Source organism: Cygnus atratus, chromosome 3 (genome assembly GCF_013377495.2).
Source record: "Cygnus atratus isolate AKBS03 ecotype Queensland, Australia chromosome 3, CAtr_DNAZoo_HiC_assembly, whole genome shotgun sequence".
NCBI classification, from domain to species: Eukaryota; Metazoa; Chordata; class Aves; order Anseriformes; family Anatidae; genus Cygnus; species Cygnus atratus.
Genome location: NC_066364.1, coordinates 33,415,535 through 33,559,713, shown reverse-complemented (window position 1 = coordinate 33,559,713; position 144,179 = coordinate 33,415,535). Strand labels below are relative to the sequence as shown.

General features: G+C 38.4%; 3 protein-coding genes across 8 annotated transcripts in view; all 3 read left to right on the top strand.

Annotated features, from left to right (window-relative positions):
- The window catches only part of TMEM30A (transmembrane protein 30A), a 14,040-nt gene extending 217 nt beyond the window's left edge, over positions 1-13,823 (top strand). Inside the window, exons 1-7 of the mRNA XM_035543167.2 lie at positions 1-122; positions 5,344-5,460; positions 6,100-6,207; positions 7,255-7,342; positions 7,804-7,947; positions 9,556-9,762; positions 12,332-13,823. The exon at positions 1-122 is cut by the window's left edge and continues 217 nt beyond it. Of these exons, the coding sequence (XP_035399060.1) occupies positions 1-122; positions 5,344-5,460; positions 6,100-6,207; positions 7,255-7,342; positions 7,804-7,947; positions 9,556-9,762; positions 12,332-12,525 (980 nt within the window). The 3' untranslated portion in view covers positions 12,526-13,823. The remainder of the gene's footprint in view (positions 123-5,343; positions 5,461-6,099; positions 6,208-7,254; positions 7,343-7,803; positions 7,948-9,555; positions 9,763-12,331) is intronic.
- A 5,470-nt stretch (positions 13,824-19,293) lies between these two features.
- On the top strand, positions 19,294-23,036 carry LOC118246251 (cytochrome c oxidase subunit 7A2, mitochondrial). Its single transcript, XM_035543168.2, has 4 exons — positions 19,294-19,450; positions 20,502-20,591; positions 21,926-22,010; positions 22,817-23,036. Exons 1-4 carry the CDS (start codon positions 19,433-19,435, stop codon positions 22,873-22,875), a joined length of 252 nt encoding a protein of 83 aa, XP_035399061.1. The 5' UTR covers positions 19,294-19,432; the 3' UTR covers positions 22,876-23,036.
- Positions 23,037-34,978: 11,942 nt separating this feature from the next.
- On the top strand, positions 34,979-132,004 carry COL12A1 (collagen type XII alpha 1 chain). 6 transcript variants are annotated; one of them, XM_035543162.2, is made up of 66 exons: positions 34,981-35,185; positions 37,681-37,788; positions 46,001-46,117; positions 46,844-46,987; positions 48,455-48,511; positions 49,235-49,498; positions 49,601-49,765; positions 50,180-50,353; positions 51,184-51,474; positions 51,699-52,301; positions 53,736-54,008; positions 56,237-56,509; positions 57,436-57,708; positions 68,183-68,452; positions 71,088-71,354; positions 72,584-72,776; positions 73,489-73,610; positions 76,300-76,449; positions 76,533-76,652; positions 77,244-77,408; positions 77,570-77,716; positions 78,292-78,431; positions 79,397-79,526; positions 80,579-80,724; positions 80,994-81,123; positions 81,932-82,071; positions 82,885-83,014; positions 84,358-84,497; positions 84,594-84,726; positions 84,827-84,853; positions 85,160-85,302; positions 88,177-88,306; positions 89,206-89,345; positions 90,632-90,761; positions 91,260-91,402; positions 92,446-92,575; positions 93,214-93,356; positions 94,984-95,113; positions 95,310-95,429; positions 96,056-96,202; positions 97,023-97,139; positions 97,586-97,732; positions 98,194-98,268; positions 98,820-98,959; positions 99,575-99,698; positions 99,899-100,042; positions 102,309-102,473; positions 103,342-103,380; positions 103,476-103,614; positions 105,693-105,835; positions 106,218-106,327; positions 111,547-111,696; positions 112,824-112,901; positions 113,537-113,623; positions 114,717-114,770; positions 115,292-115,387; positions 116,404-116,457; positions 117,917-117,970; positions 119,238-119,291; positions 119,857-119,928; positions 124,610-124,645; positions 124,756-124,822; positions 126,004-126,192; positions 127,249-127,317; positions 128,389-128,559; positions 130,905-132,004. In XM_035543162.2, exons 2-66 carry the CDS (start codon positions 37,716-37,718, stop codon positions 131,084-131,086), a joined length of 9,369 nt encoding a protein of 3,122 aa, XP_035399055.1. In that variant the 5' UTR covers positions 34,981-35,185; positions 37,681-37,715; the 3' UTR covers positions 131,087-132,004. The 6 variants fall into 6 exon arrangements, 5 of the variants coding, with proteins under 5 accessions (XP_035399055.1, XP_035399059.1, XP_035399058.1 ...); XM_035543166.2 differs by having other exon boundaries at positions 130,859-132,004; XM_035543165.2 differs by having other exon boundaries at positions 129,677-132,004.
- The last annotated feature ends 12,175 nt before the right edge of the window (positions 132,005-144,179 follow it).

Here is a 144,179-nt window from a genome sequence, read left to right as displayed (position 1 = left end):
CCGCTTGGCAGCCCATCCTGACGGCGGGCACCGTGCTGCCGGCCTTCTTCGTCATCGGGCTCATCTTCATCCCCATCGGCATCGGCATCTTCGTCACCTCCAACAACATCCGCGAGTACGAGGTGCGTGCGTGTGTGTGTGGGGGGGCTGGGCCAGGCCGGCTGCGGGCGGCTTCCAGCCCTAACGAGCCCCTGGGCTTCGGGGTCCTTTCCAGCCCTAACGGTCCTGCTCCTTAGCAATCTGCCCCCTAAAAGCTTCAAGTGTCCTCCAAACAGGCCATGGTGATCTAGCCGGTGCCCCCCAGTAGGCTTTCAGGGAGGTCAGTGCCTGGATTTAACCCCCACGCAGCCCCGTGAGGCAGGACAGGGAGCGTGCGCACCCCACCTGGGGTGTCCAAGAGTAATGGGTAGTGTGTCTTCAAACAGTTTTGTCTTTAAACAGTTTAACTTTAGAAGTATGGGTATTATGTCTTTAAACAGTCCTGGGTAATATAGTTTCAAGGTAGAACTCTGCGGTGAGCTTACTGCTCCAATTCTTACGTGTACAAATGACTAAATGTTTTAGGTGCTGCGTGGGAGGCAAGTGTGTCAGGAGTGGATTGGAAAACAAAGTCTGGAGAGTGTAGCCTTTTCTAATTATACCTACAAAAACTAAGAACCTTTTATAATTAACCACACCACTGCTGTGAAAAGCTGCTGAGGGTTAACCCAAAACTAATCTATATATCACTCTTAAGTCTGTTCGGTAATAGAATCGCTTTGTGTTGTAAGGAAACAACCTGAAGGGCTCAGAGACAACCTTGAAAAGGAAATTGACAGGTGCTATTAGTTCCAGTAAGTTAATGGAACCAAGATTGATTGTAGAAAAACACAGAATAAAACCTGTAGCTGTTTATTATATTGACATATTGGAGAAAATGAATTTAGTGGATACAGTCATTTTAGCTGTCAGAGTAAGCTGTCTCTTCCCAGTAAGTGATGTTCAAAGCAGCGGCTTGACTAGTGATATCAATGTGACACCGAAAGTAAATTAACTAAAAAAATCTTGAGGCAGACAGCAAATGGTATTATCTTTCTGTATATCTGCTAAAATATGCAGTGTTACAATAAAACTAATTTAAAGTTCATTTTCTCTTTACACTGAAAACTAAAATTTCACTCAATGAAAAGGTAAAGCGGAAAATAAAAATCTGGAATGTATTTTTCAGTGTTTAACTGTTGTATGTAAGGATATTCATGAAAATCAGTTCCTTCTTGCCTGGAAGTGTGAGTAAATTTTCAGATGCATGAAATCAGAAAATTGGCACAGGTGCTGCAGGGAGCATTGTCCTGTTGTCATGGACATGTTGGCCTTTAATGCCATGTTATAGTTGTATTTAAGGGTAGTGCAAGTGCTTGTTTTCAACAGGACGCTGAACTGAGGAAAAAGAAAGCTTGCTAATGCTTTTTTGACAATGGCATTTAAGATAGCCATTTCTTTACTAAGGGAACACACAGTTTTATGCTGATTGTAAGATAAAACAAGTGGGTAAATCTCCCTTATGATTGGTTCTTGGTTGTTCTGTAAGGACAGGAAATTCAACAGTTTCATTTGAGTCCTTGTGACTGTATTCCTGCTGTGTATGAACTCAGTCGTATGCTGTTGTTGCTTAGCAGCTCAGTCTTGTACTCCTGTGGAGTTCAAATAGGAGCCACAAACAAAATGTTCTCACCGCACACATACAGTACTGACAGCCCTAGGTGAAATGGGATGACTGATGCTCCCCTATGCAGTCAGACTGTGTATGAAAGCTGTGTTGGCCATTTATATTTGGAAACTAGATGGCAGCCTTCTGCTGATTTCAAGGTAGTCAAGGTTGGAAAGGGGTTTGTTTTATGAAGTGTGTTCATCAGTTACCTTCCACCTCACCTGCAGCTCTCCAGAGTCAGGTTGTAATGTTCTGAGAGCAGGAGGAACGGAGTTCTTGTCTTCTGAGCTTGATGTTGTGATCAAACAGGATGTGCAAGTAGAAAGGAGGAAGCCTGTGTTCTGTTTTGGGATGCTCATTCATGCATTTTTTACCAAGTGTTTTTATACGAAAATTGTGGGGGGCAGGAGTATGTTTGTGTATGTATATATATATTACATACATGTAGGTATACACAGCAAAGGAGATTCTCTTTTTAAAGGCAGATAGCTCCAGATGAATCTGGTGGTGGTGGGCTGTTTAAATCAGAAAAGGCCTTACTGTCTCAGTAACAAAACTGGTCAGTAAAATACTTCATCTAAGTGGCTCTGGCCACCGGGGTGGGATGCAGTTCGAGACACAGCTCTCACCTGTATGTCTAGCTTAGGTCCTTGCTTGGTGTGCTGGCTTCTGGTAGTAACCTCCAAGTGTTCTTCACAAGTAGCTGTCAGTTCAATGCTGGGAGACTATTTGTAAAAGCTGGGCGCAGTGACTAAGCTCTTTGAAAAATGTAACTGGGGGAGGAAGCAGAGGTAGTTATTTACACCTACCTCAGACAACAGCCAACTTGTTCAGTGCCTGTGTGTGTGTAGACTTGGAGTGTTGGAATTGAACACGATGTGTAACTTAAGTCCACAAAATACCTATTTGTGTACAGTTCAAATCCTCCCCAGCCCTCCCCTGGAACTAGATATTGCAGCCATCAGCATCTCTGAGAACTGTGCTGTTCTTGTGCAGGTGCAAGGACTGAGCAGCGAAATGCAGCTTTTCCATTGATTTCCTTTAAGCTCTCCTGAATTTGAAATGTGGAAGATATCCAACAGATTAAATGCACTAGGATTATAGGTTTTTTGTGTTGGTTGTTCCCAAGCTTTTTCTCACTGTTTCAAAGGGGATAAACAACCATTTACGTAGGGCCTATCAGGAACATTGCTCCTTTAGGTGAAAAATAAGAAAAAAAGCTGCATAAGTGTCTATCTTTTGTACATTCTTTGCATAGGAAGAGATCCTTATGACTGCTGATGTAAATTGCTAGGAAGTAATTAAAATGCCGAATAGACCTAAAGGCATTGCTAGGAATGAAGAAGGAAAAAGCTAGGAAAGAAAGTACATGGCTGTTGCATACATCTTCAGCGCTGTGTGAGTTCTGGTAACCCCATTTCAGAAGTGACTCAGAACTAAATGAAATCTACAGAGAGGGGTAGTGGAGAGGAGCAGGGTTGTGGGATGCCTTTTACACAACAAGTGGCCAAGCGGAGTAGGATAAATTTGTGACAGTGTGTGAAGTCTACAAAATCACAGATGGCTTGGCAAATATTTATACACAACGGCTGTGTTACTTCACTACAAAAATGTAAATTGACTGGTGAAGGACATCAACAGCCTGAGAGGCTGTGGGTAACTGATAACAACCAGTAGGTATATGCGGGTCAGTGTGCTCAAAGTAAGGGTTTAATTATTTGTCAGGAGATGCAAATCTGCGTGTATCCCTTGAGTTTAGCTGCCTGTTGAATGTAACCTACTGTGAATGCAGGAAAAGAATTGTCTGCAGTTACTGCACGGGAAGGCTTCTGGGTTACCTTTGAAGTTGATAGCATTGGTCAGAAGCACTGTTCCATTTTGATATACACCGATTTCATACTCCACAGATGTAGTGAAGTCTTTAGATCTTTTGCAACCTTCAAGTATTGGAGTTTTGTTCATGATCTAAAACTTCTGCAGTAACTGAAGAACTAGCTCAGGATGCGGAGGCTTAAGGTCTTTCTGAAGGAAATGCTTTTTCCCACTAAAGCAGGAAAATGGCAAGCAAGTTATCAATAAACAAAGCAGCTGCATCATTTGTTTAGAGCTGTGTTGGTTTGGTCTGTAGCTGAACAGAGCTGTTGTGGACTGCTGAGGCAGTGCTGTTTATAGGTCAGCACAAACTCTGTTCTGAGCTTGGTGAAGGAGGCAAAGATAAGGTGAGTCTTTCTCCCTCACCTAATAGCTTCTGAAGCTGATTTGTTTCAGCTGGGCTTGTTTAGGGTATTGGTCTCATCTGTCAGAAGTCTGGCAGCAGAACACAGGCTATTAAAATGTCTTTGCTGAAGGAAGGGCTGCAGCTTGTTTTTTAACAGATATCAGAGAATCTACAGGAGGAGAGACCTTGAAGAAGATCCAGAGGAAAATAGGCTTCAGTTGTTCCTTGAACCTTGAAACTACTTGTTTTCTTTAACCTTAATACAGACATTAGCACAGATCATAAATCGTTCTAATTCTCAGTAATGTTTGACTGCAGGCATAAATCAGGACAAACCACTTGCAGCGGTCTTTCAAAAAAAAAAAATGCAGGAGTTGTAGTTCAAATGATACAGGTGTAAAACAGTTCGTTGCCTTAACTTGGCATGTGTTGGACTGAGTTTTAATTCTTGATAGGAAGCTCCTGGGTCTTAAGTACATAGTTCATAGGCAGATGGAAGCTTTCTCCTCCTACGCGTGGAGCTAACCTGCTGAACCTAAACACAAGGTAATTCTTCCCTGGCATTCATGCACTGGAGCTGTACATGAGAAAGCAAGCTAATGCAGTCAAGAGACTTCAGTTGGCAAGGGCCATGGAGTAAGTAATAAGTGCACGGCTGCTCTGGATATGTTATTTATACTGTATAGGTATTTGAAATCCATACATTCAGGCTACTTTTTCTTGTAGCTATGCTATTAAATACAGGTATTCTAATAAGCTAAATTAAGTGATTGTCTTGCTCATCTGCTGGGATTTTACTGTTCTTGGCTGACCAATATTAGTGTCTTCATTCTCCCTATTTTAAGAGAGTTCTTGGTCTTTAAGAACTTGGTCTTTTGGAAAATCCTTCTGACTGATTCAATGTCTGAATATGGGCAGCAAAGCAAGTTCTCTCATGCAAAACTTTATTAAATATCTAGGTAGACTTCTAGAAAACTTAACTTCTCTGGAAGGCATGTAATAGCCCCAAATCTGCTTGTTTTATATAGCGTGTGTGTTTGGAAACATGATGTTGTCTTGAGTATTTGGTGTTTGTGTTTTGGGTTGGTTTTCTTTTTCTTTTCCCAGTCGTAACAGCCCACCCCAGGGCCAGATCTGTTTGAGGCTCAAACGGAATACGTAGAATCGTAGAATTATAGAATCATTTAGGTTGGAAAAGACCTCTAAGATCATGAAGTCCAGCTGTTAACCTGCCACTGCTAAACCATGTCCCTAAAGCACATAGACAGAATCACAAAATTGTTAGGTTGGAAGGGTTTTCTTGATCATCATGCAGGTCTGAAGGGGCTTTTGGAACTGAGGTTGTAATAAAGTTGCAAAATAAATATCACATCAACTCTCTAGCTTATTGTTTTTCTTTATTCTCCCTACTCTAAGGCAATGATTTTTTTTGTTACAGATTGATTATACAGGAACAGACCCTTCCAGTCCCTGCAACAAATGTTTAAATGTTTCCTGGGATAGCACACTGCCTTGTACTTGCACCATCAATTTTACCCTGGAACATTCATTTGAGGTATGCAAAGTGAAGTTGGAACAGTATGTGTGGTTTATTTCCTAACTGATGGGAAAGCTGCATCCCCATAGCCTTAACTTTTTTTTATACCTTAAAGGATTATTTTCAGTAGTACTTTGAATTTGGATCTGATTGTTGTTTATCTTTTCAGTAGCAGGGATAAGATGTTTTTAATGCCTCTCTTTATCCAGAATTGTACACCATTAAATGGGATGCTTGTGTTTTACACATCTGGATTTCCTTGCCGTGTCCTAGGTGTGTGTCATGTGCTTGGCAAGTAGATCAGCTATTCCTGCACAACTTAAACTGGGTTCAGCAGGAGCTGGCAATACCAGATGCGTGCTTTCTGGCAAAGTTGAAGCAAATAATGAGGCTTATGTGCTTAACGTTGGACAAGATAACTGCTGCGATTAGTAGTGATGAATATTGTTCTGATGGTTTATGGTGTTGATATTGTTTGACTTCAGAATGCCAGGTTAAGTTGGAATAGTAATCTGTGTACTCAGTGTGAAGAGAATTGAGCCTCTTCCTACTTTGAATGTTGCTATAAGATAAAACACAGTTTAAGCTTTCAGGTTACTAGTGTTTGTTTTATTGATCCGTTGTGTGAATTAAAACCCCTCTTGTCCTGTATTGTAGAGTAATGTGTTCATGTATTATGGACTCTCCAACTTCTACCAAAATCATCGTCGCTATGTGAAATCTCGAGATGACAGCCAACTAAATGGAGATAACAGTTCACTACTTGTAGGTATTCATACTTCAATATTAATATGCAGTTAGCATCTGACTATTGCATAAATCATCACAGTTTAATAACAATGAGGTTCTAGAATTTTTGCATACTAGAAGACAGCAATAAGGAATACATATTTGGTTTACAGAAAATTTAAAATGTTGTAGTCTCACAGCAGTTGTTTCATTCAGTGGACAGCAGAGCAGTACTTTGAACACTTCTGAAAATTGAATAGTTCTAAACTGTCTTGTTATCTTCAGTCAGTATTACCTGTCTGTATCTGTTCTGTCTGAAGCTTTCATTTTCAGTATAAAATAGTTACCTAGTACTTAGCTTGGATAGTGTAGCTAAACGCGTCTATTTTTATAGACTCAGGTTTGATATTGAACATTAGTATTTTCCAATAATGCTAATACTGTGTATTCTGTTGAAAGCACTGTAATGTTTAGGTAATGCAATTATTTGCAAGGAATGGAAATATATTTGGGTCCTTGCTCCATCAAAGATTATTCTCCATTTTTATATGTAAGTTTTTTTTTAAAAGGGGGGGCATGGGGAATAGTTTCCAGAAATTACAGCTGGTGACTGACACTAGATTCTGGGGGGCTTTTTTTACTTGTGTTATTGGCATGCTATTGGAGTCCTTGAAACATTTTGCATTTTCTGCTACGCTTGGCTTCCTATTAGAGTCTATTTTCTGTAACACTGGTGCACACTGGAAAAAAAAAATCCTTTAAAAGAATACTTGAGTACTTGATGTTAGAAAGCTGTTTATTTTAAAAGATAAGTCCTAACAGCCTCCAAGCAAAGCCTTCATTTTTTTTAGGATTGCCCATCATGGGATTCTGACTTTATTCATGTTTTAGTTTACAAGTTCCTGCTTATAAAGGAAAAATGATTCATGTTGACTAGCACTGAACACTGAAGTATCTGTAAATCTAACCTGTGAAAAGATCGTGGTACATTTAAGATGTACACATTGAGGTATTGCAGTAAACAACAGGTTGGTTGGATAAACTAGCACAGACTGATCTGCCTCTCTTCTTTTCAATGGTCAGAATCCAAGTAAGGAATGTGAGCCTTACCGCACGAATGAGGACAAACCCATTGCTCCCTGTGGGGCTATTGCCAACAGTATGTTCAATGGTATGGTAATACTTCCAAGTTACTACTTAAATGCTTTCATGATCTTGTGTATGTCTTGTGCTGTTGAAGATTGTTCTGAGTAAAGATGACATTGGCTTTTTTGTTTTCTGAATTAACGCTCTTTCATAGCTTAAAATAAATACCTTGTTTTGTACTGCTGTTGCTTTTTTTCCAAAAATTTAATAACTAATTTAATTTGATAGTATGCAAGGGATTGAAATCTGTGAGAGGCTGTTACAGCTGTGGAATAGACTTAAAGATACTATATATGTTTAACACACTGCTGTCTAATATACATGGCTTCTAAAAGAACAGTTTTTGGTTGTGGCAGGCAGGTAATAAATGCCTTGTCCGGTTCTTTGTTTTGTTTTCTCCTGGAGATAATTGTTTCACTGCCTATCAGGATCATTCATCTAATGAAAGCTTCTCTATGTGGCATTCCAATTTGATTTTCTCCTTAGATACCTTGGAATTATACCGCATTGATAATGACACAAGGACTCCTATTACCTTAATTAAAAAAGGCATTGCATGGTGGACAGATAAAAATGTAAAGTTCAGGAATCCTACAGGAGATGGGAATAACTTAACTGCACTTTTCCAAGGTAAGAAGGATGGGAAATTTTAAGAATGAAAAATTTCAAACACGTACTGATTCCTGTGGATTTTTACCTCACTGTGTTTTAGTAAATATGCTAATTTTAAAATATTTTGATTCTCTGAGGAAATCCAAACTAAGAACTACTCTATCTAGAAAAGTTGTCTGTTAGCAATGAATGCTGCAAATTTAATGTGAAAGTATGTTTTTTTCCTAATTTTACTGTAATAGCTAAAGCTATGAAATTAAGACATCTTTTTATTTAATCTTTCTGAAGCTTCAGAAAAGCTCTTTCAGTCGGTTGGCATCGGATTGATTGTTAGGCATCAACTTAGGCCGGTTACTCCTGTTTTGTGTATTGTTCAGTTCTAATATCTTTATGGGCTATTTAGATCTCAGCTATGCTTTATCCTGATTACATAAGGGAGGTGGGAAGCCTGTTCCATTGCAGCTTTCAAGTTATTAGTACAGAAATATGTTAGCTGATGGGGGGTTTTCTAGTAGTACACATCTGACAGGTAATGATTATTCAATGTGTTCAGATGAGGTGATTGCACTGACATTATTCCAACAGGTATTCAAATAGAAAGCTGTTTTTAAACTTAGCAATTGTGTAGACTTTTCTTTTGTTTCTTAATGCTGCTCATGGCAATTTAGTTCTTTAGTTTTTACTTTTGTCTCTTTTGGCATTTCACTTTGGTAGCTTGTCCAATTTCCTTTATGATGGTTAGAAGGTTCCTGGCTTAAATAATATTTCTACTACTAGTTGCTGTTTGGGACATGGAAATATCAATTAATACTTTGACTTTTTATTTCTGATAACTTTTTATACCTTGAATACTGAGAAAAGCTTAGTATGTGCACTGCTGTGGTTTTTTGTGTTTTTTTATGGTTTTAACTTAAGAAGAAATCCTGCAATTGTTCGAACAAACTATTCATATGGACTTTTCATCTACATCTTTCTACTGGTAGGCTGTGCAGAATTTTCAAAAATCTGATTCTTTGTGGTTAGAAGCAACAGATTTCATCATTTGTTAGGTTAAATACAGTCTGGTAAATCAAAGTTTCTTTAGTTGGTAGTATCTAAAACCAATCTTCTCAAGACTCTAGGGTTTGTGTGTATATGCAAAGCAATAGCTTATATACCTTAAGTTTAACCTGATGCGGATTTCTTTCTTAGTCACAGACAAATTATATATTACCAAGTGATACTACTCTTAACAAGGCAGATACCTTACCCTAATACGTGAGAGTAAATGGTATGCACTAATATTTAAGTGACTGAGTACTGGCACAGGTTTCCTGGAGAGGTTGTAGAGACTTGGATACCTTAAAAAGCCACCTCGATGTGGTACTGGGCAGCCTGCTCCAGGGGACCCTGCCTGAGCAGGAGGTTGGACCAGATGGCCTCCAGAGGGCCCTGCCAACCTCAGCCAACCTGATTCTGTGCAAATAAAAAGTTCTTGAACAGTCCAGTAATATTGCAATAGTTATGACCCAACCCGGCTGTTCATACAACTTAGAACTTAATATGCGTAAGGCTAGAATACATTTTGGTGATCCACTGTGTCACTTAGCCCTGCATTTGAAATACTTTATCTGTGTTTAATTTTAGGCACCACGAAGCCTGTAAACTGGCCCAAGCCAGTGTATATGCTGGACTCAGAGCTTGACAACAATGGCTTTATCAATGAAGACTTTATTGTGTGGATGCGTACTGCTGCTCTGCCAACTTTTCGCAAGCTGTATCGTCTCATTGAAAGGAAGAATAACTTACAGCCTACCTTGCAGGCTGGAAAATACTCTTTGGAAATCACATACAGTATCCTTTGAAAAAACTCTTAAAGCTGCTAAGGGTGTTGGCTGGATTACATGGGTATTCACCTGTGAAAGTCCAACTCAAATGAGCTTCTTTTCTTACCATTGCTTAAAAAGATGGTAGTGAGTGGTGTTTGAAAACTGGTCATGAGAATTGGGTAGCAAAATTACTGTCTTTTACTTCTAGGCAAGTTTATAGAATTAACTTGTTCTGTTAGAACATAAAATTCTCCCAGTTCTTAAGCTTTGTATGGGAAATGATCGAGTCAGTTTGACTTCAGGATAGCCGTGTGAAGTCTGGAGTTGTCTGAACCAGTCAGATTATCTTCTGGAAAGTATCATGCTATAGAGATGCCCCAGAGATGTTTTTTTGTTTCATTTTTAACTGAAAGTATATCAATATCACATTCCTCAGGAGAAGGAGGGGAAGGATTCTGCTGCAGGATCTTCAGATAAGATCAAATATAGGAATGACTGAAGTTAGTCTTACTGCAATTGCTTCACTCAAAGTTAGGCTTATATTTAATGTAAGTGCTACTTCAATTATAATGTTCTTAAACTATTGTGTAGTTCACATAGAACTGCATTATGGCTTTAGCAAGGGTGAAAGCATTCTTTTTTTCCCCGTTCTTTCTTTTTCAGAGACCGCAACCACAAAGGGAAAACAGTATTCTTTAGAGGAGGCCTTTGTGAGGAGACAATGGAGACGTTAATCCTAGAGAAGAAATCTGTAAAACTTTGTAGAATCATAGAATGGCTTGAGTTGGAAGGGAGCTTAAAGATGACCTAGTTCTAACCCTACTGCTGTGGGCAGGGATGTCACCTACTGGATCAGGTTGCCCAGGACCCCATTCAGCCTGGCCTTGAACACCCCCAGGGATGGGGCATCCACAGCTTCTCTGGGCAACCTGTGCCAGTGCCTCACCACCCTCTGAGTGAAGAATTTCCTCCAAACATCTAATCTGAATCTTCTGTCTTCTAGTTTAAAACTGTCATCCCTTGTCCAATCATTTATATTGCCCATGTGAAAATTCACTCTTCATCTTTTTTGTAAACCTGCTATAGGGTACTGGAAGGCTGCTATAAGGTCTCCACAGAGCCTTCTCTTCTCCAGGCTGAACATGCCCAGCTCTTCTGGCTTTTCATAGCAGAGGTGCTCCAGCCCCTTGGTCATCTTTGTGGCCCTGTTCTGGACCAGCTCTAACAGCCCCACATCCTTCTTGTGTTGGGGGCCCCAGACCTGGATGCAGCACTCCAGGTGGGGCCTCACAAGGGCAGAGCAGAGGGGGACAACCACCTCCCTCACTCTGCTGGCCACTGCTCTGTTGATGCAGCCCAGGATGCAGTTGGCCTTCTGGGCTGCAAGCACACGCTGCCAACTCACGTCAAGCTTTTTGTCCACCAGAACCCCCAAGCCCTTCTCTGCAGGGCTGATCTCAGTGAGTTTTTCTCCCAGCCTGTCCTCATGCCTGGGATTGCCCTGACCCAGGTGCAGCACCTTGCACTTGGACTTGTTGAACCTCATTAGGTTCACATGGACCTACTTCTCAAGCTTGTCAGGTCCCTTTGCATGTTATCCCTTCCTTCTGTTATATCAGCAAATTTTGGAGGACATTAGTGTTGTCTTTGCACAGTTGAGTGCTCAGAGGGGTATGGTCAGGCTCATTCACCTTTTTTATTGCACATCTTGTTTGTTTGTGGAACCTTGCAGTCTCTACTACCTGTCTTTCATTCAGGATCTTGGGGCCTGCTTTGCATCTTTCTATGGCTGTGTACTGTTGTCAGGTTACTATCTATTTGTAGATTTGCTCTGCTGTGTAATTGCTCAAGTCCATGCATGAAATTAAATTACTAGCTTTATAATGAGGGGGAAATCACATGGCTTGGATACTGTAAAGGAATTGAGAGAAACACAGGAAAGAACAGAGGTATTTGGTTGCCTAGAAACTTGAGAATACGTTCTCAATCTGTTGTTGTCATGATATAATGACAATATGTAACCCAGGGAAGACTGACTTTAGAGTTGAGAAAAAGGCCAGAGCTGTGGATCAGGTATAGGTAAGCCATTCCTTTTAGGACAAACAAAAGACTTGGTTGAAGTGCAGGAGACTAGAGGAGGTGGGTTGTCATAGCTACTGAATTCTTAAAATTAGACAACTCTTAATTTAAATAGCTATGCAGTATTTTTCCTTGCTGCAAAACAGCAGGGAGTGCATATAAAACTGAATCAAAATAGAGTAAGTGAGAAAAATTTGGTACTGAAATATATTCAAGAACTAGTTTGGATTTCCCTCGTTTTATTGAAGTTGCTCTCAAAAACCCACAAATCATGCGTTACTCTTCACTTAAAAGGGCTTGACATCTGTACTGTGACATTGTTCTTGGAGCAGATGACAGTAACTAGGTCAGTCTTTGCCTAAAAATCAGCTAAATTTTTAATATTTTCTCTTCCAGTATTCCAAGAAGGATGTTAGTATTTGGAGCGTGATTGAGATGATGCAACACTTTAATGTGCCTGACAAAATAAAGCTAAGTTTGCAAATGTGCTTCTTATTTTCCTATACCTGTCTCAGATTATCCTGTATACAGTTTTGATGGACGGAAAAGGATGATCCTAAGCACCATCTCATGGATGGGAGGCAAAAACCCCTTTCTGGGAATTGCGTACATCACTGTTGGGTCCATATGTTTCTTCTTAGGAGTTGTATTGCTGATCATCCATCACAAATACGGAAATAGAAACACTAGTGCAGACATTCCCAATTAATCTTGCATTCTGAAAGCAAATGTACTGCATGTGCATCAAGGCCAGTCCAGAATGGGCCCAGTTTTTGAAAGGCAAATCTCTGTTAATCTCACTTTAGAGACTGGGTACATAATTTTTATCTAAAGCCCCCTTTCCCCTTGCTGTGGATTAACTCTTGAAAATGACGGGTATACAATTAGCTCTATTGATTATATCTATGCCTTTGTCAGAAACAATTTTCTGATATTTGCCTCTAACTGGGCAGGCCACTTGATGCACATTGCTCTGGTTCCTTTGATGCATCTGCTGCTTGTTCATGTGCTGTGTAATGTCAGGATGATTCAGTACATACGGACTGTGTGGAGAGAGACTGTAAGATACCTTTTAAATTGCGAACTTAGCAGATTTCAGGTGTCAGTGCTGTTGAAAAGAAAAGTCAAGTCTTAAATGTTTTTTCAACTTACTGTCTTGTGTGCATGGACTCTTATATTTCTGGCTGAAATTTTAATATATTTATATAAGTTAAATATTTTTCCTGGGTCCTACCCACCTCTGTTATGTTAAATCCTTGAAGTGCAGTGTGAATTACACTTGGAATTCCTTTTATATTTGCAACAAATGTGCCTGGCCAGTAAACTAGCATCCTATGAAGGTATCAGAAAGCCTATTTGTTAATTATCTGTGTGAGTCCCTCTTAAATTTTGTTCTAAACAGGGAAATGTTTGTTGCAGGTAGAACCTGCTTTTTTTTTGGCAGTTTGCTTTGCTTTGTTGTACCAAATACTATTTTACCTATTGTGCTTGCTGGTTTTGCTTTGTAAGAGCAGCTCCAAGCATTAATCAAGATGAACCTAAAATGTGTTTTCTGTTCACAAATTTGGGTTAATTCCTTTCACTGAAGGAGTTCCCTAATTTTCTTGAAGTACGTGTATTCTGAGCTGAGCAGGCTTTGTTGTAAAGGAAATGTTTTGTTGTTTGGAGTAAATGCCACAAATTCTTGCAGTGTTGAGATACTAAACTAGGAATTCAAAAGTTGAGATGACAGTAACCTCTGTTATTCAAATGCAGGTTGAGCTTGCTGTGAAATGTCATTTAAATATTGCAGTTAGAAGCGATATGCAGGTTAGTATCTTAAATCGAACTCCAGAAAGGTTCACTTTTAGGTAAATTCAAAGCTAATGGTAATATGTAAAATATTACTTTTTTTTAGGATGATGCACAGAAATTGTAATGTATATGGTGGAGATCACATTATATGCAACTAGCTTGATAAAGTATTGAGTATATTATAAAGACCTAATAAATTCTGCAAACCATTTATTAAGAGATTTTTTGTTCTTGAACATGCACATATTTTCATCTGGATGAAAAGACATTCTTATTAAGAATTACAGTTTAAGCGAGTTGTATTTCCCGGACTGTATTTGTTACAAAAAGTTTAGTAGCTTAATTTATAGTTGGCTTTAAACAACACTATTAATTTATCAGAAATGCATGACTGTTCTTACAGAATTATTTGTGTAATCTTTTTCAGCTAGCAGTTGAAGTGTATCGCGCTCTATAAACTATGGAATGGGGCCATGTTCCAGGGTGCTAGCTTTCTGTAATGGCATATAACTTGTTTGCACAGTACAATGTCGCAGCATAGGCCTTTTAAATACTCAAGACTTTAGTGTTGTAGTTATGTTGCTGGAACTATAGGATAAGGCATTTGTATATTGCAAGGGAGAAGACTTGCACAATCTTAAGCTGGCTTTCATCTGTAGAGTAGTTGTTAGTCCAAAATGTAGCAAGAGTAAGGGGATGTCTTGCAATTACTGGTTATTAAAGTATTTTGACTTAAAACTGTCACTTGAAATGTAAATGTTTTGCTTTGTTCATAATCTTTTTCTTTTTCCAAGTTGGCAATGTTGCTTTTTGGGCTGTGTTCAAAATTGAAAACAAAATATTTTTCTACCTTAAAATGTTTTTAATGCGTTTCCTTTTTCCTGTTGACCACTGATGTGGCTGTCAGTGCTGTTTGGATCTTCTTAATGAAGTGCACTGGGGTAAGAATTGCTGTCTGTTTGGTTCATGCTACAAATAAAGGTCTTCTCAGAGCTTATAGCTCTAAATACTTGTCAGGCAATATTCCTGATGAACAGTATGCGTGAGGAGCTTAAAATAATTACAGAAGCTTAAGATACTAGGTTAAATCTGTAAACTCATACTTTACTGTGACTAATTTGCCTTGGTGACATGTAGATAACTTGAGATCTGTGGATTTCATATTTCTTGTAAGTTGCCCTTAAGTCATGTTCAAAGACTAAGTCACAGTGTCCCTATCTGACACTTGTCAGGGCAGTGTTGCTGTCCTTGTTTTCAGTGTCATGTGTTGTATTTTATTTGACCACCTGTGACCTGGTACTTCAATGGCATCTTTCAGAGGTATTTGCTACTAGGGCTCAGAAACAGAGAGCAGTGCCCCTCTCCCTTCTGAGTGCCAGTTATGTGCTTTCCAAGCCTCACCCAGTTGAGGCAGTGCCCAAAGCGTGGGAGATCATAAGCTTCCTGGAAGCGGCTGGTGCGAGGAGAGCCTGCTTATGAATGAATCTTTCCTGAAGAGAGTAATTTGGGAAGCTAGGATATGTCTCTGTCTTTTGAAGGAGCTCTCCAAACAAATTCTCTTGTGCGTGACCAATTTCCTTTTGATCTTGTGTCTACAATGTGGTCTACATAACTAACAAAACAGGCTGTCCCCTCGGGTAGATATTTTTTAATTGCATTGGGCTATGTGGGGAGCTGTTGGTTGCACTCTCAGTCAGAAAGAGTTAACAGTTTATAACTTGAATGTGAAGGATCCTTTACAGCCTTTGTCTCCCAAGGTCACATCAGCACTGAAGTGAGATTCCCAGCAGCCTGGTTTTGCTTTAAGTATGAATGTTAAACCTTGAAGAATGCAAGCCTCATCTTTTTATAGAAATCTCTGTGGGATGAAAGGCCACGACAATCTCGTGTTAAGTAATATCCTCAGGCATATGTATCTTCTTGAATCTGTCAAATAGCACAATGAAGGTACTGGTGTTTGCACTGGATTCACAGCAGGTGTTACTGACTGCACCTTTCTCAGATGCTGTAGCTGTGGTGGGAGGGAACATCAGTATTATGATGTCTGTAGACACATGTCCAGAATTCAGCTGAAATGTCCCATGGAAAAATATGGCTAAGCCTAATGTAGAATATACATTCAATTACTTAAAAAGCTACTGATTGGAATGCAGCTGGAGATGAACAGGTTGTAACCATGGAGTAATCTGGAAGTGCTGAAAATGATTGTCTTCAGAAACTGTCATAAGAACTGATCTTGTCTGAAAATTTGTGATTTAACCTTGGTCCTGCATAACCTTTATCTTTTGTCTTACAGAAATTCTGCATTTATTACCTCACATTGTTCCCTGCAACTGAACTAGTTGTAATGACTTAAAAAGGAAGAGTGCAACAATGCAAAGGCCTTCAGGAATGTCCAAAATAAACTACAAAAATAAATCAAGCCTGTCCATTGAGGGTTTGTGTTGACCTAGTCAATGAGTTTAAAACAGTTTTTCATGACTACACGTGTTGAAAAGCCTACCAAAGAAACTTCTTCCAAACTTGAAGGAGAAGATGTGGATCTTCATGCTACTCTTATTCCTATAGCAGTGCAGTCAATTTATGGGCTCTGACATAGAGAGCCCAGTTGCATCTCTTCCTCAGATCAGAAGTACTTTCATGTAAAAATATCATGCGCTGTAGCTTACAGAATCTGTTCTAATTAGTGTATTTCCTTCTATGCCTTAAATGTCAACACTTGACAGTTTTGATTTAGACAGATGACCAGTATGGTAAATCTGAGAATTAGCATCCTTATATAACCTGAGTTTCAAATAAGAAACTGTCTTCCCCTGGGTCTCCAGTTCCAAGCATGCTCAACCAGCATTTGAAATAAAATAATGCTATCTGTAATTTGAGTTAATGCCAAATGCTGCTCTGTCTGAAGATGCTGTTGGAAATGTTCCCATCTTCTGTTGGAAATAAAGTGAGCAGGAATAACATAATGAATCAATAAATAATGAAGCTCAAAAAGTTTAAAAATTATTTGAAAGAAAGTAGGTAGTTTTTTCCCCAAACCCTGATTTCAGTTAAAGATGACCTGAAAGAACTGAGCTAAAGAGTTATGTGCAATTATAATTGATTGTGCTTGGATTTTACGAAGTGAAATGGTGAGATGTTTTAAGCAGTGTTAGAGGGACAGGAATTAATGACATCAAGTCTGTTGTGAAAATATGTAGGACTGGACCATGCTAGCAGTGGAAAAAAAATTGTTTCCAACCATATATCCAGAATTAGTTTCCAAGAATATATGCAGAATTAAGTGGTTGAAGTTAGTGTAAGCTTCATGGTAGATGCTTGTAAACTTTGGAACAAATCCTTGTTCTCTCTTATGTATGATTATTCCCCCAAGAACCTTAGAAGCTTCTTATCTTTCCGTTAATCATGATACGAAGCTTCTGTCTTGGGGAAAGCAAGTACTAACTACACTGGAACTTCTGAGTGCAATCATAGACTGGTGTTAGGTCCAAGTTAGGCTATTCAGAGCCATATCTGGTCCTGCTTGCTGTCTTTTCAAGCTGCTGTCTCTGACACTGAAAACAGATTCCATGCAGCAACATCCCAGAAAGCTTCTTGCCTATGCAGTGTTTAAAGCAGTGTTTCCTAGGAAGCTGTGGACTTGATCTAAGAATGGGGGATGATATACTGCCAGTCAGTCCAACAAAAGAAAACACCCACACAAACCTCAACGCAGAGCTTACACTGTAACATCATCAAGTTCTTTTAATGCAGTTTTAGTGTATTCTACGACTAAATATAATTTAGCAAATTTGTTTTCTCTCATACACAACATGGATTTTGACTGGGATAATCAATTATTTTGTTTGCAAGAAAAAAATTTGAACCAGTGGGCAGGCAAGATTCCAGAAGTTTTTAAAAAAAAGATTGTCATGTTCACCTATCATTCTACCAGGGGTTTCTGCTTCTACAGGCAGATTGAATGCTAACTTGGTTGTGTTTTTTTTTTTTTAATATACCTTCCATTACCAGTTTAGAGATAAAATTATGCTAGTAACTACTAATCAAATAGATTAGTGGCCATGCTCCTTCAAATCTAAACAGAACTTTTAACAATAAGTGACAATTAACAATTCATTGTTCTTCAATAAAACACATGCAAAGGTTACTCTAGCCTGTTTAGGAAAAGCAGTCTGATCTTTTAGTGAAATATCCCTACCCGCAGGTTGCCATTTCTCTTCCTTTCACTCAGGTTCTTTTTCTCAAAACAGCAAACGCAGAACAATAGTTCTTGCTCTAAGCAACACATTTGTAGCTTTGATTGGTACATAACTCACATACCAAGTTTAAGTGTGGCCTTTCTGTTGTGAAGTGTACTTTGCTAGGCAGTAGCACTAAAGCTAATATTCAAACATATCAGGAGATAGTCCACACAGCAGAAATTAAGCAAGAATAATTGCTCTGCCAATTATGATCATTTAACTAGTCTTTAAATATAAACCAAGTATATAATAATCAGAATATGAATTACGCACTCATGAAAGATTTCAAGAGTAATGAATGGAAATCTATCTTACAGTAGTAGTAATGTATTCTAAGTGTTATTCTATAATACACTGCTTGAGTGTTTGGAAACTAACAAATAATGCATCCAAGTTATTTTTTACAACGCATCATTTTTCTCTGACTATGCTATCTAAATGGTATTTTTAATATTGTACTCAGCTAAGGCTGTATCTATAAATACCCCTCCATTTTTGCATTTTTAAATAGCTTCTCTCTGGGGCATCTCATCAGACTGAGAAGTGCTGTGCTTTGAGATATGATCCTTGTTATTTCTATGCTAGGTTGAACACTGATTTGCTGTCTTTGACACACATTATTCATCATGAGGTTTGGCAGCAGTGCAAAAAGCAGTGTAATGCCAAAATTGGAGTGCACTGCAACTGCAGCAAAATCACCAAGTAGTGTTCCTGACAGCACTATTTCAGGCTCAAGATGAAGCGTGAGAAGATGAAGTTAAAGGGATGAATCTGCAATGCAGAAAACAGGCTTGTCAGAGGGCTTACTTAAAGGGCAAACAGCTGCTTACTTTAGGTTCAAATAGGTTTGTGTTTCATACAAATCTGGCTTTACCTCACTGTCTCCGATTGTAAATCATGAAAGTGAACTTGGGTTTTATTTTTTTTTGCATGTAGAATACTCAGTATCCTTGCTACTAATAAAGTTTGAGGAAGTGGGCGGTGTGTGTTTTAGTTTTGTTCTTCCTATGTGTTGCAGCTCAACGAGGGATGTTGCGTTTATCCGAAGGAGCCTACAAGCCACTTGACTGGATCTGACCACAGCTGTGGCTAGCTCAGCACCTTGCCCCCAGGAGGATCATAGAATCATGGAATGGTTTGGGTTGGAAAGGATCTTAAAGATCATTTAATTCTACCCCCTGCCATGGGCAGGAACACCTTCCACTAGACCAGATTGCACAAAGCCCCATCCAGCCTGGCTTTGAACGCCTCCAGGGATGGGGCACCCCCGAGGATGTTTAGGGTGTCTCTATGATACTCTCCCAGGCTACCCTTCCGGCGCTCTGCAGGTCCAGAATTTTTTAACAAAAACTTCCTCGGTGCCGGCCTGCAGCGATAATTTCACCGAGGACCAGCTTCGACCTAGAGAGGACCGGGAAAAGCCCCGGGGCACTCATTCCCCGTTCACCCTGCAGGCGCTAGCATCCTCCATTTTGTGCACGGCGGGGCGGCGCTGTGGACCCGGCCGCTTCCCGCCGGGGCCACCTCCCCTTCCGCTGCCCTTGCCGCTGCCGCCGGGAGGTGACGGGACCAACAGCCGCGATGTGGCGGAGCCTGCTGGTGAGGGGCCCGGCACGGCACGGGGGGCGCGGGGGACGGGGCAGGGGGCTCCCCTGGGCGCTGGGGGTGAGCTGCTGGCAGTGGTCCCGGTGCCATTTCGGGTCCCGTCCCGCTCGCTCCACCTAGTGACCGGCCCTGAGCGCTTGAGGGGACCGCAGCTTCATCGCTGGGTCTAGGCCGCTGCCGTAACCTGCCTGTTTTTAAAACGGAGAGCTTTTAGTGTGTGTTTGTTTGGGGTGGGAGACGAGGAGAGGGCCTGTACTTGAAACCGGCATCGTCCATGTGCCTGCCCCCTGGCAGCGGTGGGTATTGTAGGGGTGGTGGTATTGTAGGGATGGTGGTGTTATTTCGTGGGGGCAGAGGGAGATAGATCCTCCTCCTTTTGGAGGATACCGTTGAAAGCATAGAGATTCTTGAAATATTCAGCTGAGTCTTGATTTTGAGACGTGGCACGTTAAGGCAGGCAGATCTTGACTCACCAGAAGAATTTCATTTTGGTGGCCTGTCCTGAGCACCTCTGCAATTCCACAGCAGGAACACGTCCTGGCTGAGTGTCTGTGAGCTGTGCAGGCAACATTGCCTTCGGCAGCCCTCTGAAGGTCAGCTCTTGTGCTAGCTGCTGAGCTGCAGCTGCGAGAGAAGATGCTTGTCTGCACCAACACAGCTGTCTTAAATATTTATCATCCCCAGCCCTCAGTGCTATAGTCAGGGGGCTGTCACAGCAAGCGGTGCCTAAAACTGAGGTCTGAGGGGTTGAGGCAGAGATTTTTCCTCCCAAAGGATGCTAACGTGGAAGACCTTTAGACCTGTATATCTGTTGTTTCTTACTGAAAGTAGTTGTTTCGAGTTGTTCCTTTTTAGGTAGCCAGTCAATCCATCTATTAAGTAGTCTCTTGGAGGATTTACTGAATTTCAAATCAGTGTCTTTTGGTGAAGCTTTTTTCTTCTTTTTTTTAATTTATTCTGAAGCTGCCCCCTCCACTTCCATCCCATTGTGGTTATAGCTGTAAATTTTTACTGTTTCTAAAACGCTGTTTATCTTTTATTTTAGAGTCTTCGCCAGATTTCCCAGAGGACCATAAGCACTGCTTCACGCAGGCAGCTTGAAAACAGAGTTCCTGAGAAGCAGAAGCTTTTCCAGGTATTGAGTGAACACTGTATCACCTTGTAAAAATAACAAGATTTTGGTAGATTGTAATTTCATATACATTGCTTATAAAGAATAAAATTTCTTGTGAGTAGTGGGTACTGTACAACGATATGACAGAATACTCTGAAATGGGCGGGAGGAGTAGGTACTAAGAACAAATAAAGATCAACAGTGAGAGGACAGAACTATACTGAAAAATCAAACTGTTGATCTTGCAAATACATTGTCTTTGAGCCCCATAATGAGGGTGTGACATTATTATGTTTTCCAGTTATGAAAACACAGAAAGTTTTCGGGAACTGGATTTTCTCCTAGAAAAATAGTGAATCTTTAAAAATATTTTCTGAATGCATTTCTTCCTGATTGGTAGGCCACCTAGTGAGAACTAGTGGTTCTGCAAATCGCAAAGCAGTGGGTACTTAAGAGCATACTCACAACTGTGTGCCTCAACCTGGAGCAGTAGTTTCATATTAAGGGTAGATGAGACTGAACTTAGGAACGTGAAAGGGGAAATGTGTTAATAGTTTAACATTTTAATAGTTTTTGTGTCTTGTTGCTTTTCTTTCACCTGAAAGAGAAGGCCATTTTTGATGGGACACTACCTGAAGAGCACAGTGTTCACTGACAGCTAGGGAGAAGCAGGATGTTGATGATGGGGAAGGTCAGAGGTTCCGTTTCTGCTAGTGGGTGATTTCTACGTTATGTCTGTCACCTGTCTGGCCAAGAACTGTTTCTTCCTGCAGTTCCTTTCTTGTGCAGCAGCAAGTTCAGCTGGACAGAGCTATGTATCACCAGCACTAGGGGCAGGCTGGAATTCCAGAGCAGCATAAGCTTGCCAGCAAGGGTTAAGATCACGTGGATCTAGTGTCCAGGGAGTTTCACTTCAGGTTGAGCAAAACAGTTTCCTGTATGATAGCAGGAACAGTAGAGAGAGGCTCCTCCCCTTGCTTCTCCTATTCCCTGTAGTGAGGCCTGACTGTTCTGGAGGCTGATGGGAAGTTTCTAGGGGTGGAAACTGTAACCTGTGGGCCCAAAGGCGCTGGCAACCGGTGTCTCAAGTGTTCAAGCATATGCTGGTCACTGTTTTAGAAATGAACACGCACACCATTACTACACCTGCATAGCAAGTGTTCACGTGATAGCAGAGTGAAAACTTGAAAGACAAGGCTGAATCTAAATGAGGTTTTTAAGATTTTCAGAGTCTTCTGTGGGTAGTGAAGATAATTTTGGGAAATAATCCTTGTTCCAGGTAATTCTAGTTACGTTAACGCAATATTGCAAGAACTGTATTTAAATAGTTTCATTTTGTCCCTTGTTTCCTTTAGGAGGATAATGGCCTCCCAGTGTATCTTAAAGGTGGTGCAATGGATGGGCTGCTGTATAGAGTCACCATGGGTCTCTCAGTTTTTGGTAAGGCTAATACTAAAACGTTTACGCTTTAGTACAATTTCCGACCTGCAAATACTAAAATACTTTTTTGGTATTATCTCCAACATGGCCGACACTTCCTCTCTAAATTAGTTATTTGGTTCCTTAAGTTTGTTCTTCAGAATATGCAAAAGCGTGTAGAGAAGAAAAAAAAAACTCTAGGCCTACTGTGTATTTGTTTTATCAGATTTGGCTTCTCATCTGAAACCTTCCCCCCACCCTGACTAATAGTACCATGTGCTGAGTACTCCTTCAGAACTCATGTAAAAATGTTAGACAAAGCACAAATAACTAAGAAAACTTACTCTGGAAAGGAGTAAAATGTAGTTATACATATACCGGTTTTCTCACTAGTTAGACTCTTTTTAGTGCTAGGTGATACTTGAATTACTGAGGTTTCACATGCTGTGAAAACTGGCAGAATATAGCCAAACTTCATGGTACTGCCTATATTTAAGTTCTTTGTTGCTTATTACACGGTGTTGTAATAGCCTGTAATTAACTATACTGATATCCAAAGGATTTTCTGTTCAGTTACCTTAAGAATGAGTAACCATTACTCTTTTATCATCTATGTAGGTTCTGCAAACATCCCTCTCCCTACTTCTTTATTTCTATGCCTTTGTTTTTTATACGGTCTGTGGAGAGACTTTTTTTTTTTCCCCTGAAATACAAATCGCTTATTGTAAATATTTTTTCAGGAACAAACTGGGAAAGGAAAGCTGACTTGAAAGAAATTCTGTTTGGCATTATGAAAATCTTTTTTTTTTTTTTGTTTCTTTCTTCAGGAACAGGGTATGTTCTTTATGAGCTGATGGTAGCTTCAATGCCCAAGAAGCAGAAATGACTCCAGTTCAAGATGTCCCAGTGACTAGCATCTCTTCGTCCAATTCCATGTGACTATGATGGCAGCTTATACTTACTATAAGCATCTGAATTAATGCTTGAAATCATAATTTAATTGTAACATGTTAACTGCAATCAATAAAGCAGTTCTTATGTTGCTTTGCGGTGGTGTGGTCTGTACCATGTATTCTCTGTTAGAGTGATTTTACTTCCAGGAAATGTACGTTGAGTTGATCAGTATGCAGAGCTCTGAATTGTGTGAGCATCTTTTCGTTTATGTGGTTTATGTTAGTACTTCGAAGGTGAGTTAAATGCCCTGAATCCGCATGAGAAAGTGATACCTTGTCTTTATTACTGGAATTTTATCTTCTTGCTTTAGTGGAGCAAATTAATCTGGAAATAAATTATTAGAATTAGACTAAATCTACATGGAAGTTAATGTTGAGGATTTGATAATTCTGCATCTTTGCTAACAACTCCCTCTGCTGGGAGATTTCCCATGGATAACCAGTAGTAACTATTGGCTGTTATCGTGTATTTAGGAACAACTGTTATATGTGAAGTAGCTAATGCTGTTAGTGGGAATGCCTGGTATAAAAAAAAAACTGCTTCTAGGAAGCATCTTTAAGTTGGTGAGTTACATGAGAATCACTTAAAAGCTACCCTCATGCTTCTTACTGCAATTACTGAGGAAGAGCATTTCTGAGAACCAGTGTTAGCTGTGCATCCCAGCTAGGTTTTATGTTCCTAAACACAATGTACCTTTGTAATCTTGCTGTCAAGTTGCTACCTACCTGTGCTTCATTATGTGTGCTTGAACTTGTCTTGATTGTCTGAAGGAAAACACTCCAGATAATTGGCAGGGGCAGCGTTCAAAAGTGTTTTCAGCTTATCCCACACTCTGAGGTCAAAATGAAATGTTGGGCCATATCCCAGAAGGGTATATTGTGGAAACACTATTCTCATAGCATATATTGGATTTTTCCCCAAGATCACCATGCGATTCCACGTGTGGAACATTTTAATAATCCAGGGAGGTGAGAGGCACATGTCAGGGGTGGAATCTCAGAATTCCAGTCAGTGTCTCCCTCTGTTACTGCCATCTACAATAACAAACAATCCTCTCTTTCCCCTCTACATCCCTGTTAGTCTGACGTTGACTGTGCAACAAATAAAGCTCAAATAAAAATAAACCATTGTCTCCAAGAAACAGTGGCTCTTCCAAAATGTGACAATCAGCACAAAAATCTAGCTTCCTATTACAGTGCTATTTTAAGCCTCTTCTGGATTAAATTGTTTGAAAACTTTTCATTGCTCTCCTGGAGAACCAGAATATGCTTGTAAACTTGAGGCAACTGGGAAGGGAAGCGGCAGTACGCTCACAGCTTGAGCAGAATTAAAAATCTTAAGTAAAAGAAAAGGTGTGTGAGGGATTACCCTTCAATAGTACTCTCTGCAGGGTTTGGGGTGTGGGAATATGTTTTAAAATAGCATAAACTATAAGGATCCTGTGACAAGGTGGGCAGCCAAACGTGCGTTTCTGTGTGCAACCTAGCAGACCATGCAGCCATCCTTGCTCTTGCAGCTCAGCAGCTGTGAGTGGTGCTGTTGCAGCAGCTTTGCTGGGGAGCAGCGCAAAGCAAGCCAGCAGAAACGTCTTTGTGCAGCAACGTCACCTGGATTTATAGACGGAGCCTGCTGGTGTTACTGCAACTGAGCCAGAAGCCGCCTGCTGACAAAAGGCTGTTTCGGAAGTCAAAGCAAAGCCAGGCACGAGGGAAATGTTTAGCACTGAAGGCCAACAACGAGGGCAAGGGAATCGCTGTTTAGAGAATGAAGGGCCCAGATTGGACACTCTTGTACTGGAGGGGATCGTGGTCCTGGTGCTGGGCGAGTGCCCCCGTAGGAGCACGACAGTGGTGGGAGCAGTCCACGGGGCCAACAGACCACTGATGGTGAGCAGGGAAATGCCTGTCCCCTGTTCAGCCTGTGGTTACTGCCCTTCCGTCGGTATTTTCTGGAGATAGGCATTAAGCCGATGTGCAATATTGCTACCTTACTGCAGCCCTGTTTTGATTTGTGTGCGGAGTATTTTCGGTTTCCCAAAATGGGAACTGCTGGTTCACGTAACCTTTATTTTTAATTTTTCCTGTCATTGGGAATGGTAGCTACGATTTTGATGTTACACTTGAGAAGACGGGAAAGCCTCTTGGAGCTGAGGACAGGGAACACTGTCCTGGCCTCCACTGAGCTGTATTATTCCAAATGTCACCCCGAAAATACAGAGAATGCCTTCTGCTGGATAGGCGATGAGTACGCCATCTCTGCCACCCTATTTTTCATTATTTAACTTGTTAAGCTTGCATAGTTTTAAGGTTAACAAAGAAAGCTTACTAGTATGCCAGCTTTGGCAGAACGGAGAAAAAAAAATGTTCATGCTACTGTAAGATAAGTGGATATTTGAATTGTAATCAGACAGATGAAACATGAAAATTAAATCCAAAAAATTGTTTTTCTAGGTTAAACATCCCTTTCTGGGACTCCAGATGTACAGACCATCTTTTACTTTCTCCATCAGGAAGGTGGCTCAGGACTATCTACTCCTAGAACTGTGCCCTAGGCTGCATTTTCTTGGCTGCTGAAGGTATGTATAAACCCAAGAGGCCTGGCACACACAAACATTTCCCCAGCTGAAGTCTGATGACTAATAATACACAATATCACAGCGCCAGCTTCCTAAAAGACAGCATGAAAAAAATGTTCACAAACTCAGAGGAAAACACCAGAGATCTCTAAGCGTATGATCTTATCTGTGCTTTTTTTTTTTTTTCTTTTTTCTTTTCTTTTCCCAAATCCTAGAGTAAAAATACCACTTTTCTAATGTTGCTTACGTTGGGTATTGCTGCTCTGAACAAGAAGCAGGCATGCTGAATTTATTTTGGCATCTTTCACATTAAGCTATACTTCGTTATTCTCCCATTCTTTCCCAATTTTGTTACAAATGAAAGAGCTGGAGATTGAGCTTCATAGCTGCCAGCATGAATCAAAGACATGTGAAATCAATCTGATCGACCTGACTTGACCCTAAGTGAGGTGTGTAGGTGATGAGTAAGTCAGAACCAACATATCTTTCATGTGCATACTTGTGATTTTTTTTTAAGTTCCTTTTAATAATAACGCCTTTTTAATCTTACTTGCCTGAGCCCTTTCACTTATTTTTAGAGTACTCAGCCAGATCTGCTGTAAAAATAATGGCTAGTCCAGAAACACAGCCTGAGAGGGATCCTTTGGCTGTGCTGTGCTGGTTTTCTCAATGTGAGTATTCAGGACTTTAAGCTCAGTGGGCAGTGCTGACAAGCTGTCAGATACATTTTGGTCTTGTCTCAATATTTCTCGATATTTATTCTTATTGGTCACAGGTTTTCTATTAGGCGAACTGATCACAGGCTTTTTCTGTTTTCTCAATAAGATACGTTCCTCCCTGCAAAAGCTACGTGGCCAGGATCCCCGTGTTGTTGTGGCAAGCTCAATTCACTTGTAGGGCTGATGAGGGACTTGAGAGAAGTCTGTCTCCCTCGCAGTCCCCAGCCTGACAGTCCTGGTCTCAGCTCCACCGGGAGTGCCACTGCCTGTGACCAAAATATTCTTTCCCATTGCAGACAGCCTTCGGAGTCCTAGAGAAAACTACTGAAGATGGATGAGCCTGTCCTTTCCTCAAGTGCTTCTGTCTACGAGTTTCCAGCCCACCAATCTGAATGCTCAGAAAGGTAAGGATCTTTCCTTTCCTGCTTGTAATTATCTTTCCTCTTCCTCCCCAATATTTTACCGTTAAAACCAATACTTTTTTATTATTATTTTTGTTATTTTTATTTTTTTCTGGATAAACTGTCTGTACCCTGTCTTGTCAAATCTTTGCTGGTTGCAGGAAAGATGAGATGATGTCTGGTGGTCATGGAAAAGAACGATCAAGTAAGATCAAATGATTTATAGGCTTTACATATAGCAGAATTTAGAAGAAATTATAATAGAAAATACAACAAGAGGCTTGGAGATTTAGAGATACCTGATTTAAGACTTCCTAAATATAATTGTTACAAACTCCAAATGAGATGATTGAATTTAGAGTATTGCTTCATAAGTATATTGCAGAATAGGTGCTCTTTTTCCTCTGTGGTCAATACTCGTTTGATAGCTAACGGAGATGTAAAATAGAGTGGAGTAGGGTGTCTTGTGATATATCAGTCTAACAAAAAAATATACTTATTATTAGAGCTGTATTAAGAAATAACTCTCTTCTCAAGGCTGTCTGTGAGGTTCACCTGCAGATGCAGCTCCCTGTGCACCAGCAACAGCAGAGGAAAGTTTTCCTTGCAAAGAACAATAAGGTATTCAGGGGAGATGCTTTATATGTGCTTATCCAAAAGTGCGTCAGCTGCCACAAAGACCCAGAAACAGCTTGAGCTGTCTTTTAATTTATATGGATTAAATATTTGGTAGAGAACTTTCTCAGGGTTGAAAGAGACATGTGGTTTGTTGTCCGGTTTTAACAAAATCTGAAACAGCACCAAAAAATTAAATACTTGTAGATGGCTGTCTTTCATTTTCCACAGAAGTTTTCCATTTTTACTAAGAAAACTGGGTTGTGCAGGAACTGAAGTATGTGATCTGCCCTTGATGTTCGTACTACCAAATGAAGATCCCTCTAAGCGCGTTTATGCAAATCTCCTGGTTTCATTCTCATCAACGTGACAGTAATGTTATGCATAGATATTCAGGGATGCTTTTTGGAAAAAGAGAGGGAGGGAGATTCAGTGTTGCTGGAGCATGCCTCACCTGCTGAAATAGGTGGCTCCCAATCCCCCTGAGCAGCTCCTGTTCCTTCAGAAGTGCAAGGAGGAGGCTGGGATTTCTGCGAGACCTTTAAGCTACAAATGTGCTCTTTAACTAGTTGAATTATCTCTGTTTATTTAGTATCAAAATGATTCCACGTTGTTTCATCTCCACATGAGCACTTACTCTGGATGACTAATGCCTTGGGACCTGAAATTTATAATGGAAAGGCTGACACACGCTTGCAATCTTATCTACCGCAACACTATGCAAAAGGGAATTATATAATTAAAACATCTTAACGATCTCTATTGCCCAGTGGGAAGCTACAAGCCCCAAAGGAGCCAGGCCAACTTTGTTATCAAGGTTTATTCAGTGACCTCTTAGGAGCAGCCAGGCACATTTTGCTAAATATAGTGGGGTGTGCTAATACGTGCTGTGCTGGCCCTGGGGCCACCATGTCACAGCGCTGGGAGGCTGGTGCACCTTCTCCCTTTGGCGGTGATTTTCTGAACTGAGTGCCTGAAGTTAGCTTCCTAAGCTCATATTCAGGCACTTACATAAATAGCCTGATTTTTTAGAAGAGCAATACCAAGAAATTCTCTTCTATTAAAGCCATATAAATAATAGAAACAATCTTACGACAACAATTCTGAAGGATTTTATTATTTCTGGAACTAGTGCTCAAACATGTGTCCGGATTTCTGGGAAAAGAAGAGGGGAACGGCAACTTTTGGTTACCTCAGCTTAATTAATTGAGGGGTGTAAATGCATTTTCTGAAAGGAAGTCACAACACTGGGGAATGGAGCAGGAGACACATCATCTGTGTGATGAGGCAGTGGAAGTTGCATATGATGTATTTTACAGAGGCTATCATAACCTCTGTCACAATGCTTGCCTCTCTGTTCGGGTCTGAGAGCCGAAAGCAGATGGGTAGGGACTGCAAACCACTACTAACCATCCAACAAACTGCTGATCAACATCAGGCCCACTTGCTGGTCTCATTCAGGTTCCCAGTGAGTAGGTATTTATTTAGATGAGCAGACCGCAGAGCATGCCATGGACAAAGGACTTGGCTGACAAAAATACTAGGGGCAGAAAGTAAAAGTGCTCAATCCAGTTGCCTAAACTTGGCCCTGGAGCCATCCAGAGCACCCTGGGCATCAGCAGCTGAGCCAGGCCCTGTGGACGGTGGGTGGCCAGACTGCTCGGGCACTGCTGGTTTTGTTAACTGGGTCTTCATCAGCCACGGTGGGAGTTTAGGTGCTGGGTTCACATGCAGGCACCTAAATGTGAGTGTCTTAACCCAGAGCTGAATGTTACCTGAGGTGATGGTGCAGGACGGAGTAATGGGTGCAGTCAATGTCCTTGAGCAGCAAAACTGTGATGGTGAGGCACATGTCAGGGGGCACAACAACCTCTGCCCTCACAGCCTCTCCAGAGGTTAGAGAAGAGGATTCTGCAGCTCTTATTAGAAAATAAGGTCCCAACAGCTACTTCTAGCATAAAGGAAAGGACTTCATCCCGTAACTGCTGCTGTTCTTAACTGGAGAAGAGGATCACGACGGAGTAAAGCTGAGTGGTGTTTCAGAGTGTAGCTGTGTAACTTGTACATGAAAAGCTATTTGTTTAATAATGCTATGCAGATTGCAGATTATTATTATTATTATTTGTAAAACCAAGAAAAAAAGTGCTAGCAGCAAGCCTATTTCTGCAGACCAAGAATACATCACAACAGAAATCAGGACAACGCCAGAAACGAGACATATTCAATAAACTGGAGTGACTAAAAACTGACACAGTAGTGAGGCCAGAGGGAAAACATCCAAGAGAGTGGAGGAAAGGGCACACAAGAGGAGACATTTTAACAGTGTCCTGCGAAGGCTCTCTGCAAACTCTGGAGGTGTTGATGCATGAGAGAGACACAGGTGAAAAAGGCTGCCAGCACAGCGTGGGTAGAAGCTTTCAAGTAACCTTTAATAGCAGAAACAAAACCCAATTGTTTTCTGTTTACACAACAGAGTGCTTCTGATACTGAAGCACAGGGCAACATCTATTTATAATCCAAATAAATCTTACGTTCTGGTATTTGGAACTGTCAGCATTCAACATATTGGGAAGCAGCAGCCACAAGGCTGCATTAAAAAGTAGCAGTTTAAATCCGCATTGCTTTGCTCCTTTTATTTTCCCCCTTATTTTCTAGACAATTATGAGTTGTGCAGGAGAAACAAATTTCTTTTTTTTAAAGTTAGCTTGTATGGAGTTCATAAATGTCCAGACAAGTGATTCCTAGGCAGATACCTTTAATACCTGTGCTTGACTCTTGATTTGCTTGCTTGAATTTTTTTTCCCCACAAAAGGTCAAAAATTCCATGCTCATCAACAAGAGTTTCCTGTGATAGGTGACAAAACAAGTTATTAGCTATTGCCAGCCATTAAGAAATGGCCTCCCAAAGTGTAGTAGTATGGAGGATTTCTCTTTGCAGCCTTAGTGTACTTTAAATAATGGGGGATGAACTAAATGGCCTTTCAGTATCATTTCCAGCCTCATTTCTTATGGTTCCAAGCATTCATATCAGATTCACTGGTAAGAGTGTTTAAGCCTTTGACTGTTTGTCCTGCTGAACTTGCAGGAAGTTTGGGGCTGACATTTAAATCCTCTAAACCTTCTTGGCAAGATGCATATCAGGAAGAGAGGGCAGCACAAACTGGGCATTGGCAGCTCCAACCTGCTCCTCAGCCAGGGGAATCGCCGCATCCCTTCCCACTCAAAGCCTTTTGTGCCTCTTGGGGAGAGAAGGACAGCATCTGTGGCCAGCCTCATGACAAGGCATTCAGCCTTAAAATTCCTCGAGTATCATTAATTATTCTCGTCTGCAACAATGTAATCAGGTCACTCGTTAGGTTATGCAGCTTGAACTTTGAATGTCTTGTCCTTGCAGGCACAAGCTTTTCTCTTCCATAAGCCTACATACCACCTACACAGACCCTGCTGTCACAGTATATAATTATATTTTATTGATGTAGATGTACTGAGAAGAATTAGCAAAATGTTCAGCTTCAGAGCCTGGCACTGCACCATTTCACACCTTGATGTGGATTAATATCATCTGCTTCTTTGTAGGGAGTGACTACATTGGAAGAGTTGAAGGGTTACCAAATGTAAGGTAACTCATGGCAATTAAATTTTCATCGTAACTTGAATCAAACTCAGAGACTTCTGTGTTGTTCTGCAAGTAGCAGCCAGTGGCTGGTGATTTTTAAACATTTTCTTTCTTTATTTTTTTTTTACGTTTTTCTAATGATTGGTTTCCCCAGTGTATCGTCATTCCTTTAGTGGGGAACCCTTCACATTGGGTGTAGTATGATGCCTGACAAACATATAGGGTCACTGTCCTCACTTTATTCCTTTTCTTGACCTCTTTAATCAATGAAAATTTGTACTGGCTTCAATGGGGAGTGTTTCCTAAAAAGAAAGATCAGGATCCAGCTGTGAAATGATGAAAGAATTTCTTTGAAACAAGGCAACTTAATTTAGGGACTTTAAAATATAAAATGCATTTCCATATATGGAAGGGACCATACTGAAGCTAAGGGACCATATGTTGAAGCTAACTAATTTATTTTTTTTTAATTTTATAATTCAGGGTTTGGTATGTTAAAAAATGACTGCCTACAAATTAACGGGCTTTCATAAGACTCCCCAATTGCACTAGAAGGCCAGTTCTCTTCTATTTATACCTCTGCATTTGAATGATTTATTTACTTTCCCAGCTCTGATTACTTGGTGCCACGATCATTCCTTACTTTCAGAGTATTTCATGATGGGAAAAATCGGTTATAGAAATTAAAGGAATAAATAGTTGCTAAGGAAAATGCACCTGGCGAGGCAGATAATTGTTTCATAGCTGTAACACTCTCCAGGGGCACTGCTTCAGTAAATGAGTGGATTTCAGACAGAACCAGTCCTCTGTGAACGCAGTTAGTACAAGAAGCCATTCCTCATTACGAGAGGTCAGACCAGTACTGCTCTCTGAATACCAGCTCTGAAGTGAAATTATCCAAATAAATAAACACCAGACTGAGTTCCTCTCATGCCATTGACTGGAAATCTCTCAGAGAAGGCAGGGCCTGCGGGAAGCGGTTTGATGTATTTTTTCCTTCAGCATTTGATGGATGCAGATATAATACCGTGCAATACTAGCTTTATGACTGATTTAAAAAGGAATAAACAACACGCTGAAAAGGTCAGCCTTTGTGTTGTAAGGGAAGAACGGGCCTCCTAAATGACGGCATTAAGGCAATGCCTAATTCCCATACAATGTGGTGACAGATGCGGTGACAGGCCAGCAAAGTACCTCCGGGGTAGGTGCAGGGAGGGCACTGGTAGCAGCACAGCTTTGCCTGGGTAACAGCATTTAATGCTGCATCCTTTCAGTGTTTAATGTTCAAGGATCTGACACCTTTTTGGATTCTTCTGCTGCGTAAAGCTTACACACATGTTGGTGTACATATGAGTAAAGGCATTTATCACGTTCATACATAAAAGCAGCTGCAACTGGCTGTTGGGAAGCCACAGAAGCAAAATCTAGTGTGATATCCACATGGAAAATGATATTCAAGGTTTACAGTGCTGAAATGCAGAACGTCCTGTTTTATTCTGCCCTGGCAATACAGCCCGAGGAAACAAGGAAAAATGCCAGAAGCACAAAGTATCCTAATTTACTCTAGACCCTAAACCAGTCCAAATTTTCTAAGGAATCCCTGGATACTTGCAAAATCACTGCCACATACCCACACAACAAATGGGAAACATTTTAAAAAGTATAAATACAAATTCACATTTTGATTTTTTTTACTTTTAAATTTGTCATAAGGTCTCATTTTATTCAGTTTAAAGAGCAAAGAAAATGGCAGAGCTGGAGTGCGTGGTCTTAATGTGTTTAACACTTGTCTAGGAAACAAGCAGACAGGAGAGTGTTAGTAAATGTTTATGCATTTCAGAAATGCCTTCTGCATCACATATTATGTACTCAGACTATGAATGTACATAGCAACAGAGCTGATTAAAAACAATCCATTTTGCCTTTTAATTGCTGTGATATATGGCAGCACGAGCTCTCAGTGCAGTTGGTTGGTGTGTTTTGCATGTAAATGAGTGGGAGCATGGTTAGTATGGTCAGTTAAAGGTAAGAATGAAGTCCTGCTGCCCTTGGAGTAAACGAGTTATTTGCTCTTGCCATCCTGAGCCTTATTTCACTCCAGGAAATTGAGCAAAGCTCAGCTGTGAGGGAAGGGGGAGAGTGCCCTCATCATATATACATCATACATATGTCATCATACATCATCCCACTGGTGGCTGTGAGGTCCTTGCCTCTCCATCACACCCGCTGATTCCAGCACCTTTGCTCACGTAAATTCAGTTGTAACATTAGTATTTAAATCTATTAAAACAATTGTTCTGAGTGACTTGTCTTTTAAATGGAATAACACGTATTTTCTTCCTTTCTCATTGTTGTCATTAATTGATTTTAACAAATGCAAAATCTTGGTCATCCTATGATGGAGAAATCCAGAGCACGCTATAAACAATAGTCTTGGTGCACAAGTGATAAAAAATACCTCGTTTGCATTAATTCACTTCCTGTGGAAGGATATCTCCTTGCAAGCCCCCACGTCCATTCTTCTGAAGCTATTGTTCCCCTGACATACCACATTTATATTGGTGTTCTTGGCATGCTTGCTCAGGAAATGAAATTAAAATTAAAAACTCAAAATGAATTTCTTAGAAATACTGCCTTTCCGTATATCAGATCTGGATAGGAAGAAACTAAATTCCTCGTGCCAAAATGCTGAAGGAGAAAATCCAACTCAACAGCTGGGCAAGAGGGTCAATAGGTCAAGAGCATCTGACAGTTTATCGGCGGAGGAGATGCTGCTTTTGGGAAGCACATTTTATCAATACCAGACAGCTGAAGCCGTGGCATGTCCCTAAGAGCAGCTGACTCACTTCCAAAATGTCTGGAAATGTCAGCACACGTCTTCTGGTTATCACTTTCTTTTCAGCGTGTGGGTCCGCATGCAGATGGTGGGACTGCCGCAGCAATGAAGACGGCTGGATTCAGCTCAGGAGGGACATGTCCTTCCGTCGACACATCCTTGATCTCCCAGTCCTGCGGAAAAGGGCCCGGGAGCCTTCCTCCAGCACACTATCAATCTCCACTATCGGGCACTTCCACCCTGGCTGGACCCCGTCCTGACTGCTCAGAGCTTCACGTGGGTGCAAAAAGCTGACAGGGGGCCAACACGCCGCTGAAATCTTACAGACCTCTTCCAAACAGACCGCCCAGAGGTGTCGGTCTGCTCCTCAGTTTTGGAAGATTTTCCCCCTTGCCTTCATCTGTCCCTTTCCACAGCTTCTATCATTTTGTTTTCCAGGTGAATTGCGTGTATATATATATATATAATTATTTTATTTAAAATAATAATTATTATTTTATTCAATGATTTTATTTACAATCCTAATAATTACTATCCTATTAATTGATTTTACTTCCGATCGTCCCGCCGCTCCGCTCCCGCACCTGCAGCGCCGTGCCCGCGCCGTGCCGCCAGGGGGCGCGGCCGTACCGCGAATGGCGCAGCCCCGCGGCGTATGGGGCATATAGGGCGGGGGGCGTATGGGGTGGGGGGGCAGTACCCCGCGCCCCCCGACCGCTTTCTCGCCCCCTTTTCCCTTCTTCCCCAAGGGGTGGGAGCGGAGCCCCCCGTGGTTTATTGGTTCTCCTTCTTCCAAGGGGTGCGGGAGCGAGTCCCCAGCAGGGGTCGACGTGTCCCGTGTGCCCCCCTCTTGTGTCCCCCTCCCTTCGTGTCCACACCCGCGGTACGACCCCCGGGAGCCCTGGGGTGCTGCCTGCCTTCGGGGGGTGCGCTTTGAGCTCAAGGCTTCCAACATTAGGGGCAAGGGGCGCGGGCTCGCCCCCCAGGCGAAACACGTCGGGGGGTGGGGGTGTTAACATATGTCTGTCGCTGGTTACACAGCGGGTCGGGAGGGTCTGCGTGGGACCCCCTCCCCGTTCCTATCCCCCCCGGGACTCAGTTTTTCCACCGCTCGGCCGGAGCGGGGCAGTGAGGGGGCGGCGGGCCGGGCCCCTGCCCCCGGGCGCGCTGCCGCGGCGCCCGGCCGCCTCATGCCGCAGGAATGCGCGGAGGTATGCGCCAGTTTCCAGCAGCGGATCCCCTTCCCTCGCTGGAGCAGAGCGGCGCATATATCATCCGGTGGCAGCAGTCCACCTTCCCTGCAGTTTCGTAACCGCTTACGAGGGTAAATTGAGCGTTGGGAACAGCCCTCTATTAAGGAGCAGATTGAGAAGAGGCTCTTCCCACTTGGAGGAGGCAAGTCTTCCCCGACGGACCCCGCACGCCGGCCGGGAGCTACGCCGAGCGAGCCGCCGCTGCTACGCGCCGCTCCCTCCACCAGGTGCCCCCGGAGCTTCATCCTTTCCTCCTCCTCCTTTCCTCCGGCTCCGACGGCTGCGGGCACCGCCGGACGAGCCTCCCCGGCACCCCGCAGCCGGCCCCGAAGGTCTGTGCCTGCCCGGCAGCCGGGACCCCCCACCCTTCCCCGGCCGCCCCCTCCGCCGCCGCTCCATGTGCACCGCGCGGGCGATGCTCCGTAGGCTGAGGGTGGCGGCGATGGAGGAAGGCTGGAAGGAGGCACGGAGGGGGCCAGGGGCTGCTGGCAGCCTGGGGGGGCGCGGGGGACCCCGTCCCCTCGGCCCCGTCCCGAAATGCCGGGGGTGGCGGTGTCTTTGGCTTTGGCTGGAGCCCGGCGCTCAGCTCCGGTGCCCGCAGCTCCCTCTCCTTCTTGCTCCTCTTCCCAGGGCTGGTGGCTTTGGTAGTCCCTGGGGTTTTCCCGTCTGTTTTCTTGTTTGTGTCATTTAGGGTCTTGTTGCCGGCTCAGAAGCGGTAAATATTGCTCGCTGCATGGTCTGTAAAATGCTTTACCTTTGGTAGTCTGAACTGGTGTGAGGTTGGACTGCTACTGGTGTTGGGTTTTATTTATTTTATTTTAAAGTGGTCTCTTAAGATGAAGCCTTTAGTCCTGCTCCTACAGTTGCTTTTGTCCCTGCTGAGCCAGCGCAAGGACCTCTCCTCCAGCACCTCCAGGCTTTCTTTCACACGTCTCGGTCTGAGAGAAGGGAATGAGGTGTTTCTAGTGAATGCTTTGGCTGAGAAGTTTTGCTGCACGAAAGAAAAATGTAGATCGGGAACGGTAGGCTTGCAGCATTGGTGAACTCCAAGATGCCTTTGCGAGATGAATAATCTTGGTTGTTCTTCTGGAGGATCAAAAGATGGCACTCTAAGCTCACATAAGATTTCCAGGACAAAAGTCCTTTTAAGCGTTGAGTTTAAGCGATCCTTAAACTCACTGCAGAATGCGTAAACCGTGCTCGAGGACAGCCGTTTCCCACGCAGGGTGGTGAGAGGATTTTGGAGCTTTCAGGGCAAGCTCATGCTAACCTTGGTCCTTGTGTTAGTGTCAGAAACTCATTGCGGTCAGTTTTACTCTTTGGTTCCCCCACTGTATCACCGGACTGAAATGATTGCTTAGTTTTTCTTTGGGCTTTTGATAACTTTATGTGTAATATAAGCAGTTGGCTAAGGCAAGAGTACCCAGCTGCCTGGCAGGCGACTGGCCGAAGCCTGCTAAGCTTGGTGTCAATAACCGGGAAAGGCATTCCTGGATCTTGGTAGTGGCTACCCAGTAAATGCGCCTTGCTGGTTAGCTCTCTAGATGGCAGAAGAATATTTTCCCCTTCAGCTGTTTCTGCAGGCTAATGATTTATGTATTTTTCTTTTGTTTTGCTCTTGGCACCTTCCTGATAAAATCTGTTGCCTAATTGCTTGTGGGGTTCTCTTTCCTCCAGACTAATTATGATGTATGTTATGTGATGCATTTATGGCTTTATTCAAACAAATTACCCCTCCCCTACTTCCTGAGCTAAAAAACAAACAAACAAACTTTGGAAACACTTATATGCGTATGTAATGAGGGCCACACATACTAGTCCTTACTTAGGAGAAAAAATCATTTGGAAGTTTTGCTGGAGTAATTGGGAGCAGTTTGACGTGACTTTGAGCATAGAGATTTCAAAAGATATAGCTGCTTGTGACTAGGAGCCACTAAACTGGCCTAATCCCACCTATTTTGCTAGACAGCCTGCAGTGATTGCAAGACTCTTTCGCTTGCCTGCTCTTTATAGTGTATTTTAAATCTATTTTCTCTCAGGATGTGTAAATGAATTATCAGATGTTGAAACATCATGGCTAGACAGACGTGTCAGGTTTCAGTTGTGTTACACACACTTCTGTATAATCTATTTCAGACCTTCAAGAAATGAAGAATAGCACATTCGTAGGCAGAACGCCTCAAAAAAACTTTTATTACAGTTTCCAAGATGCCTTGAGACCACTAAAACACAGCTAACTAAGTGCTTCAACAGTTATGAAAAAGGAGCTGAATGAAATCCCCAGCTGAAAGAGACATTTGGTTGATTCAAGGCAGAAATGACCTCTGAATTAGCTATCATCACACTCGGCGATGAAGTCATGGAGCTCCCTTCTGGCTCCTGCTGTGCAGAGGCACAGATCTTCACCGCGCTTCCCCGATCGTATTAACCCTAACGGGGTCAAAGCTGTGCACTTATCATGATTAGAAAGGGTTCAGTAACAAAAGGCACATTATTGTGAGACTAGACTCTCCAGTTAGTCATGCAGATCTGTCACAGTTTTGGACGACTTTCAAGTCTAGAGGTTTTAACCTGGTCCCATGGGTGGGGGCTGGGGATAAGGGAACAAAGTGAAATCCATGCTTCATCTTTTTTATGTTTCATGAATACACCCACACGAGCCTCTAATCCATGCGACTGATGTCCTTCTTTCTTCCCTTTTTTCCCCCCTCCACCGCTGCAGATTCATTCATGTTGTTGTGAGCCGAAAGGTCAGAAATGAAGACAGTGCTGTGCTCGGCGGTGGCTGCGCTGTGTGCAGCCGCCCTCCTCTCCTCCATCGAGGCTGAAGGTAACCAAACCCCCTGCCCCTCCGCGCGGGGTGCCCCCCAGTGAGATAACCTCCCACCAGGCCCGAGCTGCCGCCTCTCCCTCTCCGTTTTTGAGTGTCACTCCTTCACCTTCTCTCTTTCTCTCCTTCAGAGAAACGCCTCCCCTTCCTTGCCCAGCTCCTTCTGTGCTCTGTTTCTCCTGGCTGGTCAGCCGAAACGTAGCTCCCTCTCTCTGTCTCTCTGGTGTGCTGTCCACACCACCCTGTGGGCCAGTGGCCACCCTGGGGGGAACACAGCACCCCGAGGAGCCCCGGGCACCGCTGGGGCCCGCGCCGCTGCCCTGCGCCCGCTGGAGTTCTGCTGGGCTGTGCAGTCGCGGTTAGTTGCGATGAGAGAGGAAACGAGAAACCCACCACCCAAAACCACCCACAGCTCTGAAATAAAGTGCTCCAACAGAGTCTGGCTCTCTGCGCCTGTGTGTTTTGTTCGGGCTGGCCTCCTCGCCTCTGCCCCGCCGGCCTCCTGGCCACCCCTGCTCGGCGGGGCGACCCCCGGCTGGGCCCTTGGGGCGGCCCGACTCTTCCTTGGGGACACTTCGGTCTCTGTGGTGGCCCTGGTCTGGGGGATGTCCCTGGGGAGATGTCCACCAAAGGGTGGCCAGGCCTGGGCCAGGCACTGCTGTGGCCACTGGGCCCTATGGCTCTGGCACACGTGTGGCACGTCATCCCCAAAGCGGCCTTTTTCTTCTCCTCCTCCTCATTTTCCTCCTCATGGGCCCCTGGTCTTGCTGGAGATTAAGGTCCCTGTCAGCCCACGGCAGCATCCTGCTGCGGGTTGAAGACCTGGGGAGACACACTGCGCCAGTCTTGCCTTCTTGCCGTGGCATCTCTGCCACCCTGGTGGATTAGCATGGAGTGTGAGGTAACCTCTGCATGGGCTGCATGGCTCAGGCCACAGCAACAGCAGTCCTGTTAGCAGGCTCTGCCAGGAGAAATAAAAAGATGCAAGGCTGCGCTGAACAGCCTGTGTTGAAATGACTTGGTCTGACCTCTGGGACCTCCATCATAGGGTGCGCCCTGAGTTTGAACTGGGAAAAACAGAAGCCAGTGCCTGGTAATTCAGTTTTTCCCTTCCTCCTCTTTTTGTACTGGGCTGAAGGAAATTCTCTGATCGTGGCCTGCCTCAATTGTCTGTGTCTGGACCTGGGTGTCTTGGCTGATGGCTGCTAAAAGCATGGTGTGTCAGGGATGCCTCTGGGATGTTTCTCCCCTCGGCTCAGCTGCTAGCATGGGGTCACGCAGGCATAAAGGAGACCAGCTTTCTGGAAAGTATAGCATTTCTGCTACTAGTACAACATCTGGCCACCCTAGGAGAGGATCAGCCCACTGCCTCCCTCTCACGCTACGTTGTTGTTGGCTGAAGAACTAAAAAGGTCATTTAAAGTCATTTCAGAGTTGCATTTCAAATGCAGGACCACTGTGCTGGAGAAAACAGAGGAAGTGTATGGTTTTGATGGAAGAAGGGAGTGTATGTTTTTGCGCATTCTTGCCTGTTTTAGGAGGGAGCTTGTTTGGAGCTTGAGTGATGTTGTGGTTGTCCTACATTGTTGATTATGGAGTGGACTATTTCAAAAAACATGGGTGAAGGTGTTTCATTTAGATGTGTTGTGGATTAAAACAGTCGTAGTTTGAGTACTGCTGATGAAAGCTAGAAAAATGTATTGGAGAAGCACATAGTTATTTTGTAAGAGTGAAACTAGATACATCAGTCAAGCTGGCCATGTGTGTTTAGCTCTCATTGTGAAGCACGCACCATTGTTCAGCAGAAGAATGGACAGAGCCTGATCCTGTAAGTTGTGGAGCACTCCTGGATAGGACTGACATTGCTCTGCTTCAGAAAGTTGTATTAAGTAAAATGCATAACTTACAGGGATTGGTTTTCTAAGTGAAACTTCACATAGTTCCTAGGTTCTGAAGTAGAGAACAGGAAAGTGTCTTGAGCAGGAACTGCAGTGAGAAATAGTGGTGCTGAAAATAGAAATTCAAAACTAGGAATACCTTAGGACTTGCTCTATGAGAACTGCTGTTGTAAAGCCTTTTGTAGTGTTTTTTGTTTGTTTATTATTTTTATTTTTTGACAATGCTGTCCACCTTTCTGCACTGTTTTAACTTTGTGCTTTAATTTTGTGTCACTTTGTACGTTGAATATTGGGTCTTACTTTAGTTCTGGTCTCATTCCAACTTAACTCCTGTCTGCTGAACTGACTTTCTCCTGTGGATGTTTGTCCCTTTTGTCTATTCCTTCAAGTTCCACATCACCTTGTGCCAGTCTTCTCCCACCAGTCCTGTCTCAGGCCACTAGTACAGTTGCATGACTGTGCATTTTTTTGGCTCTTTTTTTTTTTTTTTTCTTCTTTTATTCCTTTGGCTCTCCCTATAGCAGTCACAGGCGATGAATTTTCTTTCCCTGAGCTATATGCAGACGCTTGGTGGGATGACAGCGTGAGAGGGGGATAAGGGAGAAGAGCATGTGATGTGGTCAAAGTTGATCTGGGATGGGAAGGTGGCATAAAAGCAGAGGGAACGAACAACAAAGTTCTTCTGTTCTTCTGTCTTCTTTCAGCTTTCATTTTTTTCAGTCTCCCCTGGGAGCAGATCTGGTGTTTATCTGATACTGCTGTTCACATTCCTAAATACTCCAGGATGCAACTGGTTCTTCATCAGCATCACAGCTGCTCTCCAAGTCCTTCGTGAGAGCAGTGCTCTGTTGCTGTTGGCACAGCAGTGAAGTGCAGTAATGGTATTAGAGCTTTTCTACAGAGATACAGCAAAGCAGGAGTTTCTGTTTGGACATTTACTGTGGCAGTGGAGGGGGTAAAACCAACTTGTAGTCTGAATACATTCATAGGATTTCACTGGGGAAGTTGCTTATTTATCCTGGACAAAGAAGCAAATCTGTTTTCAAGCTCTGTTTTTCTGTGCATTTCTTTTACAATGAAGTTGTACTTGTTTTAATTTGCAGTCCTTCTGACATCTCTCTCTGGCCTTAAATTTCTTGTGTACGATGCTGAATTTTATGCTTTATTTAAGTTGTTTCTTGCCCTTTTGGTCCAGTACTGCAATACTGCAGTGCGTTTGGCGTATGTCCTTGTGTTGAGAATTCTTTCTGTCACAGTATTTTTTCCATCTGTGATCACATACAGCCAGGGGGAAATCTGTGTACTTCTGCTAGAAGAGAATATTTTTGTTATTTTAGTTATGGTTAAGCCAAGTAGATTAGTATGCAAATAACCTGTTTGTTATAATCTCAAGGTAGTGCTGTTATCATGTTGTGGCTCGTGTAGTGTGTGACATTTGCTAATACCAAGGGATTTTCAAAGGCCCAAAAAAGTAACAAAGAAATCATTGGTTCTGTGTGACCTCATTGAGCATGTGGTGGTTCTGACTTTTAAATGTTTCGGGAACTGGTTCAGACCTAGAAAAGTCTGTTTGCTAGGGAATAGGGAAGGAGGGAATCACTGAGCCAAGTGTGGGACCTCTGTGTAGTGTAGGAAAAGGTTTGTCAGGTGAAGAATCTGTCTCCAGGACATTCTATACAGTAAGTGACAAATAATTGCAGCACAGTATGTACAGAGGATCAGAAAGTTTTTCATTGAATGGTTTAGAGACGACCCAGGATAGCTGAAACTTTAAAGGTTATCCACCTAATTAGCTTTGGAACTGGTTGGTGGGACCATTAGTTTATTACCTTTTGATGTCTATCTTTTGATAAATTAGCTGTTGCTTTTCTAATTCCTAAGGACAGAACCATGTAGACTGAAGCATGAAAGTGTATTTTGTATATACATGATGGTGACTATAACTCCCTGTTTTTCCTAATTCTAATTAGAATTAGAAGCAAAGTGTATGTGTGTGTCTATGTATATACACACACGCACACAAATACATATGCACAAACATGCCTAGAATTTAGTCAGTATTCATGCATGCAGAGTACATATGTAAACATGCAACTATGCTTAGTTGCATACATCTTTACAAGTGTTAGTATACGCATTTAACCGATTTTCTTTCAAAATACACTTATGTGAGCTACATATCTTGTATTTTGAAGAAACTTCGTACATATGTATAAAATAAAAAGAAATGAAGCCATACAGATGACAATGTTTCTGCATTGTTTGCAATAAATATCTAGCAAGGATGAGAAGCTGTTCTCTGCTACATTGCTAGGCTGTAGATCATTCCTTCTCCCATTCAGACTGGCAAGATTGACTTCAGAGGAGCTTGTCTGGGTTGGTGATCTAGTTAATTGTGTCACTCCAATATAGGAAGAAAATAGTAGATCAGGAGTTTTGGCCTCTTCCAGCCTTGGCGGGCCTTATTTCAGTGAGAGCAAGTGGCCTTACTGTTCAGCTACCATGGCCTGTATGTTATTTTAACATGTGCTAATATGTTATTTTACTAATTAATGTTAGTCTTTTCCAGTGATGGAATTACAAATTTGTTTCACATAAGGACTGTGGAGTGCAGCTACTTCCAAATTATATTACTTTTAAGACTGGTTCAGGATTTAAATTGCTTGATCTGCTGATTATATTTTTCATCTAACTTGTTAAGATATTCATTGGGATCCTCTGGCAGTCATATTGTCTTATCTCTAAAAAGCTGTAGACTTTTACACATTTGGTTTGTATTACCTGTTAAGTAATACAAGCTAACATAGGACATACATAACATTTGAAAGATTCTTTGCTGTATATTTTTTGTTTTGGAAAATATACTGTTATTATATATGCATATAATACAAAGTGAATGAAATATGTCTATGAAATATTTTTATTTTTTTTCTTTTGTGGTGCATTAGACAGTATATACAATGGAGGAAACTATCATAGTTCTAAGAGTGGTGGAAATTAACACAGTGTAAACATTAAAAATGGACATTATACAGCAAGTTAAGTTTTCACGACACTGGAAACCTGTAGGAGAGCCATACATTTGTATGTATGAAGGGAACACTGAAGTATCATCACGTTACAATCACGATCCTATAAGTTGACAAGTCAATGAGAGAGGTTTGTCCTGGATTTTGATACTCACAGGGCCAGACTGATCAGCACTGTCACAACACTGGATGCGTATGCGCAGCCACACTTAGGCAAGTAGACCTACCTCAAAACTGCTTGCTTGAGTAAAGCTTAACCTCTGTTGAGTGGAGTTTTAAGGTTTGTCCCTGCAATGGGACAAACTCCCACCAGAACCAGGTCTGGTCTGATTCCATATTGCAGCTGTCTTGTTTTTCCAGTGGTGAATTCTGTTCTGGAAGAAAAATTTCCTGGAGAACTGGTGGAGTACCAGTTGCCCTCTTTGATGATGGTGATAAGGTTTTTATCATCTAAATATTTTTCTGTACTTCTGATCGCCTTGCTGCTCTCAGTCATATGACCATGGTTTGGTCCTGGTCCTGCAGCCAGTTTCACATGGGTGAAATTCGCTCCACATGCCGGCTGGTGGTTGTTTTGGAGATTCTCTTGGAGTACCAAAAGCTCATGAGCCACCCAGAAGACATTCTGATGACACTGGATCCAAATTTGCATTTCTTCACTCAAGCGGAGTTCCTTTTCACATTTCCATGCGAGAAACACTCAGTGCTTTAGTTTGATGGCCCATCATAGGCCATCTGCTGAGAATAAATGGATTTAAACTGCAGCAACAAAGACTGGGCTTAGGTGTTGAGAATAACTTTATGGTGATAAGGGGAGTGAGGCACTGGAGGATTTCTGCAGGAATCCAGTAGTTTTGCCCGTCTTGGAGGTCTTTGAGAATGATCTGAGCAACCATGTCAGGAATGACGTGGGATGGCTGATTTTGTCTTGGCCATGGAATGGGCAAGGGGACTTCCTGAAGTCCCCTGTGACACCATTGTTATAAAAGACTGTGAATACCTGGGTGAATGGATACGTTCAGTATGTATCAATGTATTATTCTTTTTAACTGTCAAGATCCACATCTGAATTTTCATAAAGCAGATTAAAATCCTTTAAAATGTTCAAGACTTTTCCTCACAGTCAGTTTTTCAGTTTATCTGGAATCCGGTCATTTGGATATCAACAAGTTGGGCTGCTGCTGTCCTTCAGCAGTTAAAGCCTAAAGTCTCTGCTGCAACATGCCAATTTACTTGCAAGGTTGGTGGCGCTATTTTTTCCATGTACTGAATTTTTTTTAAAAGCATGCTCAGGTCAGTTGTCTCTGCCTTTGCATTAAATTTGTCCTGAGCCATTGCTACTGAAACAATATTTTATAATGATATTCTTATTACCTGAATGTATTTTACTATTAACATGTGTTGCATGATTTTGATACTAAGTAACTACCCCGCTGTCTCTAGCATTGTGATACTCATAAACTGAATGATGAATAAAATGTGCATGCAGGTTAATGGTCTAATCTCACTGCCTGTGTATGGACAATAGGAAAAATAACAATTACTTCAATACTACTGTATCTATTGTATCAGTATTTCAAAGCCATATTATCCTATGGTTGGAAATGAGAGTAAATTAAAAGGAAAAAAAAATCCTACACAATTTGTTTCCATTTTTTGAGTTCAATGTTACTTATTGCAATTGGACAGTGTCTTTTCATAAGTTTCATATGTTCTAGCATTTACTTCTTGATCTGCTCTTTAAATTACGCTCAAAACCAAAACAAGTCTTATTTGAGTTATGATGGAGATCTTCCATGAAAGCATGAAAGGTCTGTCTATTAAGTATGCCTGCAAAATGGTCTGCAGAAGTAAAGGAAAGTATGGCTGAACCTAATCTTACTTTGTAGACCTATTTAAACAATAATATATAATACACCTACCATGCACTGACAGTGAGTCAGTAAAATATTGCATGAATAAGCATGACTATTTTACAAAGAGAATATCATTATAAAATATTTATGAAACGTCTTTGTGTAATGAACCTTGTACATGGAGGCTTTTGTCCATCGTGGGAAGCTAAAAAATAATAATCAACATTTCATTTACATATGCATGATGCTGCAAAATAGCGTATGTAAACTATTTCTTTCTGTACTGTTCAGTTACTTCTGTCATCAGCTCCTATAAGTTTTATTTGCAGTCATTTGTTCAGATCACTGGTACCCTCTTTGCTGTTTTCTATAGATTCTGTAAAATAAATGTCCATAAATATACTTTGATGTTGTCTTTTCATAATTAACCATTGTGATGTATGGAACCATACTGGCATTTTGTGTTAAAATGCCACTACTAGTATGGGTACACCTGCTGCAAAGGGAACATGAAAAACATCAGTTTACACCTTTGAATTTGTATAGCAATCTGGTGTAAACAGGTAGAATCTTATTTTTGTGAGCTTTCACATCAGCTCAAATATTTCAGCAAATTCCAACTATTACTAACTCCATTTATTCACCCCTTAATTCCTCCATTCTTTGCAGCTATATGCAAAGTATGTCTCTTTAGTGGCTCCTAGGAACCAAGGGGTGGAGCTCTCCTTATTTTGAAATAAAATGATACATCAGTATATCATTATTACTGATATACATTTTACATGTATATTCCTATCTAGACCCTAACAGAAATTGTTTTACTGAACATTAAATGCCCAATCTTTCCCTGTATTCTTAAAAATATATATTTTTTCTCTGCCAAGTTTCTAGAATCAGTGAAATTGATAAGAAATATGGCTGTGCAGAGACTATACTCAAAAGCTGATCAATTCTTTGATGTCTAATTAAGAAGAGTGCTGTGTCCTCAATGTTCTAAATGATCTCATGGTATTGTAAGCAGGTTGTGATTTGGCATGCTTGTACGGATTGCACCCAGCATGTACAAAAATTTCCTTTAATTGTTATGTGAAATGTTTGCATATGTGGTGATTATCTGTGAACTCATTGTACATGTATCCAAATGTGTTTTCTATTGTGCTTGATTTTGCTGGCCATTCTTGAATGTCTTGGCAACTCAAGAAACATATGTTCTGTGCTGTCTTCTGTAATGCGTATACTCTTTGATGTTTTGTCATATTTTGTCGGCTTTTATTTTACTCTTTTTCCAACAACATATCTCTTTATATTTGTTGGAAACAAATTTATGCAAAGACAAATTTAGTAAGCTTTGCTCAACATTATTTTATTTATTCATCTGCCAAAGCTTGTTCAAACTTTTAAACATCCACCTGGTATAAATCTTTTGCAGTTAATCCACCGTCAGACTTGAATTTTACAATTATAGATGAACATAATGTTCAAATGTCATGGAAAAGGCCACCAGATGCAATAGTGGGTTACAGGATAACTGTTGTTCCTACAAATGGTGAGTTCCATAAAATTTTGGTACTTAATTTTTGTAAAAGTTGGGTTCATTTTTACCTGTATCTAAGTTAGGTATGAGAACAGCTATTGACATCTTTCTGAAGTTTATGACTGTTCCAAGTTAGAGTTTTTCTTACCTTAGCATTTACCTTTTGGGAACTGCAGGTAGTAAGCTTTGGTTTCTTTTCCTTGGCATGGAACAAGAAGGTAAAATCCTCACCCTGCTCCTCTTCTATGCTTTTACCTTAAAGTTAGGAAATTGCATTGTACTTCTTTCAAGTACTTCTCCCAAGGGAGATATTGCATATGGCAGGTAGTGATGAAGTGATGTCATGTAACTTCCATAACATGGCCATAATAATGGTTGTGTAAGACACATGTTATTTTATATAACTTTGAGAAATTATCAGTGTAAATCTGATACCAGACCAGAACTGGACCATGATTTGTTAAATTATAGTACATTTTGTATGTGCATTTTATGTTTCAAATTTCCTGGAATTTATTAAATGCCCCTGTAATTTTTTCACTACTGAAAACAGGTTAGATAGAAGTTTCATGTTTCAAAATATTTCAGGAAAAAAGAATTCATATCATTCTAAAATTGTCACTTGATATTTAGATAGATTATTCTTTGTTGCATTTTTTTTGGTTGTTTTATGATCAACTTGTCATTGATATTACTGGATTTAAATACTGCATTAACTGTTTTATATATTTATTGCAGATGGACCAACTAAAGAATTTACTCTTTCACCTAGCACTACCCAAACTGTCTTATCAGATCTTATACCTGATATAGAGTATGTTGTATCAATAGCTTCATATGATGAGAGAGAGGAGAGTCTACCTGTTTTTGGCCAACTGACAAGTAAGTACATGTAACAGAGAGTATAGCATTAGAATAGAATAGAATAGAATAGTTCATTTGGAAGGGACCTACATAGATCATGTAGTCCAAATCACCTGACCACTTCAAGACTAACCAAAAGTTAAAGCATATTATTGAGGGCATTATCCAAATGTCTCTTGAACATTGACGGGCACGGGGCATCAATCACCTGTCTAGGAAGCCTGCTTGACCACTGTCATGGTGAAGAATTTATTCATAACGTCCAGTCCGAACCTCCCCTGGCACAGCTTTGTGCCATTCCCACGTGTCCTGTCATTGGTTACCAAGAAGCAGAGACCGGCACCTCCTTCTCCACTTCCCCTCCTCAGGAAGTGCAGAGAGCAATGAGGTTGCCTCTCAGCCTTCTTTTCTCCAGGCTAGTCAATCCAAGTGTCCTCAGCCTCTCCTCATATGTCCTTCTAGCCCTTTTACCAGCTTTGTGGCCATCCTCTGAATGCTTTCAAATATCTTAACAGCCCTTTTATATTGTGAAGCTCTGATCTGCACACAATATTCAAGGTAAGGTTGCCGCAATGCTAAATATAGCAGGAGAATTACCTCTTTTGACTGGCTGGCTATGCTGAATTCGATGCATCCCAAAATGTGGTTTGCCCTCTTGGCTGCCAGGGCACACTGCTGGCTCATGCTGAGCCTGCTGCCAACCAGTTAGAAAACCAAATAACATAACTGACTGGTCATTCACAGAACTTTGGCTTTGACTTCTAGGCTTTTTTGGCTTTGTTCCAGTTCCTCAACTGAATTATTTTTTTTTTTTCATTGAACATAATTTATTGCAAGAGCAGAGATAAGAGGAGACTAGCATGTAGCATGGATATACTGTGGCAAAAAAACTCATACAGAGGTCTTTGCAGGAGACTACTGGTTTAGCTAACATAGACCTACTTCCTATCAACTGCATCTGCATTCAAAGGGAAGACTGTCATTGACCTCAGTTAAGAAATGAATCGGACTGAATTTCTGTGAAGATTAAAAAAAAATAATAAAAATAAATTATGGGATTGAGTTTTTTAATCATTTATATTTAATAATTTTAGGTTAAATGCAGCAGACTATATTCCATGACACATTTTGTCACATGTCTCAGACTACACAAACAACCACAGGAAAATTACTTATGATGAGTTTCCCAATGTGTTAGAGAGGGGTATTTCATCTAGGGATGTTGCAGTTAATTTTCAGGATATTACCTAGAGATGTACAAGTACAGAGGATTCCTAATTATTCTATTTTCTGTATTTTGTGTTGCCCTGAATTCTATGTCATCAATTCTACAATTACAGTGGATGTATTCATAACTTGCATTCACGTATTCACGTTCTGAGGCTTGTCAGATTTGTGTCCCTAATTCCTTACACACTTTTCTTTGATGTTAACAAATTAACCTAATTTCCTCCATTAATTCTGCCTATGTTGTTCTTTGTGCAGTTCAGACAGGTGGTCCAGGGATACCAGAGGAAAAGAAGGTTGAGACTCAATTACAAAGTAAGATGTTTTGCCTTTCAGTTTATCTGATGTTTTAGAGATAATTTAGATCTGGATCAAGGGCCCTAGAAAGTTAAACTGTTTTCCTTTGTTACTTAGCAATAAAGTTAACTTTTAAAGTTGTCCAGAATTAAGAAAACTTTGGAAGAGACTGGGATGGAAGGAATTTGTAGCTACATTGAAAGGATGACCTGCAAAGTTGGTTCTGAAACTTGAAATTTTATACAACTAATTAAGGAAATCCATGAATGTCTTAGTCCTATCAACAAAGGTCATCATCTTATGGATACAAGGCATTGCAGAAGAAACTGCAATTACTATGGGGAGATAAAGATGGAAAGCAGAAGTGGTAACAAAATGATACATTCCCATAACATCAAACTATTTCAAAAAGTTTTATGTGTGAGTTGTCATCTGCTGTAGGAGAACAGATCTTGTGAAATAGAATGAGAGGTGTCTCAAAATTGAGTTTGTAGGTGACAGTTGCTTTTTGGTAACATCAGCTAAAAGGCTCTTATCTGTGTTCACCTAGGTGAATAATGTTTCCTCAAATAAGATATTCTATATAAAAATGTGAGTTTATTCAATATCTGTTGATTTTGACTTTTATCTACTAAGTTTCTGTCAGACATTTCTCACTGATTTGTAAGAATGAAATTGCTCATCTGCTAACAAAGTTTTTTGTTGCCTTTTTTTTGTTTGTTTTGTTTGTGTGTGTTCTAGGATGCTCCATAAGTGCAACAACAGATTTAGTTTTCCTGGTAGATGGTTCATGGAGTGTAGGGAGAAATAACTTCAGATATATTCTGGACTTCATGGTTGCCCTCATATCAGCTTTTGACATTGGGGAAGAAAAGACAAGAGTTGGAGTTGTTCAGTACAGTTCAGATACGAGAACAGAGTTCAATTTAAATCAGTATTTCAGAAGAAGTGATCTTATTGATGCAATTAAAAGGATACCTTACAAAGGTGGCAACACAATGACAGGTACAGATTTCTCATATGTGTTTATTTCATTTTTTACGAGAAATTTGCTCTAAATCCTAGTTCATTTTTGTCTAATAAGAGCACAACTTGTGTTGTTTTCAGGTGAGGCTATTGATTACCTGGTTAAAAACACCTTCACCGAGTCTGCTGGAGCAAGAAAAGGCTTTCCCAAAGTAGCAATTGTCATTACGGATGGAAAAGCTCAAGATGAAGTTGAAATTCCTGCAAGAGAGCTTCGCAATGTAGGAGTTGAAGTCTTTTCTTTGGGTATGTTGAATTTTTTTAATGATTGAGTGATTAGCATTTCTAAAGCAGTAGGTTATACGTTTTACAAATTCTGGGTTTAAAGTTTCGTTATACTACTGTTTCCACATGTGTGTGCCTTGAAATGGGCCATTTGTAACCTCCAGAGTGGAACATAATAGTTGTATTAATTGATAGTAATTCTGTAACACCTACCTGAAGACTAAGAAGGTTTGCAAATGCCAATGACCCTTGGCCTTACTGAAGGTACCACATTATTTTCTCATGTTGAAAATGGACTATATTGCTTCATTGCATTAACTTATGTAGTAGTTTTGTTATTGATAATGACAGAAGACAGAACTGAATTAAACTCACATTCGTAGATGGCTCTCTTTAATGGCCACTTAACATGGTCCTGTCTATTGTGTCTTCTAGGAATCAAAGCAGCAGATGCGAAAGAACTCAAGCTAATTGCATCTCAGCCTTCACTGAAACATGTCTTCAATGTGGCTAATTTTGATGGAATTGTAGATATACAGAATGAAATCATCTTGCAAGTGTGCTCTGGTGTTGATGAACAGCTGGGTGAATTGGTTAGTGGAGAAGAAGGTGAGATACTTTATAAATATATAAATGCATTTATTGGCATCAATTTATTCTTATGCATGTTTAAGGGGACTAGCCCTACTTCCTTTGCTCTGTTTCTGAACTTTGATCCATTGCAACTGTGGAAAACATGTTTCAACTTTGTGCATTTAAATACAGGAGGACAGAACATGTGACAGTAGATTTGAAATAGCTCCATTATTCCGTAGTTTCAAGGGCAACACAATGCTGTTCAGTTATCAGAGTCTCATACAGCCGGTTTGAACACTGGCTTCACTTCTGTGGAAAAATGTACCAAAGGGAAAAATCTGCTTGGTGAAGGGGCAGAATGTGTAATAGGTTAAAACCAAGGAATGAAAACTGGAGAACGCTGAAAAAAAAAAAACAAAACACAGAAATTAAGCTGTATCATCGCCACCTTCTGGCTCTGTAAGATTCTGAGTAAATAGCTATTCTTTGCCCAAAATGGCAGTAGAATGACTCAGCTTTCATAGTGCTCTGCTCAGGTCTGTATTTGTTCAACTCCTCTAGTATATTCCTGTGGATGTAGCTTTCGATTCTGATTGAAACAGAATTAGAGCAAGACAGAATTTCTCCTGGAACTTCTACTACACTTGGGGTACTACAGATGCATTCCTTATATTTCTTACCTCTCACTGATGCCCCATGTGGACTTTTCTGTAATTCAGTTGTGTTTATTTATGCTAAATATAGATGTGTTTTTTAATAAAGATTAAGCAAAAATGACTACATTTATTTCAGAAATAAAAATGTGCAAAGAAACCTGTTTATAATTGTAACTAATATTTTGGTTTGTTTTCAATTTCTTTCAGTGGTGGAGCCTCCTTCAAATCTAGTAGCTGCTCAGATCTCCTCAAAATCTGTTAGGATCACTTGGGATCCATCCACAAGTCAAATAACTGGCTACCGGGTACAGTTCATTCCAATGATAGCTGGTGGAAAACAACATGCACTGAATGTGGGTCCTCAGACTACTGCTCTGAATGTTAAAGATCTCTCTCCAGACACAGAGTATCAAATTAATGTTTTTGCAATGAAAGGACTGACCCCCAGTGAGCCAATAACTATAATGGAAAAAACACAACAAGTAAAAGTTCAAGTGGGTGAGTTAGGAACTACTGTGTTATTTTCACACAGTAGCTTTTTGTTGTTTGAACCTCTGATGCTTGCTTTAGTATCATACCTTTATTGTTTATAAGAAAGAGCTTTACTTGGAATGGTTTATTTCTGTTATAAACAACGGGATATAATGCATGAGCTGCAGATGCAATTGAAATGCTGTGGCTGTTGAATACCTGTTTATAGTGGTGAATCTTTTTCTTTACAGAATGCTCACGTGGTGTGGATGTAAAAGCTGATGTTGTGTTTTTAGTGGATGGCTCCTACAGCATTGGTATCGCCAATTTTGTTAAAGTAAGAGCCTTTTTGGAAGTGTTAGTTAAAAGCTTTGAGATATCGCCTCGAAAAGTACAGATAAGTCTTGTCCAGTACAGCAGAGACCCCCATATGGAGTTTTCTTTGAACAGATACAACCGAGTGGAAGATATAATTCAGGCTATTAACACCTTCCCCTACAGAGGTGGATCTACCAACACAGGCAAAGCGATGACATACGTGAGGGAAAAAGTATTTGTTACCAGCAAAGGATCAAGACCAAATGTGCCAAGAGTCATGATTCTTATTACTGATGGAAAATCATCAGATGCTTTTAAAGAACCAGCAATAAAGCTGAGGGATGCAGATGTAGAAATCTTTGCAGTTGGTGTGAAGGATGCAGTGCGTACAGAGTTAGAAGCAATTGCATCACCTCCTGCTGAAACCCATGTTTACACAGTGGAAGATTTTGATGCTTTCCAAAGAATATCATTTGAGCTTACACAGTCTGTCTGCCTACGGATTGAGCAGGAACTTGCTGCTATAAGGAAAAAATGTAAGTAACTACTATTACTTGGAGAAATACAGAAAATGCAATGAAAAAAAATGTGACCCAATGTTTTGTTGTTGTAGATACATACAACAATTGATGATGACATTGACCATATACAAATGATAATTTTAATAGCTGGGGATTTGGTTATTATTTTCAAGCATATTGAAAGCAATAATGGAGAAATAGAGATGAAAAAAATATTGGAGAAATATTTTTTTTCCTCCCTTCCTGGGTACCTAGAAACTTATTAGTGTGTATTGATCTGGAATGACCTCAGTGGATGTGCTCTGCTTTTACGCTGTAGTAAAGGAGGTTCAATTACATCCTGAGTAAAACATTACTTCCTAGGTCCATTCTTTAGCTGTCCAAAATGAGGTAGCTATTCTAAGCTCACATTTTAGAATTTTAAAAGCAATGAAGCAATACAGGCACCTCGATAAGGTGATTCAATGAATTTTTATGGTACAGTGCATGTCCCTCTGAAACTGGGCTTCTGTCTTCCCCAGCTGTAGAGATGGGCTTAGACGGGACAATATAAGACAGTTAATGCTAGGTCACGTTGAGCTCATTCTGACTATACAGCCTTAAATAAAGTAGGATATGAAAGTCTTCACATGTATCCAAATTTGGTGAATTTGGTTAATGTTTGCCATTTAAAAAAATTCTAAATGACTAACTTTTGGTCAGCTAAAGTTACTTGGGATTAGTTGCACCCTCAGTGTCTCTACCTATGTTTATTAGAACACTAATGTTGAATAGTCCCCAGTAATGAAAACCCCACTCTCTTTAAAAATAAGCCTTTTGTTTCAGGATAGCTTTGAGGAACAAACCAGCAAAACAGCCTTTGTTTTAGAGGGCTCAAGCAGTCTTAACATCCCCACTGTTAGGCTGACTAGGCCAGCCAAAACAAGCCCAGGATGTCAGGTTTGTGTTTGTGCCTCATGTCAAGTTCCTTGTTTCCCTTTTGATTCCATTCCTGAAAAAATACTGGGATTTATTTTGTCCTTTTTCTAATCTTGATCTGAAAAAAAAAACAACCAAACAAGGATTCTTAGTTTCCATTGAGGGCAAAATGTTATTGTTGTTCATGAGACATGCAAAAGAGAGAACCCAACCTGATTATCAGATTCTAACTTAAGTTTTCATACGTACATTTTTTTTAGATGAATTGCTCTCATTTGACCTAGAAATCACTGAGTTGGTGCTTCTACTCATTGTCACATCATTTGAGACAACCTAGATATCATCTTCATGAAATTTGATAGCCATAAGCAAGTATGGAAAACAAGAACTGTTGCACATATGACAAAATATATTGTCAATTAGAATAAACCGAATAATTGAGGGATGTTTTTCACTGATTTTAGAGATTCTGTGTTTAAAAAAATAATCCAGAAAGTAAGTCTTACCTGTGCGTTTTTTATTTCCATACAGCTTACATACCTGCAAAGAATATGGTCTTTTCTGATGTAACATCTGACAGTTTCAAAGTGAGCTGGTCTCCAGCTGGATCTGAGGTTTTGTCCTATCTCATTAAATATAAAGTAGCAGTCAGTGGAGATGAATTCATTGTTTCGGTACCAGCTTCAAGTACTAGCTCAGTTCTCACCAACTTGCTACCTGAGACTACTTATGCTGTCAGTGTGATAGCTGAATATGAAGATGGTGATGGCCCTCCTTTGGATGGAGAGGAAACCACCTTAGAAGGTAGGCTTCCATTATTCTCAGATACAAAATGCCATGTGTTCAAATAAGAATTTGCTTCATTGAGAGAACTGGTCTATGTGGAGCAGCCATCTAAGACTGAGATGGCTGTACTATTACATGGGATGAGAATAAATGTTATTGTCTTAATGCATTTTCTAAAGATAAAAAATTCCAATAATAGGCCAATATTAAAATGTTAAGATTGGATTTTATTTTCCCTGCTGTGTTTTTCTGCAGTGATCTATTTATGAATGAAATGTTGTGAATGTTGTGCTGTAAATAATAAATTCCCTGGCATCAGACTGTGATGCAGGAGTGTATGTTGACTTCAAAACATTTGAAGACAAGAATGCACCTATGTAATTTGCTGTCTCTACATCTTTAACTTGCGCTCGCAGAAATTCTATTTCATATGCCATAGAATTGAAGGGGGCTGACGTTAGGTCAGCTGTTCATCATCAGAACCTCATGGATCTGATCCAGTAATTCTTACTGATGCAAAACTTCCATTGATGTCATCGTGACTTTATGTGATCAATGACTGTAAATTTAAACATGGTAGCTATACTTTTTTTCTTGGCAGAGTTGCCAAGATGCATTTCCACTAATTTAAAGGAGAAGGATCACAGTAATTTAGATTTTCTTTTCCAGTAGTTGGATACTCAGTCTAGTCTAAACCAGGCTTTTTTCTTTAATATTGATCCACTCTGCTTTGTTTTTCCATGCTGTCATTAGTGACCTTTGATGATGTAAATGATTCCAAGGGAGCAATGAAACAGCATGGAAATTTGTTAATTGCACTTTCCTCTTAGGATTCATAGAAATACACTTTTATAAAATTGCTTAGTTTGGATGGCAAGTTTGGAAGATACAGGTTTCACTGTTGGTGTGCATATTTCCATGACTGTACCAGTCAGAATGTTTTTGCCACACATAACTTTCCTTTTCCAAGACAAATTCTTGGCTGATAGAACATGTGGCTTGTGAATGTAAGGGACAGAGAAGGAATAGCTTTAATAAAAATAAAGTGTTCCCATGTTGTGATTGATACTGCCTTAAATAATTGACAGCATTTTAATTGGATGAAGTCTTAGCAAGTCTGAGAAGACTGAGTTCTATATCATGTAAATTTCAGCAGCTCTTCATGCAGATCTGGCTATCAATTTGGGTCAGACAGCCCTCTTGACAGTGAACTTTTGTTTCAGTCTTTTAAAGAATTTCAAATTGAGTATTGTGTTTCGGATCAGTAGAAAACAAATTACTCTCTCTAAAACTAGGGTTATGAATTGCTCCACTCTTAACAGGTCTGTATTTGAACACTGAAGAACAACACTTTTGGCACATCATGTTCCAGTTGAATAATACTTTAGATAGTAAACAATGAAAACAAAAACATTTTTTTTTTTCTAAATTACAGTGCTAAATACTGCTAGACAACTTGCAGTACATTATATTCTAATGTATGTTGGAATAGTCAAGTCATGCTTTGGTGCACCCACTCATGAAATGGTTCATATGAAATGACATGAGTTATAGACATATCTTTTTTCAAGGACTAGTTAAATAGTCCACCATGTTTTTTTTATTATTCTGGGATAACAAACTATTTCCTGTCTTTGAGGTCGTGACTTCATTCAGATTTTTTTTTTTTAAACAGTAGATGCAACTCACATTTCATTGAATGTATTTTTTTTTTTTTGTGAAAATTTAACTTAAAGGAGTGGAATAATTTTGGTGTTCGATTTTTTTCCTTTTACATTTACTTTGGATATTTCTTTAAAATAGGAGAGCTGCCTGTGTGTAGTCTGATGTATCTGATAATTATCTGTAAATGGAGGTGGTACAGAAGCAAATAGCCACAGCAGTGAAATCTCTACAATTTGTTGTTAAGCAATTTCCCCACAGTGTGCCCCAAAGTCCCTTAGATATTAAAGTTCTGCTGTCACTGCTAAACACAGTCAGACTGTCTTAAGTTTCAGAAGTGGTTGTATAAACTGGGATTAATGTACTTTTGGAGACAACTCTATTGCACTGCTGATTGTGACTCTGGCCTTAAATTTTCAGAAATGACTAATGGTTTGTATACCTTAAAATGGATGGGATGACAATGTAAGCTGTTGTTTTGGTAAACAGGATGAGCTAATAAAATGGTTGAAATGATTTCACTTCATGGACTGATTGATCAAAAGCAAATATTTACAAATTATATGTGTATATTTTTTTTGTAGTTAAAGGTGCTCCTCGAAACTTAAGGATAACAGATGAAACTACTGATAGCTTTATGGTTGGCTGGACTCCAGCTCCAGGAAATGTTTTACGGTACAGGCTTGTATATAGACCACTTACTGGAGGAGAAAGGAGACAAGTGACTGTCTCAGCAAATGAAAGATCAACTACTCTACAGAACTTGATTCAAGATACAAGATACGAAGTGTCTGTTATTGCTGAGTATCAGTCTGGGCCTGGGAATGCTCTGAATGGATATGCAAAAACTGATGAAGGTATGTGATTGATGCTGTGAATGTAGTATACTTGAGAAAAATTCCTTGCATGTTGACATATTCACGTTGAAAAGAGAATAACTCATATGTATTATTCCAGATGAACAAAGAATTATAAAATTACTCAAATCTCATTGAGAGGTAATCTAAAACAATATAATTTATCAAAACTGTTATATTTCTTTTTGAAACATAATATATTGATCCTCCAACATCAAATATGCCAAGGAAATTTGGGTGAAGAATCTACCTGTATGTTTAATTGTCCTTATGATTCTTCTTCCTATTGCCAATGATGTAAGTTATGTTTCTTTTCAGCAAGTTCAGGCCGTTTGTGCTTCTGAATGGAAAGCAAAGAATGAATGAAGCATTTGTTTTATTAGTTATCACTGTAGCCCTAACGTTGGCTTAGACATAAACTGTATGATTCTGTAATGGGTATCATGCCTTATTAAACAAAATCCAAGGAGTATAGACACATTACAAATGCCTTGGTCATCAGAGAAACTTAATTGAGATTTTAAGTTTATTAAACACCAGAAATAACTACCATCAAAAATAACTGAGTAGGAAGCCTTAAGTTGTTAATTTGACATCTCATTGCTGGTCTTTGGCTTGATTCTTGATGGATCTTGGTGTGAGCTTATATTCAGGTGTTAATATGTGTAAGCGTTCCGGGATAGATCCTGTAGTTTTAGTAGAAAAAAAAAAGGGGAACAAAATGACTTTATTGGGCATTTTTGCATAAGGAAGTTGGGAATGGAATTGTACAATCCTGGTTACTGTAAAGTTATACTATATTAGTGCTAGTGCAGGCTATTCAAGAATTGTATTTTCAGCATTAAATCCCGTGTTGAAGTAACTTAAAAAATAAACCAAGGAACGAATCTTGCTTCAACTTGTTTTCAATATCTTCTGTGGTGCAGTTCGAGGAAATCCAAGAAATCTGCAAGTTTCTGATGCTACAACATCAACAATGAAGCTGTCTTGGAGTGCTGCTCCTGGAAAAGTGCAGCAGTACTTTATAACTTACACACCAGTTGCAGGAGGTGAAACTAAGGAATTGACTGTGAAAGGTGATACTACCTCTAAAGTGCTGAAAGGCTTAGATGAAGCCACTAGGTATGCATTGACTGTGTCTGCCTTGTATGCCTCTGGAGCAGGAGAGGCCCTTTCTGGAGAGGGAGAAACACTTGAAGGTAATTGGTTTTTTTTGTTTCTGTACAGTCATTCATTTATTTATATGGTTACTGCTTAAGTTGTCTTAAAATGTACTGTCTTCCTGAGATATCTACAGAAGTAGATATGTGAATGAAAAGTAGGCATAAAGACATTCTCCTGTATTACAGTGTTTTTCCAAACCTACTGTCCATTGGAGAAAACAATGGGGTCTAGTCACTGGTTGTGGTCTCTTGGAAAAAGGTATTGCCAGAAGCAGTGTTCTTCTACACCAGCCTCTGAGATATTCTGCCTTATAACTCAACTTTTGAGTAGTTTTAATGGCAGATTGTTATTAACGTAATGGGATTAATTAATAGGGTTAAAATATCTCATCCATTTGAAAATCTGCAGGGTTTCTTCTGTACCGCGACTGAAAGATGTTCAGGGACCTTTTTTTTTTATTTATTTTTTTTATTAGATAAGCAACAGCTGGACTCGGTATAGGAATAATGAAACATATCCTGCTTTTAACTATAGGAGTAAGAACCCAGGGCTGAGCATTAACAGCGTGCTGGTAAGGTAGAGCCAGAGACTTATAAGGAGGGCAGGCTGCTCTCATTCTGCCTTTGAGTGGAGAATTTCCCTGACTTGTTCCCTGTGAGCATTCTCAGTGTCATCTGTTAATTGTCAGGGGGTAGGGAAGGCTGCCTCCTAGGCCATGAAAGGAAGTGTGACTGTGCTCTTTGCTGGCCAGGTATGTATTGCTAAGGCCTGGCATTCCAGCTCTGTAGGGATGGTACTTGAAAACATCTTACAGATGATTTACGTGGAATTAAAACTCCTCCATTGACACTAATGGAGTTATAGTAAGGACGTACTTGGCTCTCAGTTTCCCCATCAGTTTAACTTTTTGTTTATGCCATAGATTAAAGAACAAACCAGGAAACCTGCTTTAAATAGGAAACTGTAAGAAAATCAGTTCCAATAATTTGCTAATGGGATGATTTCATCCCGGTAAAATTTAGGCACCTATTTAAATGCTGAAGTTTGCAGCGTGGACTCTCTAGGATTCTTCTGTGATTAATGAAGAAAGGCAGATATGTCCAGAAGGCAGGTAGTCCATCTAAGATCTCGTTTTCCCTTCAAAGGAGTATTTCTCAGTCTACTGACTATAGAAGGAGGAGCTGAGTGTTAGGCTCCAGCTCCCCACTGCCACTACCTATGTCTCAGACAACAATACAATGCCCCTACTTTCTGTGATGACTTCACCCTGTCTTAGTGTATCAGGCACCTTGCAATTCATGCTGAAACTCCCTTGGCTTTCACTGCCTGGCCAGACCTCTTTTTTAGTGTGGAGCTCTTGAGATATCATGTGTGTTTTGCGTTCATGAGATAAACCTAGCTTTTTACTCTGTCATAAAGCTTGAACAATAGGGAAGTCTTTTAAGGCATTGCCTAGAGCTTCAGTTAAAATGCATTCAAAAAACAAGAGAGCCGTAAGTGAAACACAGCAGAATTGAAAAGACAGAGTCATTAGAAAAACAGAATTCAGTCACAGGCGGAGATTGTCTTGTCCTTTCAGTACTCCCTCATGCAGGAGGGCTCGGATTCTCATTTGGACTTCCTGCAGACTGCTATGATAAATTGTTGATAGGAAGAAAAACAACCTGAAAACTGGTTAAAAAGTCAAAGAACTTGAAAGAATATTTGATTATAGTTCAGGACTGTTTTTTTTTTTTAATGGAACCAGATGGAGTTTAAAATAGATGTTGCACCTAGAGGGACACAGAGGCCTTCCTGTAAAAGTTTTTACTCTAAGCAGATGGTTAAAGCCTTGTGTCAAAAATTCTGTGATAGTTTTAGTCTTGTAATAAATACAGATAAACTAGCATCCTTGATACAACTGAACTGAATTTCTATTCAGTTTCTCATCTGGGAGAAAAACAAACTAAAAATTATGTTTACCATTTAGATAGGTATGACATATTCTTTGACAATTCAGCTGGATTTGAAAACTCTATCACAGTGCTCTCCAGAAAATGTTACTTTTTGTATTAAAGCTGTCCATTAAATATTCCCTGGTTATCTAAATCGTTAGTAAGAGCATATGCAGTTGTCTGTAATTACTGAGTGATCAAAGGTAAAGAACAGAATACAAATTTATTTTTGCAAAACAGTAGAAGCCTAAATCATGATGTTTCCTCATGGAACATCCACCTTGTATTGCAGCATATCTGCAGTTTCATGGAGTATTAAAAATATTTGAATTAGGCCAAAACTCTTTGGACATGGTCAATAGATACTTTGAAAGACTGACCAATAAATGGTAAGAAAGTAGGTACTGTTAAAGTGCTTATAGGACAATATTTCAATATATAGTACTGTCTTACCTCACTGGAGGATAAAAAGACAATGCTTGTGAAGAAAACCAGGCAACTAAGAATGAAAAGACTGCAATTTTGGTAACCAAAAGATAACATTCAAATTTTAAACCCTAGTATAGAAATTTAGCTGAAAAAAGAAGTCATGTTGCCTGGGAAGTCAAGACAAACATGGTGGGACTCTGTTGAAAAGTTATTCAGGTCAGTGAAGTGAGTACTTGACTAATCATTAGCTGAAATAACTTGTCTGACTGAGGCTTGGAATGAGACAGATCTTAACTCCTGGAGAAATAAACTTATCAACAGTAATGACAAAAAAGCTGTGAAAGGAAGCATAAAAAAGTGTTTAGTATTTCAGTTGGTTTTTCCGTGAGCCATAGTGTCTGAGAAACAAAATAGTGCAGTGAGTGTTTTTGATTGCCAACAGCAGTGAAGTACTGAGTACTTAAGCATTTTCCTGTATCAGGAATCCCAGTGGGGCTTACTTAATGTCTTTGCCATATGGCTTCTCACCAAAGCCATTCAGTCAGTGATGCCATAGTTGCTGGCCACTTCAGTTCATCAACATATCAAGAGCTAGGGCTGAGATTGCCTTTCAAACTGGGACAGTTGTGAGTTTATGGTATTGATATGTAGTCTGAAGAGAAGTCAGTTTGCGTGTAGTAATTTCAGCTCTAGTAGCAAAGTGAGAAAGGAGAAACTGAGGATACAGTAGCTTCTCCAGCTATTGTATAGTCAAGTGGCAGGAAATGAAAAATCCAAACTCTCAGATGTTTATGGAATTTTACTGAATCACTAAATGGTCCCCTGTGACTAAGGGTGTAGACAAACATTCTTACTGCCTTCAGTAATGATTTACTTTGCATGTAGTAGGAGATCTCACACGGCAGTTATTTTACCTCAGTTGCAAGAGTAGCCTTCAGCAGAGAAAAACTGGCCCTTATGGCTGGTAATTTTTAAAACTGCTGTAACGTGATTTGCAGAAACATGTCTCCCTAGGCATTCAAGTCCTTCAGTTACATATGCTATCTCCAAAGTATTTGGAGCAGTTAATAATTGCTCTTGGAAGTTCCACCTCTGCTTTGTCCTACCCGGCAGTTTGTCAGTGTTTTTAGGTGGTGTGTTTGCTTCAGGATACCCAAAAAATCCTTCCACACAAACCCAGTAATCATTCCATGTAGTTGATAACATTTACCAGCTGGGTACTCTGCTTCTCTTTTCATTTTTCATTTTCTTTTCTAAGTATATGCGTGCCCTTACTGTTTCTCCACATAAAACAAAGAGGGCATATACTCCCCCAAGTAACTGTAGATATTCTCCTCTATAAATTGTTTGCATAGCTATCTGGTCCATCCCAGAGACAAACACATGCCAGAGGAACTGAGTTTTGTGAACCGTTCACAGACAACACAGTGTAGACAGTTTAGCAAATAATTAATCATAAATAAATGTTCCATACCATACAGGTATTCAGAGAGAGCAAGTTTACTTCTTCTTTGCCTTTGTGTAATAGGAATAGTAAATAATGTTTTTTTTTTTTTTTCCCTCTGTTGAAGGAAAGAAACTGTGTGTTTTCCTTCAGTAATCCAGATTTTAGGAAATTTATAGTGCCCTGCTCTTTCATACAGCCTCTTTCACTCACTGGCTCATTTTGTCTCCAGTTATTAAGTACCATCCAGAGGTGAAAATTCTGGAGCTTTATATTTCATACTGCATTAAACATAACTGCATGTGCAAAATATGTGCTGTAGAAAACTCTACACTTTTATACTCTCTCTTTCAAAAGTGCATGGTGATCTATCACTAGACAGCTTTGGTTGGAGCTCTTCTATAAGGGTGCCATGGAAAATTTTTCCTCAGACACATTTTGTTGGCTGTGATTCCCCCCCAGCTCACACAAAGACATTAAAACTGCTAAAATAAATTAAACCAATGCAGGCTGGCGTTTGCCATTTGATGAAGCAAGGCTTGTGACAACTGGAGTAACTAAACAAATTAGCACTAATCATTATATTTGATGGTACTTGGTAAAGATTTAAGAACAAGCAAGAAATTCTCGCAGGAAACCCTTAGGGAAAAGTCTCCCCCTCATTCCTAAACACCCAAAACAACCCATTTGGTTTTCAATTTTTGTTTGGTCATAAGGTCTTACTCAAATCATCTTACACCTAAAATAAAATGCAATGATAAACCTGGTGAGGGTGGTGAGTGTCAATGCAACAGTCAGTGAGCATTTTGTGAGGGCTACTGTTTTTCTAATCTGCTTTTTTTTTTTTTTTTTTCTAGAAGAGGTAGTTGCAAGTCTGACAAGAATTTCATTTTCTGCCCAAAGGTTTGCTGTCAGATGAAAAGAACATACTGTACATTAACTGCTAAATAGATTAGCTTTCAGAATTTGCACTTATTTTAAAGAAAAACAAATGCATTAGGCAATCTGTATAGAAATGTTTAAGGATAATGAATGTCTGAAAAGCTGCTGATATGAGTGCCCTCTTGCTGGCCGTTACATATTTTTCAGAACAGCTTTAAGAATATTTCAGTTACTGACCCTAAGCAGAAATGGATCAGAAAAGTCTGGAGCATTTTAAAAACGAATTTCAGAGACGTTTAGCAAAGAAGCATTTTTTTTTTCAGAAAAAAGTTAAGTGGTTAGATATTTCAAAATATTTTCACTTATATCAGTAAAGTTTCTAATCTAGAAATGGTTTTGGTGTAAATGGCTGTAGGTCTTTTAAAAGAAATGAGATTGCTAGTCTACACTAGCATGTCAATGCATTTTACTTCTTACATTTGTACATTTTAGAATAAACAACACATGGTATAGTTTATTATAATCAGATGATAAATTTCATAGAGATTTATGTCACAGTCCATTCCCCTTTAGAATCTTTATGTTTGAGTGTAGGGCCCAATCCTGCCATCCTGTGCTAGGAGTGGGTGTTTGTGCTATGAGAATTAGGCTCCACTCACTGTACTAAAGAAAAAAGTTGTCATGACACTTTTTAGTTTTAAGTTATTTTCTGCTGTATATATTTATTAAAGCTTAGGTCTGAGGATTTTGGTAGAGGAATCCTTTTATTTTGGTAATAAAATGAATAGCAGTTCTTTGGTAAATAAATGATTTATTTTTGCTGTTTCTACGGTAACACAAGAATGCTTTAGAAATGAATGACCACCTACAGGCAGAATAGTACAAATTCAAGTGACATTTTCTTACAATGAGGTTTTTAGCATATCATAGGAACTTTACGTAATGCTCAAACTGTGTAGTGCTTCTTCTGTCCCGACAGAAACAAGGACTCAGTGTTTCCAGGAGACTTAATGCTGTTTCATGCATTTTTTTAAATTATACATTCCGAGATTTTTGAGTCTGACATTTGAAATTGACATTTGATAATCTTTGGAAAATTATCTTAGTTTTACATAGAAAATTAAATATGTATCAGAAAAAAACAAAACCACCACCACCACCACCACCAACAACAAACAAAAACGACGCCCCCAAAAAGCAAACAAAACGGTGTTTCTAGACAGTTGAGAGTGGTGTTAACTGATTAACTGTTGGAACAGATGGTTAAAATATTAAAGGACTATGACTTCCTGCTGGCCTTATCCTACAGTGGGGAACTCAGGAGTGCTCTGAACAGAGTCTCTGTCTTTTGAGTCAGAACCCTCCTGGTTTTCATCTTCTCAACCTTTTTTCATTCCCAGGAGCACAAGATACTTACTCTAACAGGGTCAAGTGAGAATTTCTTTTGCGTAGCAAGTCCTTCAGGACTTCCACACCATGTGCACATCCTCTCTCACATAGGCAGTGTGCTTGAAGGCTGGTACTCCAGGAGTAACCAACTACTTTGCAGCTTTCAAAGAAGAATATCAGCCGATAGAAGTGGTTGTCTCCTCCAGTGCTGAGGAGAATTTAACCTCTGGAGTCAACCTGAAAGGATTCTGCCACCATCTCATCTGATGTGTACACTTGGTTCCTCTGCTGCAGTGCCCTAGCCTTAATGGCTTAATGGGATACTCTTGGTGTATGCCATTGTAAACAAGGCAGGACTCAAACCATAAAGTTTTGGTATATGCCTCTGCAAGAGAAGGGTCATTTATTTAGCTGATTCTGATTTTTTTTAGGATGCTGGCCAATCCTCTGTTTAACTTCTATCAAACATGGCTTTGCATGAAATTTATCACTGCAGGTTAATTTTGAAAGTTGGTCTTAAGAACATGTATAGAAAATTGTTTAAACTTGACCCAAACTGCATGTACAGCTCCCACTGAAATCAACTGGAGCTGTGTAAATGTTTCTGAGGGGAAAGGCCATTTGAATAAAGCCATTTGATTTTTATGAATGTCAACATTTAAATTTTAGCTGATTCACACAGTCTTGTATTCAATGACAACAGCAATTGCCTGTGAACTGTGGGAAGCAAGCCAAGTAGACGCAGGGAAACAACTTTAATATTGTATTTTGTCTCTGGCATACTATAGTGGAAAAACTTAATATGGAAACTGGACATTGCAAAAGTCCAGAGCTGGGTGTAAGACTGTCTGAGAGTTACCAAATTAGTTTCTGAGACTGTGTCTGCATGGAGCGATGGTAGGGATGGATAGGGTACTGTAAACAGATTGCAATTCTGAGCTAAGGACTGCTGTGGAGAATCTGGATGGTTGAAACAGGTGACTAGCTTGCTTCCTTCCTCATCTAGGGGTTTGAATTATGTGTACAAGCATTTTGTTTCCCCATGTACTCACCATGGCTTACATCTGTGTTTTGTACTCCCGAGCATCATAGGACTGAATGTGTGTTAGGGAATAATTTTTAAAACCAGCTGCTTCCTCACATGCTGATGACATGGGGGCTATATGCAATTAAGGCCACACTTTAGCTTCCAGTTCCAGTCAGGAAAAAGCAGGAGTCATTTGAATGTTAACCACCTGAGAGCCTGCCAGCCAGCACTTTTCCTTCTACCACTGTGCAGTGTCTTTCCACTCTCCTTATCCATCCTGCTTAAACAAACAGGTGAGAAGCAGATGTACAACAAACATTTCTGAACATGTGAACCAAAGAACAGAATGACTGCTTCAGTATTACAGTAGATTATTATTATCTTTTTTTCCTAACGTAAGCAAGTCAACTAGGTATTTTGTTTCAATCTGAAGGAAAAATGTCTCATAGGTCTACTTGTATGTTTGCTGGTCACTAAATTATGCTACTGTTATTGTGGAGTGTAAATATGTTTCTTGACTCTGAGTGTAGTAGCTTAGATAATACTTGATGGAATCCTAATAATTTCAGACTTACAGTTGGACTGCATCTCAAACACAGCTGCTCTCCTCATAGAAAAGCACTTGTGAGAGATTCTAGTGAAACAGAAAATAAGCTGTCGGTGAACTTCCACCTCACACATGAGGTGCAAATCAAGTTAGTGTGTTATGTTAAAGAAATGTTCTCGGTTGCAGTGTAACACATAAAAAGTCCAATTTCCCTTAGTAGGTAAGTTGTCTTGTCAGCAGTTTCCAACTATTTGAAGTCAGAATTTTCCATTTAGGTCTTGTGGTTTGGTAGGAATCCCAGTCCCGTTCCCTCTCTTACCTTGCCTTATAAAAAAGACATTTAATTCCAAAGGATTTTTTTTTTTTTTTCAGAACTAACATATTACAGTAACTGGTGTTCATTACAGTCCATTCCAAACAAATTATTTTCCTCTGTTATTTAATGACCTCAATAATGACTTAATCAATAACAGTTTTAAATATACAGTTATGTTTGCAGTGTTTCCAACGTATATCATTAACTGTAGTGTCCAAGAGTAGACTTGCAAAAAATTGTGCTGTGGTAGCAGATACTTTAATACTGAAATCATGTTGTGGCAAAGCTATGTTTTAAAGTAGCCAAAATAAAGTGACTTGTATATTTATATTACATTAAAATATGGAAAGAAAGGTTTTTATTGTTAGACATCTGTGCATTCTATCAAGTTAAGTTTTCCATATTTTTTCCATTTGGATTGCCTTAATATTTTTTTTTATTGTATGAAAACGCCAAAATTTGGGAGTAGAAGCTTAAGAGCAGACAGAAAAATTGGTGTAATTTACTTTTGAAGGCAAATCCTTTTTCAGGCTTCCAGGAAAATTGGTCTTTGGGGTTTAGATTCTGCCTTGGCTTTTATTTAATGCAGTCACTGAATTCAGTGAGACTGCATGAAGCATGAACTGAGTCGGGTCTCCTCACTGTAACTTTTTCACTATATGCAACTACTATTTTTGTGAACTGGTAAACAATTGAACTTTAGCTAAACCCCCATATCTTAACCTGGTTTTGAAGAGAAGATGCTATAAATTGTAGTGACTTACATTGTGAAGCTAAAAACTGATTTGAAGAGTAAAATTGTAAGCAGTAATGCAGAGTTAGGATGGAAAAAGAATTGCCTTCAGAAAAACATGATGGGATGTCCCAAGATTGTGAATTAGAACTGGAAAAAACCCTACAGCACAAAGGAGTTATTTAACATGTTCTGTTAGCTGTGTTTGATAGAGTCAGCTAGGTGACTGGAGTGGTAGCCTCTGATTCTGTAATCTGTGAAGTTGGTGATTCTTATTATTCTATCAGCATTGCTTGCAGATACGTTGATATTAACTTCCATTTTATCATTTAGCCAAGTGGGATTCACTGGCTCAGTTTTAATGAGGTTGTGCTGGCAATGAGATAATTCCAAAATGAAGCCTTTCTGCAGGTAACCCTGTTTGTTCCAGTGGTATTGTGTTTGGAAGCATTGCAGCTTTGCAGTGGAAGTGAAAGACAAATGAGTATGAAAACTGAAAATGCAGTTTATGACTGTGAGCAACTTGCTGCTCTGTCTTGGACTGAAACTGCTTCATGCTTCTGAAAAGTGAGTCTGGGTTTGTGATGAGCTCAGACAGTGGAAATTGGATAAGTATTGAATTTCTCTGTGTTCAAAGAATTTTGAATCTGGTCCTGTGGCTTCTGTAGTATAATATACAGATATATTTTTATCAGTGCAGGTGAAACTTAGCCTTGATGCCATAAGGCCACCTCAAGTGTTTAAGTCCTCTCACTAATCAGTCTCAGAAACGTCCTGTACAGTGAGAAAGGCCACTGAGAATATATGCTGAAGAACCAAATGCTTCTGTGTGTATATGGATCTGTTTTTGTACATCTGGTTTTGTAGATCCCTTTTGCAGATTTTGCTACAGTGAGGCCATTGCATTAAAACCAACAGTCAGTGCTCTTTCCCTGCCTCAAAAGCCAGCCACTGCAATAGGAAAATTGAACATATGTTATAAATGTATGTTAAACATTAAACAGAGGCACTCCTTTTACTGCACCACTTCAGACCAATGAGCTCCATTTTTAAGCAGTGGAATTACTCAGGTGTGTTAGGTGAGACTCACTCATCCAGCTGACAACTGGATTTCACAGACTAACGAGCTGTTTCCTTCATTCCAGGCTGGCTGGAACAAACTATAGTCGGAAAGAAGGCACAAGTCTTACAAGTGGAGAGATAAGATTGTTTTCTGCTGTAACTGCTGTGTGATGTAAACACACTGCAAATTAGTTGTAAACAGATAAAATGAAATAGCAGGTAGATCTAGTAAGCAGTAAGCAGTACTCAAGGAGATAAGAATAGTAATATTAACTAAATAAATAAGGTTGTCAGAGAATTTGAATGGACTATTTCACTCAGGTTAAAGTCTTCTTTATTTGCCCATCAGAAAAAAATTACACATGTGAGGGTAAAGATGAACAAATGAAGGAAAATTATTTACTTGTGAATTAAAACCTATGCAAATGAGCTGCAGCACATTTAAGCATTGGCTTCATTCTGAGACTTTGCTTAATATCATTTTTATTTTGCAAATTTTAAAACATAACTGCTAGGGATCTTGTGCAGTATGGGATAGGTTATTCATAGCTTAAAGTTAGCTTTCAGCATTTTGTTGAATAAAGCCATCAGTTTTCTCTTGGAACTACACATGTATGTTATTTAAACTAGTGTTGACGGGCCATAATTTTGATTCTGCTTTTATGATCATTTTAGTTTTCCATTTGTACTTTGCTAACTTTTGCTCTTTGTATTTTAGTGACGATTTATTGTTTTCTTTCTTGCAGAACGTGGTTCACCTCGTAATTTGGTTACCACAGACATAACTGACACTACAGTTGGGTTATCATGGACACCAGCTCCAGGAGCAGTTAATAACTATAGGATAGTATGGAAATCACTTTATGATGATACAATGGGAGAGAAGAGAGTCCCTGGAAACACAGTGGATGCAGTGCTGGAAGGCTTGGAGCCAGAGACTAAATACAGGATTTCAGTATATGCAACCTACAGCAGTGGAGAAGGAGACCCTGTAGAAGGAGAGGCTTTTACTGATGGTGAGTGTACTATGGCATTACCACCATTTGTAATATGCAGTTCTTGACAAAATTATACTATTTTAGACCTTATTTTTCTTCACCTTTACTTTCTGAAAAGTCCCCTAAACCAAAGTCTCACCTCAAATCAATCAATTCTAGCTTTTTCTTTGACCATTAGAAAAGGAAAGTCTTTTCTATGTCATGTAGGGTTTGATTCAGCGAGAATTACCTCCAACTTGAGATGTGATTTTTGTGAAAATTATTCTGAAGCCAGTCTTTCATGGGTTCTTTGTGTGACTGCTGGAAATCTGCTGGAATAAGTGATGTAGATATAGTAAGTAATGTAGATAGAGTAAGGATGGAAGACGGTAAATTCCCACATGATCAGTGAATTTCCCTTCCAAGTTATTTCCCTTTTCAATCTTCACAATCCTCAAACTGAAGCTCAGGGGGTGATTTTGATCACAGAATCATAGGATCGTAGAATATCCCATGTTGGAAGGGACCCCTATGGCCCCCTGCTACCAAAACCTTGCCACGTAAATCCACAGAGATCATTGGGTTCAAATGATGGCTCCACACAGGACCACCCAAAAATCAGACCATATATCTGAGAGTGTTGTCCAAATGCTTCTGTGGTGGTTTTATCCTGCTGGGCAGCTGAACTCCTCAAAGGTAAGGGCGAGAAAATGCAATGAAAAGGGCTCAAGGGTTGAGATAAGGACAGTGAGATCACTCAACAATTATCATCACAGTCAAAACAGACTCAGCATAGGGAGATTTATGTAATTTATTATCTATCACTAGCAGAATAGCACAGTGAGAAACTAAAAGCAAACTAAAAACACCACCCACATCCACCCTCTTCTATGTCCTCCCCCTGAGCAGCGCAGGGGAACGGGGAATGGGGGCTGCAGTCAGTCTTCGTCTCCACTGCTCCTGTGCGGTCACTCTCTGCCTTGGTGTCTCCAGGGCTGTTTCTCGCTGCTGTCTCCCAGCTGCTATTGTGCAGCAGTCTTTTTCCCCATCTTAAATCTGCTCTCCCAGAGGCCCAACCAATGTCGTTCATTGGCTCAGCTTTGGCTGGCAGTGGGTCCCTTTTGGAGCCAGCTGGAGCTGGCTCTGATCTGACATGGGGCAGCTGCTGGGCTCTGTTCAGAGGCCACCTCTGCAGCCCTCTGCTACCAAAACCTTGTCATGTAAACCCTTCTTGAAAACAGCTTCTTGAACTCCAGCAGGCACGGTGCCATGACCACTGCCCTGGGGAGCCTGTCCCAGTGCCCCACCACCCTCTGGGTGCAGAACCTTTCCCTACCACCCACCCTGACCCTCTCCTGTCCCAGCTCCATGCCGTTCCCTCGGGTCCTGTTGCTGTCCCCAGAGAGCAGAGCTCAGTGCCTGCCCCTCCGCTCCCCTCGTGAGGGAGCTGCAGGCCGCCATGAGGCTTCCCCTCAGCTTCCTCTGCTCTGCGCTGAACAAACCAAGGGAACTCGTCCGCTCCTCATATGTCTTGCCCTCCAGACCCTTCATTATCTTTGTGGCCCCCCCTTGGACACTCTCTAACAGTTTTACATCTTTCTTATACTGTGTTACCCAAAACCGCACATAGTACTTGAGGTGAGGCCACACCAGCACAGAGCAGAGTGGGACAGTCACATCCTTGACTGGCTAGCAATGGTGTTTTTGATGCACCCTGGGATATAGTTGGTCCTTCTGGCTGCCAGGGCACACTGGTGACTCGCAACCAGGACTATCAATAGACCCAGATCTGAGACTAACTGACATTTCATCTTTGTGGTGCAAACACAATTAGAAATTCTCAGTTCTTTGGTCTGGGAGAGGATACTGTAGCCTGCAAAGCCTACCTGACTGTGTGATGAAATACTGACTGATTCTAGTATGCCAAGGAGATTCTGTTTTGCAACAACCTAGATGGTTTATGTTGGTTCACAACAAGCATTACATAGCTTTCATTTCATTTCAGATCTTTTGTAACATTTCTACAGTCTGGAAAATATCTCTTAAAAGCTGAGTGCTGCAATCTGTAGAGAGAATGCTTTATTAGTCCTTGTCCTTATTTCAGCACTAATACTGTTCTACATTTAGTGTTCAGTGACTTTCCAAATACTCATGAGTATTTGTATGGGGCCCAACACTCAGGAGTTCAGGCATTTACTAGTACTGTATCAGACCTGTAAACCAAAAATTTAGAAAATCTTAAGTTTGTAGATCATTTTGCTCATTAAAAAAAGGGCTATATATAATATATATATTTCACTTATATATAATATATATTACATTATGTATCATATGTATATTATATATAATATATATTTCACTTTCACTTTAGCATCCTGAATCCATTACTTAACAGATTACCAATAAGTGCTATTAAATAAACCTCCCAGTTAGGCTGTGTCATCATGTAATCATTTTTTTTTGGTCTGTAATGGAAAATGGACTTAGGTTTATTAAGTTCATTATAATCATAAAAGTAACAATGCCCTGTGAGGTTTACCTGTGCTTCCCCCAATGAAATACTGTAATTTTAAAGAAGGGAAAAAAAAACAGCTAAATTAATTTTGTAGGCATGCATTTGAACATATCTTTATGTGATAAAGTAAACATTTACCCATATTTTTGCACTGAAAAGTGTCACCAAATGCCAGGATTGTGACAGTAGACAACGAGACAGAGAATACAATGAGAGTTACGTGGCAGCCTTCACCTGGGAAAGTCTTGTCTTACCGTGTGTACTACCGACCGCGCAATGGAGGAAGGCAGATGTTTGGAAGAGTAAATGCTCCTGCCACAAGCATAGTGTTGAAGAGACTTAAGCCTCGAACTACATATGACCTCAGTGTTGTTCCAATTTATGACTTTGGACAAGGAAAATCAAGAAAAGCAGAAGGAACAACAGGTATATACATACTTTTACGGGGTTTGATCATTAAAGTTTTCTACTGTAAACTGGTAATCATAATACACAGAAAAGCTGTGGTGGAGTCTGCTAAGATTATGAGTTGATATACAAATTAAAGAAAATGTTAGAGGTTGAGAAGAGAATTTGATTTGTTGGAAATTTCTGTATGAGATCCGAGCACAGCTTTCTGCTGTTACAGTGAGAGTGTAGATGTGGTTTATGTTTTGAAAATACCAGACTTGTTTTGAAACACTGTCACCAGAAGTTAAAACAAGTGTTTTGTGGGGGAGACAGTATTTGTCTACAGACTATTTAATCAAGCACTGCCAGTTTCATTATTTGCTTTTTTGTTTCTGGTTATTGATTAAATAGCCATTAAATAGTTTTTGGTAGCCATATTTTCTGTGGAAATCCTGAAGCACTTAAAATGGCCAGCAGGTGACTTTAAAGAGTCCCCAGTGAAAGCCTGACTGACCTCACAGACCACTTCCTTTTGGACAAACGGTCTTCTCTCTCAGAAACTCTAAAATGTTTAATTCCTGGTGAGGGGATTTATGGGGTCAAAACAAAACTAATTTAAACTAATTTTCTACTCTGCCTTTAGTTTGTGTCTGATGCTGGTCTTTTGTTTTGTAAGGAAATGGTCTCTTGCTCTCCAGATCAAATCAAGGAGATTTAAAATCAGTTTTCTGCTTCCATACGTAGACAGCTGTTACCAAAAGGGATTTTTTTCTGAGATGTTTCTGCCCTTGTTGGGCAGAGGTACACTGAGATACACTGTAAATACCTTATGCCATTCTTTGTTCTCTGGCTCACCTACCCTTTGTAATTTAAAAGAGAGATAGCTAATCTAAGCTGGTCGTATAGTCTTTCTCTGTAATAAATAGAAAGACCGATGGTGGTTAGTCCACGGTCAACATTCACTGTAAAATCAGATGGATATTTAAGATAGGTGAGATAAATTACTATCTATGCTTCAATATGTTGACTGTAGAGGGAGCCTTGATAACAAACATAGACTATGTGTCTATTGTTTAGATAGCTAAAATTAGGTGAAGTGAATCTCACCTTTCATATCTTGATACTTGTCTTTATGTCAAAGAAAGGGACAAAGAGTTTAGGGTTGAAACTAATACTGGATTTACATGTGCCTTTTTACACAAAAAATATTTGTCATTTTTTTCATAGGCAGACCTGATTTAAATCCTTTTCTTACATTCTTGCAGCCTCTCCCTTTAAGCCACCTCGAAATCTGAGAACTTCTGATTCAACTATGTCCAGCTTCCGAGTAACCTGGGAGCCAGCCCCAGGGCGAGTGAAGGGGTACAAAGTAACTTTCCACCCAACTGAAGATGACAGGAATCTTGGAGAACTAATAGTAGGACCATACGACAGCACAGTGGTTTTGGAGGAACTCAGGTATGGATAATAATAATCTCTTTCTTTTTTTCTTTTTTAAAATAACTTTAGCTTGGGGCTTTGCTTAACCATGATTAGGGATTGTAATGCCTGGCAAAATCTACTGTAAATTAGGAAGTATTTTGTCAGTAAAGTGTCATGATCTGGTGATGCAATCTTTGAGAAGAACCTGGCAGGGCTATTTCTGAGGTTATTCACATCACTTCTGGTGTTCTCATAGGAACTGAAGGAGGCAAAGATATGGGCAGAAGCTGTATTCTGCATTTCACATACGATGGTATTAATGGGACAATGGAGAAGACAGCAGGGATTTCTAAAGTTTCTCTGAAAAGTTCCTTAACGTATGTAAAAAAAAAAGAAGCCTAATTTAGTTCTTGATTCATTTTCTAAGAGGCCAGGATTTATAAAGTAGGCTTCAGAGCATGTCAAAATCTGTTATGAATTGTATGCATATAAACTTGTATGCATATTAAAAATGGTATCATTAAAAATCTTAAATTACTTGAACAAAGAAGACTATAAGTTTATGTATAGAGTCTAAAACCAGCTTCAGGTCAAAACTTCACTGTCTTGTGGAAGAACTAGTATCTGTGCTTCACATTTTAACACCTTCTTCTCTGTGGAGTAAAACTATGAAGATTTCATAAGTGAAGTATCAACATTTAGCTAGCCAAGTGACTTCAGTTACAGTATATTTGTTTAACTATTGCAGGGCAGGAACTACCTATAAGGTAAATGTTTTTGGAATGTTTGAAGGAGGAGAGAGCAACCCACTTGTTGGACAGGAGATGACCACCCTTTCAGATACTACTACGGAGCCATTTTTATCTAGAGGTAAACATGATTTTATTCAATAAAATGCAGTCTTGGCTTTTGGATAAAAGAGATTGAAAGCTTCCCTGCATTCCTTATCATTTTTCTAATGTACATAAATATCTATTTGCAGGATTCAGTAGACTCCCTAATCTGATGACATAACCTCTCATCTGAAATGACAACTAAATATGCCCTAGTTCATGTTTCTAGTCCTCTGCTCCCTTTAGATGATCTTACAAAAAAGATAACTCAGGCAACCCATGTTTTGCTGATTACTGAAAGCCATCTGCATCACATTTTCAAGCCATTCACATCTGTGTTAAATCACATAAGGTCAAATTCTTGAACAGAGATCATTGCTCATCTACAGGGGTGTTCACAGGAGTAGAACAAAGAATTTTGGGCAGATCTCTAGCCATTTGCTTGTCCTTATATGGTGTCTTTTCCTTTTAAGACTAAGATCGTATAATGGGCAAAGATCTGTTAGCTGGGGATGTCAGAATATTACTGTGTATTATTTAAGTTTATATGCAGCATAGCTATTATTTAGTCATTTTTACCATACATAGAAGGAGGAGAGTTAGTACAGAAATGCAAGTGCTGAGTGTTTTCCAGTATCTGTCTGGGAATTTCTTCCTGCGTAGCTAAACATTCCAATCAAAGTTTCTATGATTGGTATGACAGCAGCTCCCTTGATGTGGTTAATGGGCCTCTGTATGTTAACTGAATCTTGTGGCCACTATACTTGCAATTAATACTGGATGAAGAGAGTTTCAGGGCTCACTCCTCTTTCATGGAAATCATAAAGAGCTTGTCTGCATCAGGTCGTTGCTTTTTAGTAGCCAAGTGTACACATAGAAGTGAAGACTTCTCTGCTATTTTAAGATTTGTATAACCATCAGAGAGAAGACAGAATTTCAGGGACAAAGAACCTCAGTGCAAACGCATCTCAGAGTTAAAAACAAAACAAAAATATATAAAAAACCTTCTGAAAATTGATTCTGTATTCTTCTTGCTTAACCTCTTTAATGCCCTGTTTCCACATCAGGCTGTGTAAAAACACTACCCTCACTTTTTATTGACAACGTTTTTAGAAACTTCTGAAGTTATTGCTGTCCCACTCAGTCTAATGCAAGAGGGTAAAACTAAGAAAAACTACATAACAGGCCATCAGTGACATTAAAGTAAACCTGTAATAAGTCTGGCAGAAAAATAATTACACCAAGAGTGGTTTGTTATTTTTTATTACACCAGCTGTCATTTCTGTCTTGAGTGTTATATTCTTTAAGCTATTTAGTTTTACTAATGCATGGATTTGAGTCATGGTTAATGTGAGAAATGAATTTTATATCTGGGACTGTAAATGTAATAGTACATTATTTATTAATGGGGGAAAAAATTGCCCTAGGTGCCTTTGCTAGAATTTTCCATGTGGGGAACTATGGTAGTTGGAAGAAAAATAAAAGTCAGAATAGTTTAACTTTTATATTGTACAAGAAGCTAACCTTAACTTCCATATTAAAGTTATGCATGCAAGTTTTTGAACTAACATAATTTTACTTAAACACTACTCCCAACTTATTTTATTGTCCTGACTAAAGACTAGATCTATATTTTCTATGCAGAAGAGGATCATGCTTTTAACCCCCAGGTACATGGAATAGTTATATTCATGAGTCTGCAGTGTTGGATCAATTATGTGGAACATATATGAAATCACAATATCTTTCAACTGTGATGAGTGTGGCTGATTTTTCTCAATGGGATTTCTTCCATATAAAGACCAGAAGCTCTGATGGCAGGAAGCCAGAAAATTTGCAGCTGGTAACACAATCTACAGGAAAAGAGAGAGAGCAAGGATTTTTTTTTTTTTTGAAATGGCTGTGGATAAAATTATTGTCTTTCTGCTTTGTATAAATATTTTGTGATTTTCCATGTGATGAAAACAATATGATGCATATTTTATTCTGTAATTTGTGAACTGAAGATACCTGAAATAATTTCCTACCTTTTCAGAACATTGCAGCTTTATATAAATGTTTGTTCTTGTCCCCTCTCTATTTCTTGAACTGTGTTTATGTTTGTGTATCTTCTAAACTGTGATCTTTCTTTCCTATACGTGCAAACTATTGTACCACCTGTATTACTAAGTCTTTTGTCCCTGAAAATTCAGAAATGATATTTATATGAAAGTGGTTGTTATATATTCTGTTAATTCCACTGCTACATAGTTGAAAATTGAGCAATAGTTTAGTCATGAACAATAGACTAAAATACTGTGACATTGGATAATCTGATAATGTTCACTGCCATGTCAGTGGTTAGCTCTTTGGAAATCCTCTGAAGTAGTTTACAAAATCTCTGAAAGATGGTTATCAGCCATCTTTAAAGACCGAAATAGATACTGACATGACATTAGGGAAGAGCACTGGCCCTGACATTTTAGAAGGCTTATTTCTAAAAGGAAACGTACATGAAAAAATTTATACAGCTTTTGCCATGGAACTAGTGACTAGTGTGAATAACGTTCACAAATAGGTCATACTTGACAGAGTGCCAGTGAATAAAACTAGAGCTATTTTGGAAACTAACTCATGACATATGTCATATGAAAGAGGATTGGGAAAGAAAGCTGTCATGCTAAGGTTATATTTTTCTGGTTGAAACCTATCATGCTAAGGTTATATTTTTCTGGTTGACATGGCAGGTTTAGAATGTAGAACCAGAGCAGAAGCTGATATCGTGCTGCTGGTGGATGGCTCATGGAGTATTGGGCGGCCAAATTTTAAAACTGTCAGGAACTTCATAGCCCGTATCGTTGAAGTTTTTGATATTGGTCCTGACAAAGTACAGATTGGTAAGTCATCATATGTCAGAGAGAAAATGAGGCATAGTTGCTGCATAGCTACATAATAACTGAGTAATAATGGCTTTTTCCAGGTCTTGCGCAATATAGTGGAGATCCCAGGACAGAATGGAATCTGAATGCTTACCGAACAAAACAAGCTTTGTTAGAGGCTGTAGCCAACTTACCATACAAAGGAGGCAATACTCTAACAGGTATGTCACACCACTAGGATTTTCGTTAAGCTCCATGAAAAGAATTCTAGTAGCTGACCCCGGAATTGTGTAGGGGGCTCAAATTCATCCATGATGAAAGGGCCTTATAGTTCTCTCCAGTATGGTTGGAAGAGAATGGGCCTATGTGTATGCATACATATGTATATGTATGTGGACATATGTAAATGTACATGGAAATATATTCTTAGTGGAAATTTGGAGAAAGAGAGAAGGAAAGAACTTGGGTGATGAAGAGCTTGGGTTATTGTTGAGCATATGAGAAGAAGAAAAGGTAGTTCCGTGTCAGGGTTGGCATTAAAGCAAGGTGACCCAAAAGGGAGGCTAGAGTGGATCATATAGGAGCGTGATGCATAGGAGGTAAGAAATTATAGACCTTCAAAGGGCTGAAATAGTGTCAGCTGCTGTTAAGTGTACATGACAGACCACAACTAGATAATGAGTGCCTCTTGAAGTGGTAAATTGTGGAATGGTGTTTTCAGAGTGAAATCATTAGGATGAAATGCTAGCCTTTATCATGACTGTATGTTGAAACAGTTTATAGTGATACTTGCCCTCTTTGTATCATGCTAGGAATGGCCTTGGATTTCATCTTAAAAAACAACTTCAGGCAAGATGCAGGCTTACGGCCCAGAGCTCGCAAAATTGGTGTTCTCATTACTGATGGCAAATCACAAGATGATGTAGTCACCCCTTCAAGAAGACTCAGAGATGAGGGAGTGGAACTTTATGCAATTGGTAAGTATTACATGAAGAGGTGGCCTGAGCCAATTTCCTCCCACCCCTCTGCTAAGTGTATAGAGAAGTGGAAACATGTATGTACCTAAAAGGGTACTTAGATTCAGAGTGTGTTTAAGGGCTTATGTTCATAGTGTTTGTTTTCGTGTCTTCTATGTAAGGTATTAAAAATGCAGATGAAAATGAATTGAAGCAGATTGCAACGGATCCAGATGACATCCATGCTTACAATGTTGCAGATTTCTCCTTCCTGGCTAGCATTGTTGAGGATGTAACTACGAATCTGTGTAACAGTGTGAAAGGTCCAGGTACATCACATTTTCAGTCTAGTTCATCCTTTTTCCATCTATGTGCTTGTGATGCTAATTCCTTTTTATTACTTACTGGGAACACTGCGTAGCCCTGGGCTGTTTTTTCAGCTGCTAGTGTGAGGAAGTTGTGCAGACCACCTGGACTACCCTGCAGGGATTCTTCCTTTCCTTTAAACAATGACTGTGTTATACCTAACACAGCATGATATGGCTGGACGTGCCTGCCTTTTTTCCCAGAGTCAGGAAGTACGTTTCTCAACATGTTACCTTTTTGCTCAGTGTGGCAGGTTCTTTGATGATTCTCATCCAATAAAGAAAATTTTAGCAACCCTACTGTTTTTAAGTATTAATGTCTGACAGCTCAAAAGCAAAGCCTGGCATGGAAAAACACTAATGTTAGCTGATGGTACTCCAAGGAAACACTGGAGTCTTTTTTTTTTTTTTTTTTTTCCCTAAGCTATTTTTGTCTTGTTCTAGTTTGTTTTCAATTGTCAATTTCTGACATTTTTTTGTTGTCGATTCCTGATGACATAAGATAAATTAATACATTTTTAACTTTTTTCCACTTGTAGGTGATTTGCCACCTCCCTCTAACCTAGTTATTTCAGAAGTGACACCCCGTTCTTTCCGTCTGAGATGGAGTCCACCTCCTGAGAGTGTTGATAGATACAGAGTTGAATATTACCCTACCACTGGAGGTCCCCCTCAACAGGTTTGTACTGAATGTTTATCTCTGAGATTGGCCACAATAACATTGGAATTCCACATTACAGTAACATCATTCTAAAGTTTTTGCTCATTAGGGTCTGTACAGTATAGGAGAAAATGAAAAAAAAAAGGCTTCCAAGGTCAAGAATTTCAATAAATGGTAAACAAAATTCCAAAAAATAGGAACATAAAGATGGCTTTGGTTGTTTTAAAATTATTAATCCAGGAGTAAGATGTATTTATTAAAAAGAGTTTACTGATATTTCCAGTAATTCCTTTCTGTTCGTATTCCATTATCCTATATCAGTTTAAATAAGTCTGTAGTAGGATTTTTCTGAGCATACTCACAAGTAAGCTCACTGTCCTTTTAATACATTTTCTTGTTAAAAGAAAAAAAAAAGAGTGAACTCTGAATGTACCATCTCTGAACGTAGCTTTTAAATCTTAACTCAAATTTGACTCATGGTGAGTTTAATCTTAGTAAAACATGACCTCAGGATTTGACTTCTGATTTGGTTGGAGCAATCATTCCAGTGCACATGGACTTTACAGCTTGACTGCTTGCTGGCATTGCTAGTCTGCAAGGTGTTGCTAGTGGCATGTACTGTAACAACCTGGATTATCCTGGATGCTTGAAATCTTTTTCCAGGTGGTAGCATATAGTGATGGCACTTTCTTTATGTTGCTGAATAATGTAAAAATGTACATCATGTGTGAAAGCAGGGTGGAGAGTGAATGATGCTAGCTATATCCAGTCCTGTTGAAAACAAGTCTGCTTGAGCATTCCCTACAGCCTGCTTTGCAAAAATAATGTTATACTGTAAGATAAAATATGTAGAAGATTAACACTATAGTGATTTTCAGTTCCATACCATTGATTTCTGAAAAGTTTCACAAGGAATTATTTTTCTCTTAGAGACAGGTGTACATTTGTTATACAGTTGTTAACATTCATTCTTTTTTATGTAGTTTTATGTAAGTAGGATGGAAACTACAACAGTTCTGAAAGATCTGAAACCTGAAACAGAATATGTTGTTAACGTGTTTTCAGTGGTAGAAGATGAAAGCAGCGAACCTCTAATCGGCAGTGAAACAACCTGTAAGTTATAATTGTGATGTGAATAACATAAGAACCAATTTGATATGAGGAGAACTTTTCAAAAGAACTTTGAAAAGGGCTTTCTTTTTAGAGGAAACAAAATTTTTAATTTCAATGATCAGATTATGTTGTGTTACCCTGGTTGTTGAGATCTTGTCTGGAAAGCTGTAGCAAAGAGAAATTGCAGTATGGAAAAAATGTTTGTTCCAGCTTCATTCTGGGCTCATAAAGCACAGGGGTATACACCTTCTTAGACTAGAGCAATAGCAATGAATTACAAGGCAGAGTTTATAAACTCTAGAAATTTGACCAGATAGAAACCTGTAGTGCTTCATTTCCATATTAGATAGTTAATTCCTGCTACTAGCAGACAGAATACTATATGAAATTCATTCTGATTTTATCAGATTAATTAAAAGTATGTTCAACACTATAAAATCACTTCTGTGAGGCACAGCCATTATGTTTTTACTGTCAGTTGTCTACAGGATTGATTTAGGTGGATTCTGTGCTGAATGCAACATAGGGTGACTTTCCTGCCTGTTCAAGAATATTGAATGCTAGTGTCTCATTTCAATTCTGTCATTGTTTTGCATTAGGCTTGTCATAAATCCCTAAAGAAGCTACATGATTTTCATAAAGTCTGTGATAATTTTTGATATTTATTCGATAATTTGAGAAATATAGAAAAAGAAAGTATATAAAATCTTTTTAGAAGTGCAGATCTCAAAGTAGTCATGTACTGTTTCATATTAGATCATCCATGTGAGTTAATGTTGCTTTTTAGAATATTCAAGTGTTCCAGTGCAGACTTGTAAGATAGTTTTTTAGCTGTGTGTAGCAAATCTATAGCATATTCAAAATGTGATGACAATTACTTCATTCTTAAATATAGCACCATTTAAAATACTACTACTTGTAGATGACTTTTCTACTGCCTGTAATGTACCCCAATACCCATGCACAATATTTTCTGTGATGTACTATCTGTGATGTGAAATATGAAAAGTGAAAAAGGTGAAAAAAATTAATATATATTTTTTAAATGACAGTGCCAATGTCTTCAGTTAGAAACCTGTATGTTTATGACATTGGATCAACTTCCATGCGAGTGAGATGGGAACCTGTCAATGGAGCTACAGGTTACTTGTTAACATATGAACCAGTGAATGCCACAGTCCCAGCCACAGAGAAAGAGGTAAGAGAATTTGTCTTCACCTCTTGTACTCTACAAAAATAATAAGAAAAACCAATTTTCTTGATATATCATAATAACCAAAAGAGGCTGATATGTAGCACTCAAAGTGCAGTGATTACTGGGGTATTGTATACAATGACATCAGCCAGGAAGCTGTAAATATACTGTGAATGTCACAAACAAAATTCCCTTGAGGTTAGATCATTGCTTGCTCTTCTGCCTTTGCTTTTTTTCGTTTTTAAACATGGTGTGTTATTTTTCATGTACAGATGCGTGTTGGACCATCAGTGAATGAGGTTCAGCTGGTAGACCTCATCCCCAATACTGAGTACACTTTAACAGCTCATGTATTGTTTGGTGATATCACCAGTGACCCACTCACCTCCCAGGAAGTGACATGTATGTACATCTTGATTTTTGCTTTGTTGTTATTGCTTCAGCAGAATTTAACCTTCATTTTATTTTGTGCAACAGTTTTATATATTCTATTTAGAAGACCATCTTATCCATATTTTATGCATTTTATACCACTCTCACATTTCCAAAAGATCTTATGGGCAATTTCAATGAAAAGGTACCTACTATTAAAAGAGGAATATTTTCTTTTTTCCTTCAGTAATGAAGGAAGTTATACTGTTATAGTGTTTTTAAAAAAGACTCAATCTTGCTTGCATTTAGGAACCTTGTTCTCAAATTCAGACATTCTCTAAAATACAGAAAATGCAATGCCTCCCCAAATATTAATAAAATTGGAAAAGTTAAGTAAGAAGGAAACATGCCATACAAAGGGAAAAATTGGTCTAACCATGGCTTAAACATAGCTTACCTTTCCTTAAACATCTTTCCTTGAACATTTCGTACTGCCAGAGGAATGTTTCTGGGCTAGATGCACTCTATATGGTAATCTTTATGTTCTTGAAAAATGTTAAGCCCTTGACTGTACATGAAAAGTTAAGTTTTTAAGCTCTGTTACTTCTGTATTGTGCTCATAATTTACAAATATGAAGCTACTTGTTTATAGCTGTTTTGCTTATTGCTGGGACAATATGTTCTTAAGCTGTCTCAGATAACGGCCTGAGCAATGAACTTCATGTGAAATTATTGCCTCCATTTCAATGCAATATATGAAAATACTTAATGACTTCTGAGAGACCTGTGCCTCTGCTGTGAATAGCATTTTCACTTGCTACCATCATTATTTTTACAGTACCTTTGCCTGGACCAAGAGGCTTAACAATTAGGGATGTTACTCACAGCAGCATGAATGTCCTCTGGGATCCTGCTCCAGGGAAGGTTCGAAAATACATCCTAAGATACAAAGTAGCTGATGAAGCTGACATAAAGGAGGTAAGCAAAAGGAATGTTTTTGCAAGTACTTGGTGGTTTTCTTTTGAGGAGCCAGCTTATTAAATAAATAGTAAAAGCAATATAGCAAGCCAGTATTAAGAACAGAGAACATCAGTTCTTGGAATTTGCAGTCAGGAAAGGGTACTGATGTCTTGGAAGCTGAATAAACTTGAGATGGATTTCTTCTTTCTTTCCCTCCTCCTTCTCCTCTTAAAGAAAGGAAAAAAAGCTCAAACTGATTGGAGAATTATTCTGTGCTTTGATAAATAACCATTTCTTCTCTCTGCTTAAGTGTTACCTTGCCAAGCTTTTAGAATTAGGAGAACACGATTGCAGAATAAAGGTATGTTAGCCCCTCTGCCTACTGGCAGCTCACGGGTGAGCATTGTTAGAGATGTCTTTCTTACAGTTATGTGCAAACATTCCATAATTTTACTGCTGGACATCAATGTAACTCTTTGAGGTTTAAATGTGTTTTTCTAAGTGAATGAGAATTTTCTGTGAATTTTCTAAGTGAATGAGAATTTCTGAAAATTCTGTATCCTCATTTCCAAATTGAGTTAAGCAGTGAAAGAGTTACAAAAAGTTTACTGGTAGCTGAGAGAATACTCTTTGCAAGGACAGTTAGTGGATAGAACTCAATATTCAGATGTAAATGTATGGCAACAAATGACAAAATTTAGCACATAATACTTTTCTATTTCTATTCTAATACTTTCCTGTTTTTCAGTACAGGGATTTCTAACATTTGATCAAATGCAGAATCAGAAATAGAATAATTTTAAACACTTAAGTCACTGTTTTTATTCCTAGGTGGAAATTGACAGACTCAAAACCAGCACCACTCTTTCTGACCTTTCCTCCCAAAGACTGTATAATGTAAAAGTTGTTGCTGTGTATGATGAAGGGGAATCTCTACCAATAGTTGCAGAAGCTGTCACTCGTAAGTTTTCCTAACAACCCTTCTTTTAGTTATTTTTACGTTATATTCTATTTGAGTATGTTGCAATATATTACTAAGTTAAGGTGGAAACATAATTTCATCTGTCTGAGAAATATTTTATTTGTAGCATTATTTGCAATATAATAATCCCCAGAAATCTCAGATGAGTTGTATTTTACTGCAGTGAACACTGAAACTGGTCTGCAGTGAGGAGGCAGACCAGCAACTGAAGCATAATTATTGACATTAAGATGCTGAAGGAGGAATGTAAGGGTAGAATTAGAGAACGCAGAGGAAAGGGCTTGCAAGTCTATACAGTTCTTTGATATCTAGGAAAGAAAGTGAGAATCTGGGACGTATACTAGGGGCTTAAAGAGATGTGATCTTTCTTCTGGTACCAGAGAGTTTTTGTAGCATGAAATGGTACTTTTAGAGATGTTATTCAGGGAATCATAAAGGCGACTCTTCAGTAATAACAGAACAAGAAAATCATATTGCATGGAGTATAAGAGCAGATATCCATGTAAGAGACATGTCCAACTAAAAAGAAAAAGCTGACATCAGGGAAGCCCTCATCCTGATCTAATCTTATGATTTAAGAACACAGTTAAAATGAAGAGCTAGAATAGAAATAAGCAATGTTACCTTATCACTGACCATCACTCTGATGTGAAAAGAAAGAAAAATGCTCTCATTTGAAGCCTGGTGTTTTTAAAAATATTTTTGATTTTTTGTTGTTGTTGTTGTTTTGCTTGCTTTTGTGTGAGCTTGTGGTTTGTAGCTGTGGTTTTGTCTGAGTGTGTAAAGAGAAAGAGGAAAAATCAGCCAAAATAATTGCTTTTAGTTTAATTCTTTGGTTTTACCTCTTTACTCATTTCTTTCCAGTAGCTATAACATTTTGCCTTCTTAACTTACAGTTAACCTCAGTGAACTTTTTCTAAGACAATCTTGTAATTCAGTCATGACTTATTTGGTTTATATAAGGAATTTTAAGATCTGGAAGAAACTCATGCAGGACCTCAATGTCTGTATGTGGGAGTTCGTAGTTACCCCTTCTAACTCCAAAATGTAAGAGCTAGGACTTTGTTTGTTGTGAGTAGGTGTGTGAGTTTTTCTGAGGTCATTAGAGCGGTTTTATCAGGTGACGACCTGTTGATGTGAGATTATGAAGGACAATTTGCTTAGAATAGGTGGGCTCAGTTATACCAAGTATTTTACTGTACTCATTTGAAGCATGGTAAGTAAGGTCTGAATCATCTACATAATCTTCTAAATTCTTTGTCTGAGTAGTTCCTTGGCTTAATTTTATTTTGTAGTTACATTGTTTCCTTTTCTCACAATAGAGCCTGTGCCAGCACCAGTCAATCTCAGAATCACAGATGTAACAAAGCACAGTTTCAGAGGAACTTGGGATCATGGAGCTCCAGATGTCTCTCTATATAGAATAACCTGGGGACCCTATGGAAGATCAGAAAAACAGGAGGTAAGAATAGTCACCATAAGATTTTGGGGGCAGTCTCTCAGAGGGCATATTTTAAAATCAATCAATCAATCTATCTATTTATTATTTCCCCACAAGACCATCTTAAATGGGGATGACAACAGTCTGGTCTTTGAAAATCTGGATCCAGATACATTGTATGAAGTCTCAGTTACTGCCATCTATCCTGATGAATCAGAAAGCGATGACCTGATTGGCAGTGAACGAACATGTAAGTAATTATAGGGCATCTGCATGTTATTACTGATATTTGTTAAATCAGAAAGCATACACATACAAGAATACTGAACACTCTTTTTTTTTTTTTCTAGTACCCTTGGTACCTATAACCACACCAGGTAAGAATCTGAATTTCCGGGTATGTTATTATTAAAGAAAACTCATAGCTACCTTTTTTTCTAAACCGAGAAGAATGTTGACATTAAAAAGCTGAGATCATTTAATAAACAGCATTGTGTATTTGGAAGAATACTAAACATTAGATTACCACGTTTATTATTTTACAAACATTACAGTTTATGTTGTCTTGTTCTTAATACATTCTGCTCTTGGTCAGGCATTCATGCAGCCCTAAAAGTATGAATGAAGTGTTTGCCCCTGCTTTTTGCTTGAATTAAATATTTATTTTTCACCACCTTTCTTAGCCCCAAAGAGTGGCCCACGAAACCTTCAGGTATACAATGCAACGTCACACAGTTTGACTGTAAAGTGGGATCCTGCCAGTGGTCGAATACAGAGATACAAGATCATTTACCAGCCTATCAGTGGAGATGGCCCTGAACAGTCGGTAACTAATTTTGAATTACTGTAGTTATTATAAGGTAGTTCTACAAATTAATGTGTTAGAAGAATTTATTTACAAAGCACAACTACATATTAATCACCTTTTAGGTGAAGACATATTTGTAGTAGGTAAGTATATATTCCTACCTTTTTCTTTCTCCCCTTTCAAATCTGAGATAGAACAGTCTCTAGGGAGCAAAAAAACCCCCATAACTTTAGATACAGCCCTATAAAAAAAAAACATATAGTCTATAGATATAACTAGAATATAGTTACAGTCTGTTGAGGAATAAATCGTTCAGCACATAAGAATACAAGTTACAGATATGCAGGTACATAGTTATCTCAACAGTCAAGAATATGAACTACCATGACTACTTCCATAGTCCAGTGTTCATCATGTTTTTTTTCATACTGTGATTTTTGTGTTATTAGAGGCACTTTGCCTTGGAACATACTGTGGGCAGTTGAGAATTGCATGGTATCCTCTCTTACCATGCTGAGGAGAGAATAACCCCCAAGAAGTCTTAGCTGCGAACATGAGTCCATGGGAAACACGTGCTAGGGAATAGTTTAAGGTTGAGTGTCTTTTAATATATTTGAGCAGCTTTAATGATAAGGAGAGCCAGTACTGTGTGATTAGCCAGCTTTCCCTGCATCATCAGCAAGAATTGTGATGAGTGCCCATGGTCCATGCAACACCACTTGGGAATGTTAATTCAGTCAGCCTGTATATCAGAAACAAGCGCTACTTAAAAATGCCCTCTTCTGCAGTGGGAAGCTGTTGTGGTTACTGACACATGCCTCAGAGTCTCAGATGAAAACCACACACATTTAGCTTGTTCCTGTAATCAGAGATCACCATGTTCAGAAGCGTATCTAGGAATGTTTTGGAAACTTATGCACCCGTTTCTACTTTCTTCTGAACAACATGCATTTCAGTTAAAGTAATTGAACTGTTGAATGAGTTTAGTTGAGAAATCATTAAAAGAATAAGAAGCAGCAGCAAGGTGAATTCATATTTTTGCTCGTACTGGAGTGAAAAAAAAGAATTATGGGCATTCTGTGGAAATTTGTGCAGTGACAAAGGATGGACTTAATTAATCTTAATGGACGTAATTATTCACAACTGGATAAAATCCAGCAGTGGCAGCTGGAGAAGACTCCATTTTTTGAGAAAAGCATGCTCTGTTCACAGCATATTAATGTCTGCAAATAATTCTCAGTCATAGGATAGTAATTACTTACTTTTTTGTCACTATGATATTTGATTAAACTGCTGCGGTTGGGTCCCTAGGACTGTCCCACTGAAATATACAAAATGGAATTTCTAGAAGATCTTTACTGCTCTTTAAGACTGGTCTGACATCTAATGGCCTTGGCATAAGGAGAGACCACCACAGATGATTTGAAGACAACTCTGCAAAAACTGCACATCAAACTGTGGAGGCCATTGTGATCATTTAGGGACAGATTTTGAAAGGCAAATAGATATGAAACTATGGAGGCAGCCACAATAGGATGCTAAAAGCATTTATGGTTTGAATTGTGTTTTGGACACTTCAGTACAAATCAAAAGTTTCCTCGTAAATTAAAATTATTCTATGAAATATGAAGATGAGTAAGTTCCTGCTTGTTATCACTGCATCAGCATAAGATCTTATGACAACATACACATATGAATTGAGTAGGCTTTGAAAATAAGCAGGTAGTCTTAAAAGTTAAAAAGATGCTCTAAAGTAAGAGCACTTTTCACACAATTAAAAACACAAAATCTCAAAATTCCCAGATGCCAGAGATCTGAATATTATTTGTAATGCACTGCAAATCTTTTCCTTGGTGGAGATTGTTGGAACAGGATTATATATACCCCCTCTGAGAACTGGAGCACCTGTCCTGTGAAGAAAGGCTAAGAAAGTTGGGGTTGTTAGCCCAGACATTAAAGTCTGTGGGGAGACCTTATAGCAGCCTTCCAGTGTTCAATGGGAGCCTTCAGGAAAGCCGGGGAGGGACTCTTCATCAGGAATGTAAGACAATGGGTAATGGCTTTAAACTAAAAGAGTGTGGATTTAGATTAGGTGTAAGGAAGACATTTTTTACTCAGAGAGTGATTGGAACACTGGAACTGGTTTCCCAGAGAAGCTGTGGGTCCCCCATCCCTGGAAGCGTTTAAGGCCAGTTTGGCTGGGGCTGTGAGCAACTTAGCCTGGTGGAAGGTGTCCCTGTCCATGGTAGGGGGGTGGAATGAGATGATCTTTAAGGTCCCTTCCAACCCAAACCATTCTGTGATTCTACATTAAGGAAAAATTGAAATGAAAGATGTATAATGATTTTAGACTCTTAAGAAGGATGTATTAGAAACAGAAGCATCATATTATAAACTGCATGAAATCAAGGATTGACAATGTCAATAAAATGTTATATTAGAGATCTGCAGGGTGTTGTAATGTATTCCATGCTTGCCTTCTACCTGAGAGTGGAGCATAATAAGGACACTTCACAGTCTGTCAAAATGAATAAAAGACTCTCATTGATTTCAATATTATGTAGTCAGAGGTAATGTGGAGAAACAGCTCTGTTCTGGCACAGAACTGACAGTTGATATGTGATTGTGGTTACATGCAAGTTTGGAGGTCTTAAAGAATACTGGCTTTGTGTTGCTTGACTCTGTCTTAACTGTTAAAGATAAATATGAATACGTATGAAAATATTATTGTTCAATGCCTACTGTCAGCTTCCATCCCAAGAGGATTGCACCATATGATATACCATAGTGTTTTCCACTCAGCATCAAATGATTACATTGTTCATTATTACAGTAAGCATAAAAACAGCAGCATGAAAAGCACTTTAATCTTTTCCTTTTGTTTTACTGCAGACTATGGTAGGTGGGCGGCAGAACAGTGTAGTGATACAGAAGCTGCAGCCTGACACACCATATGCTATCACTGTGTCCTCAATGTACGCAGATGGTGAAGGGGGGCGAATGACAGGCCGAGGCAGAACCAGTAAGTAACTTTTTGTGATCTTCTTGTTAGGTGAGAAACAAATTTGATGTATTGCTTTTCAGATTAGATGAGAAAATATTTCTGTGGTGAAATTCATCATGTCTATTTGTTATTTGTTCTTTGGTGGATTTCAAGTATCTAAACTAATTAAGGTGGCCTATCAGTCTACTGCCTAAAAAGAAATCCTAGGCCACTAGTTTTAGACTTCTGAAAGCTGAGAAACCCTAATGCTACCATTGCACTTCTTCCTCACTTTAATCTGTTTAATTGTCTCCTTATGTCACAATTTAACAAAAACCTTCAAGCATCTGAAGGCATGTGACTCTCACATGTGTGCTGTTAGGTGTAAGTTTACTATTTTCTTGTGAGCACCTTCCATTTGCAGGCTGGCCTTTACAGAATGCAATTGGAGACTGTACTATTTTATGTTAATACTGTTTTGGTCCTTCTGTGGAAAGCACTGAGTGATTTGCTACCAGAGGCACTTCAGGCATAAAAACCAATTCCCTATTTTTTCAATTACTTAATTAATTGCATATTTAAATTATCTATTTATTAATAGATTTATTAATTAATATGTACTTTATTTTTGAATCTGCTTTGGAAGGTCAAACATAGCAAAGTGCTTGGAGACAAGTGAGGAAAATAATCCTAATGAACTCATGCTATAATTCTGAAATAATGTCCAGAAAGAAACTTTTTTTTACTGTGTTCAGCGTTCTTTATGCTGTTGGTTGGGTCTGTTGTGTTCTGGTTGATGAATACAAGTAACATTTAACACGAACTACTAAACCTGCTTTTAAAAAACTTCCTAATAATACATTGCATGACTGTGATCTGATAGCACAGGGTGAGAGAATGTGGCCCCACATTTCTGACAGCTCATTGATCCGTTTCAGAACCTCTCACTACTGTGAAGAATGTGCTAGTTTATGACCCAACCACCAGTACTCTGAATGTTCGATGGGATCATGCAGAAGGAAATCCTCGCCAGTACAAAGTGTTTTATGGGCCTACAGCTGGAGGTGCAGAAGAAATGGTAAATCCTTCTGTGGATCTCACTAACTGTCTTAAATAAATTGCAGCCCATGGTAGTAGTGAGAGGAATCCTGTGGACTGAAGTGTGTCTTGTTTGTCAACACACTGGCATTTTCTTTTTGTATCTACCCTAAAGCAAATGCAGAACACCCCCATGAAAGTCAGTTATTCTCATCTGTAATACTGATATTTGGTTTTATGTATTTGACATTAACATGGAGATTTAATACCACACACATTATTTGTTTGTTTATTCTTAGGGCAGTATGTGTGAGCATGAAGCTGATTTCAGGGTGTACAAAAGGCTGTAAAGTCAGACCTTATTTCTACCCATTTTTACTACTAAGAAGTCATGTGGCAGTAGTCAGTCATTTGGGATGATATTTTTGAAAGCAGAAAAATCCACATGGGTGGATTCTAATCTTCTAAAATTACTTAATTACTAATGAGCTAAAACAATCTTGAAAATAGGATTTGATCACACTTGTTGCAGATTGGGAAAATATTATTCTTTCCCACTTGTGTTTCATATTCCACATCTGCACAAGTTGATGTGCCAGTGAAATAAGGAGTACATGAATTACTCCTATTTCAACAGCATGCACAGAGCTACTGACAAAAAGTATTCCTAAATGCCATGGAATTTTACTTACAACATGAGGTGCTCATTACTTCTTGTCATTATCGTGTTGTAGTGTTATGTAATGCTGATTTTGAAAGTGACTTAATGACTCTTGAACTGCTAAATAGTACTCATTAAAAAGATCACTGTAGATTCTTTTTACTGATAATAGTAGAACAGGATCAAAAGTGAAAGTCAGCTATAAGTGATTGTACAGGAGAGCATAGGACTTAATGACCATTGTCCAAGATAGAATCTTCCTGAAGGCCAATTCTAGCAGATAACGTGAACTGTCTTACCTGAAATGTCAACAACTTTCTTCTGTCATAAAGATTTTATAACATCCAGTCTAGAAATGAGATATGGTGGAGGTGGTGATTTTTAAAGGAGGGGAAATTGCAATCTACCATTCTGGATTGTGAGGTTACTGCTATATTCAGCGATAAAAATATATATATAATTTGAAAATCTCTTGGGTTAAATCAGATCTAGGTTGATGCTAATAGGCCTGCCTATGTTAACTGCAGTATATGTTCCCTTGTGGGGTAGTAATCATGCATAGAATAATATAAAATAAATATCAGCAGTAACGGAGATACAAAAAGCTGAACTTTTTGCATTTTCATGTAAATGTTATGCCTCTGTATTTCTTTTTAAATTTGTAGACCACAGTACCCGGAAATACAAACTATGTCATCCTGAGAACTCTTGAACCCAACACACCTTACACTGTAACTGTGGTTCCAGTTTTTCCAGAAGGGGATGGTGGACGTACGTCTGACACCGGAAGAACTTGTAAGTAAAACAGTCCTTTTAAACTAAATGTTGGGATTTTTGTTTAGTGACTCAAATCATTAGAAATTGAAGACTTCTAATTAATTTATATCAATTATAGATTTTTTTCCCAAGCTAAAACTTTTTTTACCTGCATGTTTATGGTTGTAGCTCTGTAACTTATTCTTTTTCATTGGAGACTTTCAGTTCATTTATCTCAGGCAAGTTAAACTCTTATGTTGTGAAGCTAACTTATTGTTTACTTACACACAACAGTAAAATTTCAATTCTAGTGCCAGTAGCTGCCCTGCTGCCTGGCAGGGATGCTTTTAAAGATTAATAACTAAGATTCTTAGCTTCATAGAAGGGTAAATAAATAATGTTAGGGTAACACAAATCATGTGTTTATCTTGGGCTGCTGTATTTCTCAGCTTATTTTGAGCACTGTTGAAAATTCAAGTAGAACTAGAACTTACGTAAGCAGCTTTGTAAGCTTAATTTTAATTATCCTTGACCTAGTGGAGAGAGGAACACCAAGAAACATTCAAGTTTACAATCCCACACCAAACAGCATGAATGTCCGTTGGGAACCTGCTCCAGGTCCAGTACAGCAATACAGAATTAATTACTCTTCGCTATCTGGCCCAAGGCCATCAGAATCTGTAAGTAATTTAGTTTTTATACTATTCCTTAAAAGTGTGTGGAGGATATTGCTTCCTTCAATGAGTGTAGAACAATAACAATAAACGTAGGCCAACCGTCCGCCTAGGATTGTCCCTCCTGAAAATACTGTGCCTATAGAAATTTAGTATATTGTAAACAAAAGCTTAATTTGGTGAAATGAAAAAAAAAAAAGAGATAAGACTGTCACACTTAAAGCTGATTAATGAGTATCCTTTATTTTACTGCAGGTAAAGATGAGTTAAAATCTTTATTTTATAAAGTCAGAAGGAAACAATATTTATTAGGAAATGTTTAATTATGAAACCAGATGCCAACTTTATATGATATTACTACTGAATCATCTCTTTACCCTAAATCATTAGTGCTTAAATAGGACTGGGTGAGCAGTGAAGTCTGCATAGGGGTAAAAATTTGCCCTCCAGATGTGAAGAGTTCTTGGATTGGTGTAGAAATGGGTGCAGTTTTAGATATAGGCCTGTGAATATACTCACATAAAATGTGCACCCATATTGTACATAAATATGTTTTTGTGTAGGGAAGAATAAGAATTTTTAACGAGTCATTTGCATCTGTAAAGTGTAACTGCATAGTACTTTACGCATGAGTAGGAACCTGTCAATTAGAAAATGACCTTTACATGTCAGGAAACCATGATAGAATTTGCATTTTTTGTTTTGGGTTCCTGAATTTTCTTTCTTTTTTTTTTTCCCTTCTTTCCTTTTTTTTTTTTTTCTGAACAAATTTAATGTAAAATATAAGGCAAAACAACAACATAACAGAACAAGCCCTCCATTTGCAGAATTAATGCTCCTCATGTATTTATCTTTTTTTTTTAGTAGCACCTGCTGTTGAATTGTTATCAATGTTATTTGGTTATTTTAAACTTGTGTTATTTTTCTTGAAAAATACACATCATGGTCATGTTCCCAACTCTTCTATATTTCATTCAAGTTGTTATTCTAAAAAGATATGGTATAAATTGAATATTTTTTTATATAGGTGTATTTTCTTTCTGTTTTAGATTGTGGTACCAGGCAACACTCGTGATGTGATGCTGGAGCGCTTGACTCCTGACACTGCTTACTCGATAAATGTTATAGCTCTGTATGCGGATGGAGAAGGAAATCCAAGTCAAGCACAGGGAAGAACATGTAAGAGGCAGTACTTGTTTTGTGAAATCTATGTCAAGACTGATGTGTGAGGAATCTATAAAATTGGTTACAATCAAAAATAGTGTAAGCCATTCAGTGCAACTCAAAGATCAAAATGTCTGAATTATGGCTGAAGCAATTGTAGGCCTCCATTGAAGGGAGCTGTTGCTATATTGCGTGGCAGCTGGAGTACATGCATAACCACCAAACTCATTTTCACTTGTGAAATAAGCCTAATTTGAATTTATATGTTTAAAAAAGAGCATAAAAATGTTCTTTAAAATGTGTTGAAAGACAAATATCAATTTCTCTTTCTGAAAACAAATAGCACATAAAGATGGCTAGAATTTGTTGTGAACAGGAAAAAAAAGTACTTCCTGTTCTGTGTCTTGCTTAATAATTATACATCAACCTTCTAGATGTTAATTTGTTTTGCTGAAGAGGCCTAAACACTAAAACCTGTCTTACAGCTTAGCTTGCAGAAATGAAGTGTAAAGGAACTTCCTATGGCATTCATAGGCCAGCACTCTTTTGCTGTTTCTATGCTTTCTCTGTTAAATCCCCATACACATCTAAAACTTGTAGATGTGATAAGCTGTAGGTGTACTTATGCAGCATTCTGTATTTTTTTTCTTTAGTGCCTCGCAGTGGTCCAAGAAATGTGAGAGTGTTTGATGAGACCACAAACAGCCTTTCTGTACAATGGGACCATGCTGATGGGCCAGTCCAGCAGTACAGAATCATTTATTCATCCACTGTGGGAGATCCTATTGATGAATATGTAAGTTCTGTAATTCTTTAATACGCACCAAGATGTTTTTGGTTAATTGCTTAGGCTACAGAAAAACGAAGATACCCGTTTTACTTTGTAATGCACTTTGGGTATTTTGTGGGTTCGTTGGTCATTGTTAGTTCTGAGAAGCCATGTTTTGTAGAAAATATTTTTTCCCACAAAGTTGCAGAACATGTACAGTTTAATGAACCAAATTCTGTGTAAAATAATGTTAAAGATGTGAGTCAAATCATTAATCTGAAGATTCTGAGCAGAGCCTGTTTCCTGACATTTAGTTAAAAAATTGTGCTACAATGAATAGCCATCCATTACTTCATACTCCATTCATTATGCAGTCAGTGTGCTAACATACAGAATAAACATGTCTGCTTTTCATAGATTGAAGAGAGTTGCCAGAGCTTAATCAGAAAGCAATGGTAAATTTCATTCAGCATCTAACTTGTATTTGTAAGGTTCAGTATGAATTGTGTTTGTGTTTAATTTCCTGTAGCTTAATGATAGCACAAGTTAATCTGATGTTTATAAAATTATCTGAGTGTTTAGAGCAAAGCCAAATTCAGATCCTATAGAGGGCAATGGTGGAATTTCTGCTGACTGCCACTAGCCAAAATGTAACATGTAGAGCACTATCTAAATGCTCTAACTGCTTATATATTATTGTACAGGGCATGCTGAAAATTCACAGGTTGAAAAATTCCTACTGGACCTGTTATTTAGGACACAACTAATTTTGAACACATATCTTCTCTGCAGAAAACATTGGAAATTTCATAAAAATAGCAAGTCTGAAACAACTGAATTCTTTTATCAAGTAATAATGGAAAATGTTGACTGGGACATACTTTTGAGATATCTCAAGTTAATTTCTGTAGTTTCAGTGCTTTATAGCCCTTTTATGAAGCAGAGTCACTTTTGGACTATGCCTACCTGTTGATTAGAAGGAAGCAATAGTGCACATCTGCACCAAGAAGTTGAGGAGATTAAGGGTTGCATGAATAGGCAAGTTTTTTCATATCAAAATATTCAGAGCTTCTTTCTCAGAACAACGTGTTTGTGCTGAAACAGTGATAGCCTGACATGAGGATGATGAAGAGATAGAAAGGAAACTGACAAGTAGTGTGAATGGCTTTTTTCCCTCCTTGTTTTAGGAGCTTTATATTCTCTTTTTCTGTCTCCAAACACATTCTCGTGACTTTTTCCTTTCTATAAGGGAGCAGTACTGAAATACTGAAATCTGGGGGAGAAAATGCAGCATCTCAGTCTGACTGTAGAATCACAGAATCATTTAGGCTGGAAAAGATCTTCAAGATATAAGTCCAACATCAACCTAACCTGCTGAGTCCCATCACTAAACTATGTCCCTTTTGAGGGTAGGGACTGAAGAGTCAATTTGATTTATCTTTTTATGTTGGCTTTATAACAGTGCTTTATATTTTAAAATAATGAGTACTAAGAATTGTTCCTAGGCTATAACCCTTAAAATATCCTGAATGACTTGATCTACAGTGGACATAAAAAATTGTGTCAAAACAAATTTTTAGTTCTACTTATTGTTTTTGTTGATCGGTTACAGTACTGGGAGTTTGTTCACCTCTGTTTCTTTTATATGTTCTAGACCACAGTTCCTGGGATAAGGAATAATGTAATACTCCAACCACTGCAATCAGATACACCATATAAAATAACTGTTGTGGCTGTGTATGAAGATGGTGATGGTGGACAGCTGACTGGAAATGGAAGAACCGGTAATTTATTTTAATATTTATATAGTTTTTAAAGTCTAGGTTATATATTCCTTGAGCAGTCCAACATTGTTAAGGTCTCATTATGTTAATGATGTCTGTTGCATGGTTATTTCCCTACAGAGTCACAATATAAGTTTCTAGAGTTGAAAAAGCATCCACTGGTCTAATTAATTATTGTGTTTTTCTTTTTTTTTAGTTGGCCTGCTTCCACCTCAAAATATGTATATAACTGATGAATGGTATACACGATTCAGAGTTTCCTGGGATCCTTCACCATCCCCCGTTCTTGGCTATAAAATTGTATATAAACCCATGGGTAAGAAAGCTTGTTAATTCTGAGTACAGCACGTTCAAAATAGTGAGTAGCTAATGCAAGATCAGAATAAAAATCATATGTATCATGAAATATTTGTGCTAAAGGATTTATTTCTTTCCTTTGTTAACTCATTTGATGAAAGCTTGTCTTATTATCATTATTTTACAAGAAGAACTACCAAATACAGTGTTTCATACAGAGACTGAATTTTATTGACATTTAATTCACAATCTAACCAGTAACTAGATAAAAGCTTGGTTTTCCTGTCTTTCATACTTTTTGTCCTCCTGAGGATATGAACTGGGGTATATGAAATGAGTATTGGACAGATATTTAGGTACTGAGATCCTTTTTAACCTTTGTTTTATATGACAATGAAACAATATACATATCTTTCTACAAATTAAACACGTATATTGCACAATAGCTTGTAAACCATGCTTATGTTCTGTTTGCAACAGTCTAATATGTTAAAATTAGGTGATTTAAGAAATTAGTGTTTTGTTTTATAAAATAAGATTAACACTTAATGACACATTAAAGGAGGCAGTTAATTCTGTAGCTCACTTAATCATGAATCTTTCTCTCTCTCTCTGTATTTTCTTGATAATTCCTTTCAATTAAAGGTTCAAATGATCCCATGGAGGTTTTTGTGGGAGAAGTGACTTCATACACCTTGCATAATCTGTCTCCCAGTACCACTTATGATGTGAATGTTTATGCCCAGTATGACTCTGGAATGAGCATACCGTTGACAGATCAAGGCACTACATGTAAGTCAATAGAATTTTGTTGTAGTCATGTTAGGTACATATGCTGATCTGAGATAATGTTGATTAAGACAGTATTTTTCAGGCTGGGTGTTAGATGGTCTGAATATCCTCTCATAGAGAATACTTGTCACCCATCTATGACGTAGTTTTTAGAAACATTAACCTTCAGAACAATAATGGGAATATAGATTAAAGTAATGATTTGATGGTATAAAATTTTCTAGTTTGCTTCCTAAAATTGTATTTATCAATTTTATTTAGCAATTTTAATTTTAGTTGGGGTCAATCTATAACACTATAGAATTTAACCATGCTAAGCAGGTCTAGGCTTTTTTTTACTCTGTCTTTTTCTCATGGGAATGTCCAGGCATTGAAACTTCACCTTTTCGGAAGGAGATGATTTTGCTGATGGCCTCCGTTAAGAAGCTTCTTAAAATTTCTTCAGTTAAGATGACTCAATCATCCTGAATTTTGTTTACTCAGTACATGCTTTTCATACTGCCATATATATGAGTCAGTTTCCAATTTTTAGAAGTTTCTTATTTTGTAAAGAGCTCCACTTACTTCATGTGAAAATGGATAAAATAATCTGTTACCCAACATGAGAAAGGTATCAGACTTTGGGCTTTTGTAAATAGCTAGGCTGGGATCTATAGGGCATAAGAAAAAATGAAGAGACTTGACTAGAACTGCTCTTTTCTTCTATAACTCTTTTAAAAAATCAGGTTCTGCTAATGTAAATTTAATTGTGATGTAGTTCTTTCAACATCTATTATGCACTGCTTTCCAGAGAGCAATTTTTCTCTTTCTCTGTTCACAGTATATTTAAATGTCAGTGACCTAACAACTTACAAAGTGGGTTGGGATTCTTTCTGTATCCGATGGTCAGCTCACCGGTCAGCAACTTCTTACAGACTAAAGCTGAACCCAGCTGATGGTAAATGCATTTTATTTTTTGCATTTTATGGAAACATAACTGTCTTGTTTCAGTGGCAGAACCACTTATTTGGTATGGTGGAAAGCCCCCACCAGAAGTCATGCTGCATTCGATTGAGCTTTAAAGATCTGAACCATCTGTGGTGGTGAAAAAATTGCAAAGAGGAAGTACTGCTTATTATCAAATTAACTTTCAGTAGTGGGAATTTGCTAGTTACCAGGCTTTTTTACATGCACACTGGAATGTAGTTACTCTCCTGTATGTGCCAGGCATCATAATCACTGAATAATCTTGGTCTAGAAAGGCTTTTTCGGGATAAGAATAAGATTGCTGTCCAATTTATTCCATCCTCCTCTCAAGTATCTAATTTCTAAATTTATTTACACACATATTAAAAGGGAAATACTGGATTCTAATTTTCTTTCAATTGGGCTCTGTTTTTACAGGATCCAGAGGACAGGAAATTACAGTCCGTGGCTCAGAAACAAGCCATTGTTTTACTGGACTCTCACCAGACACAGAATACAATGCTACCATCTTTGTTCAGACCCCTAACCTTGAGGGACCTCCAGTCTCTCTGAGGGAGCATACAGGTAGGTAATAGACACTGTGAACTGTAAGTTTTGAGTATAGAACCTGTTTCAATGGTAGAACTTGTCTTGTTTCTAAATGTCTTTCAATACCTCTTTTAAGTTACCTTTCCTCTTTCTGCCAGTGTAATGTTAACTGGAGTTTGAGAGAAAGAGAAATTCTTATGCTCTTCTTCAAAGCAAGTATTTCCTAGCACTTGGATGAAAAAGTGGGTCATCAGAGTGCAATGTTATTCAGCTCATGCAAAGCTTTTCCTCTGTCATAAATGAAATGATGCACCTTTTTAACATCAACTATAATCTCATTAACTTTGTAGCACTAGAAAATTTTCCTTGGTAATTATGCAATGCTTGGGTTAGTGACAAAAGATTTGAATATTTCTGTGGTAGTATAGTACATAATCTAGAGTTTTCCTTATATTAAATAATTTATATTGAGCCAGAATATGTTTGTTTTGTTTCAGTTGTCAAACCTACAGAGGCACCAACTCCACCGCCTACACCTCCTCCACCTCCCACAATCCCTCCAGCTCGGGATGGTATGTTTATTTGTAGATTTATTCAGTATTTTTACATGGTTGCTGTACTGCCTCAGGGTTTTATTCTATTTTTTATAAGTTTAGGTAGATTTAAAACTAGCACAGTATTCCAGTGTCTGAAGATTGAGACCAATTTCCTAATTGCATACATTTGCTGATGAGCTTTACTGCAATCCGAAATTTCCTGGTTTAAAACAGCAAGATGCATACCTTTGGGGAAAAAAAAAAAATTAAGATATTCTGTAGCTCTGTAGCAAATCTGTGAGCCTAACCCTCAACAGACAATTTGATTTTTATGGTAGCTGCTCAGAAAAAATGTCATTTAAGACACTTGCATTTGATTCTTGAGCTCTTCTTCACTTCTTGTACCTTCCTTTGAGAATTTTTAATGTTTTCATGCTGAGCATCAGCCTCGTGCCAGGTTGACTGTGTGGTAGTAGAAGTTTGCTGAATATTTGTCATTTTCGAATATTAAATTTTTGAAATAATGCTCTTTATTTCACTGTGCTATGAATGGTATGTTTCAATTATTCTTTTTCTTGGTCTTTCAGTATGCAGAGGTGCCAAAGCAGACATAGTATTTTTGACTGATGCTTCCTGGAGTATTGGTGATGACAACTTCAATAAAGTAGTAAAATTTGTTTTTAATACAGTAGGAGCCTTCGACTTGATTAATCCTGCTGGAATACAGGTAGGTTTGTTGTTTCCATTGGGTAAATTTTAGAAGGAAACTGAAGCCGATGCTGGATTACTAAAGTTAAATTTGATTTTTCCTTTCTTACAGATTGCTGTCAGTTTTCTTTTGTATTTGATAGTTCAATGTGTGTATGGGTGTGCATTCATTAATTACATTAATAACATTCAGTAATTATATTCAGTGATTATATTCAGTGATATATATACTATATGTACTTAAGGCAAGAGAGTACACAAACTTTTATATGTCCAAATTTATTGACATTCTGTCACTAGGTACTTTTTGCTATCTCCTAAAAAAATGGATGAGATTTTGTAGAAAATTTATACCTGCTTGGAAGCAGAGAGTATGTACTATATTAACTGCACCGTAGTAAACATTTAATCATACTTATTTAAGATCATATCCCATTTTGTACACAAAGGAAATTGAAAGTGTTGTGTGTACATTGCTGTGATGGTATCCATGTATGTAAATATGTATGAGGGTACATAATTATACATACACGAAAAATATTTTTCAATTAATGTTTACCATAATGCACATTTCAATTGAGTGAGTTTGAACGTGGAGATATGTGACTGAACATTGTGATATATTCCCTTTCAGGTTTCATTTGTGCAGTACAGTGACGAAGCAAAATCTGAGTTTAAACTGAATACATTTGATGACAAGGCCCAAGCCCTGGGAGCTCTTCAAAATATTCAGTACAGAGGAGGAAACACACGGACAGGTAATTCTGAGCAGTGATTATATTTCTTAAAGATAAATTGGTTTTGGAAACTGCCTCATTATCATAATATTTCATGGTTGAAGGATTAAGTTTTTATGCTTTTCTGTTTTGGTTGTGTGGCTGTCACTCTGTCAATGTAAAGTAAGGAGTTTCTTCTCCTGCAGATAATATGACTGACTCATTCATTATGCACTTTGCAGGCAAAGCACTAACATTTATCAAAGAAAAGGTTTTGACTTGGGAGAGTGGCATGAGGCGAGGTGTTCCCAAGGTACTTGTTGTTGTCACAGATGGTCGATCACAGGATGAAGTGAGGAAAGCAGCAACAGTCATACAGCACTCTGGTAAGCAATTCACAGTACCTAGCTATTTCATTTCCTTACTGTGTTAAGCAATGCAATTTATAAGCAGTGCTTCAATTGTTTGTGAATTCTTTACTCATCATTTATGGACTCAGAAATGTATTGTGAGTGGTTGGATTCACTTAAAAGTATTTAAAGAATTTAGACTTTTTGGGCCAGACTTACTGTTTCTTTCTCTATACTTCCCTCTGTGGAAGCATATGGCTTCCCAGGGCTTTCAAGGAATACCTTATGCATGTTGTTTCACAGAACTGACTTTTGATTACTTCTCCTTGCTGTGTGGACCCCTGGCATCGTTGTGAAGTGCGCTCCATTCTGGTGCCTTTGATGTACTGGGCCTGACTTTTTGACTTTTTTCATGTTTTATTTGGCATAGACTACAGGAGCTCCACTGAAAGGAGGTGTTCTTGCTGGAGCTGGGTCTGAACTGACTTCTCCATTGTCTTTTGAGCTGAGAAACATTGCATTCCCTCTTTAGATTGCTGAGTGTGACTTATGTGTGACTAAGCATTTATTCCTTTCCCTGCTCTCAGTAGCCTTTCCTGAGATTCCCCAGCAGTCTTGCATTTCATTGCATGAACCACCTGGAGAGCAGTTTTCTTAGTAAGGAGATGTACTTCCTTATACTGGAAGCATATTTTTGGCAGTATATTACTGGCTTGTAAACCACAAGTGGTCATCTTGACTGCCTCTGTGATCTGAAAGAATCAGCTCTGTCTAGATGACTTCTAAAGATGTCTGGCTAACCCATTCACAAAAATCTCTATAGCCCATCTGGATAATCTGCTTCAGTGCTTATCTACCCTAATAGTTGGAAAGCTTTTCCTCACATCTCACCTAAGTATTTCTTCAGGCTAATGAAGCTGTTGTCTTCTTTTCATTTACCTAGTTAACCAGGAAAGCAATTGATAACTGTCCACTGTGACAGGCCTTCATATTTGAAGCTTGTTGTCATTTCCTCTTTCTGTCTTCTCTTTTCTAGACTAAACAAACCAATTTCCTTCAACCTCCTTTTAATGATGTTTTCCAAACCTCTTATCATTTTCCCTAGCTACTCACTTCTTTGCATCTTAAATGTTGTACTCAAAGCTGGACAGAATATTTCAACCAAAGTTTCAATAGTATTGACTAGAGAGAATAATTATCTCCCATTTCCTTTTGAAAAATTCAAAATGTAAATAAAGTTGGGTTTATCGTGTACAACAAATGTGAATTCTGCCTCGAACCTCCTGCCAACATTTCCATTATCTGTGCAGGTCCTTGTCAATGAAATTTTTGGGGAGAGGTTTTTCTATTTAGTGCTGAATTGTGTAGTGGCATTTTTCCCCCTGCTTTCTGGTATAGCAAAAGAGGTCAAATTATCATATGGAGGATTAGGTGGGAAATGAAGAGAAGAAATGAGTCAGAAGAAGAATTCTGTAAATGCTATAAGATAATAGAAATCAAAACCTTGATATGGAAGGCAAGGAGATACTACTTTAAGGACTTGAAGAAGAAAATCACACTGGCTTTTGTTACAGATTATGGGGAGATTATGCTTTTACACCTAGTGATAAGATTAAATTCTAGGGACAGGGTTCTTCTCATTTTACTTAAGCCATCTAACAATTAAATATCTAGGCTAAGGTGATCATGTGGAGTCCTTTTATAGGTATTGAAGAGAGCAGCAGATAGGCATCTACAGAACACAGTTTCTCCTGTCCTGAAATTCATGTTTTAGGGAGGTGAACTGAATTGTATTCTGAATCTGTCCCTGTTTGTGTGTTGATTATAGAGTAAGCCTAGTTAACTAGCTTAGACTTGTTTATAACTTGGAAAGTAAAAATTGGTGAGATGATCCCATCCTGAGGTGGCAAGAGGTAGAGTATTGGATAACTAATTTAGATAACTGATACTGTGCAGAGATATTGGACACAGAACAGGTTTAAGATGTGGTAGAGTTGAGAGGATCATACATTTTGTATGAAAGAGACTATGTAGCCAAGGCTGTGTAGCTTAAATAATGCCAAACAGCAGTAAGTGGTGGAAGAAGGAGAAAGTTTTGAAAGAAAGATGCAAAAAATAGTTTAATCCCTCTTGAGCTTTGATAGGTGAAAGACTATCCAGAATGTGTGCCCATAATGATGGCCAGATACAAGACTAGATAGAGCTTGACAAATCAATGATAGAGATGGTTTGTGAAATATTGACTTGAAAAATGGTTGTGTACATTTTACTACATTTCAGGTAACAAATGTTATTTTTATAGGCTTCAGCATCTTTGTGGTTGGTGTGGCTGATGTGGATTACAATGAGCTGGCCAAGATTGCCAGCAAGCCCAGTGAGCGTCATGTATTTATTGTTGATGATTTTGATGCATTCGAAAAAATTCAAGATAACCTTGTCACCTTTGTGTGTGAGACTGCTACCTCAAGTGAGTAGAAAACACCATTTTTCTTTTTCCCAAACTGATACATTTGCTTATATACTGCTAAAGTTGTCATACCATTTACAGCACTTCAAAAAAATGCATAAAAATTAGACTTCATAATAACTGCACATGGTTTGATCAAGTTTTTTTGTTGTTGTTAATTTTGAAGTAGCTATTATGATTGATATAATCTTGTCTCACGTTCCAAGAGTACAGGTATAACAAAATGAGAGCAACAGTCAGTGAGAACTCTTGCTCTTTAAAAGGAAGTAGAATGATGCCTAATGTGAATGGGGGGACATAACAGGTCTCTTTACCCCTGGTCCAGACTGCTACAGGGCTGCAGGTGAAGTGTGTGATGCTGTTTCAAAATGATCTAAATTAGATTTCAGTTGTTTACTCAAGAACTATCTTTCTATGGCAAAAATGAAAAATTCTCAGGCCTGTCATGTGCAACTGTGTACTCCCTAACTATTTCATCCACTGGCTCCTGAGGAGCCATATAAATCCGCAGTTTTTCCTTTTGAATTTGACAGCAAATATGCTGCCTGACTCATGCCTTAAATATTTATGGAAAGATCGAGTCATTATACCCCTTTCCTCTTATGAATTAGAATCAAAATATTTTGGGGGCTTATTTGTTATCACATACAATTTGTCATGATAGAAATATCCAAGTAAAAGTAGAGAGTAAAGTTTTTAGCGATCCATCTAATGCAGAACAGAACCCAGCATGACAAATGTAGCAAAAGTTGGCTGATAATTAATATTAGCACAGATTTCTTAGTAACAAAACTTACTAAGTATGTACATCTTCATATCCTGGTAGATTTCACATTTTTGAACTTAAATGTTGTTTCCTCTCTTTTAGCGTGTCCACTTATTTACTTGGAAGGATACACTTCACCTGGTAAGAAACTATCTATAATATTTTGCATAGGTTCAGTTGTGTCCTTTACAACTCTACATTTATTTTTTTTACTGTTTTCCTTTCCTGATTCAAAGGTTTCAAGATGTTGGAATCATATAATCTAACAGAGAAGCATTTTGCTTCTGTACAAGGAGTATCACTGGAATCAGGCTCTTTCCCAAGCTATGTAGCATATAGACTCCACAAAAATGCTTTTGTCAGCCAGCCAATACGGTAAGTAAACCTGGAAGACTCATATTTAGAGCAAACAGGTGGGGAAGAGTTAATGGAGTTTATAGCTAATGGCATTAGTATCTTATGGAAGATGCATTCATTTGATATTCTTTTTACTGAACTCCAGGAAATATACTCCAAAGAGCATCTACCATTGTTCTCATTAAATGCTAATCTGTTTCTTCCTTTGTGATCTGTTCACTATTAATCCAGCTGCTTATTGTTCTTTTATTTGAGACTATGCTTCTTAACCACTCACCTTGCTTATAATATACAATTTGGCCTTAGGCAGATGAACAACAGCCTCCTTACTACAAAGACCTCTATACTGACAGAGGGAAATGGTTTTGATGTGGAAGTATATGCACTACTATTTACAGGGGTATCATTTGTACTGCGGTATGCAGCACGCTGATGCCATTGACTTAGGTTATTTTCTCCAGTAGCTGAATTGTTGTATTTGACTAATGGAGTGGAGCTTTAAACAGCCTGTGGTCTTGGATCTTTTTTATGGAGAGGTAATACATGATTATTCTTTCCTACTGTCACAAACATAAAAAAAGACAGCAATTAGTTTTACTAGAAGGAATCTAATGCTTAGAGTAAGTTTTAGAAAAGTCCTCCTGAGACAGAGCAGATGCCTAAAGATAGACCTCCTATTTAATTTAAGGAAAGTTGTTTTTGTAAAAGCCTTTGAAGTCTGGCTTCCTGTCAGGTTGTGTGTACAGGCACTGAGGTATATGAAGAAATAATTTCTCTTTGCTGGCCTTCTCAACTCACAACATCAAAAGTGGAGAATTTAAAGACGTTTTGAAATCACTGATATGCCCTTATAGTTATGTGAGTGACAGATCCCTGATGACCTGGATTTTTACAATCTAGGAAGTACAGATAATCCTAGTCAGTAGGATCTTGTTTTGCAATTCTGTTACATTAAGATAAATCTTGCATTTAGCAGGATAAATAGGATGATAAGAAGATAATAAAAAGGCAGACTTTTTGCTTATTTCAGGTTTTTTAGAATATTGTGATTCAGTCTATTGTATGTCTGTTGTAGGAGTAGACTTGCCAGAGTATTCTGGGCACTTAGTTTTCATAAGATACCAGAATATAAAACTCACTTTAGACTGAGTCAGCAAGGCAATAAAAGCATCCTGATTGTGGTGGCATAGTTGTTTTGTATCTGAGATAATTTGCTAACAGTTATAAGTACTGTTGCTATATCTACTTTATTATTTTCTTTCTTGCACTGTTATGTGTTATTGACTTATTGATATGACTATAATTGGAAAGTGTCCCTAATGGTGTGGGTACATAATCTTTGCCAAAAAAACAGAAGAGCTTTTCTATTTATTTCAAGGTTTCTCTGTTAATGATCATGAGGTCAAATCCCTCTCTAAATTCCAGTATATTGGCTAAGGAGAAGCATAAGCTACCGCCCTTCTTACAGCTAACTTCCTGCATTCCCTACCTTTCCTTCAGAAAATTCCAGAGGCCATTTGATGCATATTTTTATTTATCTCCAGCTTTCTGTCTTTTTAATGTCTTACAGTCTGAATATCAGAAATCCAAACCTCAGCAGCCACTGGTGAATGAGGCAGACCCCAAATACATCACCCACTGCAGGGAATACATTAAATATCTCCCTCATAACATCTGTTCCTGAAGGCCAGTGGTAGTTAAAGCAGTAATTTCTATTGCTTGTCTAAGATGAGCCAAGTGAAAGAATATTAATGCTACGGTCCTTTTTTATAAACTTATCTTCAAGGAATTCAAAATATGTGTAGTTTACGCAGAATCTTGCCACAAGAATAAATGTCCAAGGGTTCTTGGTCGCATTCTGGCTGCCCCCATAATTATGCCTGGACCAACTGAAGACAGGCTGTGAGTTCATTTTAACAAAGCACAAATTTTTATCACATAGTTCTTTTCTGTGGAGAGAATAGTTAAAATACTTAGTTCTGTTAAACACTGTTATTTTCCCATTACTCTTCTTTCTTTGAAAAAAGGACAAATGATGAAGACCTTATTTTCCTTGTGTTTCCATATGAAAAAATGTCCTCATATTGTCTTAACAGGGAGATTCACCCAGAGGGATTGCCACAGTCGTACACTATCATTATGTTATTCCGTCTTCTGCCGGAATCCCCCAACGAGCCTTTTGCAATTTGGCAGATTACAGACAGAGATTACAAACCACAAGTTGGAGTTGTGCTTGATCGTAAGGACGATTATGCTTACTGAACAGAGAATTTATACATTACATTACTTTGCATGTATTCTTCCAAAATCTTTCCAAAACCATATATAATCTTTTACATAGTAAAAGGATTATATATTTTCAGTTATATATTATATATATTTTACTTTGCACATCAATTAATTTTTCAACTAAGAGTAATTCAACTAAGATATATTTTAACTTTGTTATTACCTCTCAAACCAAAAGAATGTGCATCTACATAGTTATGGGTCAGTGAAAACATCTATAGTCTATGTTTACCCAATGGAGTGATGCACTACATTTTGTCTGTGAGTATATTTTAGGATGGTGATTTCAGCTGTACATCTGAAATGAAATGTATTATTTTAATTTCTTGCAGCTGCCAGCAAAGTGTTGTCATTCTTTAACAAGGATACAAGGGGAGAGGTTCAAACTGTAACTTTTGATAATGATGAAGTCAAGAAAATCTTTTATGGAAGCTTCCATAAGGTAAAGGATTGAAATTATGAATGTTGCTTCCTGAGGTGCAGCTCTTTGAAACAGAGGACAAGCAAGCAGAAGCTGTCAGTTATATCCAGTTTTTGTATAATGCTATAGGTGACACAAGGGTTTATAGATTGCATGATGCAAGATCTTTAAAGTTGTAGTTATTTGTTTATTGAATTAAAAGCCTACTTCGAACCAGTGTAAAAGATGAATTTGCCAAGATTGTGTAAGTGGAGAGATATATCTGAAAAAGGCATCATAGTCTGCTGGGCACATGAAAGAAAAGGAGTAAAAGATAAACTAGAAATAAGGAAAAGAAAGCTGTGATGAGAAGTTTTTTGGGGAAGGAGAGTGTAATGATTTAGAACCATTGAGGGAAGAAGAAGATATAGCCACGGAAAGTTAGTAGTTACTGGCTTATAGAAGCAGGCAAGGAGACAGCTTAGGGGTGTGAAAGAATATTGAATGAGATTTGTATGTTTAACAAACGTAAAACGTATACTTATATATTTTCTATGTATGCATGTGTATTGCTATATTTTTGGCTTTAGGTTCACTAGACCTAAAATATTCCAAATTATTCTATAAGTACTTTAACCGAGGGAGCAACAATAAGGAGAGAGAGCACATAATAAATAATATAATGTATTTGCAATTTAAAATGGAACTCATGTTTTTGAATTGCCAAAATGGCTAGTGAAATCTGCATTTGCCTACAATTGTGAAAATTTTGTGCTTGCTTTTAAAGTTTTGTGTAGCAAATTATGAAAACTTGATCCTGACAGACTTGCTTATCTCTAGGCATTGAAAAGGCTATATGTATGTCTAAAACCACACGTTTAAAAACGTTTTCCTGCTATTAAACATAGATGTTTAAGGCAAGAAAGTGAGCTGCGATTGCAACATTTTCAGTGACTGAAATGCACGTTCTGATGTTATCTATCTCTGTTTAGCTTAGCTTTCCTCTGATGACTAAATATGGCTGCAGTATAACATTTGTTTTCTTTATGATACCCTCTCCGGCGTGACTAGTCACTACCAGCATTCCTTTGAGGATACTGATAAGGGGTTGCCTCTGTTGACTTGCTGATACTGGAGGCTATGTTGTGAACCAAGCTTTGCTACAGCTGAGTGCAGGGAGAGCTAGCTGGTGCCAGCATTCTCATGTATTGGGACGTGGTCTGTTTAAAACACAGATGACTAAAAAAGTCAGACAGTGCTATAAAAGCTATTGTTTTTTTCCGAATATGACAGTGGGTAATTAACCAAACTGTTTGTGTATCATGTCCAATTTTTCATGTATTTATAATTTACTTAATGGCCAATTATTTTTCTATATATAAAGAAATGTTTGTTTCATTAGCTTTGTTACTGCAATTTATGAGTAGGCTTGGATCACACTTTCAGTAGACAACCTTTGTGCTGTCCTTGGCATTTGGCTCTTTTCCAATGAGTAGTGAGAAAAACTGTCAGTATAGGCTAGGACAGATACTGTTTTGGTTTAAAAGTTGAGCCATCTTACCACCAAGAAGTACTGTTGAAACCTAGAATAGTATTTAGCATTTCTCATTCTAAATATCAGTGTGAGAGTTGAGAGTTCACTTCTTTAGGTAAGGGCTATGAAGGTCTCTACATGCTGTACTACCAGCAGTCAGTTTTAAGTGCCAACTGCTAATTTCATTGACGTTCAGTCATATTTTTTTCTTGTAGTTTCTCTAAGTGTGATAGAGCTGAGGATTCTCAGATAGCACTTACAGTGAAGTTCTGCTTATAAATCAGAGCAAATAGGGAACAACCTGCAACCTCAGCAGCACTGTCAATCATCTGTAACTGTTTACTACACTTGTTGGTGAAAACCAATTACAGAGAAAATAAAAATCCAGAATTTTGCATTATTTTAATTGCTATATACCCTCACACATATGAGCAGAAAATAATCCTAAGGTGCTGAACAACGTTCGGGAGTAGCAGCTGTTTGCAAATCTTGTTAAAGCTCTGAAACTATGAATTCTGTCTTATGAGACTGTTTCTTAAGCAGAAATGAACTGTATATCTGTTACTTAATGTGGGGTGCTGATCCCCCTCCTTCTTTTTCCAGAAATGAATAAAAAGTTCATATTTTGATAGTATTTGAAGTAACTGGAGTAGCCTTGATTTAAATAGCTGTATTCAGGACTTCACGATGTAACTGAGCAGACTTCTCTGGACTTTCTCCAGGATGATTACTGAGATTGCTATATGAGTCATGTTGTTAATGATAGTATCATGGGACTCCCCAGCTCATGTGCTGGGAAAGCCTTATGTATCAACCATGTTGATTAGCTCCTAACAAAGGATAGCAGTAGTTTCAGATGGATGAAGGAAGGAAAGTAAGATTAACACATTTCAGAAGGTACTTTTGCAATTTCTCCTACCATCTAGTTTCAAAGAAATGACAAGTCTTAAAAATACGAGAAGATGTTTTCCAAAATGTCAAACATTTTTGTGGTTTTCATTAGATGACTTACTGGCTCATTCAGTGAAGCACAGTTAACTACACCTAACTGTGCAGGGAAATTTACTTTGGCATACTTGAATGCTCTGTGTAGCATAGTTGTGGTGAAAGCTGTTGAATCTGGCAAGTCCCATAGGAAAAATCGTTACTGCCTGAGGCAGTCATTAAACTTATAACTGGATGTTTTGGAGAGACAGACTTCTTCTACTTGCTTATTCTTACCATGCTACACTTCCTTTTTGATTGGAGTTTTGCAGTAGTTAGCCACAGGAAATTTGATAATGGGTTTATGTCTTTCTTCTGGTGTACATATGGGATAGTACTTTGCTTAGCTTATTGATGTGGTTCATTTAGCAGTAGATCAGAACACCATCAAACTTGATCTTAGGCTCTGCAGAGGAATAGATTAAAGTGTGTTTTCTTTCTTAAAACCTCAGTGCCTTCTGGCACTCTAAGTGGTCAGAAGTGATGAACTTTATGTTAGTGTGTTAGAAATCAAGGAGAGTGTTTCTAATATTTTGTTGAAAATAAAATCAAACAGGATTGAACACAGAGATGTTTTATTTACTGTCAATGCTAGATTTTTATTAGATTTGTGTCTGGGACATGAAATTCAGGCTGGAATTCAAAACTGGCATTAAATCAGCAGCAAACTGTCTGAGTCAATAACTTGGGGGAGCTCTACTTATTTTTGACTGCTTAAGTCGCTGCTTCTTTGGACGGATAGATAATTTTCAGATAGTGATTACTGTCTGATCATTTTCAAACTGTTGGTCCGATTCAGCAATATGTTGTAGGTTCACCCAAGTTTTGTGTGCAAATGAAAATGCAGTAAAATGTATTCACTATGCAGAAGTAATTTGCATTATTTAATTTGTAACAAATAGTTAATGTTCCAGCAGAACGACTTGCACATTAAGTACCTTTCAGAATTAGTAAATTGCATTTGTGGTGAGGTTAAACAGTTGGATGCAGTCATTAATCTGTAAAATTTAATTATATGATCAAATGACTGAGTAAATGATGTATAAGTGATAATGAATTTAAAGTTTAGGCATGGCGCTTATTTCATTTTGTGGAAAGTTTGGTTTTTAGTACCAAAATATACTTTGGACACACTCAGTTGTCTTTCCACTGTTTTTTAATTGGTCAGTGAAAAACATTGGGAATGTTAATTAAAAAAACACTCGTATGCACAGTGCTGAGGATTAAACTGTGACACCAACTGAATTTCAAATGACAAAAAAATAGGGTAGTTTCAAAAGTCTTAATTCCAACTATATAGAGCATAAGTACATAATGTTTAGAGAGTTTTAGATAAGCTATGCTGATGCCTTGGAGACAGCTACACATGGGAAAATATTTAGTATGGAAAAAAGAACAAATTCTCAGGAGATTGTTCAGGCCCTTGTTGACTCAAGACATTTAAGGGAATCTCTGTTTCCAATTTAAGCCAATTTTTTCAAGTAGTCATCAAATAGCAATATGTTTCTGAAAGGTTATATATGGTGATAACAGAAGCCTTAAAACATAAATACATACTTCAAGGATTTTTTTTCTTTTACTGCTTGTCCTAAGATGTTGATGTTTAAATAATTACATAGATGTTACAATATTGTATATAAAATATATGCAGTATGTAAGGTACATAAAACCACTGAAAACTTTTCTGTTGCCTTAAATGTTCTTCCATCAACTGCATATTAGATTCACTGAAATGTCAGACCTTTGTTTCTTTATTGGAGACTTCTGAAGGTCTTGTGTTTTCATAGATATGTAGGAAATTCACTTGCATAACTTTGATTAACATAATGGTAGTGGTCTCATTAAGTCCTTTGCCTGCTTTGAATAAGCAATAGATTGTCCTTTTGTTTTAGTCATATATGGTCTGGTATTTAATCCTGTGCAGTCACTTCAGGATAAATCACCATATTTACTGTAAATTTTTAGAATGCTAACCTTGGCTTCAATTCCTCTTGTTCTTCTGTTTAAGGTTTACTGTGTTTTCTGAAAACGATTCATTCTGTTCTTGTAAACTTACTTTCCTCCCTTTGTTATAGCCATTCTTTCTTTTCTCTCTCCTTACTTCCAATAATGAATCTCTTCTTTGCCATTTCAACTTATTTTGGCATAGATTTTTGTATCCAGATTTCTCTCATGGAAATACTCCCGTGCACCTTCCATTATTTTGTCTTTTTCTGCTCTCTTTCTCAGTCTCAATGTAACTAATGCCTCTGGTTGAGTCATCAGACAGGGAAATTGAACCCTGGATCTTTGGATCTGAAATGATCTACTCTGTGAACTACAGACAGAGTTTATTAGCCAGCGGGCAGTCACAGACTTATAAACCTCTTGTGTGGTCCCAGTCATCAGAAGAGGACAAAAAAGGGCTTATATTCACTTTCTCTTTCGAGTTCTTTTTAAATTTGACTTATGACATCTTAAGGCAGTTTTTAGGCAAGCTTTTTTTTTTTTTTGTAATAGATCATTGCAGTTCAACAATTTTATTAAGTAGTACCTATTAGCTGTACCTGTGTATTCATCTAAATGACCTTTAACATATTGTAAAGAAGTTACTAATGTTGTAAGCTTCCTTAAGTTAGATTTTTTCCCTCACTTGAAAGTAAATCAAGATTACTAGGAAGAAAATTGGAAACAGTATTACCTAAACAGGGAAATACTGTTTAAGTATTAACTATGCTTTTTCTCACATTAAACTTTTTTTCAGGTCCATATTGTTGTAACTTCATCAAGTGTTAAGATTTACATTGACTGCAGTGAAATACTGGAAAAACCAATTAAGGAGGCTGGGAACATCACAACTGATGGCTATGAAATACTTGGAAAACTTATGAAAGGTGACCGGAGATCAGCGACAGTAAGCAATAAATATTAATCCATTCATTAATGCAAATCCTTAACCCTTAACTGCACCCAGAGCTTTCAAGAGTCTGTATTGCAAAACCCAATGTACTTAACTGGGAAGTGTGGTCTTGATAGCTTTTTATTCTAGCAGAACTGCAAGAACAGAAATCTAATAGCTGAAAGCTGTAGTCAAGTAAATACAAAGCAGTTAGTCATTGCAACTATTGCTGTGGATTCTCCATTGCTGGAAATCTTTACATGAAGATTGTTTTTTTTTTTTTTTTTTCTCCTGAAAGGCAAAAAGTCTCCTTAAAGTAATTAACTGGTTTTAATTCCTGTGGTCTGTCTTGTGACAGAGTAATCCCCTCTGGCTTTATGATCTATAAACCTATAAGGAAAAAGTAGCTGCTGATGTGAAGAGCATGTCAATTATCTTGATGGATTCACTATACTTAGTGCATATTTAGTGCTATTACCTAGGCTTTGTATTAGATTTAAGTTTGCAGTCCGGTCCTTGTGTTCAAACCCTAGCATCTGAAGAAGATTCTTGGTGTTCACCACTAAATGTGTGGTTGTATATATCAAATTACATAATCATAGCTCTTGGGGTGAAAAAAAAGAGAGGAAACTGCTTTTATCATACCTAATGTCTCTACTTAAGCCTTTCTGCGGAACTTGTTCCCCACTGATGTCAGTGGAAAGTTCCATACATGAATGTAAATTAATGTATGACCCAAGTACTGCAGTCCTTAGAGCTGGTCCAAAAGTTCTTCAGCCGGATGTTATGCTGAACTGCACAGGCACTCAGCCAATATAGGAGTTCATCAGTATCACTCATTAAGTATTGTAAAATTTTTCTTTAGTCAATTTATTTGTTTACCTTATGCCCCAGAACAGGAGGAGGCATCAGAGCTTGATGTTGCTTGCAGCCTTAAATAGGCTTATTTTTTTTATATATATTTTTTAGTGTTTTAAAATATTTTTTCTGTCATTGTCAAAGAAAAAAAAAAGAAGTGAAAATGTGAATGGTGTTAACTATATTAGAAATAAATTGTTTTAGGCATAATTTTATTGCTAATGCCAGTAGATTTTATAAATAACATGTCTTGTATCTTTCAAGAGTTATCCTTTCTTTTACAGTTAGAAATCCAGAATTTTGACATTGTATGCAGTCCAGTTTGGACTAGCAGAGACAGATGTTGTGATCTTCCTTCTATGGTAAGTATAAATGAACCAGAGGCTGTTCAGGAAATCATTACTAATAGCAAATGTAACAATATCAATATTAGCTTGATATTATGCCTCGTGCTGACAACACATTTAAATTACAGTTGTCAGAGCAGCCAGTGAACAATGCTGCATTTCAGAGTTTTGTGTCTGAGGGAGAAAGGTTGCAATATGCTAGACTGAGTACCTTACGAATGGTGGAAAAACTATCAGTTATCTGTTGTATTTCAGTAATATTTAAGATCCAAGTTATTATGAAATGAATAGCTACATTAATTTTTATTTAATGTATGGTTAGATTGGCACTCAAAAAGTAACTTATTTATTCTTCATCAGTGCAAGCAGATTGTCTAATGGATATGAATATTAGAACAACACATATGCTGCATTAATTTGTTTTTTCCTGTGCCTCTGTCGCTTGTGCGTTATATTGTTTGCAGAGAGAATAATTTCCTAAAAACATGAAAAGTCCTGCAGAAATATTTGGAAAGCACTGTTTCACTGTGAGTTCTACTGTACTTGAAAACAGAATAATAGAGAATCTTCTTGTTGTAGAAAAAAAAAAGTGTGCTGCCAACAACTACTTTTCTTTAAAAGGACACTAATAGTTGTGACTGAATTTTCAGAGAGATGAAGCAAAATGCCCAGCTCTTCCAAATGCTTGTACCTGTACTCAAGACAGTGTGGGACCTCCAGGACCCCCAGGACCAGCTGTAAGGAACTATTTGCAGTAGAGATTTTTTGATTTTAAACTTTATGGAACTAGCTTCATGTTGATCAAATTGGAAAAAGGTAATTTTGGTTTGTGCAGACATCAAGCTAATTTTCTTCAGCATGTCATGGGGGAATTCCGACAGTCATGTTCTGATTTTCCTTGAGTAAGTGGAAACCTCCATGAAGCTGATTTGTGGTTTTGTGAAATAAATGTCAGTCAGAGAGATAGTGGGCAATCAACAGGTTCATAACATTGTATTAATCTGTTCTCCTTTTGTCTTAGTTTAAAACACAATTAGGCAGCTCCTGTCACTTGTACTTGTCTATATAATAATCCTTTCCCCCCTATTCACAGTTTAGTCACTATGAATAGCTTGTCATTGCTTGATATGCTGAAAGAATCTGGCTCAGTTTCAGCTGTTTTGTGTTCTGTGTACAAGATGTTTTAGAGGAATATGCAAATACTTTTCCTAAATGCAATGTCAGGATTTCATTCCAAGGAAAGATTATTTATCAGGGAAAGAAATTGACTTTTTTATTTTATTTTATTATTTTATTTTATTTTATTTTATTTTATTTTATTTTATTTTATTTTATCTTATTTTTATTAATTTCATTTCAATTCACTTTTAATGTGGAGAGATCATTATCTCTACAATGGATACACTCCTACCAATTTGCTTTAAATATAAATGAGTTATGTTCAGCCTAGAAGTCCTTCTACTCTGTAGCTACCACCAAATGCTATATGAGGAATCTGAAGCCTGTTTAAGTTGCCTGGCAGTCTATTAGAGAGGACTTTGAGGATTACTCTATCTCAAAAGACTGAATGTAAATTAAAGAAGTTTATATCTGCAAAGACAAAAATGACAATAATTTTTAATGGGCTGAATTGGCAAGGCTGAAACTTATGTGGTTTACCTGAGTTTCTAATGCATCTTTTATTCTAATACTCTTTAGCATTGTCATCTGCATACTTCAAATCTCTGAAATTTCACATAATTTGATAGAGGATTATTAACTCACCAGTGTGATGTACCCTTGCTTTCTCTGAAGTATGAAATACATTTTCTTTCCAAATGTTCAATTTAGGGTGGTCCAGGTGCTAAAGGTCCCAGAGGCGAAAGGGGTTTGACTGGATCATCTGTAAGTATCTTTCTGGAATGCATCAGTATTGTGACATGCTTAGCTGTACAAAAATTTGCACGCTTATTCCATGCCGAGCTAAGAATGGAGATTAAAAGTTGAATTGGTAATACTATTGACATTCAGTCTAGCTATTTAAGACTGTATATGAATAGCCTAAGTATATATGCCTCAAAGGCATTGACTTCACATCAGAAGACTAGATCATATGCATCGTGATGGTACTACGCACTCTGCAGCATTGCTGTCCTTCCTTTGTTCTGTACAGAGGGGACAGCTACACTTCTAATTAACACTGCCAAAAAGCATGTGTTGGCTTGGGACTACCAACCTGAATCAGAAAATTGCTTCTGAAAAGATATGCTACTCAAAAAACTGTTTCCACAGAGCAGCCTTTTCTGAAGTATCAGTGTGTCTTCAGGCTGCTGACTTACTCCAAGTGCCTAACCCAAAGGACTTTGCAGTTACAGATCTCAGAAAAACCTGCCATTTAGAATCTTGTTTTAATTTACTTCTTTAAGGGGCCACCTGGTCCTCGTGGTGAGACAGGTCCACCTGGCCCTCAAGGTCCACCAGGTCCGCAAGGTCCCAATGGGCTGTCAATCCCAGGAGAACCGGTGAGTGGCAATTTTAAGCGTGGGTAGCACTGAGTGTAGAGTCAGAGCTGTCCACAGGGTCAGTGGTATAGTGAAGAGTGTGGCGGCTTTGCCCTAATGTTCATTTTTCCCTGCAGTGCAGTAGAGTTGTCCTTATCTGAAACAAGTCTCTTCCAATAAAATAGCATCTTCTGTCCTGAATGCTGCAATTACTTAGGAGATGCCTTTGAAGGAATGGGATCTGATCACTGTGATGTACATTGTGCTACACCATTTTTTCTCCTACAGCTTTTCTGTGTAGTTTCTGTACCTTAAAGTTCTAGGACTCAAAAAATCAAACTGTAGTGTAGGAAAATTATGTGTGCAGTTCTGTTCTGAAGCCTTTTTCTTACATACTTACATGTCCAACTTCTATTTTCTGTGTTTAAATCGGTAGCTGGAAGTTCAGAGAGGCAGTGGACACCTAGTTCTAGACATACCAAATAGCCCTTAGTAGTATATGTGGAATGCAAGCAGGTTGTGAAAGGCAATACAGTGCTTATTTATATGCTCCCACACCTTGTGTCCTGGAAGTGTGCAATGCCCTTTAGTCCATGGATTAGAGAAAAGCTGTCCTACTTTAAAAAGACACAGCTTTTACGTTCTTTTGGGAGGGCAGGCAGATGAGAAAGATAAGGGTGGAGAAAACATGTTACCTTTCCCTGCTTTCCTGCTTGTGAAGACAATAATATTACAGTCTCTCTTACTGAACACTGTTACACTTCCTCATCAAAATTTGTGCTCCTTCCTGCTTGCCTGTGTTTCTAACGTAATGTCAGCCAGTTGTCCTGCATTTTCAAATGTTTGTGAGATGATGAATATTACTTCAATTAAGAGGTATATGTATCTTGTTTTTTCCCATAATACATAGTTGTCTTATAGATTTGTTAATTTAGGTTTCTTGCAGTAATTATTCTGTGTCCACTTACACAGATTAATTATTTTGCTACTCAGTTCTGTAATCCAGAATGTCTAACGATCATTTATGAATACTATAGGGTCGTCAAGGAATGAAAGGTGATGCTGGCCAGCCTGGACTACCAGGACGATCAGTAAGTTGTTTCTTAGAAAAGATACTGCCATTTTACACTATTCCTGATGCAGGTCAGCTGCTGGACAGCTGTCTTTGATATCACTAGGAGTTATAGAATCTTTTCATATCTTCCTAAGCAATAGTTTTGGAAACATGATTATCTTATACTTAATAATTTGAAATGTAGAAATAAACCATTCAAAACAGAGCAAGATTAAAAGAACAGCTGTACTGAGTCAAACCAAATATCTATCTGGCCAATTGTGAATGCATAGGGAATATACTGGATTAGGAAAATTACACTTATTTACCCAGGAACGTCTTTCAACTTTTGTAGTTAAGTGTCTTCTGAAATTACAGGTTGCAAAACCTTTCTGAACCCTTCTTCAATAAAGTTGTCTGATTGCCTTCTACTTTTGGAGGTCAAATTATCTTTGGACAGTGAGTTCTACAACTAGTTTTATGATTTCTGAAGGAAGAAAGCGATATTAAATGTTACTTAATTGCAGATTTCTATATTGTAAACTAGGATTAGGCTTTGAGGAGAAAAACTAAATCTTATTTGAATAATCAGCTGGTTTTGGATAATCTAAGGTCATTGATCTGCCCATGTTCTGATGTAACTAATATTCCTTGTTATATTTTCATTGATTTTATTGAGGTTATAGATACTATATGGGAGATGTTCAAATGGTGTTGTGGATTTAGCTTCATATATCAGATGAGGTCTATCATGGCCCAGGGGTCTTAATGTTATTTACCTGTTTTATTAGTCCTTATAACCCTGAGAAATGTACACTTAGGCAGTAATTTCCTGTATAAGGCCATGCTACAGTTGAATGTACAGTGAGATGAGATGGAAAAAGGGGAAGAAGTGGATCATGTAATACAAGGCTATACAATATTTGATTCCTACAGTGGCGGTCCTGATCCTACAGAGTATTGAGTGACATCATTCCTGGGTGTACTCTAATGTAGCTCATCTGTTTAATTTTAGTGTTCATTTTTAACCCAGAAGCTACAAGAAACAGAACCAGAGAATTTAGAATACATGCTATAAAGCAACACAGTGTTAAAAAATAGGAGAATAATGGGAAAGAATAATAAAGGAAGAGTCTAATTTTTGTTTCTTTAGAAACATTCTGATTGATGATTGCAGATAGATTTTAGCACTAGGTGTTAAAGGATTAGCTGACATCTGTTAGGCTTGTAAAGGCAATAATAAAAACATATGTTTTCTGCTTAAAGCACTGAAAATTCTTTTTGAAGAGGAAAATGCAGTAAAAATTGAAGTGAGGGTTAAGACTCTTATATGATGTATATGAAATAAATGGTTTCTCCTAAAGATTTTATTTTCGTAAATGTCAAATAATGACATTGAAGACAGATATTTAAATGTGTGCATATGTACTGGGATGAGTAGCATAGAAGAGATGTTTGTTCTATCGGATACAGTTTATCATTACTTTTCCCTCTAGGGAACCCCAGGTTTACCTGGACCACCTGGCCCAATGGGACCTCCAGGTGAAAGGGTAAGGTTTCTGGTTTCCTCAGTTTATCTCACTGAAAGACTTTTTTTTTTTTTTTCTTCCCTTCTTTATCATAGCTTTCTGTTTTCAAATACTTTTCAAGAGGAGTCCTTTTATCCATATCCAACCTGGAGAGGTAGAAGTGGAAGGGCTGGCAAAACTTGTGTGTGAAAATCTCTCCAGATAGCCATAGGATAGCCGCATAATTTCTGCAAAAAATGCATGGCTCACTGTCCTGACAAGTTTCTCAGGTACCTGTACCTGATAAGCAGCAAGTCCCTTAAGTTCCCTGAGCAGGGGAGTGCTCTGTTGAGGTACTCAACCCTGCTGTCTTCCACATGCTGTTGCTGCTGTGGGGGATCCCCTGAAAGCTCTGCTCGTCTCAACATCTGCAAGATGTCATATCTGTAAACAATCTGTTCCGTTCTTACTCTGAAGGTCAAGTTTTCTCCTTAGCCTTTGGTTGGAGCTCAGAACTTTATTTTGAATGAGGGAATTCTGAACTGTCTTCATGACGAAGAGCATGCTGACAGGTATATAATTGCAGAGTTGTTGCAATCCCTCTCTTCCAATTTGGAGTCAACTGAGCAAATCTCTTTTGTCTGCACAGTGGCATGTTACCCTTGAGATGACTGAAGCAATGAATTACTTTGGAAGTCAAAATTATTAGCTGATATATGCATTTATACTTACGCTTTACTGGAAGCTGATAGCCAGAAATCAAAACAGAGAACCATGTGATAGCCTGTTGTCAAAGAACATACCATGGAATTTGTGGGTCATCAGTGGGCCATGGACCATCAATGCTAGCTTGGGAATGCTGTGTTAGATTATTGAAATGGAATGTCTCAGCATCACTTCTTGCAGAAAGAGTACCTGAGAAGGAGGTGTTCTGTTGTTCACCATTTAAGCAGAAACCTCAGATTTTCCAGCTGTCTGTGAATGAGAGAACAGCGAAAAGAGAAATCTTCCTTCTCTGGAACACAACAACAATTCCTTTCCTTAAAAAAGGTTGAGACAGACTCATTCCATCCTCAGTCAATCAACAGCAGCTGAACATCTAAATTGGCTCAAGTTTGTTGTTCCATATATAGCCTTCCTCAGCACTAACAGTGACAGTTATTTTTGTAACTAACAGTGTGGATAAGTTTTAAAATACATCATAGTAGTAATTAGAAGTATTGCAATTACCTAATCCTAAGGATGATTTTAGTCAGGGGATTGCTGCAATTTTAGATTAATCTCTAATCCTGATTTTGTTTTTTAATAGGGTTTCACAGGAAAAGATGGTCCCACAGGTCCCAGAGGCCCACCAGGACCAGCGGTAAATATAATTTTGTCTTTGGTATACACTGACATAAGAGACCTGAGCAAAGAGAGGGACACATTGACATTTTCAAATTATGTTAAATATGAAATGGATCCTTTGTTTAATATCCCAAATGGATCTGAGAAACTCTCAGTAAAAGGCGAGCAGAAAACTGCATAAAACATGTATTCATAAACATTAATGAGAGCTAAATTGTGCTTTCAGTTGCTTTTACCCACTTGACTTCCAGTGGTTTCAAAACTGATTTAATTCAGTGTAAATAAGGGAAGAACCAGTTTACCTCATTCTCTAGCCATGAGATTTAAAAGCACACCTAGATCTACTGATCCCTTCCCTTCCCCCTTCCCTTCCCCCTTCCCTTCCCCCTTCCCTTCCCTTTTTTTTTTTTTTTTTCCCTGGAGGGAAGCTTTCAAGCCTGATACATACCTAACAGAAGAAAAACACTCTCAAGAGCCCTTTTCAGTACTGCTCTGCACTTACAAATACCATAGCACATTTCTTATCAGCATGTAGGCCATTGTGTGTTTCTACAATTCACTTTACATGTGTTCTGCTGCAGGGTGCCCCAGGAGTTCCAGGAGTTGCTGGCCCAAGTGGAAAACCAGGGAAACCAGGAGATCGTGGGACACCAGTAAGATAATGATATACTTATAGGATCAATTTTAAAATTACGCTGTCTGTTGATGAATGAGACTTATCCTTGCTTTAAATGCTTGTCTTGCACTTATGAGACAGTGGTTAATACAGCAGAGCTGACCTAAGACCACAAACCTTCTTTCAAACAATTTTATTTTTACAGTATGTCTTTTTGCTGAGTTTAATAGTTGGGGCTGGAAACTGCAGTCTCTGGTTTCCACTAAAAAGATTATAGACTATTATGTGCCAAGACATATATTCCGACACTGCGTAAGCATGAAGAACTGGGTCAGCAAAATGACGGGTAAGTCCTTACATTTGTGTGTGTGTGTAGTGAAAAAGTGGTACACTGACAAAGGTGGAAAAATCTTTGATAATGTTACATAATCACTTCTGGTTTGCAAATGTTTTGGTTTTCTACAATGTGATTCTAAAATTATTTGAGGGTAGATTCTGTGGGTTCTATTCAAACCTTTAAAGTTAAAGTGCACCCTGAACAGGGAGAAAGAGCAGGAGGTACTGCCTCCCACCAATAGTTTCAGGAGACATTTGAATTGATTCCTTTATAGGATCTCTGAGAAACTGTTTGATTCAGGAGTGAAGACAGCAATTGAAATGTGAAGTCATTCATTTTTTCTATCTTGATGTCCGACAGTCAGCAAGAATTTTCCCTGCCACTTCAATTTCCTTATGTAAATGGCAGCTGGATAATTTGGAGAAGTATATAGTAGGCTGGGCAGCTTGATGATCAGGAACTTTTAAATTCCTAGGAGGATCTGGAAGCTGGGTCATTTTCTCATACACATACTGAATTCAGTCTGCATTTGTCAGTCTGTAAATCCCATTTGTCCTTGCAGTAGAGGACATTGGGTGTCTTAGGAATGAACTTGAGCTTTCCTGCCTTTAGACATACATGCCTCATGTGATATTCCTGCTAGGTCAGGTGGCTGATAGACACAACAGGGGCATAGGGTGCTGTGGCTTACTGACAAGTGAGCTCCAAAATACCAGTTGTATCTGAATTTTCCTTCACCTGGGATACCAGATAACTGCTCCATTGCAGTAGCAAAGATGTTTTGAAGGTAAATAATGTGACTAAAAGCAAATTTGGCTACAAGGCCAGTTTCAGTGCTTTTGCAAAGCAAAGCAGTCAGTGCCTGTCCAAGCACCACATGTAAGTTCTCTTACACTGATCCTAAGAGTTTCTTTCAGTTAAAAATACATTTTTTCCCCCAATTATTGTACTTTCTTGTAATGTGACACTGCACATCATATTTACCAATTCTTATGTTTCTAGAACAGATCCCAGCAGGAATTCTGGCTTGCACCTTGCATAGATGTTTTATCAGACTCTTGGCGGACAGAATTTCAATGCTTTTCTTTGTGATGTTTTGCATTAGAATGCCAAAGTTGCAGCCTAATGGCTAAATGCAACTTGCAATGCCCTGAGTCATAGTTCAGGCCTGCCTGAATTTGTGACTTCCTGTCCTGGAGAAAGATAATGAGGCTTCACATTGCCTCTGGTAAATACAAATAATTTTCATCTACATCCTGCCATTTTTTTCTTCTACCCAAACAATCTGTGTTGTAGGTATTATACAGCACAAGTCAGGTGATCGGCCCCTACAAAGCAAGGGTCTTTATGTCCCAGTCCAAGGATGCACAGTTACATGCAAATTATGAGGAACTTTGGCAGTTGCTAAGACATTCCCATTGAATGCACTCAATTGAAGCTCTTTCCTGATGTGTAAGATACCACTAATATGCTAAGCTGAGGCAGACCACACCACTAATGTGGCTGTAAACATTTCTGTACCTCAATGTGTACTTGTATTGAAATAAGTTGATACTTGACGTGTTAACTGAATTTTCATGGAAATAGGAAATTTGGCTTTATAATATGCTTATAAGTATTTCCAAGAGAAATTATGTGGGTTTTCAGTGTAGTAACAAAATGACTGAGAAAGGAACAGTAAGAGCATAGCTGAGTCAGTAATCTGTTGAGAACTGAGGACTGTCTGTCCTAGAAGAGAATAAAATATCTGTCATCTGCCTGTCTGGTCAGAGGGAGAGAGAATTTCCTAGTAGTCCATACATATGTCATGTGGTAACGACCTTCAAGGCTAAGAGTCATTAAGCTAAAAGAGGATATTGTCTCAAGAAGAAATGATTATACATTTTCTGTGAATAAATATAATGGGAAATAGAAGACCTTGGACTATCAGAGAAGAAAAGTTGTTTTACAGTACTGTTGTTTTATAGGTTTGAGAATAAAAACTGTAATGTATGAGTGGGCATACTAAGTCTTCTTAAAGTAGAGCTGTCTTGTTTATAAAATAGACTCTGTGACATGGTGTCTGCAACAGCAGAGTTTGACTTTGTTTTTTAGAAGGACCCCAGGAAAAGACAATATGTTTTATATATAAGGTCCTATTAGGCTGGTGGTTCCAGGACCAAACTGACGGTGAAAACCTTTAGAGTTTGAGCAGATAAGGGAGATGTTTGTTCTGAGTTAAATGCAATTTTTGAGCATTTTTCACTCTCTGCTGGAAAACATTCACTAATCTTGCATCCATCTGTGCAGAGATCCTACATGAAGTCTCAAAAAGATGGTGCTTTGAGAGCAGTGGGCTGGTGGTTCTTGTGGGGAGCAAACATTCTTTTGGGGAAAACAACTGAGTACATTATCTTTTAAAGTAAAAATAGCATCCTTCCTTTGTTTTGTCCTCCTTAAGCTGCAGACTTTTTGCTGCAGCCCCAGCCTTCATCCCACAGCTCAGAAAAATCCCACGAGCAGCATAAACTAGCATTTTGACCCCAAGTGACTCCCTCATCACAGGATATCAACAAAGTAGAATGTCAGCAGCAGCTGCTGCTTCTCAAAATGCTGGCAAGCAGTTGGCTAAGTTGCACGTTTTTGTCTATTAAAAGAAAATAAAGTGAAATTTAAGCAGAATATAGCCAAGTCGGAGGAAGATGCAAATAGCAACTCAGTAATTGCAGTTATAATTGTTTTTTGGAAATCATATATCTAAAATACCCCCAGGTAGAACATGAACTTTGTTGTTAACATTGCCAATCAGTCTCTAATCTTTACATTTTAAAATTAGTTAGGAATAGCCTATAGGTTTCTAATCCTAAGGCTGAATCAGTGTCTCTTTGCAAAGTTACAAATTGAATAATGAGGCTCATATGATTCAATGAATTGTAAAGTTGACTGTGTATTGCTTATAATTATTGAATGGCCTTAGCATTTTTCTATCTGTGGGACCTTTGCTGGCAACACATTGGAGCAAGACTATGCCTTTGTTACAAGAAAACACCTTGTCTTAACCAACATGGCTTTTGGCTGAAGACAGCAGCCTAAAGAACTGTTCTTGACCGTTCAGAAAAAAATGCTTCCAGAAATCGTATATAGAATTTGAACCTTTTAAGCTTTTTTTTTTTTTTTTTTTTTTTGGATGTCTGATGCAAATAAACCATATACCAGCTGCTTAACTCATCGATGGATGAGCCACCTCATGTTTTCTACGGCATGTCATGAGGGAGGTGAATGCATGGCTGCTGCAGAGAAGCTCAGACACCATACTGAGCTCACACTCTGACATACCTCCTGGGATTTTTTTTGACCAAAACTTTGATGGAAGTTTATGAGAAACAGTGCCACTGCATTCAAACCATATCCTCTGTGACCGCAGTGGAATGATTTGTTTTCTTGTGTTGAAATTATTTGTGTGTACTGTAAGAGTGTTATGAAAAACAGCTGCAGCCCACACTTAGCCTTTGCTTTGTTAATGGTGATAAACAGGCTCCTTAAAGAAATACGAAGATGTAAAAAGCAGTAATACTTAGGATGCAGAGCAGCAGATGACTGATCTGGTCATTCACCTTTGAAGTACACCTTACTGCTTTTCCTGATTTGGAGATGGGACGTGCATCTCATGTAAATGCTTTGACCATTGAGCATTCAGCCTGTCTACAGTTCTTTATCTTATTTAAAACTTTTCTGCACTGTCCAAAATACTAAATATTAATTAGACTACATGTAGACTGACTTTCTAGTGTGGTGAGGAAAATTACTTTTGCGGACGAAATATATTTTCGCTGTTAAAGATGTACCTGCAATGCCCTGCAGTGAGCCTGCAACTCCTGTGTTTCAGGACTGGCCTAACCCCTGGAGTGTTTAGGCTTTTTTGTTGTGAGACTGTGTCCTAGCCCGGAGAGATACATGGATCTGATGAATCCCCTTTTCTGGACCAAAAAAACTATTATATTTAATGAAAAGTTCCTGACTGTTAATGGATGTAATTTAGTTTAATTTAGTGTTCTGACAGCAGCTTGAAAATAAAAGATCTGCGGCACGATTTGCATCTGTACATCATGCTTAAGCATCTGTTTTACCTAATTTCCAGATGAGAAAGCTCTGTCCAGCAGATGCTTGGGTACATATCTGTTAGATGTCTTTGTCAATCTATATGGTATTTTTGTAGGTAATAGCTCTGAAGTACAGGATTTAGTATTTTTTTCTGTTTTTTTTTTTTTTTGCTTCCTTTTTTTTTTTTCCCCCCCCTCATAGTAGTATTTCTGCTTTGGTCCTTCCTTGTCTATATTCCTATGCAAATATGCTGGCATATATTTTGATACATGAAATAACAATGCTACTATATTTATTTTAGGGTTCACCTGGAATGAAGGGAGAAAAAGGTGACAGAGTAAGTCTGCTTTAAAGTCAATTTCCCTCAGATATTTTTAATTAAGCACTGTCTCTTCAAAAGCACAGACATTTGCTAATAAAATACTTGTTTTGTTTTTGATTATTTAGGGTGACATTGCTTCTCAGAACATGATGCGAGCAGTTGCAAGACAAGTTTGTGAACAATTGATAAATGGTAAACGGTGTTGCTTGCTTTGTTTCTCATACTAGTACTCTACTAGTTTGATTGTTAAAAGAGAAAACAATGATTAAAATTTAAGGTGAGGGGTACTAGCCATACCCCAAAATGAGTTTGAATGATACGATGGTTGTCCAATGCCAGTGATTTGGTGTGAAAAGGTAGCACTAAATTTTTGCCAGACTGAAATGGCTAGCTTGATCATCAGCTAATCTGTGACCTTCAGCAATATACATACAAGTCTAATACCCTTGCAGGTGCTGTGCAGGTGACTTTCCTGTTGTCAGCCTCTTCCAAAATTACTTTATTTGTGTCATAAAATCAGTATACATTTTCTCATTAATCATGTCTTATCTTCAGGAGGAGGGAATCAGAGAAAAATGATGCTCACTGCAGGGGCTTTACTAGTGAGAAGTGACAGATGAGTGCTGGGTAAATACCATGCACAAAATCAGTTGTGCTATGCAAGTAAAAATTTTATTTCTTTGGTTAAGGACTCCAAACTGACCTTCAGTCCTCTGCAGCCACACAGTGAGTAGTTACAGGGTGCATCTCTACTGGGATTGAAGGTGTTCTTATGAGTTACGCTAGGATTGGTACATGGCACTAAGCAGGAAGGGCTAGATGTGGACCCCCATTAAGGGCTCCATTCTGCATAGCTACTCAGTGCTGTTGTTCTTGTTCAAAGACACCTTTCTTTGGAAATGAAATTCATAGACATCACAGACTGTGTCCTGCTTGCTCTACATGTGAGCAATTTATCCTGTGCCTGTGGTAGCTTCAGAGCTCTGCATGAAAATATGATCCTCTTCACTGTTTGAACTGGGACAAGTTCTTTCTGTTCTTCGGAGTAGAAACAACCTCTAACAAGAGCTCTGGGAGCAAGCATATTGTAAACAAATACTTATTTTGTGACTTTAATTGCTTTAAAAATAACTTTTGATAATGCTTTCAGCTTCCAGATTTCCACTTACCCTTCTTCCCTCCTCCCTCCATTTCTTTCCAGCATTGTCATTCATCTTAAGTCTTCCTAATTCATCTGGACCAATGCAACACTAATTTTTTGAATGGTCATGAGGCAAGATTTTAATGAAGAGATGCTTCATTATTCCTTCCCACTCAGAAAAGATTTTCACGCATTTCACATGGTTTACTGAAGTGTTTTCTTTCATTTTAAGGCCAAATGAGCCGGTTCAATCAAATGCTGAATCAAATCCCGAACGATTATTATTCAAACCGTAATCAGCCAGGGCCACCAGGACCACCTGGTCCCCCAGGAGCTGCTGGGACAAGAGGAGAGCCTGGACCTGGAGGAAGACCAGGATTCCCAGGACCTCCTGGGGTCCAAGGACCACCTGGTGAAAGAGGTGAGTAATGCCCAAGGCAGCTGTATATTTCACAGTGGCTGTACTGCAGAGGCTGCCAGAGGAGAAGCCTAATCCCTTTAACCATGTCAGACTATGAAGCCCACACCTAGCAGTGTCTGGTTGGGTCAGCTGGATTGCCTGAGGGACACTGATGTACTGGAGGACAAGGTTAATTACATCAGTGTTCTCCTCTGTTTCTCCCTTGATCATGTTTCATAAAACACATGTTGGTGTAACTTTTTGGCAGCTGTCTCAGGCATCCACAGGATATCCCAGGAAAGAGAATGTTCTCAGAGCTGTTCTCAGAGCTTTTCTGGCACTAAGTGGCTACATCTTGAAAGGCTGTTTGGAGTAACACAACTCTTTGCCGAATAGACATCTAATTAAGAGAGAAAATGAGTCATTACTAGGAATATAAAGTAGGAGTTGAAAGAATTAGTTCTACATCCTTGGCCCTTTGCAGTACTCTGAGAGGGAAGAAACTCTAACCTGAGTTTGAGCATATAGATATGCCTATTTTTGGCTACCTTGGATTCCTGCAATGATATCAAGTGTCTGTACTATTCTATGAAGTAGCCTGTGCTTATTCCTGCTACTCTACTGTAGCATAGACTCAGTACTGCATTTTCTAGCATATATTTTACTTTAATCTTCAAAAAAGACACAGAGAAAAGGAAAGAAGAATGAATTTCTGAATTCTGTTTCTAAGAAAGTGTAAAACATACTTTATATCAGAAATCTGCAAGCTTGAGAAAATATCTTCCTGTTTGTAGTTTAAAATAATAAAGTTATGTGGTGTTTTAAGTGTCTCAAAGACTTTTCTATGTTTTGAGAAATGTTATTTACACTAAATTACCTTTGCATCCTACTTTGTTTTTGGGTTAGTATATTTATACCCAAATTAAGTATTTCCCTAAGTATACATGGAGACATCTGTACCAAATAAGGTTTGACCCACACTCTTCCATTAAATAATTGGAATTAAATATTAATATCAATGAGAGAGCATGAAGAAATATTTTTGATGTGTTTTCCTTCCTATTTTTTTTTTAATAGGAATGCCTGGAGAGAAAGGTGAAAGAGGGACTGGATCTCAAGGACCACGAGGTTTGCCAGGACCACCTGGTAAATATTTCTTGTTTTATTTAAAATCAGATTACAGAAAAGTAGGAGAAAAGGACAATATTGTTTCACATAGCACCAGACTGCATATGGTGAATGAATGTGCTTTACTTTGTGCACTTCATGTTTTTGAAATGTATTCGAGTTTACTGGGAGCTCCTGTAAAAATAAGCGATTTTTAGAGGCTTTTGGATGTGGCTAGTAGATATTTATCTTTGTCTTGTAACTTACTCTTCTGGCATGCTTGTTTGCATGAAAATGTATTTTATGAAAATACATTGTCCAAATGCTTAATAGATATTTTCACAAGTCTTAATAGATGATTCATTCTTTCAGAGTATCTAGATTCATTTTCTACTTTGATTTTTGATTACAGAAGTACAAATTGCCCAAGAACTACCAAATATTCCCACATATGGAGTTACTAGATGATAGAGTGTGATGATTTGACTGTTGCTTTTGCTCTTTGTGTCTTGCAATTCACTGATGCCTTGGCAGAAATCAACTGTATCATTTGTTTCTGCTTTTAGTTCGCTAGGCTAAACATGGTTTTTCATTACAGGACTCATAAGATGCTTGCAGCAAATTGTAATCCCAGATACTTGAAGCTTTACTTTTCTGCTAACCATAATAAGACCTGTTCCAAAAAAAACATTACCTCATCTATCCTAGGGCTGCAGGGTAGCAGAATTAATGTACGCCTATATTTTAATTGAAATCCAGTGTGCTTGTCTAATCTAGTTGTTTCCCTTGAGATGTTCATATCTTATGCAGAGGAGAAATAAACCAGAAAATTCATTGATGTTTCTTACTTGGCTCAAACCTTACTAAATCAGTTTCCGTGAAAAAAATTCTTAAGTAAGCCACACACAGGGAAGCAACTAATGATGAGTCACATTTCTACTTTTCTTTTGTTTTTCTCTCTGTTGACCCCCGTATAGCAACAAAATGCAAATATTTTTTTCACCAAAGACATAGCTTAGACTGTGTAGTCTAGACACCAATAATGTTAGCTGTTTTATCAAGCTGGCTCTTAAAGAAAACAACCCCCCAACCTTTCAATTCTAAAATCAGGTCCACAAGGAGAATCTAGAACTGGTCCACCAGGCTCCACAGGATCAAGAGGACCACCAGGGCCTCCAGGTCGTCCTGGGAATGCGGGTATTCGAGGTCCTCCAGGGCCACCTGGATATTGTGATTCATCCCAGTGTGCTAGCATCCCTTACAATGGCCAAGGATTCCCAGGTATGTTATGAACAACTGAACTGCTGTTTGTCTTAAATAGCCTTTACAGATGTGGCTGTTCATATTGAATTGCTTTACATGAGACAGACCTGCTAACCTGGACATGCTGAATCAGGAGGAAAAGGTTGCAGTGAGCAGGCCTGCCTCATTGTAATGTGCAGGCATATGAGCAGTCATGTGGACTTTGATGCAGATTTAATTGATGTTATGTGTCGTTCACTTTAAATAGGAAGTAGAAACGAATTATTTATTTTTTAACATAGAAGGTTAGTAGTTGATAATGTTGCTCATAGGATTTAAGTGACAATTTTCTTCTTCTTCTTTTTCCTCCCCACTCCTTCCAATCGTCTTCAGAACAAGGTTGAATTCTCCATGTTTCTCTTGAAAAATAAAAAGAATGCTGTGGCTGGCAATTTCCGTGTGTCTCTTTTTGAGCAATGTCAGGATTATTTATACCAAATTTATACCTGAAATCAAAATTTCCCACAAAGGAAATCCATTCAGTGATACAATGCAGACAACTGAAAAACACCACTGTCCTACAATTTCTACCGAGTTAAACACCATGGAGTCTCTGATTAGCCCTGGGTCATACCAGCCTTCCTCTCTGTGATGAATCTTAAAACATTAGGCTGCATCCGCAATCCAGGGTCACAGCGGCCACCAATTTCTGACTGGAAATATTCCAATATATATTAACATGGGGATCCTGCAGGACCACAGTATTGTTAACAAATTAATATGTATGCATTGCAACATCTCAAAATTAGTGTATGTGATACTACTATTGAATATGGTTTGCTGTTAGTGTATTGTGCATGTACCCATGAAAAGAAAAAAAAAAGATATATATATATATGTACACACTTGCAGACTCAGTGCTGATGGTTAAAGAGCCAGGTGGTTGTGGAGATCTCACAAAATTCATATTTAAATGAAAACGAAAGAAAATTGTGCCTGTGATTCAACAGTGTTCTCCTTTCTAGTAATCAGCTATGTATACATATATAGATATATGCCTATGAATTAACTGTTATGTATTTAGTTGGATGAAAGTATGTTTTTGCACATCAGATGGACTTTTTAAAAGACTAACATCATCTTTGACCTGTTTCAGGTTTCGGCTAACACATTTTCTAAGTCGCCAGTGCTGCTTACAATTTGAATACATGAAAATCCTGTTTCTGAGATGTTTGCGCACGTGCTTATTAGAAAATGAGTCCGTATGGATATTTCACCACGGATATGGTTTTTGAACCATGTTGGCCTGATAGAATGAATGGGGAGATTCTTTTTACTAACACAACTTGTAAATGAGATAAAGGACAGTGATGCCATTTCATTAAGCCTGTTGCATTTCGATAATAAAATAGTCAGTCTTTCTTTTTTAAAAAAAGACCCAGACCATCAAAAGTCTCACTGGTGAAGGAGGCTTATAAAACTACTAACCAGCAAAGGTAATGCCAATAGAAGAGACAGATTTAACCTGGTAAATGAGAAATGACTTATGTAAATAGTAAACTAATTGTGGCTTGTAAATGATTTGTATGGGACTGTACCCACTAAAATCTGTTAACAACTCTATGTGATGCTTTTGCATAAAAGCCTGCTGCTGCTTGCTATATGCCAGAATAACATCTTTGACAACTTAAGAAATCTACCTGTCTGTTGCTTGTTACCAACATGTCTGAATCGGGGCATGTGCCTTTTTTATATGTAATCTTGTTGGATTCTGTAACTGCAGTTATAAATACAAAAGTTTTATGATTATATTTCTTCTGTTTTGCTGTAGTTTTTGGTGTTCCTGAAGCACCAGCTGTAACTCGGTTTGTTACGAGGAACAGCACGAGAAAATGACATGTACTGTATATTGCCGCTGGTGATAGTTATGTGTACACTTTCCCATTCTCAGAGAAAATTAGTATATGCCAAACCCACCTGTTCATTTTGCCTGCTCCATGTGTTCTATTAATTACATAGTCTAAAATAAAGTCCAGTGCTTTGATTTACTGAAGTAGCTGTAAAATAATAATTTTATTTGATTTGCCTTTTTTTTTTTTTTTTAACAATAACTGGTCCCTTGCATAATTTAAGACTCTTTCTGCGCTGTTTTGTGTATTATAAATACAAAGCCTTTCACAATTAATTTTAAACTTATTATTTTACTGCCAAAAATATTCATGAACAAAACTGAAAGCACGCCCAGTGAACTATTAATTTATATATTTATTTTATGGAAATAAGATTGGACTAACATTATGTAGAAAAACTAACTTTCGTTGTATTTGTGGATTCAAAGACATGCGATAACTATAATGTTCAATCGGACAACTATTTTCAACCAGAACCATATGTGCCTGAAAGTGGACCCTATCAACCTGAAGGTGAACCCTTCATAGTACCTATGGAGTCAGAAAGGAGAGAGGACGAGTATGAGGACTATGGAGTTGAAATGCATTCACCAGAATACCCTGAGCACATGCGCTGGAAAAGATCGCTGTCAAGAAAAGCAAAACCAAAGCCATAAAAGATCTGTGTCTTGTTTTGGTTTTTTTGGTTGGTGGTTTTTGTCTTTGCTATACTTGCATTTGCAGATACACACAGGGAGAGTGCAATGTTCCTTCTGCATTCTAGCTTTCTGGTCTTTTCATATCAGACGCACCCTTGTTTTGTATCTTGCTCGTGTGAGGGTAGCAATACGTGTAACTAGAGACTTCATATTGCTCTGGAAATGCTTGTAAAATACTTTTGCTTTTAGTGGCTGCATACAGGTTAATATGTGTGTTCAGTTATCCCAGTGCTGCCTTTTCATTAAAATAATGTAAAAACAAATTAAAAAAAAAAAGAAAGAAAACCAAAAAACCAAAACAAAAATAACCACAGAGCTGCTGCAAATTTTCTGAGGACTGTCTGCTTTAGCTCTACATTTTTCTTCTTTTTCACATGCATGTTTGCAGTTCAGTCAGATCACAGGTCTGCATTATGTAGTTAAAAAAGGAAGAAGCCAAAAAAATATTTCTCTCTCCTTTCAATATCATTGTCATTTTCTTCTATTCTTAGTTACACTTTGTAGAGCATATACTGCTCTTATACATCTCCTTTAAACACCACAAACATTAAGTAGCTGAAATTGTTGTATCAACTGGATACAGTTTAATAATGCCTGAAATCTCCTTGTTTGTAGACACAGTAACATTTATGCCAAATTGCAGTCAATCCTGCAGAGATGGAATTGCATGTTTATGTTGTATATTTAGTATGGATTTTTTTTTTTTCCAGAATACGATGTTTCTTAGTTATCAAAAGCAGTTGGAAATTGTTTGCAAGACTATGGATATAGAATTGCTGCTTTTATATTTTAACTGCAAATTGTGAATTTCACTGCCTTATATTATTTATTTCTGAAATGAAAGAGGCATTTTTCAATAAAACTACTGAAAATTTGTATTTGGCTATTCATTTTTGAAAGGCCCATTGAGACTGATGTGTGTGTGCTCTATTAGTGTTATTTATTCCACTGTTTGGAAATGTCAGTTACCAAAAATCAACTAGAACGGGAATAGTCTTAAAATAGGCACTAGGGCTGTGGTATCCTGAGGTGGGTGGATAAAAGCAAAAGAGGTTTCCACTGTCTGGGGTATGAATGTGACTTTTAAAAAAATTCAGTCTGAAATGCATTTGGTAAAGAAAATGAAGAAGCTCATCAGATGCAGATGCAGTACTTTTTTTCTTTCTTTCTCTCTCTTTCTTTTTCTTTCTTTCTTTCTTTCTTTCTTTCTTTCTTTCTTTCTTTCTTTCTTTCTTTTTCTTTCTTTCCTTCTTTTGTCTTTTTTCCTTCTTGATGCTTCTAATGGATGTTTGTTGCAGCAAGAGAGACACTTTCCACCTTGGGAACTACTTGGGCTGCAGGAAGTAGCTAAAGCCACACAAACTTTTAATTCTTCATGTGCCATGAGCATTGTAGCCATGGTGGTGCTTAGTTCAGTATTAGCAAATAGCTTGCTTGAGTATGGGTGTCTGGTGTTTAGTGAACTTCATCTTGCTGCGACCATACATGACGTAGCACCTAGAGCAAAGCCTTTCAACTTCATTGGGAAAGCTGCAGTGACATTTCTAAAGATCATGCAAAATACATGTCATGGAAGTGAAGCTAGATGTGCAGGCTGGCTTCCTGGTCACTGAGTATTTACTCTGCACTGGAAGCTGTGTGATGAATTTTAGTGTCCACAAATGCAATTTATACAAAAACTTCTTAGACTGCCTGATGGGTTATCAGTGAAATAAAAAATAATAATAATAATAAAAAAACAAAGAAAACAACAACAACAACAACCAAACCAAACCAAAGGAAACAAAAAAACGCATTTCAAAGAGGGACTCAGATTATAGCCATATGCCTTTTAGACTGTAAGGGAATAATTCTGGGCTGAGCTGAGGAGCTGAGGAACATTTAAAGAAGAATCTAAGTCATTTATTTATTGTGTTTTCATCTGATTGTGGGGAAGTATTTTCAAAGCATCACAATTATGTTCTGCAGCTGCCTGGCAGGAAAAAAAAAAAAAAACAACACGTTTGTAGGAACTTGGAGAAGTGATTAGAATGTTTCTCTAAACTGTATTTTAAATAAGGATATCTTACACTGATCTCCCATCAGTCTGTTTCTGGCATTAATTTTGTCACTAGGACAAGCTTAACTGTATGCCTATATCTTCATAATAAAGATTCCCTTCTGTCCTCCAAACAGAGAATTTTACAGAAAGAATAGCTTATTAAAAGCATATATTTTAAATTACTTTCCAATTTCTTCACAAAAAGTATATCCAATGCCTGACAGACACTCTTCATATTCTTTGTGTTCCTTATTGATAGAGGTGTTGATTGATTTTCTGATGGCCTGAAATATTTAAATAGTAAATAGAACCTCAGCTTGTAGGTGGTCAGTTCATATTAAACTTCTGCTTACAGATCTCCAGGATGGATACCAGCTCTAGGATGTTTCCTTCCTACAGGCACAGAACTACAAAGGATGAATCAATCTCTGAATTTGAGATATTCAATAGAAAAAACAGAAAACAAAAAGACAACCCCCTAACCCAACAAACAAACAAACAAACAAACCAAAAACCAGCTCCCCAAGCCTGTAACATTTATTTCACCTGTATGGCAATGCTTGACAGGGGCGTCCTGCTGGCAGTGCATTTTGAAGAGAAAAGGACTTTAACTGGCTCATCAAGTCTGGAGAAAATACTTGAAATGCTTGGATACAGCATAGAAATGAGTGTTTACTGATAGAGGCCAACAAGGAAGAATATCTCATTTCTAGGAATTCTCATGGGAATGACTCTCAGGGAGGTACTGATGACACTTCTGGGAAAGCTGATGTGAGGCTGAGCCAAGCAAGTCCTGGAGAAGTACACATGCAAAGCAAATACAAACAAGTTTGAGCTCCTGAATAACTCACACACAATTGAGCAGTTTGCATAGTTTGGAACTTTTAAAGAAGGAAATTGTTTAAAAGCTCACTTTTTCTCTCCTTTGGCTAAAACTGTGAATACGAACAAGCAAGTGGGAGGGGGATGTTACTTGTCTGAAATTAGGATGGAGTATTGCAGAGAGGATCTTAACGAAGACAGTCTTTTCTCTGACCCGCAGATATTTTTCAGAGGGCAAGTTCTTTGCATTCTTGATAGCACGGATAGAAAAACTGCACAAATCCCCAGGGAGCATTACTGTTTTACAAAGGCTAAATATTATGATGGTGCATCACTGCTGAGATCTCCAGGCAAAAATAATGGGCAAAAATGGAGTGAAGAAAAGCACGTAAAGAGCCTCACTTAAAATAGTGCCTCCCTTCATTTTTTTTTCCTGTTTGTGGTTTTGTGGCAATGTGTTTTGAATGCCCTAGCACTGACTGCACAGAGATGCTAATAAAAGAACATAAAGGGACAGTGACTGATTTAACAGACATGAAGAGTTTCAATCTACAGCATGAACAGTTGTTCTCATGAAGACCCTTTTTGCTATAAAACAGGTATATTAGTTTTAACTTGATTAATCTATATAGTTCTTAAAAAGAATAATTAATTTTTGCATTTCCAGAATCAGTCACCACTGAAAACACATTAAAGGAGTCACATAGTCCTTGAGCTTATTCACTGCCTTTATCGACTGAAGCAATGTGTTGATATTTTTGACTGCAACTTAGATCAACGTTACAAATGGGAAAATAGTCTGTGAAGGTGTTGCACTGTGTAAAATTGATAATTTTCATATCAGCTTTGAATATAAAAATGAATACCTTTTATATCATTTTACTTCGGATGCCCTACTGAACATGCTGATATGAAGACAGTTGCATTTCTCATATGCAGTCAGAAATATCAGACCAGCTGCTTGTTGCCACCAAGAAAACACAATTGTAACAGGCTTTTCTTCCTTCAGTATTCTTCTAAAGACCTCATATATTTGGCTTGACCAACTAGTTAAGAGCCATACAGCCATCACTTTTATGCCCTGAAAAAGAGAGGGGAGTGAAAGAAAATGCTCCTGAAGAATTCTCCATGTATGAAAATTCTTACTCAACATTCGCGTAAAAAGAATAGACTCAGAAAGTGTTTTTAGTGCTGATACACTATTGTACACTATTGGCCTCTGAAAATAAATGCTCAATTGCATTTTCATTTAGTTCTTTTCCTGTGCTGTGTTCCCATGCTAATGCCCAATGTTTTTATTTTTATTTATTTATTTATTTATTTCTCATGCATGAGACAGATGAGCTCATTGTGACAAATTGCACCTGAGAGAGTGATTCTAGGAAGTAAAGTGAAATCCTGCCTCATGTAACATCATCTACATTTTGCCACCGACTTCAGTAAAATTGAATTTATAGTCTTGCGTTCATTCAACAAATCTGTTCTGCAAGCTTGGAGATGTAAAAAGCTCTTTGCAATAATATATATATATATTTAATGAAGGAACGCGGCAAGATATTTGAACTGTGACTCACATTCTGCTCTCAGTCTCGTTTCTGGGTCAGCATTGTTCTGAATTTCTTCATCCTTGAAAGATGCACTTTGTTTCTGAACTGTTCTTAGAGAATAGTTTAGTCCCCAGTTTAACTTCCACTTTCATTCTTATAAAGACAGATCTGGATGCCTTGAAGGCTTGGTTCATGGTGACTACCTTTTCTTTGTATGACCCATACTTCTTCCTAGAGTGGTGCAAGCTACTGACTGGACTTTTGAGTTGCTGCAGATCTGGGAACACGACATTTCTGTGTGCTTACTTTGAGACATCCATTGACCTCTCAGTTTCAGAAGTTCTAATAACTTGACCCCTTTAACCTACCTCAACTTATTTTCTGAGTCACTATACATATAATTTATATAATAGATATTGAACAAAACTAAAAATAGGACAGAGAAGAAATAAGATACCTTCTGTCTCTCCTTTTCATAGCATGTTATCCAAGCACATTTCCTAGGTTAAAAATACTGACGGAGATAGTTACATTTCCTCCAGCTATAATAATGGCAGAAAAGCTTCAGATGCTCAGGAAATACTGGAAAAGAGAAAAGAAAATCTATATCCTTTTCTGTTAGAGACTGCACCTATCCAGATACCTCTGCCAAAAACATCACCAGAATTACTGGTCTCTAAAGTAGTGCAAAATAAAGACATTTGTAAGTTACCAGAACCCCAGTGCTGAGCATGACAGAAGTTCCCCTGTCTGGGAAGTATATAACTGATAAATACCTTGAGTAATGCTATTTTTACAGCTACCAAGCTGAAGCAAATGTGAGATGTTTATGTGTTATAATGGCCTGCTGTTTATGTCTCATAGTAACCACCACTGGAAAGTTGCAACATGTTAATGTTTGAAGCTTCAGGCTCCTTTCATGACAATGAACAGAGCAAATCAATTCAAATTACTGTACACTGTACAGCACCTGTTTCTCCTTATCAGTTATGCCAACATGTCATGCCCTGCATAATCCTTGCTGGCTTTCCTTCCTGAAGTTTATGTGCTATTCCCCTCTATGCAGCCCCCCCATGTGTGCAGCTCTGGGCTCCCCAGTGACAAGGACAAATTCATGTTGGAGTGAGTCTGGTGGAGAGTCACCAAGGTGGACTGGGGGCTGGAGTGCCTGGTGTATGTGGGAGCTGGGTTTGCTTAGCCTGGCAAAGAAAAGGCTGCCAAGGAGAGATCCATCTGGTGTCTTCAGAACCTTCTTCCTACCTTCTGCTCCAAAAACTTTTTTTTTTAATTAATTAATTAATTTATTTATTTTATTTTGATGGCTGTATACACCATTAAACCAGATTAATAGAGTTCCCTTGGTTTGTGGATCATGCATCCCATGTGACCCGCATTTTTCTGTTGTCTGTCTTGAGGCCAAAAGGGCAAGGTAGGATTTTAGGATCAGAATTTTAGGGTTCCTTGTTGTTGATGTTTGTATGAGTATTGGCCTTTACAATCTTCCCCGTATCTTTTATACCATTTGTCCTCTTCCTGCTTTTATATTACTGTTGAAATACATTAACAGCAGGAAGTCATCTCAGTAGATTTTATTCTTTTCTTCTTATATGTAGCTACAGGTGTCAATTACCATGTGAGCTAGTTCAAGACATGTTTTCATTCCAAATCAGTTTCCGTTACACAATTACAAAAAAAAAAAAAGTACTTTTTTTTTTCCCACCCCCCGCAATGGAAGACAGTGAAAAATAATACTTTTTAAACTTGAATGGACTTTAATTTATGCGTAAATAACCAAAGACATATAGCTATAACCAAGGTTTGAAATAGGAAGAAAAATAATCTTAAAAATGCTACAAATATATTTTTGTATATACACATATGCACGTACACACAGTCATGCGTAAGTACACCCACTCAAAGATAAGGGAAGGTTGTTTTTATTTTATTTTTTTAAAATTCAAAGTCCATTTTTTTCCTCCAATTACTGAATTTTGTCTGATTTCAGTGTGTTTAGGATTTGTCCCTAAAAAGCTGAAAAGGCGTCATGGCCCAGTATCCATCCTTACATGTTTATACTTCAGATTTCAGTTCTAGAAACTGTTGATATGAGAAATGTCAGCATATCATCAAATAAAGGAGAATCTGCAGACTTGTTTTCTTTGGCAGTTCTTCAGAATACCATGAATACTCTATGCTGTTATTTGGCAATGCCCTGGAGTACAGTATATCTGACAGAAAACTCCTGTAGACTACAAAATCCCAGTCAGTGCATCCTCCAACATAATATCCTGAGGTTCAATTTCTGTCTTCCTAACTCATCTCTTTTCAGTAACAACAGAAGTCAAAATGGCACCAAACGTATCTTGTATGTGTCTCATGTCTCAAAGACATGTCTAAAAGATGTGTTTTCCCTCTACAACACTTACTTCCCGAAATCTGAATTTATAAAATTGCTACTGAAATATGTGAAGATTTCAGGCATCTAAGGAGAAAAACTTTTAAATGTATAGCAACAATTAGAAGTTATACTTCAGTCAGTGGCATGAAATTCAAGAATTTCCATGATTCAGAACAGTTCTGGCCCAAGGTAAGAGACCACCCAAAGGTCAAGGAAACTGGGTAGAGAAACTATCTTTTGCAAGAACTGTGTACAATAACAGGGTCAGAGGTTGCTCCCATCTCCTCCTGAATCTGAGATATTAGACGTGACAAAAAAAAAAAAAAAGGGAAAACAGCATTAACAAGATTCCCAATAGTTTCCTCAATGCATATGATTATTATGAGCCCAAACACATTAATGCACCGAGTGCATTATCAGTTAGCCACACAAATAAGGAATTTCAAGAAAAAGAGACTCCCTAAATGCCATATACTTCTAACCTGGGCTTTGCCTTTATTTATTTCTTTTAACACACATCCTCTTTCTCCAGCTGGGGTGGGAGAAGGTTCACTATCTTCTTGCTCAGCTAGATGAAATCACGGAGAGAAGAAAGAATTTGAGAACTGTGTCCCAGCCCAACAAATTTCTAACTCCCTCACTCGATGTGGGTTACTGGACTGGCATCTGTGAACCTGAAGTGTTCAGGAAAAGGAACAAGCAAAGATCACATGTGAAGGAGCAAAGGTGAAATCACACAGGGAAATGTTCAATTGTAGTCACCAGCTTGTGCAGTGTGGTGGCTGCACTTTCTCCTAGAGCTGTTTGGGAGGAAGTGTGAGCCATCAAGGGTGGAAGAAAGTTTTTTTCGTTATCATGAAGGGAAAGAGAAGGAGAAAATATGACTTGAAGTTCTTCCTTTCAGACAAAATGTAAAGAGCTCTTGCATGCTGGGTTTCCTCATTCAAACTCCATCTACTTTTAGGCATTCCAGAAGGTGAAGTGATGTGCTCATTCTCATAAGGAGCATCTTCACACTTAATTAAAAAAAAAAAAAAAGTGTTTTATGAGAGACAGGTTTCTGAATGCTGTTTCTTTTGTCCCACATGCACAGCACAAGTTATGCTATCCATTCTGGTAAACTGATGGAGAGATCACCCCATTAGTTTGTATGCCAGCAGGTAATAAACACGAATGGACAAATGGAAGCCAATCCACTTTAGCAAGTACTTCATCTTTTAGCTTGTGAGATAAAATTTTATTTTATTATTATTATTTTTAGTGACAAGCTTTAAAATTAATATCAAAGTTTCCTGTAAAGTCATGAGAAGACATGTTCCGTAGGAAGGTTCTAGAAGTGTATCCAGCTGGTGCAGTATGAAAACAATAACTTGGGGATCTGCATATGCAAGAGGACTTCTTGGTTTGGACAATCAACATATTAGAATATCCATATGTGTCTAATGCTGCCCAGCATGAGGAAAAGTACAAGAGCTCCGTGCTGTCACAGAATGGCTGAGGTTGGCAGGGCCCCCTGGAGGCCATCTGCTCCAACCCCTGCTCAAGCAGGGACAACCAGGGCAGGCTGCTCAGGACCATGTCCAAGCAGCTTTTGAAGATCTCGAAGGTGGGAGAATCCACAACCTCTCTGGGCAGCCTGTGCCAGTGCTCTGTCACACACACAGCACAGAAGTGCTTCCTGATGTTCAGAGGGAACTGCTTGTGTTCCAGTTTGTCCCCATTGCCTCTTGTCCTGGTACTGGACACCACTGAAAAGAACCTGACTCCATCCTCTTTGCAGCCTCCCTTCAGGTATTACACATTGATAGCAAACCATCCCTGCATAAGGTCCTGTTTTAATAACTAGAGACTGGCCTTGCTGCAGCTTTATTGGATGCATCCCCAGACTGGACTGAGAAGGTGTCCCTAGCACAGGCAGGGTGGGGAGGCTCCAGTGGAGGCTGGTCAGGAACAGTCAGGCCTATCAGTGTCTTCTGGTCTCTAGTTTGGGAGATGCTTAAGTGGTCATCATTGGGGCTATTCATTCTGCAAGCTGGATAGTACAAAATGGGTCTCTGGAAGGACTGTTCCCTGTAAGGCTGGAAGTGTGCCATGAGGGGCAATGGCTCTTGATGCTGGAAGATGATGGTGAATGCGGCACTATCTTGCTGGAAGGATGGAAGGTACTGAGTGTCATCACTAAATAAAGATGACAATGAGGTCTCTGCTGAAAACAGAGAGGTAAAATAAATTAAGAACCAAGATATTAGGCATATAATACTTGTACTGCAGACAGTGGAACAGGAGTAAGTTAAAAACAAGCATACAGTTTCACTCACAAACCTTCATGTTCATATATTTAAAGAGGTGCAATTTACTGGGATTCATTGAGATTTGCTAGGAGCAGAAATTATGAAGATTGTAGTTGATGTTCAACAGGAATACAAAAACAGAAGGTAAGAGGTCTATGCTTTTAAATAAATGTCCCCACCATCCTTTTCTGGCAGAAGATACACAGATACAGTATCTGCATGTCCTAAAAATTTAGTCATTTGGAGCAGGAGGTGTCTGAGATTTTTTCAGATGTGAGAATGTTCCTGAATATGAATAAAGATTGTTGTACCCTGTTTTATGCACCAGTATATAGTGATAGGAAATAAAAATGGAGAATGAATATGAGCTACAGCCAGCTATTCATAAATAGATATTTTAGTCAATTCTCTTAGGAATTTAGATGGAAAGACACTAAAATGAGACACAGGCAATAATCTTTCAAACAAGCACTGGCTGTGTCAAAAGCAATGTTACAGATTTCCAAAAATAAAGGTTTTCTCTGACAATCCTGCATGAGAGCATTCATTCAGTTGTGTGACTCTGACTCATTTCATCTGTAATATGTCTCAACTTCTGTCTAGCTGCTTTACTCAGACTTTCAACTTACAATATTAAATTCTGCCTTAAATGAAAAAAAAATCCATTCATATTTTGGATTCATTCTATGTCACTTTAAAGCTGAATATATAATATTAAAGACATATATGGCTAGATATCACAAAACCAGCTTTTCATGTTTTCTGCATAATAGCATTGTGCATTTTTAATAGATTAATCTTGCATATTTGAGTAGAATTATAGAATCATTATAGCTGGAAAAGACCTCCAAGATCATCTGGTCCAACCATCAGTCTACTACCAATGTCACCCACTAGACCATGTCCCTAAGAACCAGGTCCAACCTTTCCTTAAACACCCCCAGGGACAGTGACTCCACCACTTCCCTGGACAACCCGTTCCAATGCCTGACTACTCTTTCTGAGAAGAAATGTCTCCTAATTTCCAACCTGAACCTCCCCTGGTGCAACTTGAGGCCATTCTCTCTTGTTCTATTGCTAGTTATCTGTGAGAAGAGGCTAACCCCTTATACCTCAAGTAGATCAAGAGTTCATGATTTCTCAAAGAAAAATATTATCTATACCTTCTTAGAAGTACTTTTAAGATATAGCCTTGTAAAATGAAGTAAAGTTCAATCTGAATTTAGAGATTTTAGACTTAAAAAAGTGTCTGAATGGTCATATGCAAAGGTACTTTCATTTCAGATTCTTACCCAGAAGGGTTCAGGAAGGACATAACTGCCTTATTTATATTACCTGTTAACAGGCTTTATCAGACTTTCTGCATGCATTCTGTTTTTTCACAAATGCGTGTAAGTCAACACATAACACATTGTTCTTATGGTGATTCACAACACCAAAATATAAAAATATTGTTCATAAAAATATTGTTCACTATGAAGGATTGCTCTTGGGATACTTTGATGTTATACTACATGTTCAGTTAAGACAGTCCAGTCAATTGTGCTTTCAGAATCCCAGAAGATCAAAACAACTTCTATTTGCTACACAGAACGACTTTTTTTACCCACATTTTGCATTCTGTGTAAACAGTTAATAGAATGAGATACACTATGATAAAACATGTTTTTTGATTCATAAGATGTATATTCACTATAATGTCTTGACATGATATGTATTTTGTCTATTTTTTCTATTTTGATTTTCCAGTCTGAAGAATGGCCCCAAATACAACAGCTGGGAAGTTCTCACTGTAATCCAAATTAGTGCATTACATTTTGTTCCAAATTAAAGTTCATCCAGCTTTATCTGATAAATCTGATTTTATTCTTGCTATTATTTCCCCTCGCTCATCATTTGCAAAAATGTTACGAAATTATGCATATTTCTAAATCTGCATGAATCAATTTATCTTTGGCAGCCAAGACCTACAAGGAACATTTCTCATTTTCTTAGTATGTAGTCTTTTGGCACATTGCATTGGACTATGGTCATCCTGTAACATTAGCAGCATTGAGCATTGTGCTGTTTGAAAAGCCACATCTCTGTGTGGTGGAAAAATCCACTGGAGGAAGAACCTGTTCCTTCCAAACCAATAGGGTTTTGCCTTTAATAAACTCTTTGGAAATAGATAAGTATTGAATTCCATGAATTACGTCCAAATTTTCAGTGGGTCTCAGTATTCTGAGTTGATTTTTTTTTCTTCCAGAAACTTCAACTTCTGTTTAGGCACTGAGTCAAGTTACACTTTGGGTTCAGCTGTGAAACAGCTTTTTAAAGGAGACTGGTTAGCCATGCTGTCGTGGTGCTTAGGCATGCTCAGCTCTGCTGAGACTGTACTTTTTACTGAGGCTGAATGGCAAGATAACATATCTACATAGCTCCTCATATGGAATTGGCTTGTAACAACCCATCTTCCGATGCATGTAGGGTTTGCATGTGTCTGTCCTGAAGGGGTTATGCAGCCTTACTCTAAATGAAATGGTTATATTTTCAAAAATGTCTAGTATGTAAGAACATATTGTCTGACTTCAGTGAAGATGAATATTTGACTTTTGTTGTCTGACTTTCAGTGAACACGAACTTCCACTGAAGTCTCCTGGAAACTCAGAGAAAAAATGCTAGCAAGTGTCCTTGGCACACAAAGTACATAAACTAGAGGCCAAGTGAGAGCGTGGAATTGGGTCTGGGTGGTAGCTCAAGCGAGGCAGTGGGATGGCATTGCCCAAAGTATGGGACAGCTGTAATGTCTAAATGTAGCCTTGGAAACTCTATGGGGTCAGCCACTGAAGCTTTCTTTGTTGTGAGCCCATACTTCTAAGTGGCCCAGTGCTTTCTATGAGAAAGTAGTAGGTACCTAGAGAAAGATAGACAGTCAAGAGCAAAGCATGAAGCCTTTAGTTAGATTTTTTATTTTTTTTTTTCTCCCACTGGTTAGCCAACCAGGCCATTTAGAAGACTGCATGGTGAATACTCCATGGTTGGTGGTTCAGTGGTTCTCATACCTAGATTATATTTTGCATTATGGAACCTCGTTCCTTACTGAGGATGGGTGGCCATCCTTGGATGGGTGAATTTGAATGTCTGAAATAAGCATGCTATTAGTATTGTATAGTTTTGTAAAGTAAAATGCAGAATAATTTCCTTGTGGGTTATTTTTTAAGGTAGAACCTAGAAAATGCTACAAGGAGAAAGAAAGTAGAGAAAAGAGTTCTCTCTCACATACAAAAATTATCCATCCATCTCTCCTAATAAGTTGGACACACAAAGGACATTTCTGCTAAAAATATCCGTCACTGAATAGAAGCATACTCTCTAAGATGTATAAAAGCATAATTATTTTAATAAATGATGAGTAAAAATGAAATTAAGGTCTTTTCCAACCCTACTGATTCTATGATTCTAGTTTTGTAATTCATAGAAGTCTCTCTGTCATCATATATATTTAAATGAAATGTAAGTAGATGGACAATAATAATAACAACAATAAAAAAATTACCTGTGTGGTTTCTCTTACACTGAAAGAGCACTTAAATTTTGTTAATTTCTTCCTATCCAATCAGAACTTGATAGATATTGAAAAATGGGGCAAATTTTAGTGCACTATCCATCAGTTTATTAGATCATTTTTCACTCACTCCTCATTTTGCTGAAGTGCATGTACACTGCAAAGACTTCTAAGCAAAAATACATTAATGAACTTAAGAAGGGTCACCACAAGGATCAGCATGTAAACAAGGCTACCCATATTGGGAACCTCCCAAACACATTCTGGGAAATCACCATGAGGTGCCTCTCTGAAGTGCCTTTATACTAATACACAGGAGGGAGAATAAACATGAGAAATTTGAGATCTGTATGCAGTTACAGAGCTATGATCTTGTTGGGATCATGGAGGTATGGTGAGATAGCT

Coding starts and splice junctions, on each gene's coding strand:
- LOC118246251 (XM_035543168.2), top strand. Junction 20,592..21,925: donor AGAAGCAGAAGCTTTTCCAG/GTATTGAGTGAA, acceptor TGTTTCCTTTAG/GAGGATAATGGCCTCCCAGT. Junction 22,011..22,816: donor CATGGGTCTCTCAGTTTTTG/GTAAGGCTAATA, acceptor TTCTTTCTTCAG/GAACAGGGTATGTTCTTTAT.
- COL12A1 (XM_035543162.2), top strand. CDS start 37,716: ATGAAGACAGTGCTGTGCTCGGCGGTGGCTGCGCTGTGTGCAGCCGCC. Junction 97,733..98,193: donor CTCTCTGAGGGAGCATACAG/GTAGGTAATAGA, acceptor GTTTTGTTTCAG/TTGTCAAACCTACAGAGGCA. Junction 117,971..119,237: donor TGGGACCTCCAGGTGAAAGG/GTAAGGTTTCTG, acceptor GTTTTTTAATAG/GGTTTCACAGGAAAAGATGG.